This window comes from Triturus cristatus, chromosome 4_2 (genome assembly GCF_964204655.1).
Source record: "Triturus cristatus chromosome 4_2, aTriCri1.1, whole genome shotgun sequence".
NCBI lineage: Eukaryota > Metazoa > Chordata > Amphibia > Caudata > Salamandridae > Triturus > Triturus cristatus.
The window spans coordinates 404,280,371-404,424,549 of NC_140586.1; positions in this window are offsets into that span (position 1 = coordinate 404,280,371).

A 144,179-nucleotide genomic window follows, 5' to 3' on the forward strand; every position below is an offset into this window, starting at 1 on the left:
GGAATTTGGAAGTGACAAGGAAGAGTGAGTGCACTACAACAACAATTTATATGTACTGAGCACATGTTCATCTGTCAATACACATATGCGACATACGGAGTCAAGTATGTGCCACATGCCCTGAACACGTATGGCTGGCAGGTGACACTCCTACCAAGACCCAGCTACACACGGAGATTGTGAACCTCCACATGCCATGGCATGGGATTAGCTGTGTCCCAGTGTAAGTGAACAGCCAGACGCAACACAGGAGTGACATGCATCCACACATCAGCAGAAGTAGGATGTCAATTGCAGAGACTGGTAGCAGAACACTAGAGCCACAGGTCACATGACAGTACACTAGGACAGCCCACACACCTTGCCATGAAGGTGTACATGTCATGACTCACCACACATTCATAGAGAGGATGCAGACATGTCCTTTTTCCGCTACTCCGTGTCCCATGCATACATACGCACCTCACATCCGATACCACATGTGGCCTGGTGTGCGGAACAGTGTGTCATGTCCATCGACACACAGACACATGTTGGTTGCTGCAACAGCTGATGCTTTTGAGGGAGCTCCTACATCAACCTAATGGGAACCCCCCACACATACATGACATAGTCACATCGTGCACCGTGGGTATTGACATGTCTGGTGTGGTAACCCCTGTAGCGGGCCTCAGGGGACACTTGCGTGTGTTGTTGACCGTGCCATGCCAGTGACGCTCATCCCAAGTGTGCATTACGACATGCACACATGTCAAAGGAGTCAAGGGCATGCCTGGCACACATTGCACCGTCACACATTACATGTGTACACATCTCATCATACATCTGGTGCCTTCTCGACTCAGGAGTAATGTGCCACTTCACAGCCTTTCACACCTGTGCCCCACACATGTAGAACTGCCCAGACAATGCCTTGATGTCCATCCATGGACAAGTATGTCAGCCCTATTCCTTCCCGTGTGCTGGCTGACACCACTGTGATGTGTGAAAGGCACCGTACTTTCGCTAAGAGGGCCTGTGTACGTTCCCGTATCACTATGGGAGTGCTGCTGTATGTGTACCCATAGTGATAGTGAGCGTACAGGCGTGTGTACGGTTCGTACTAGGCCTGGGCTGTAAATTCCGTTCCGTTCGCGGAATTTGCGGAATTTGGGTAATTTCGCCTTCCGCGGAGAACGCGAAATTGCCCAAAAATCTGCGTTCCGCGACTTCGCGAAATTTTTTGCTTGTTCGCGTTCTCAATATGCGTGTTCGCGAGATATTTCACCCCGAGCACGCAAACAGCGATCGCGAACAGGAAAAAAGTATCGCGAACAAGCAATTCCGCCTGTTCGCGGAATTTCTGCGTGTTCGCGGAGATTTTTTACCGTTTCGCGGAGATTTGCGTGACGCGATTACGCAAATTCCGCCCACCCCTAGTCCGTACCACCATGAGTACGCATACGCGAGAACACCCATAGTGATAGTGAGCGTACAAACGCGTGTACGGCCCGTCTCACTATGGGTGTTCTCGCGTATGCGTACTCATAGTGATAGTGAGCGTACAGGCGTGTGTACGGTCCGTACCAACATGAGTACGCACACGCGAGAACACCCATAGTGGTACGGACCATACACACGCCTGTACGGGCCGTTGCTATGCATTTGGGGTGCCCTAGGGCCCCGGAACGCACCGTACCTGTGTGTGAAGCTCCAAATTACATAGGGGACACATGAGGGACAAGTATAAAGGCCTACATGCATGCTGGTTGTCATGGAGACCAAGTTTAAAGTTTGAATTTTTTCCGGAAGGTGCACAGCAGAAGTCAGTTGGAATGAATCTACTTTGTTGCAATGTGGTTCTGGAGTTGACATCATGCTCAAGAAAAAAACACAATAAGAACCCACTGACTGTGCTAGGTTTGAAGGGATTGGAGGAAACATAGGATGCAAATGTGAGTGACCAATCACTCTGTACTCCTGTGCATGAAACAGGCCAGCAAGGCAGATATAAGGCAGCCAGGTCCCATGAGGGAGCACTTGCCTGCACATCTTTGTATTCCACGACCCAGCTGCTGCTACTGATTCCCTGGAACCATGTCAAGGTCTGTGGAGAGGTCACAGCCTTTCACCCTGGAGGAGAACCTGGCTTTGCTGGATGTGATCCTCCCACAGTACCCCATGCTGTATGGGCGACCAGGGTATCAGGTGAGTGCAGAGTCCACTGGCACAGACTGTGTCCCTTTTTTGTGACTGTGACTTCTGGCATTGTGTCCAGGTGTGGCACACATGCTATGTACTGTAGGGGGGTCCCGGGGGGAATGCCTGATGTCTCCCAGCCAGTGCATGCTGTGGTGCATGTCTGCCGTCCTCACTTGCATTGTGTTTACTGTGACAATCACTGCATGGTGCATGCCACATTCTGCCTGTCTTGTCCTCCTGGGAATGTAGCCTCTACAGTCCTCATGTGATTATGTGGTCAGCCCAGTGTGACAGGTGACTGTACCCACAGATGTGTGTTAGTTCTGTGTACCTGTGCTGAGAGTGTCCACATGATGTGTTCGTACCCTGGACATCGGTGTGTGTGTAAGTCCCCTGTCATGTGGGTGGGTGCATATGTGGGGTGTGGCACCCGGGCTGCATGAGGGATGGATATACCCTGCCCATCTGATGTGAGCAGGGAGCAGTGCTATGTGTCTGACGTGCAGAGCCAGACCCACACCTGTGAGCCCCCCCTGCTAGTGGCACATGTGCAGAGTGAATTTTGTCGCTACATTTGCAATGGCAGGTGAATGTCCTGTGCCTGTGTGTGTCTGTGTACTCTGCTGCGGTAGCGTCAGTGGCCTGTGGCATGTGACTGCTTAGAGGTGCTGCACATTATCCTGGTGTACCTTGCACAGTGTGAGCCTGGATCATTGATTGTGTTGTTGCCCTCATTCCACCTGTGTACTTTCAATGGCACGTACTGCTTTTGCCCTTCCCCAGAGCATCATGTCCCTATGACAAAGGTGCAATGCGTTGGATGCATACTATGCCTTGTTGTAAACAGCACATTTGTTCTAATATGTCTCTCTGTGACATGTGCCTGGTGTATTGATGTAGTGTCACTTGTTCATCCTCACAGGTAGGCGCCTCTGCCAAGAAGCAGATATGGCTGACCGCCGTCAGTGCCGTGAGGAGTGCGGATGGTCGCAAGCGGCGCCTGTCCCAGGTGAGGAAACGCTGGCAGGATATCCGGTGCTGGACGCGGAGGATCGCACGGGTCCTGCTGGGGGACTCACCTGAGACCCATAAGAACCGGGGGCGCCGCCGTCTGACCCACATCCACAAGCGTGTGCTGGCGGTGGTATTTCCAGACTTGGAGGGGCGCTTACAGGAGAAGCAGCAGCAGGAAGGGGGTAGGTACATGTGTGTTTGTTGTGTGTCACCAGCATTTGTAAGTGCACAGTTGCATGGATTCACTGCCAGGGTCTAAAGGTGCTGTGCAGATCCAGTTACCCACAGTATAGCGGTGCTCTCCTGCCTCCCTTCCCCTCCTTGCAATGTGTTCCCTGGTCTGTGTGTAGTCACTCCTTCACATGGTAATGTAGGCTGGCGCTTTCTCCACGTGAACTATGCCTGTAGCATCATGTGTGGGGGTGTTGTGTAACAGGTTTTGGGACCTTGCCTGTGCCCTGTCCAGTTCAGTACATGTGGGTTCCATGTCAGTTGGCACTGATGCTGAGTCCAGACATGGGAGTTAGTCTCTCAAGTGTCATGCCTTACAGCGTGCATGTCCTATGTTGTGGCCTGTGACATGATGTCAATGAGTGTGCGATACGCATAGTGCAGGGATGGTGGCATGTGTTGCAGTCATTCCCATTCAGGACCATGGAGTTGTGTGGCCACTACTGTCCCCTGGGGCATATGTTCCTAGGTGTCATGTGTGTCATCACAAAACGTGGACACTCTCAGTGTCTACAGCATAGGTTGTGCTCTGTGCCATTGTCCCCTGGCACCATGTATATTGACGTAAAATGTGGTACAAGTGTCCACTGTACAGCCTGACCTGATCTTCCCTGTTCATACTCATGGTGGCCAGTGCCTGTGTGTCTTGTTACAATCATCTGATGATGACCATTTGTACATGATTACTTGGACAGGCGCACCTTGGGTACTTTGCGTCCAATCTTGCATTTATGCAGCCCCTGTGTATTTCACCCAGACTAAGAGATGTAAGTGCTTCCTGTGTCTCAACAAATTGTCTCATGTAGGGGGTGGTTGGTGCGGGCAAAGCCTACATGTCAAAACCTGAAATCTCCTTGCTAGGTCTGGCCAGTGTGTGATGTTTGTCTGGACATACACTCAAGGTGCAGTGAGCCAGTCATGGTGGGCATGTCTTCAGTATTACCTATGCAGCATGTGCCTCAAGTTCATGGATATGGTCCCTGCTCATCCCTATTTTCTGCAACGCTGTGTGGTGCAGATGCAGTGCTGGATTGTCCCCAGGGCCTGGCTCCTATGTCAAACTCCATTTCATGTCATTTGCAATTGTGTCATGCTCACCATGGATTTTCAGTGGCATGGTGGGTCAACCAACTGTGTGTTGCATGCCCTACATCTGTACCTTGTTTTGTAGATGTTACTGATCTTTCTTTTCAGGCTATGCACTGTAACCTATGTAGATTGGACTCATGTGACATATGTATACAGGTGTGTGATTAATTGCTGTCTCTTCACCTTGCCCACAGCATCGTCGGGGGACATGGAGGGAGACATGAGCACAGACGGAGCGGAGGGACCGAGCACCAGTGCCAGCGTTGACATCGTGGCTGGCACATTGAGTGGTACTGAGGCGGAGGAGAGTGAGGCCGAGGACCTGTCCACTGGCACGACTGAATATGAAGCTGACGGGTCCGAGGATGATCTCTCCGAGTGGGCGGAGGCTGCACCACCAGCTGACAGCGGAACAACATCGCACCCCGCCCCCTCCATTGCCATCAGCCGCCTCCCACTTGCTCGTATCCCTTCCCAGCATGCCCGGTCACCACATGTCTCCTTCCTGCCAGGCACCGCACCCCCTGCCCCTGTCTCCACTGCTGCCGCCCATGCCGAGTCTGTGGACATCCAGCGGCAGTTGCAGATTCGTCAGGCTGCGATCCTTAATGTCCTCTATGGCCACAGCCAAGTGCTGCACAACATGGAGGCATACTTGGAGGGCATTCATTCATCGTAGGCTGACCAACGCCAGTTGCTGAGGTCCATAGTCTCGACACTGACTGCAGCAGTGGGTCTCCTGCAGCGCTATGTCCCACCCACTACCCCTGCCCCATCCACACTTCCCACTCCCATGCCTGTCCCACGTACACCCAGACGTCAGCATGCACCCACCACAACAGACACAGGCACCACACCAGCAGGGAAGGTCATACGCACACCTCCTGGCACGCACACACAGGGTGAAGTAGGCACACCCACTGGGTCGGGGGGCAAACGTAAGTCATGCAGCCAGAGTGGGAGTCCGCATTCCACCCAATCCACTCCCTCCAAATCCCCTCCCCTCAGCTCTCCTGGCCACATGTCCAGCAAGGACTCCTTCATGGCCGCTCTGTCCCTGAGCCCCACTGTGACACCACCCCGCAAGCGGTCAAGGGAGTCCCCGGTCAGGGTGGTTGAGTCCCCCCCCTGTCCGCACCCTCCCCCAGTGGCGCTGCGACCCATCCCTCCGCCCCCCCCTCCTTGGGGCCTGTGGTTCCTTCGGGTGCAGGGGAGACGCTGAAGGACCTTGCTAAGGTGTGCAGCGACATCCTGGCCGCCACCTTTGACCCTGCCCCACCCCCTGTGGTGGAGTCCTCCATCCCTGCACCCACGACGCCTACCCTTCGCCCTCCTGTCCCTGCAGTGCCTGGTCCTTCCCCCCCACATGATGCCCTCCCCGCTGTGGAAGACGAAGGAGTCTGACTGTGCAGGCAAGCTAGGGGACACGCGTCCCACTGTGTCCCCCATCCAGCTGTGACTCATGGACTGCCCTATGGGCTTTGTAAATATTGAACTTTATCCACACACACATTATTTGGAAATGCTGAAAAAAGCCTTTTTTTTCCTTACAACACTACTGCTTTTGGGGTGTTGCTGTTGGTGGGGCTGCTACATGATTTTGGGTGGTGATCATGTGTTGGGTGTGTGGGAAATGTAGTAGTGTGCTGGTCATAGGGGGGACCCTGGTATCTGTGTGCCATCACACGGTGTTAGCTAGGTTTCCCTGTTCATGTAAGCAGTTACTGCATGGTGAAATAGTCCCAAGGTGTATTCCTTCCTCTGTGTACCCTGCCATCTTCCCTGCAGGGTGTTGCCAATATTTAGCGCTGAGCTGTGTGTACATTAGCTGGGTGTGTGACGGACTCCTTCAACTTTGCATATGCATGCTGAGCGATGTCTCCACCTGCATCATTCGTGGCATCCTTGGTAGTCACTGTACTTGTGTATGTAGACTATTGACATGACTTCATGTGGACATGTTTTCTTTTCGGCGCTATGCATGTGTATACTCCCAGCCTCGCACACATGTGGTACATGTACTGCAGGGTCTTTGTGCACCTGACTGACATTTGTGGGCATTGTATCTGTGGCTACTCCACCCTTTGCGTTCCATGGGCACTGCTGGGAGGACTCTGCACCCACCCCTCCTGTGTCTGGGCACTGCTGGGAGGACTCTGCACACACCCCTCCTGTGTTTGGGCACTGCTGGGAGGACTCTGCACACACCCCTCCTGCGTCTGGGCACTGCTGGGAATGATAGGCACACACCCCTCCTGTGTCTGGGCACTGCTGGGGGGACTCTACACCCACCCCTCCTGCGTCTGGGCACTGCTGGGAGTGATAGGCACCCACCCCTCCTGTGTCTGGGCACTGCTGGGAGTGTTAGGCACCCACCCCTCCTGTGTCTGGGCACTGCTGGGAGTGTTAGGCACCCACCCCTCCTGTGTCTGGGCACTGCTGGGAGGACTCTGCACCCACCCCTCCTGCGTCTGGGCACTGCTGGGAGTGATAGGCACCCACCCCTCCTGTGTCTGGGCACTGCTGGGAGTGTTAGGCACCCACCTCTCCTGTGTCTGGGCACTGCTGGGAGTGTTAGGCACCCACCCCTCCTGTGTCTGGGCACTGCTGGGAGGACTCTGCACACACCCCTCCTGCGTCTGGGCACTGCTGGGAGGACTCTGCACACACCCCTCCTATTTCAGGATATGTACGCTTAGAACATACACGTGTGTGGGTTCGCTCCATGCATATGAGGTGGGGGTACGTGTCGTACATACACGGTTGGGGTGGGGGGTATGCTCCATACGTCCGCGGGTGAGGGTACGGGTCGTACTTACACTGTTGGGGTGGGGGGTATGCTCCATACGTACGCGGGTGGGGTACGGGTCGTACTTACACTGTTGGGGTGGGGGGTACGCTCCATGCATACGCGGGTGAGGGTAGGGGTCGTACTTACACTGTTGGGGTGGGCGGTACGCTCCATACGTACGTGGGTGGGGTACGGGTCGTACTTACACTGTTGGGGTGGGGGGTACGCTCCATGCATACACGGGTGAGGGTACGGGTCGTACTTAGACTGTTGGGGTGGGGGGTACGCTCCATACGTACGCGGGTGGGGTACGGGTCGTACTTACACAGTTGGGTTGGGGGGTACGCTCCATATGTCCGCGGGTGAGGGTACGGGTTGTACTTACACTGTTGGGGTGGGGGGTACGCTCCATACGTATGCGGGTGGGGTACGGGTCGTACTTACACTGTTGGGGTGGGGGGTACGCTCCATGCATACGCGGGTGAGGGTAGGGGTCGTACTTACACTGTTGGGGTGGGGAGTACGCTCCATACGTACGCGGGTGAGGGTACAGGTCGTACTTACACTGTTGGGGTGGGGGGTACGCTCCATACGTACGCGGGTGGGGTACGGGTCGTACTTACACTGTTGGGGTGGGGGGTACGCTCCATGCATACACGGGTGAGGGTACGGGTCGTACTTACACTGTTGGGTTGGGGGGTACGCTCCATACGTATGCGGGTGAGGGTACGGGTCGTACTTACACTGTTGGGGTGGGGGGTACGCTCCATATGTACGCGGGTGGGGTACGGGTCGCACTTACACTGTTGGGGTGGGGGGTACGCTCCATGCATACGCGGGTGAGGGTACGGGTCGTACTTACACTGTTGGGGTGGGGGGTACGCTCCATACGTACGCGGGTGGGGTACGGGTCGTACTTACACTGTTGGGGTGGGGGGTAAGCTCCATGCATACGCTGGTGAGGGTAGGGGTTGTACTTACACTGTTGGGGTGGGGTGTACGCTCCATACGTACGCTGTTGGGGTACGGGTCGTACTTACACTGTTGGGGTGGGGGGTACGCTCCATGCATACGGGGGTGGGGGTACGGTCCGTACATATGCGTCCCCACGCTATGTGATGCTTGTGCGGGCCGTACCCAGGCCTTTGCCACGTGGGTACAGCCGTCCCGCCATTGTTGGGATGACGTAGGTGTGGGCATGGTACGACTCGTACCCACGCTCTTAAGGCGTGGGTACGGGACGTACCTGTATTGTTGTGTTGCCGGTTCGCGTCGTCAAGCACTTCCGTTGTGGCGGTCGCTGGCTTTGCTGGACACGCCCCCACCCCCTCGTAGTGACCAGGGCCTGAGGGTCAGGTATGTCCAGGGCATGTGTGCTGTGTGACTTTGGTGGGGGTTTTGTGGCCTGCCCCTGGTCCTGCCACCCCCCCCTTTCCCCCCTCCCTTTGTTGTTCTGACCTTCTGCGGCGTCTGCGTCCGAACCTGTAGAGGAGGTCGACTGCTATGAGGGTCGGGATAACACGTAGGTTCGGGTCCATGTCTGTCCGTCGCGCACAGGTACTCCTTGTTCGCGTCGTCCTGATTTCCCGGCAGTTTTTGGCAGCCGGAAAATATTCACCGTGCGGGATGACGTCGGTGCGAATCGTGATTTCTGGTTCGTGAATGGCAGGCTGCGTGCGTCCCAACGTCACGTCGGCGCTTTCCCGGATCGCATTTGTACGTTTATTTTCGTTGGTTGGGGTTTTGTACGATTCGTACTGAAAAGGTGTTTCCGTGCGAATCGTAATTCCATGTTTGTATATTTTGACGACCGGGTACGCGTCGGACGGAGAATATGCTCCGTCCGACGGTTCGTACCGGGTTTTTACCGGATCGTGATCGGCACCTCTGTGTACCTTTTTTGTCTCCACGTATACAAGGAAGTTGGAAACTTCTCAAATTGAAAGCGCCCCAAGTAAATCAGCAGAGCACAATGAGCAGTTACTGAAGAACTGAGGCAATCCCTGCATTGTTCACATTAATGGCAGTGCTGTGACCGGCACGTCGAGAGCAGCAGAAGTGAGGCCATTGTGAAGCAAGGTAAGTAAGCGTCAAGGTGAGAATTACCGGCAAAGACGGGTTCCTGAGTGCAGCTTTTATGCTGCTGCAGTCGAGAAACCTGACCACTAACAGCACAGCTTCTGGGCGAAAGACTGATGCAAGGGAATGCATAGAGACTAGATCACACCATCTGCCTTGACCTCTACACCCTCTGCCTTGACCTCTTTCCTCACTTCCGTGTTGTTAACTGTGCTGCACGCCCTGAACAGGAATGTGCGGCTGCAGCCGTGACATTTGTAATACAGAAGATCGGCAGTTAGGTCATGGGCCCTTTACAAACACGGACACAAGCATAAGTCACTGCTATTAATAAACAAAGTACACATGCAATAAAGGGGCAATGTACAGTCAAATGAAATAAAATTCCACAGAGGTGGTTTATTCTCACTCCACTATGCAGTATAAGTACTGGATGATACCATCTCTAGCCATATTATCAGATGTCCTCAAGCAGGTGCAAGAGGAACAACGTGCCTCACCCACAGTGGACCTGGAATTTAAACTGATGGTCAGTATAGGTACTGTAGCCAATATACTATTAGCCAACATGTATAGCAATGAATCTTTGATGGCTACATGCTAAAGTCATACTATATTTCCACAGGATCAGGAAGAATTGGAGTTACCAAAAATTATCTCTGAAATTTATGTCTTCATGGGTATAGACAACATGAACATGTGCCACAGAAACCTCAGTCAGATCTACATTTTGAAAATAAAATTCTAGAGTAAATAAACAGGACACATTCCAAGGGAAGTGTATGAAATCATGTGGCAGATCCAGGAAAAAGAAATTCCAATATTATTGTAAAAATGAGGAACAAGGACGGTATGACTAGAGAGATGGGAAAGAAATTAGTGCTACAGAGAGTGGTCAATCCTCTGATGAACATTATTCTCATGTTTTACAGGTCTAGCGTGATAAAAAGACCAGACTCTTTGCTGTGGTTTAAAGCAACTTTGTTTCTGATCCTATTAAAGATGAACCATAGGTTCAGAAGCAGTATATCATGAAACCAGAGGCAAAGTGAACTTTAAAATTTGTTCGAAATAAATTAAACCATCAGTGAACACGAGAAAAGTGATGTATTATATGGTTTGGGTGTGTGACCGCACCATATACTACACTCACAATACTGTCTTACATCCAGACAGGCTCGGTTGTAAAATGTTAGCCTAACCCGGGGTATCTGTGGCTTTGAGCAGCAAGTGCATAGCATTTAGAAATACCAAACAACTAAATAAGAAAATCAAATAACATGAAAGAAATCCATTACCAATTTAGAAAAATAACTCTTATTTTTATGAATTTACAGACATCAAAATAAACCACATCAAAGTGAGTGTTCCAGGCATATCAATATTTAAGCAAACAATAAATCACAGTTTTTCACTAGAATTGCAAACAAGCATTGGCAAATATTAGTTAGCTGTAACATTGAAAATTTAGAAAGCATTTGTGTTTGGGAGCTCCAGCTCACTTTGGGCAACCAACTCCAGCAGTGAGGAAGTCAAGGTGGCCAGTGAGGATTTATACAACAGTTACCTTGTCACCAAAGCAGTCTCCAGTCCAGTTTGAGGCTCTATATCAACAAGGAATTCACCACCAGACAGCCATCACTAACACCATCACCCACTCATAGATCCTCTGTGACAACCTATCAGATTTCTCCCATAACAAAATCCTCAAGATCTACTCCATGTTTTCACTCCAACCCACCATTGAGGACATCAACATGCAACCACCCCCTGCCACTTAAAGCACCCACCTCCTAACAAGCTAGAGCTCACTCACCACAGAGGACACCAACATCATCATGCAGACCGTCCACTCAGGATCACCCTCAGACCCCTGCCCTCACAGCATGCAAAACCTGGGAAGCACATTGACCAGCGCCAACCTCACCACCATCATGAGCTCCTCCTTCCTCGATGGATACTTCCCGGACAGATGGAAACAGGCAGAGATTATTGCTGCACTGAAGAAACCCTTGGTCAATCCTAAATATCTTAGCAATTACAGGCCCAGCAAGCTTCTACCCTTCCCAGAGAAAGTCCTGAGTCCTGGAGAAACAGATCAACAAGCAGCTCCCCACGTACCTTGAAGAGCACCACCTCCTGAACTCCACCCAATCAGGATTCTGCAGCAACCATAACACAGGGACTGCCCTCCTAGCAGCAACAGACGACATCAGCCTAATAATGGACAAAGGAGCACTGCTGCACTCATCCTGCTCAACCTCTTGGCAGCACTCCACATCATGTCCCATGGCACCCTCATTGCTATACTACAGCAATCGGGAGTCCAAGGACTAAACCCGATCTCCCTCTTCCTATCCAACAGGACACAGTGGGTCAGACCGTCCACTTTCATCTCTGAACCCAAGAAGCTCATTTGTGGAGTCTTCCAGGACTCCTCCTTCAGCCACTGTCCAATGTTTACGTGGCACCTCTCGCCCACATCATAAGAATCCATGACATCAACATCGTCTCTTACGCCGATGTCACTCAGCTCATCCTCTCACTTGCTGACAAGGTAACTGCCTCAAACTTAACATTGATAAAACAGAGGCCCTGATCTTTGAAAATAACAACTCCCCCTGGTGGCTACTCAATTTGGGTCCTAAACCCACCCCCACATACCATGCCAGAACCTCAGCATCATCCTTGACAAAAAGCTCTCAATGAGAAAACAAGTCAACACCGTGATATCCTACTGCCACCGTGATATCCTATCCTCAGAATGCTTTGCAAAATCTTCAAATGGCTCCCCATGCTCACCAGATGCACAGTCACCCAAGCCCTCATCACAAGCAGACTCGACTACAACAATGCAGTATATGTCGGCACCTCCAGACACCTTATTCAAGGTATCCAAACCATCCAGAGCAGATCGTCTGACTCATCCTAGACATCCCCAGAAAGGAACACATCACACCCTAGCTTGTGGAACTATACTGCCTACCCATCCAGAAGTACTGAAAATTCAAGCTACTCATCCACGCCCACAAAGCCAACCACAACACAGGACCAACCTACCTCAATGACTGACTCCAACTCTACCAACCCTCCAGACACCTACGCTCCGCTTCTCTCAGCCCACACAAATTCTCTGCTTATGCAGCAGCAAGCCTGGAGGTCACACTTTCGCCTTCATTGCAGCAAAAATCTGGAATGAACTCCCTCTACATCACTGGACCACCACTCTACTCCTCGACTTCTGCAAGAAGGTGAAGACCTGGATGTTTAACTAAGAAGCACCTCCAGACCCACGCTTCTGCTCTGGGCCCTGGATAACCACATGGGTGATAAGCTGTACCCAACAAATCTACATAACATAACATACCAAACGAGCAAGCACCATAGACATAAATGAAATTATACTGATACAAGCGATACAAGATGCTGAAGATGCTGTTGGATGCTGAGGATGCTGCAACATTGATGGTTGGCATCCTGGGGATACTCCTCAGTCCATGGTCTTGGTGGGGTAATTTGGGCACAGGGGTCAATTTCCCTGGTAGTTCTGGTGTGGTACAGCAAATATCCAGTTGCCACTGGACTACTAGTCTCCATTTACAATGAAACCAGTGGTTCAATATGGGGAAGGGTATTGTCTTCATGGTTTAACAAGCCGCAGTCCGACAAATCTCCCGGGACCCGCTAAGGTTTGCGTCCAACTTTTGAGCATCCGAACTTAGAGCCTGAATACGAACTGGGTGGATGGGATACTTCATCGCAAACATGATGGATATCCCATCCGCCATATTACAAGTTCCATAGGATATAATGGAATTGTAATAGGGTCAACGGGATATCTGTCACATTTGTGACAGAGTAGCCCTGTCCGCCAAGATTGTAATCAGGCTCTCAGTCTCCCAGGCTGCACATCAGGGGTCACTGGTGATCATGCGATTGTGGCTACTATCAATGGTGGGTTTCTTCAGCTTTTGTGGCTTTGTGGCTGAGAACAGGAAGCCAGTCAACTGACTCTTGGAGTCAATGCTACTGTTTGGGGCTCAGGTATGGAGCTTCGTCAAGCCAGGTACCAAAGGCATAGTTCTCTCTTTGCTATCCTGCAGGTGCAGACTAGTTGGAGGTGCAGCCTCTCTTTGCAGTTCCATGGAACAGCAGGGCAGTGATTCTTGGTTCTCTTTTTAGTCCAGATGTGATTTGAGGTCTGGGGACAGTAGTGTCATATTTATGCCAAGAAAGAGCCTGCAGGGGATGCAACCATCACAAGTCAATAGGCTACCTGAGTCCCTCCCACCTGATGATAACTTCTTGCAATGTGTGGCATCTAGCCATCATAGGCTCCAATAATCTGCCCACTCCCAGAATGGTGAAGCAATTCTCTCTTTGTGTGCAGCTTGGCAGCCCACTCTAGAGGTGTAGCAACCTGGGGGCTAAACTCCACAGAAAAATGAGCTTGGCAACTCCTTTCCCCTGTCTGTTGCCGCTGCAAACTTGTCTAATACAACAAAAGGGCAGCCCCCTGTATTTGTGCACTCTCTGCCCTTCAAAGGCGACTTTGCCTTTGAAGCTCACCTTTTTGGCCCACCTCCAGTTTAACTTTCCTGCCAGAGAGTGATTCACACTTTTTCCCGTGGCAGGCTCTTGTTGTTCCTGCTTGGGAGTCGTTCTCTCTTCTCCCCGGGAGGGCAGAAAACTGTTTTGTGGCTAGCAACTGCTAAATGGCCACTGGGAATTTGGCCAACAGAGTGGCAACCCCACTAAGGTTGCCTTTTACTGAAAAGTTAAATTGAATTAAACTTAAGCATTAAGTCAGATTTAATGTCACAATTCTTTTGATACCATGAAGTATCTGTAAACATAGGTCTTGAACTTCTTACTTCTTTTTTCCTTTATTTTATTCAAATCACATCATCCCAGCACAACGGTCGTCCCTTCACCCTGAGATCAACCTTCTTCTGCCAATGGAATCCATCCCCACATTCCAAGTTCTACATAGTGAACTCTACACAATCCTTTTCAATAGACCCATTTAAGATTTAGCACTGCTGAGTTATCAGCATGTAACCTGCACTAGCAAATGGGGCTACTAGTTTTGTACACAGTAAAAATGGTAATTTAGGGTTTCAATGGCCAGAACATGTAAAATATATGTTCTGTTTCCTAGTTGGGAGGTGTGACAAGTATACAAAGAAGGGATGTCTGGGCTTTGCACTTATTGAAATGGCAGAGTTGAGTTAGCAATTTATAAACTCCTCTGCCAGCCTGCAGTGGTGGGCAGGGAGTCGTTTTTCAATTTGTCACTTTTGTGGTGGCACAATAAGTGCTGCAGTCCACAATGGACACCTTATCTTACATGCATTAAGTACTCTTGTATCATATAGTAGGGACTTTTAAGTAAGTTAAGTTATGCCAATTGGCTATAAGCCAATTACCCATATATGATTTAAGCGTCAAAGTCCTGGCACTGAGGCATGGTTGGCAGGAATCAGTGCACTCTCAGCGTCAAAAAATCTAACATTGCTTAACCCAAACATTCTTGTGGATTGCCATCCCCTATCACGGATGCATGAAATTATTCCTATTAGTGGGGACGCTAAGTTTTTCTCCGCATTCTTTCCGCAAAGCACCAGGTTGCCCTTAGTCCTGATTTCAAAGCTTTGACTACTTTAGCCACACCATATGGGTCTTACAAATATCTCAGATGACCCTTTGGCCTTGCATCAGATGCAAGCGTTTTAAACAAATGTTTGGAATCACTGTTTAATACTGAAAAACAAGTTCAATCTTTTCAGGACAATATTTTAGTCTTTACAAATACTGAAGATGAACATATGGTAGTCCTGGACAGAGTTTTTAGCATTTAAAAGGATTGTGGTATGACGGTCAAGCTTGAAAAGTGAAAATTAATACAATGGCAAGTAGAGTATTCAGGTCATACTATTTCCCAAAATGGCATTCAACCTAGAGCTTGCAATATAGAATCTATTAAACTTGCACCCCCAACTACAGATAAAGAAGCCTTGAGGTCTTTCCTGGGACTTTGCAAATATTATGCTAAGTTTGTTCTTGGATATGCCCCATTAGTACAAGCCCCGCGTCTATTTCTAATAAGCATTTGCAATGCAATAGGTCTCGCATTTTGCGAGTTTGAGCTATTGACATTGCAAATGACAATGCCTTTTCTTTTTGTTTTTAAAACATCAATAAAATGCATTGTAATTTACAATGCCAATAGCTTAAACTCGCGTAAATGTGAGACCTATTTCATTGCAAATGCTTGTTAATCAATGCACTCACAGACCGACCTCTGGTCTCCAGAGCCGCCCTCATCATTGTACACAGGCCGACCTCACCCAGAAGCGGCCTTTCTCATCGGCGCAGGAGGCGACCCATTGAATGTAGGATTTTGCTCTCTCCTGTACACAGGCTGTTCTTTTTCTACAGGCAGTTCCATGTATAAATCAGTGTTTCTCATGTACACATGGCGGCCCCGGTATATCGGTTGATCCATGTACACCCGAGGCTGCCCCTACCTCATCCTGACTGGCTTCTGCTCCTGCCCTTGGTCTCGCGCCCTGTTCTCAGACTGTGCCAAGGATCCTGTAGTTTACCCATAGCTCCAGACCCCAGGAAGGACCCCCTCATCCACAACAAGCTGCCAAAGAACCCAATACTAGGATATTTTACAGAGTATTTATAAATCACGTTTTAATTTTCTCAGCATCTTGGTGCTGATGGCTGTCTCTTGGTTACTCGCTAGAGTGCACCCCAATAACAATGGGTTTCCTTGCTGGGGGAGACCGACCGGAAGGGGGGTCGTCCCAAATACCAGTGTGTGCGGGGCGGGCGGGGGTGGACCGTGGGAATCATTTTGGGCTTGTGGGGGTATCTCTCTTGTGCGTAGGATATCTCTTCTGCACAGCCTTCCCATGAACACGGACTGCCCCTTCTACGCAAACTGTCCCTTGCGAGTTGGTCGGCTATCAGAAAATCTGCCATCCAAGGAATTACATAATTTTACACAAGTGACATCTGAACTTTCTTGTGAAAATCAAATTTGCTTATGAGGAGATATTGCTGTTCCTCCTTCTGGCCTACGTGACTGCATAGCCTTGTTAGCCCATGATGGCTTTCTAGGAATTTCAGCTACTTGTCAAAAGTTAAAACAGTATTTTTGGTGCACAGGGTTTGACAGATCTGTATCAACCCTCATAGATAAATGGGATGTATGTCGTTACAACGCACACTTTTACAACGCATGCACTTACAACGCATTTTTCACAACGCAACATCCATTACAACGCATTCCATTACATAGCATGACACTACAACGCATTTTTAAAAACTACCTTTACAACGCATTCCATTACATCGCATACTACCTTTACAACGCATACCATTACAACGCATAATATTAAATTGCATTTAAGGTAAGTATTAGATAGTATAGGGGTAAAAATTACTTTTCTAACTCCAGGGGGTGCAACAGTAGGGTAAGTGTTGGATAGTATAGGGGTAAAAATTACTATTCTAACTCCAGGGGGTGCAAAAGTAGGGTAAGTGTTGGATAGTAAAGGGGTAAAAATTGCTATTCTAACTCCAGGGGGTGCAACAGTAGGGTAAGTGTTGGATAGTATAGGGGTAAAAATTACTATTCTAACTCCAGGGGGTGCAACAGTAGGGAAAGTGTTGGATAGTATAGGGGTAAAAATTACTATTCTAACTCCAGGGGGTGCAACAGTAGAGTAAGTGTTGGATAGTATAGGGGTAAAAATTACTATTCTAACTCCAGGGGGTGCAACAGTAGGGAAAGTGTTGGATAGTATAGGGGTAAAAATTACTATTCTAACTCCAGGGGGTGCAACAGTAGGGAAAGTGTTGGATAGTATAGGGGTAAAAATTACTATTCTAACTCCAGGGGGTGCAACAGTAGGGTAAGTGTTGGATAGTATAGGGGTAAAAATTACTATTCTAACTCCAGGGGGTGCAACAGTAGGGTAAGTGTTGGATAGTGTAGTGTAATATTATGCGTTGTAATGGTATGCTTTGTAAAGGTAGTATGCGATGTAATGGAATGCGTTGTAAAGGTAGTTTTTAAAAATGCGTTGTAGTGTCATGCTATGTAATGGAATGCGTTGTAATGGATGTTGCGTTGTAAAAAATGCGTTGTAAGTGTAGTGCGTTGTAAAAGTTGCGTTGTAAATGTTGTTCCCCAGATAAATGTCACCAATGCATTGTTTCATATAAACATTGGAAAACAACCAATAAACCTTTGTTCCTTGTATCACTCCTGCTAGGTCCTTGGGTCAAGCTTGCTATGGTTTATTCTGGACAGTTCTATGTACTACTGTAGTGGACTACTTTCAAAGTGGATCTACTATGCTTTTGATTCTCCCAGCACCAAATCAGCCATACATATTTGGAGGACGGTATTTTTGATTGAAGGCTGTCCACATTACCTTGTTACACATAATGGGATCAATTTTGTGTCTAATCCTTTTATGGCTAAATTGGGCATTACACACCTCAAAGTTGGCATTGTAAAGTCCATTCTCAAATGGTCTAGTTGAAAGGGTAAACCGTATCCTTAAAGAAGGTATACAAACAACGATTTCTGCACATTTAGATGGGGCAAAATTCTTAGAAGTTAACCGCTTCGGTGCTCATGATGAGCCCAGCTCGTCATGAGGCACAGTGCAGCTGTGCTCATGACGAGCTGGGCTTGTCATAACAGTCGCGGCCTGCCCACGCGCGATTGATTCCCCGCCTGTGTGGGAGAATCAATCAGTGGGCGGAGTCGTGACGAGCTCAGCTCGTCATGAGCACAGCTCCACTGTGCCTCATGACGAGCTGGGCTCGTCACGAGCAAAGCGCCGCCGCCACCGCCCCCCCGCGCCGCGGGGGAATTAACCCAGCGGCGAAGGGGCTAAGATTTGGGCATACTTAACCACACCGCAGTCCACTACTAAAGTGTCACCTTTCAAAAGTCTGAGGGGCAGGGATGCCAAAACAAAACTCATTACAGGGTGGGTACAGGCTGCTTCTGGTAAGGATACACGGAATTATTCCCTGTTGAGATCGAACATTGAGATGAAACAAAACAAACAGAAGGAATTGTATGATCGAAAGAAAGGAGTGCAGGATGTTGAAATTAAGGTTAAAGATTGGGTTTTAATTAAAAACCCACCAAGGTCATAAAAGGGGAGTCAAAATATACTCTACCAGTCAAAGTGATCAGAAGCAGTAAAGCTTCTTTGCTATTACAGGGGAGAGTGTTGTTCCCATTACTAATGCTCAGGCTGAGATACACCTACTCTCATGCCCTAGTAATAATCGAAGTGACACTATGTTGACAACTGATGTGTGTTGCCCAACAAAAACTCGGCTTCAGCAGAGTGTAACCTCTCCAGTCAAATGATCAGGGGCCCCATCCCTGCGTGCCAGGAGAATGAATGTGTAGGATTACGCAGTTCCAGAGTTGTAAAATTGGCTGCTAAATTTCAGAATTTTGTATTGTTCTAAATCTCTTGGCATGCTGCATTCTCCTATGCTGTTCTGTTTCTTGTATTATGACATTTTCTTTTCCTTTCCTTGATATATATATACATGGTTTATTCTTAATTTTTAGTCTGCTACTTTTATTTATATTTACACTTTTGTTTTCTTCGTTAGGAAAGGGGGGTGATGTGGTGTGCATATAGTTATTTAATATATCTTTCTGTACTTTGTGTGGTACACCTTTAGTAATGCCATCCTTGTCACCTGCATTCAGTGGAACACTGGACAAGTTCTAAAATGTGCTGAAGGTATTCATTCATTCTTCGTCATCTCTCGGATCTGACCAGAGCGTTATTCTGTTGTGGGCTCCTTTACTAGAAATAAAGAAAGCTTTTCCAGCTACTGGCATATTTCCTTTCCTTTATTTGACAGCACTTCTGCTTCGCTACAAAATTGCAACAATAAAGAAAAGAATGTGCGATGAAATATGATTGGGGCATAATAGACCTATGGTCATTACTCGTAGGGTTGTTTTCCTCGTCTCACTCCTTATGCCCTCCGTCTGTCAATCTGGAGGCAAAGAGACTTCTGGTAAAAGCCTGGATGTTAGAATGAACATTCTGGGCAATGCCCTCCCCATTGGGGCAAGGGAAGGGGGATGAGCAGGTTCAAATATCAGCGTGGTTAGAACAGATTCTGCTTCAGAAGGGTTAATAAGTTCCATGACAATGAACAGCATAACTACATTTAATGTAATGATTATTCCTCGGTACATTTCTGTACTTACAGAATACAAGAAGATGAAAAATGTAAAATAAACGTTTGCGCATTTCTTAAGAGATAGACTTAACAACTGTCAGCATAACTTGTAAGATCAAACGTGTAAATTCACTAGATACAAGCGTGTTGTGTCCTGGTCATGGTACATAAAGAGAGCAACACACAATTAAAGAGACACATTTATGAAACACACACATTATCTGTCACAAATACGACATATCAGGAAGTTTGGAGGATCTGCCTTGAGCAAGCCCTCCAGAAAATATTCATACACAATTTTAGAAGGAATAGTGGATCCCAGTAACAACTAAACGCAATAAAATCGTTCTGAACAACGAATGGGACATTAAAACGCAAATGAAATCGACTGTCTTGCTGCATGTCTCCCATCTCAGCGCAGTGGCTGTGTACCTACTGCTTCATCAACCTCTCAGCCACGCTGGAGCTCCAGTCTGTCTTCCGGGCCCCAGTGCCCATGCCTGTGGGTCTGTGCTCCTTACCTCTTCGATGTTTTCAACTTCTCTGCCCCCTTTCACCCTTCTCTAATTCCTCCTTCTTAATTTGCTTTGTCCTTCTCACCGCTTGCCCTTTTATCTGACCCCCTTATTTCTCTCGCTGTTCACTGCTTAAAATGAACACACCTTAAATTTGTATTTAAGGTAGGCTCCTTGTATTAAAAATGGAATAGAAGTGCCCACTATCTGTGACGTATAATGAGGTGCAATACTAAGGGCAGTGTGCAGTTTAAAAGGGACACATTCATGTGTATTCACCAAATGAGCATTTCTTTGTTAAACACATCAGGCATGATCATGATTAAAGCAGGTTACCAGCAATGCAGTTCCTACGTCACTTCCTTCTGTGCTGTTTGTACTTGCATGTCCGTTTCAGGAGCAGGGATAGATTGATTGACACATGGCTGGTCCCTGTCTGTTATTGCACAAATTAGAAAAAACAATTGGAATGGAAAACGTTCATAGTAATTGCCAGTGTTTTAGATGGGCTCAAAGTTCACTTTTTGTCCTGTCGACGTCCATAGACCTAAGTTTTGTAAGTACATCAAAGCCTGGCTTCCCAGTTTCATGTGCCTTAAGGGTGAAAGATGCATCTCAGCCACTAGGGTCACTAATGCGAAGGATTTCTTCTGTTCCACTCTTGACAGGACATGGCCTAGCAGTTTGGGATTGGCAGCATTTCAAATGCTGCTCCTCTAAATATTAGAATGCTGGTGATATTCCTTCATCTAGGTCTGATGTCATGTCATGAACTCCTATGGCCATCACCAGTTGGGAACTGATATACCACGAATGCACTTCCTTTCCTCAAAAATATAACACTTGGATCATCTGCTTGCCATGTATACAAGCGAATATTTATCATCAAACATTCATTCTCTTCTCAGTTGTTAAGTAGATGAAGCAGAAATCACCATGCAATTTGGAATTATCTTCTCAGACATGTATTCATTTGTTCTCTTTATCAGCTCATACCCTTAGTATATCAAATGAAATCCATATTAAAGATGTTTTCACTGTTAATTGGAAATAGATTACTGTATCTTTCCAATAATATTTTTAATTAGACACACACTGCTTACAAACACAAACACGAAAAAACACACTGATGGACAGAGAGATAAATTAAATGCTGAGTACTATTGCAGTGATCTGTTGGCAGATTTGAATTATAACAGGGTTCATTATCCTTTTGCCCTAAGCTGGCATCAGAGCATTGTTTTATGCTGTTAGCAGCCATTCGCTTGTTGTGCGAGGAATCCTCGATTCCTTTGCAGCACAAAGGGCCTGTTCGCAATACATCAGAATCCTCCTTACTCCTAATATTAATTGGGCACGAATTTGCTTTGACCTCGTTGCACAAAGTTGCAAATCCTTGGACTGAGGCCTGCAGCAGACCCAGTTTTGCAGTGCCGACACACTGCAAACGTGAATGTTGGGATGAAAGTCTGCTGGACCACGCAGACCTCCATCCCAGCATTTGCAAATGTTCACAATGATTCATATGAACGAGAAGAACTTTGAAATTGATTTCTTTACTGCAAGGGTTTTTGGTAATTGTTACACAAACACAACTGTTATGTATGAGTGACTGGCAAACTATGGGGCGAGAAGCCACAGTCTTAATTAACAAGCCCATAGCTCCTTGGGCTCTTCCATCTCCAGCCTTCAGAACTTGTGTAAACAAAAGGTAGCCAGGCCAAATCGGCGTCCTTTTTCTCACAAACTGCGAATAATAAAGATACCTACGGTTTCTGGATTTCCCTGGAGTAATCTGAGAAACAAGCTAAAATATGGGAACATTCAGGAGTCTTCTTGTAAAAATTGGAAAACAAACTGTGCAAGAAAACTTGTTTTTATATCTAAAATGGAACAAACAGAAGGTTTGCAGTGCTAAGATCACTATCTTTCTAGCACAGGCGGAGTTGTAAAAAGAAATCATTTTTAAAAAATGTTTTCAAATTCTTTTAAGTGGTGGTCATAATTAACACTTTATTCGGTTTTTGCAAAGAATGCCATACAAGTCAAACAAACACAATTAAAAATTACCATCCGATAACACAGAAAAACAGTACAGTGTGACCAACATGGGCCCGTAAATACATGGTTAAAAAAACAGGAATATGTCCAGAAAAAAGGGGTCCAAAATATGAAAAGACATCATCGAAGCAGCATACAATACAAAATTGGTGGTAAGGACTACATCAAAGGCAATACAACGGCCCATCACGACCCAGTAAGATATAAAATTGTAAACATGGACCATATTAAAACCAAATTCATGTAGTCACAGTGACAGGAAATTGTCCATAAAGGTTAATTGCAGCTGGACCAAAGCCTAATTGCAGCCTTTAGAAAGCTAAGAGCATACAATACTGAATGGCTTGGAAGCAGTTGCAAAAAAATAAAAGCAGGTCTTACCTGCCTAAAACTTGCTTTTCTGAGATTAGGGAAGGTACAAGACTTTTTGAGTACCTCATAAAAACTACAAAACATTAAAAAGTGCATCATATCCTGTGGATACTCTCCGTTTCAGCCACAGGGTGGGAGGCACTGCCTTCTATATGTACCACAAGGATGGGCCAAAAGATAATGAAAGAGGTCCAATCGGAATCTGGTCAGTTAAAAACGGTCATGGTTACTTTTGAACCAGAAAAGATAGGGTTCAGTTGATGACAGAGTTTTCTTTAAGAAATACTTACTCACACTAGACTTCCTCAGCTCTCCCTCTTCTCAGGCCCAATTATGCTTTTTTTAAAAAGTTCTCCTTCACCCAAGTCATATCCCTACTACAGATTTCCTTTGGGATCTCAAATAGATCTGCCCTTCCCAGACTGGTAAAGCATTCTCTAACATACTCAAGCCAGCAAATACGGTTAGAGTGATCAAGGGAAAGACAGTCCTTTAAAATTTCCTTACTAAGGGCATATTTGTTCTTATTCCAGATTTCCATCCACAACGATGAAGGATAAAAAGCCAACACATCTGAGAGCAAGGCCATCCCTAATTCTTCATACATTACAAAAGATAGGATATTCTGCGGTAAGCAGAGTATCTGTCCCAGAAAAGTGTTTTCGACAATTTACAATGCATCCTGCTCAGAATAGCCCCAGATCTCGCTCCTGTAGGTATGCTTGTTATATTCCATATAGGTACCATAATATAGGCCCCGGTAACTTCATTACCCTTCACCTATATTCTTCCCTACATTACACTTATAACAGTTTACAGGGACTGACCTTTTACCTTGATACAACACTGCATTCAGAACGCGGGTTTTCCCCAGTTCGAAATCTCATACATTATGCATGAGGATTCTTGGAAGGACAGCAGGTCGGCCATCTCCTGTATAATATCTATATATAAAGTTCATGCCCAACATCATTCTTAGGCCGACACAGTAATACAGCGAGGTAGGACCCCTGGGGAGACCTATGGGTATATATACATCACATCTTGCTAAGATTTGGGAGAGGAGACCGAGACTTCCCAGCAGACACACTGACCAGAGACGCTGGGCTTCCTGCATGCAGACACTACAGCTTGCAGTGGTCTAACATCGCTTGTGGGGTGTCCACTTCGAGAACAGGACGGGGTCCCACAGTCTCTCACTTCAGGTAATGGGGTTGACTTTATCCTTGAGGGATTCTTGGCTTAACACCCACACACATGCTAGGTACATTTAGGTACATTTAGTTAGTGAAGCATAGTAGGAGTACGCGTCTTTTAATCATGTGTTTTATATACTCGTATGTATTCATGATTAAGGTAAGATAGTAGAGCTATACCATCCATTTACCTTTGTAGTACTGCTAATCATTTATATTTTATACTGTCTAACGGTTGTTGCAGCTCATCTATTCTACACGAGAACAACTGTTCAATAAATACTTATTGAAAACGCCCAGCCTGTTTATTCTGTGTATATCTCTGAGACAGACTAAGTAAGCACGGGTGACTGAGCAAAAAGTAGTATATTGTTTCCACGGTCATGTTCGATGGTTGCGAAGAACTATTCTCTCCTTGGGTAGAGGAGATTCTAGTGGCCCTGTGAGCTAGTTGGTACAAAAGGCCAACATACCCAGTGGTAGTGTGCAGAGTCAGTCTGCCACCATTCCTACAGTGTATGCTGTCCAAACACGCAGGTCCTGTATAATTATTATAGGAGCTACATGACAACCTTTGAGATACATTTAGCTTTATAGATCTGCAAGAGTGCCCCGATTGGTTTACTTCCCAGTCTGGAAGCAAAGTGAAAAACGTCAGCAATCGTCCTTGCCAGATCCTCTTTCTTTCGGCTTGTCAAAGGGCACCAAATTCAGGGCCTCTTTGAACACTACCCCCAAGTAGGAAAAAACAACAGTCTTGGGGATTGGCATAGCCCCTACTGTACATGCATATGACTTAGCTGGGCAAAGACCAACTTGCATTACAAACAATTTGCTGTGATTGACCGACAAGTCCCGGTCCTCCATGAATTGTACAAAGGAGTTCAACAGAAGTTGTAAACCCCCCACTGTCCTTGTCATGAGGACAGCATCATGAGCACACAAGAGGACTGGCAGAATTCACTTGCCTACATGGGGACAGTCACTTTTTAGATTCAAGAGGACCTGCTCCAAATTGTTGACATATAAATCAAAAAAGGTGCCAAGATGCACCCTTGCTGCACCCCTCTCTGGATGAAAAACTCGAGGTCACTTAGAGATCTTTAGAAAACGGACTGCAACTTCAGTGTCACTGTAGAGATCCCTTAAAAACAGGACAATTTCTTTGACAATACCAATAGAAAACATAATCTGCCAGAGCATGGATCTGTTGACGTGATCAAACGTGGAAGACAGATCCATGAAAGCTAAGTAGATGGTGCCAGTGCAGGCAATGGTGTACTTATTCAAGCCCATATATAAATTCAGACACTGGTTCACCATTGAGCAACCAGGGAGAAAACCACAAGCCTATCTAACACCATACGACCCACCTCGTTTACCACGGAATCCAAAAGGGAGATAGGCCTGTTGCAATGAGTCCTATCCCGATCTCACTTTTTGAAAACAGGGACAATGGTGGTCAGTTTTCCTTTGTTTTTGAGGTTCATCCTACTTACAGGTTCTGGTGCCAACAGATGTGAATCCCATGCCTGAATTTAGAGAACTATCAATTTCTAAAATATAGGTTTACCTAAACTATTGTGTTTAGTTTGGCATTTTGCAAAATGTTTTATTTCTTGCACACTGCAAATTTATTTGATAATAACACATGTTCTAGTTTATTCTTCCAATAAGAAAAATATGTCAATCATGTGGGTGGTCATATTGATCACAACATCAAGGCTCCCAAAATGTAATGTGGAGACATTAAAATGTACCCTGAAATTTGGCAAATTCTGGTAATGTGGGTTGTTTCAATACTTTGGCCCGGGTTCTGTTGCCACCAAGGGAAACCTCTCAGTCCCAGGCATTTCTTAAAACTACACACCCAGGAAGTCCATGGTGTGTAACTTGTGTGGATTCCACTGAGTTTATTTACCCAGAATGTCCTGAAAACCTCAAACGTTGTCAAGATCATGCGTTTTCTTCTCATTCCTGTGAGGGAAAGTTATGGATTCTGTTGCCAAGCACAACATTCTTAAGACCCAGTGTTCCCACATTTAATCTAACTGTAGTGGCACCCCACTTGTGTGACTGGGCAAATTGTCTATGATAAGAATGGACTAACCCAGGACCAAGGAACAACCACAATAATAGTATATTGACGATGTGTATATATTATATGAAACACACAAAAGGTGATCGGAGGAATGCTTGCAATGAGTCTAACTACTGGTAATTGCTTGGGGTAGCATTCCAACCCATCCCATTGATCTTTTTCCCACCATGCACCTTAACATTATACCCAGCTATATGCAAATTCTTTTTGGTCCCGCTCCAACAGTTCAGCCCTAACTGCCAAGCCAAGAACCTCTCTAATCTGGAGCACAAGCAACTCAAGACTAGTTTCAACAAGATTGAGACTCTTCAATTGTGTGTAGCTTAGTTCCAGTAGCATATTGAGCAATGGGCACACATCTGGGAATACCCTTGTTGACTTAGAGCATCATATGAAACACAGAAAAGGCAATGGTGAAAACTTTTGATACGTTTAACCACTGGCAATTGCTCATGTAGCATTCCAACACATTGTTGCTCACATTGCCACCACAGGATCCAAGTTAAACAATGCTGATGAGGCCTAATGAGGTTCAACCTGGTCTGGAAATCTTTGTGTTTCCCTTTGGAGGGGCCCTCACCTAGAGGTTTGGGATGGACTGCTCCCATGAAGAGCATGGCCAGTACTTATTTGCATAAGGCAGGCTGTTGTGTAGAATGATACAGTGGGAGCAAAACAACAAGTTGGAATGCTGCCCAGAGGTATTGCCAGTGGTTAGACTGTTTGCAGGAATTCCTCCCATCACCTGTTGTGTGATAGATATACATTATATGGTCACAGTTGGTCACAGTTTACACTATGATAAGTGAGAGAAAATTGAGATTTAACCACTTTGCCAGCCCATTCCTCAAAACTGGTCCTAAAAGAATCCAAATTTCAACTTGTTTGCCATCAAGATGGGGATACCCTAGGCCCCAGGCGGACAGGGAAATTGTTGAGTGAAGCCAGATGTCAGTGCAAGCTCCTCCACTCCTCTTTCCATTTTTAAGTGTCTCTGCCATCAAGTGTGCTTTCTGTTTCCTTTTGGCAAGTTGTGGGGTAAATCCTCCAGTCTTCATCTGGGGGGCTGCAATCATCTTAGGGCTTTAGGAGTGGAGATAAAAGGCCTGATGCAGGCAAGCCCTTACCCATCCTTGCAATGTGCCCCCCAAGCCGGACAGCAACACTACTGGGCCTGTTATGAGGTAGGGGTGTGGCCATTCCCACCTTCTCTTTAAAAAAACCTCTGGTATTTAGTCAGTTCCCCATATCTTCTTTTGCATTTTATTTGCAATCTCTGGTATCTAGTGGGCTTTCCGACCCCCCTGTGGGGTCAGAAAGACTGCTGGTGCAGTTATTGGATGGGAGCAAGGTCTGATATTTATGCATGATGCCCCAACCCTTCTTTTTTAACATTTTCCCTAGTGTCTAGTGATCTCTACGTTCCTCTGGAACATAGAGACCACTATTGGATATAAACGTGACAGTCATCACCTTGTGGGCAGAAAAACACCACCTCCACACTCTTTAAAATAAAATAGTTCCCCGGCAACCAGTCAGCTCTCTGCCACCTGGTAGGGTGACTATGGGTAACCTACCAACCATCTCCTGACAGGCAGAAATACAGTTATTTCCTTAGGGAGAGGACTTGCCCAAGCCAAGGAGAGTTGTTCACCCAAAATAAATCTACTAGGGGGTAGATCTCTGCTTTGGCCATCATCATCTTTTAGCAATCCCCAAGTAGAGATTCACTAGGAAGAGGTACTCGTGGAAAGAGACGGTGTGCCCTTTCCACCTGTACCTTCCTGACTTGCGGGAGGTTGAAAAACAACCTTCCTAATGAATATTAGTTAGGCAGGTCTCAGTTTTGAACCCAGGTGATTGGCTGTAAATACAGGGACCTCCATAGCTGCATTTGCATTCCAAAACAAGAAGCATTAACAAAAAAAACATTCCATGTCCATTAACAGGGCTGGTGCTAGTTCTTTTTTTTTAAATGTGCCCATTTGGGAACACATTGGGGAGAGCAGGCAGTGAATATATGGACCACTGCTGATTTACCCCTAAGATCACTGTTACAATTACCAAAGGGGAAGATATCCTATGTGGACAACTGTGCCATTGTGAATTTTATTGTCTGATCAATAATTTTCACTCTTCCTGACTTGATCATGCACATTATAGGCAATAAGAAGAACCAATAAGCAAGGGTCATTACACGTCTTTTCCTTTGTATATTCTACAGCCTCTCTCACAACACTATCATATACACAGTGATGGCATGCAGAGGAACCTGACAAAAGATGCTCTCAGGATGTGATCCAGTAGTATAATAGACCAAACCTGCATGCTGAAAATCCTGTTCTATCAAAGATCCCTATTGTGGAATAATATCTACAGTGTCTACATACAGTCTCAATGTCTTTTGAACAGCATTTTCTAATGCCTTTTCTAAACATTTGTCTTAGTTCACATGTATCGCTCTACTGTTTGCTATTAGAAAAAAGGTTATCCCCAATTACTTTTAGGTCCAAGAGGGGGGAAAAGGACAATTATATAAAGTTGAAACCTCTTAACCAACCTATATCTCTTTTGGCGCCAATAAATGCTCAACAGAAATCATAGTATGAATACATCAATAATTCCCCATAGCCAATAGATTCATTGTCTACAAAACCGTTTTCCTTTTTGTCTTTTGTTTTTTATTTATCACAAATATCAAAATATATCATTATTTCATTTCTACGTTTTCTTTTGTAATTTGCAATTCATCATAAAACATATATGTGCACACAATCATTAATGTGAACATAGTACATATAAATATCAAGTTACAGTTATTTAAACAAATAAGAAAATCCCGATTGGCACCATAAGTTCTACATTCTCACCTCACAGCCATTCTTGCATTCCAACAGTCATAGCACACAAAAAAGGAGAGAGAAAAAAGAGAAATAAATAAACCTTAACTATCAGACCGTAAAAAATGTAATGGAACAGATCAACTGGGATGTAATTATTTTTGATTGTTTCCCAGAATCAAATATAACAGATGGAACGTCAAATAGTATTTCCTCCTTTGTTCTGTTTTAGTCGATCCTTGTAGGGTTTATTGTCCAGTTATGTTGACCTGTGATGCAAAATGTTCACACATACATTTCTATTCTCAACTGGTCCATATGTCCACTGAAAAATTTCATCTTTAATCCTGAGGTACTACAGAAAAGGATGTGGCTATAATTAGCTCGCTACAAAGTGTGCACTGTGGGATGCTGTTATGGTCTATTTGGAAGGAAGTTATGATGGGTATGATGACCCTCACCAGTGTAGACACAGGAGCATTTATCCCCGATATAGACTTCTTGTTGAGTGGTTTGGAAACAACCTAAAGTGCAATGCCATGACACACCTAGCCAAGGCCCTTGATGTATCCAATGAAGTATGAGCAAAGGAACAAGGCAAACAAACACAACCTGTTTGGCTGCTGTTCACATTACACACAATTTGTTTTATTCATTTAGCACAAAATGTGTCCACACTTTCAAAATTGAATGGATAAATGCATTTTGAGCGAAAAAGAATAGGGCAAAGATAGAGCATTATTTCATGTAATGTTGCACACATTTTTGAGAATTTTGGCAAAGGAAATTGTTAGACTTGGGAGTCTCTAGTTGGCACAGGTATGCATTTGTGATAAATAGGGACCCTCTCCTCTAGTCAGGGTAAGGGGGTACACTCCTAAAATAACCCCTGCTCACCCCCTTGGTAGCTTGGCGCGAGCAGACAGGCTTATCTCAGAGGCAGTGTGTAAAGCATTCGTGAACACATACAGTAACCAAGTGACAAGACTACAAATGGACACCACACAGGTTTTATATTAAAAATAAGGATTTTTTATATAGATTTACCACAAGACCATTAAACGACAAAAACACACAATGCTGTTACTTTAGATGGTAGAAGTTTGCTTAGTTCTCTTAAGTTCTTACATGCGACACTTTAAGTCAATGTACCTTTTAGATGCGACACGCAGGGCAACGAAAGTGTTTCAACGATGTTGATGCAATGAAGTTTTTGGTGCAAAGAAATAAAGACGTGAAGATCTTCCAGATGCATTACGCTTCTCCGATGTTGCGAGAAGACTCGACTCGATGCGTCAGCTGCAGCGGCGACACCCTTCACGCGATGCGACGACAGCAGCCTTGGCAGCGGCACTCTTCTCCGATGTTTGCGAGACGCTTCTGCTCGATGCGACATTGCAGCGGCGACACCCCTTTGACGCGATGTGACGACAGCAGCTCCAATGGCGGCACGCTTCTCTGTGGATACGAGGCGCTTTTCTTGATGCGGTGCAATGCAACAACTACGATGGCTGTGATGGCGACACGCTTCTTCCTCGATGCGAGACTCTTCCCTTGATGCGGTGCAATGCATCAGCTACGATGGCTGTGATGGCGACACGCTTCTTCGGCGTTGCGAGACACTTCCTGGATGATGCGAGATGCTTCCGCTCGATGCGATGCTGCCGCGGCGACACACTTTACGCGATGCGATCACAACAGCTCTGACGGCGGCACGCTTCTCCTTCTTGAGTCGCGCTTCCAGCTCCTTGAGACAAGCAGTCCCTCAGAAGGCCCAACAACAGCAGCAGGCACTTCCAAAGAACTCTGGGGAGCTGGGGGGTGAAGTCTGTTGTTCCTGAGACTTCAGCAGGAGGCAAGCTCTTTTCCAAGCCCTTGGAGATCCTTCACAAGTTGAGCAAAAGTACACACAAAGTTCCTTTCTCCTCTCTTTGGCAGTAAGGCAACCACTGCAGGCCAATCCCCCAGGTTCAGGGATAGTTTCCTCCTCAGCTTCTTCTGGTTACTCCCTCAGCAGAGGTTCTTTTTGTTTTCCCAAAGTGATCTAAATTCTTGGGATTAGGGTCCCAATATTTATACCCAGAAATCCTTTGTCCTCTGAAGGCAGAGGGGCCTTTGCCCAGTCCAAACCAGTTCTGGAGCACTCTGTTTACATGACTCCTTCTTTCCTTTCACAGTGCAGGGCAGAAACATCAGACGCACCACAGGGGGTGGAGCCAGCACTGTGGGGGGAAAGCACAGCCCTGGAGCACTTTGTTGACATGATTCCTTCTCTCCTTTCACAGTGCAGGGCAGAGACATCAGACGCACCACAGGGGGTGGAGCCAGCACTGTGGGGGGCAGGCACTGTCCTATTCAGGTCCCAGGTGCAACTCCTCCCTCCCATCTAGATGCAAATCTCTCTATTCACCACTGGGCGGACTCACCCTGTCTCCTGGAATTCCCCCGCCCTGTCACACAAACTCCAGACAAGGAATTCACACAGCCTAGCAGAGGCAGGTTTGAATGGTTAGACAAGAAAATACCTACTTTCTAAAAGTGGCATTTTCAAACACAGAATGTTAAAACCAACTTCACTAAAATATGTATTTTATCTTTCTGAGTTCAGGCATACTAAATTCAAATTTCTATAATGTTCCCTGAGTCAGTTAGGATTATAAGATGTAATAACCAAACTGCCCATTCTGGCCTATGGAGAATAGGTAGCCTTGCAATAGTGAAAAACGAAAATGGCTGTAATTCACTATTAGAACATGCCACACACACCAGGGCATGTCCTACCTTATCCTTACAATGCACCCTGCCCTTTGGCCTACCATAGGGGTGTCTGATATGAAGAAAAGGGAAGGTTTAGGGACTGGCAAGTGGGTGCACTTACCCAGTCAGCATGACAGTACCAGACTGCATGCAGGCTCTGCAATGGCAGACCTTAGACACATGTTTACAGGCTGCTTCTGTGAGTGGCACAACCAGCGCTGCAAGCCCACCAGCAGCATTTGGATTTCAAGCCCTGGGTACTCCTTGTGCACTGTACTAGGGTCTGACAGGTAAACCAAACCAACCAATCATGGAATCACTAGTTCTTACTATAATTTACAATAGGGAGAGCATATGCACTTTAGCACTGATCAGCAGTGGTAAAGTGCCCAGAGTCATAAAACAGCCAACAACAGGTCAGAAAAAATATAGGAGAAAGGCAAAAGTTCAGGGATGACCCTGCAAAAAGGGCCAAGTCCAACAGAAATTATGCAACTTTCACACAGGTTTAGTGCTTCCCCGAATGAGTCTGTCCTAGAATTTACTCTTCTATTATCTTGCTCACACCATGCATGGCAGGCAGGATGTGAGAACTTGCTTCTGTGTTTCCTTTTCAAAGAGCACAATTTAATGAGCAGCATGTGCAATTTCACCCATACTATCAAACTCCAACATGGCCCATCCTGTTGCCTCCTCACAGTAAGCTTAATGTTGAAATCTGCAACGCTTTACCATATACAAGTAACCAATAAATAATTATCTTGTACTTCATAGTGGCCAAATCCAGGAGATACCTGCAGAGCAATGTGAGGAAGGTTTCTTCAAGATGAGAAGGTGTTCCTTCTATAAAAAGAGTGGCAAAAATGTTAAGAAGAATTGTGATTTTCTGGTGGTGAGGTTGTGTTGATGGGTTGCTTTGCAATGGGTTGCTATAGTTTCATATAGAATCATGTAGTAAAATTAGATTTGATTGTCTGACTGAAGGAGAGTGATTGAGCATTTAGCCAAAAGCCTTGGACACTCAGCAAAATGTCACTGAGATTAAAAGCTGCTAAATTTAATAGACATTGGGCCATATGCATGAAACTCAGGTTGCAAAATACTAATTGCGAATTGCATCCAAAATGTTTGCATCCAGTGTGGAATTTTGGGAAGTGAAATATAATTCCACATCATTGCAGGTTTGAATCTGACCTATCTTATCAATATTTATTAAGTAGGTCACAACTTGAGAATCTCCGGGCCGATTCACAGAACTAACTTAAGACAAAATCCTAAACTTACTACTTTTGGTATTCACAGAAGTTAGGATATTGTCTTAAGTTTGTCTTAAGACAAACTTAAGACAGACTTAAGACAAACTTAAGACAAACTTAAGACAAACTTAAGACAGACTTAAGACAAACTTAAGATAAACTTAAGACAGGCTTAAGACAGACTTAAGACAAACTTGAGACAAAATCCTAACTTAAGTCTGTCTTAAGTCTGTCTTAAGTTTGTCTTAAGTCTGTCTTAACTCTGTCTTAAGTTTGTCTTAAGTCTGTCTTAAGTCTGTCTTAAGTCTGTCTTAAGTTTGTCTTAAGACAAACTTAAGACAAAATCCTAACTTCTGTGAATACCAAAAGTAGTAAGTTTAGGGTTTTGTCTTAAGTTAGTTCTGTGAATCGGGCCCACTATGTTTAGTGGCATCACAGGGATGGTGGCCTGTTTGGGCCAGCAAACCACCATGGCTGTGATCACTTTTCAAATCTTTCTTTTAATGTAGCACGTTTTTAAATATTTGTTTGTGAGTAGACAGTGTTCCCTGAATCACTGCCTACTCCCCGAATCACTTGTTTTTAACAATCTTTAACATTCACAAAAGTCCCAAGGGGACCACTTCACTTTTTTTAAATGAGAGTCTGTAAAATTTCATTGTTTTCCAACCAGATTTCAGTTGTAAAATTCTGATATATACCAGAATAAATAACTATTTGGAAGGTGCACCCTAAATATGCCCTACCAAATAGCGATTCTTTAAGCCATTCTAAACCCATTTTGCAATTTGGTAACCTGTTATAGAATCAAAATTGGGTTTAGTATACTGCAAAAGATTTTTCAGTGGTTGCATACTCTGAATCAACCATTTGCAAACACAAAATACTCTTTACTTCTGGTCCATTTTGCCTTATTCAGAGTTTGGTGTACAGGGTATCATGTTCGTCAAACCACTATGTTTCTGTCGGTGGAGTTCCTGTTGAAAACCCTTGAACAATAAATAGACTGACACTGGGCTATCAGTCAAAGTACCTCAGATAGATCATGCTACCTACAGTGGATATTTCAATTGACATTTTTCCTGCTGGGGCCCACAAAGGAAAGCCTGAGGTCCCAAACATGAAAGCAAAATAATGACCCCGGACCTTGGGAGAAAACTTGCAGTGTGCCAATGACATTTATTTGCTTCTATTAAACAACCACCTCCCATTGTAGGAGTTTGTTTTCGAAGAAAAAACAGCTTTGCTGACTAGCCGCATGAAGCATGGTGGCAGCTCACAATCTTTCAGTGCAAATATAGAAGCCACAGCACCTACTTGATGTCGATAAATATGGTAGGCAGTGTTCTGCAGGGCCAATAAAATAAACCCCTCCCATTCCCTGACAGATGACAAGACTGTTTGCCAAATTGTAAATAAGGCTGAATGTCTGCTGTCCTTCAATATGTGGTATTTCACAAAATTGTTCCACTGAATCAAAGGGGAAAATGTGGTTTGTCCCAACTGTAAATGAGTCAAATGCAAACCATATTAGCTTTAGCGATGCCAGGACCTTTCAAATGTCTACCTATCTCTATCCTATGGTTTATTTCTCACCTATTATCTATTTTCTACAGTCTGCTTGCCCTGTTAGTTGGCATCTTACACTATCTTATTGTGTTCATTAAAATTGTGTTTTGAAGAACAAAAATAGGGTTTCATCCTTTTATCCCCATTTATGTGTCTTAGTATTAGGCTGTATTGATTCAGTAAGGTACTGGCAAATAGATGATCCCAAGTGCCTTTTCCAGCTCTGTTCCTTTTTGCTGCTATGTGGATAACTATAAGAACATTAGATTCTGTAGTAGATTATTATGGCCCTGATTAAGAGTTGTCCAGAATTTGGAATGGGATAACTGGCGAGAGCCAGGGGAGTGCCAGAATCTGTGATTCAGACAAGTATCCCCACACCAAAATCTGGCTATCCTGAGTTTCTTCATTGGAATGTAAATAACTGCTCTGGCTCAGAGATTACAGTTTCTTCACCGGGAAGCTTTTCTTGACTTCAGGGTAAAAACTACTGAGATTTTCCACATTTGTTCTGTTGGAACATGTCAGTGGGAGGGCTGCATATTGTGATGGGGATATTAGAAAGTTGGGGTGGTGGCTAGACAGACTTTTATCTGCCCTGAGGTAGTATTGTCTACTCTACCATGCTGCTGCCGGGTGCAGGCATGGTTAGAGCTGCCCGTACCCTGCATCAGTAAAGTCTGGCCTGGTTCCTCCAGGTCCAGAATTATCAGGTTGAAGGGCATGCAGACCTAATACCTTCCTGCCCAGAAAGACTTGTACTTCAGAGTTGCAGAACCTTTCACATAGCTATCACTCTACATTTTAACAAAACCTTAGCAATGAAAGGTCAAGACACAGGTATGGCTTTTCTTAAGTTCAGACTTCTGTATTGTTTGCTGATTTCCTAAAGAAAATGCTGACTTTGTTACAATAGGGGTAGGTTGACTATCAGCTTTTTTCTCTCAGGAAAATTTCCTCACTGAAAGAAATTAATCTATTACAAAAAAGAAAAGTATGCCCTTATAGCAAGCCCTTGGGAGAGGTAACACCTCTTGCTAGGTGTCAGCCGCACCCTAGCTGACTCAAAAATACCCAATTAAATTGCAAGACTGTATGAGTTATTTTGGGCTGACGGAGGACAGAAAGTGGCTGCCAGCTGAAGTATCATCACTGAAGACAGGTGAATTTTACACCCAAACAGGGAATACTTTTGTTACATTCAATGGATCATTATTTAGAAGTGTGCATGTGTGCAATGTGCAAGGATAGATGTTTCTGGATGCTCAATGAAGGTGTGAATAACTATATAAACATTATTTTTTCACCTGTGCGCAAAATTGAAAAGAAAATGAAAAATTGTCTGAGAAAGTGAAAGCAGCTAGGGGCAGGGTCTAGAAATGTTGGAAGAAGTATGAAAGTAAAATAAAGAAACATTATTGGTAAACTGAATGCACTCAGTTGGAATGTAAAATGTGCTCCACGGCTACCTTAAGAGGAAACTAGTGTTGCAATGGTAGCACTCACAAAGGCTAGATTCAATTCTCTTATAGGAGCTTAATTGGTAAGTGGATGAAGCAGAGTTTAATTTTGATTCTTAATATTTGAACATAATCAGCGAATACTGTTTTTCTCAATGACAACGCTTAATTTGAGGCTGTGGTTGCAGCTGGGGCCCATGAACTCCCTTTGTTTGGGACTTTTATTTATATTTCCTCATCAGATTTTCACCCAGAGCAGGAGAGAGAAAAACACACAAGAGGAGAGAAGGAAGAAGAGAAACATATAAACATTAAATAGCAAAGGGATACAACTGGGATTAAAGACTATCTGCAAAATGACAGAAGGGATTAGGGAGAGACTGGTAGTTTAATAAAGAGGTATGAGGCACAAGAAAAATAATGAAGCCTTGGTATTTGTCACGCTGACATTCAACAACTCCGCCTGTGGGCCTCTAATCAAAACTTTGTGCTCCAGCACTTATTCTTTCACAAATTAAGCACTGAGACAAGAGGCTAGCAAGGGAGAGGGCCTTTAACAACCATTATAACCAGACACAGTAGGAGTGTCATGCTATTGGAACATTCTACCAACTGGAGGTACAATATTCTAAACTATGAAGGGAGAAACAGAAATACCAACATTGGAATGATAATGCAGAAGGTGAGTATCAGTCATTGTTGCCTGACCCACTCCATTGTCTTCAAAGGAGCTCTCAATACTCAAATGTTTTTTTATAATATTTATTGTAAATCTGACAGTTGTAAACTACCAACCTGCTGAATTTTGATTGACTCCTAGGCATACAAAATCTATCCATGAGCTCCATAGCTAGCAACAGGGACATTGTTCATCACAGTAGCACCTTACATATCACTACACCTTCTTCCCATCACAGCTGCCTGTTAAGATGGCAGAGTTCTAATAAATAACAACAGTGTTCTACTAGCTCATAGAACGAGGATGCTTTTGGGGAAGACAGATTTTCAATCATTCACATTCTTGTGCATAACACTGTATAGTTAAATGAAAATGGTTCTCATCTCTGTTGCTTCAAGTCCATCAACTCATTTCCTTCCATCTGTTTATATTATATATTTCAGTTCCATATCTGTGAAAATTGTGTGTCCATGATAGTTTTTAATGAACTAACCTTTAATATAGTCATGGCTACTGTAAAAAGAGAGAAACTTTATTAAACAACGAATATATATTAATTAATTAATGCAAAGTATAATTTGGGTTATATAGCGCATACAATCTTATATCAAAACTATCCAACCACGTAATAAAAAACAGAACATTAATAGATACAATAAAAACTGTACCTGTTACTTTAAAATGTGCCCACAGAGAACATCATTGCAGGAGCTGGAAGTAACAGAAGAAACAAATATGCTGGGCAACAGCTCCTAAATTGACTTTTATTTTAGGATCCGAATAAAAACTTTTTGCCTCAGAATAAGGTTAATATTGATGTGGGTGTACACAATGATAAATGGGTGCATGAAAACAAAATCGAATCACTTTTGTCAAAATCACCTTATATGACTTCTGCATCAAACCTGAGTCAGAAATACGTGGTTAGGCAGAACCTGTGACCTTGGCCTAAGGCAAATGATTGAGAGAGGTGGCACATACATAGCAGAACAGTTGCCCAAACAGGAAAAACCCAGATTAGTTCCATGGATAGGAAATGACACCACAATGGTCCTGGGAGATTGGCCCTATTAACATACATGGTCGGAGGGGCGCGCGTTCCCAAAACACCATAACGTTAAATACCACTTGATTAGGCCTGGGTGAAGCACTACGCTACGCTCGCGTAATTTGCGAAGTTCGCGCTACTTCGCACTACGCGAACTGCACGTAGCACAGTGCGAACACGCGTAGCGTAGTGTTGCGTAGTGCTGCGGTCATTTTTTGCTTGCTCGCGGTCCTCAACGTCAAGTTGGCGACCGCGAGCAAGCAAAATGACATCCCGGCGAGACTTTTTCCTTGTTCGCGATCGCGAGCATGGAAAATAAACCTCCCGGCGAGATTCCCAACGCGAGGAGGTCAGGTTTCTCATTGCGAGGGGTCGCGTATGCTTGCGACCGCTCGCGATGAGAAACTACCAGTTCGCGTTGAGAAAGCTGCTGCTCGAGTAAAAATCTACTCGAGCAGCAGAAAACTACAGCTCGCACTGTGCAAGATGCCATTTTCAATGATTGCACAGTGCCGGTTGCTTGTCCGCACTGTGCAATCATTGAAAACAACATCTTTCACAGTGCGAACATGTTACTACGCAGTTCGCGAAGTGCTACACATAGCTCGCGTAGTGCGAACTTCACTTTGCGTAGCTTCGCGAAGTGCTACTTCGCAAACTACGCCCACCCTTACACTTGATGTTAGGGAACACTTAGCCAATCAGGGCATAGCACACACAGCACACACAGTGATCACAATTATTCAATATTTATTAAAGATTTGGAACTCCTAGGACGTCCACATAAAAATACATCCATAATATTACTAGTAATAAAACATAACAGAGTACATTCCACGAACCAACATAAAATTATCAGGGACCTGAGTTAGCGAGGCTAGAATTCCTGTAAGTGAGAGCAGTCAATAGTTATGCCAGTGTGTAAAATACTTTAGGTTGTCAACATAAGAATTGTATACAGTATAAAATTCAAGGTGGAGTTTCAACTAGAGGATCAGAACTTAGCAGCAAGAAGAAGGGAATAACAGAGCATCTCCTTAAAATGTGCAAAGGGCAGTAAGTATCAGCCAGTTCATGTGCAGAACAAAGTCCAAAGTTCAACTTCAGCCAAAAGATTCAATTTGGAATTAGCAGCGAAAAAAGGAATGACAAAGTATATCCTAACATGTGCAAATAGCAATTCAATAGCAGCCAGTTCATGCGCAAAATACATCTAACATCCCACTTCAGTTAAGTTTTAAAATTAACAACAAGAACATAGTGGGAAACAAATGCAACATATCCCTATTGTGAAAAATAGCAGTAAATAACAACCAATCAGTTTGCAAAATACAAATTGATAAAAGACAAAATACTAATTCTTCACAAAAAGATGACAAACAGGGGGGTTAGCCCCCCAATTAACAGAATATTTTATAGATTTAAAATATATACTTAAAATAATTAAAAAGTTTTACACACACTGCTTCATTTTTTGGACAAATGAGAGAGTCTTGTGCTGGTGCTACATTTTTAACACCATTTTGTAAAAACATCGGCCGAAGCCAATGATAACGACTCGAGGCCAATACTGGACAAACAACCAAAACATAGTCTAGGGTCTGAATGCTCAGCTTACACAAGTTACAAGTTTTTTTATTATTCAATTTCTGGGATCAGTTTGCTGTTAAATCATTTAGAGGTGAGAGATTCATGCGACAGAAAATGAGCAAACGTCGAATTCTGTGTTCTAAATTCCAAAATAAGTATCGTTGTGCAATTCTCGGTGAAATTATTAATTTTAATCTATCTTTAGAATTCCAAAATTTAGTATCTCTATTAAAGCTAATTTTGCCACTTAAGGTTTTTAGGAGAGATTTGAATCCTAATGGTGGGAGTGTGAACACTGAGATGCCGATTACGATCCGGTAAAAACCGTGTACGAACCATCGGTCGGAGCGTATTCTCCGTCCGACTCGTACTCGATTGTAAAACATTACAAACATGGAATTACGATTCGCAAGGAAACACCATTTCCGTACGAATCGTAAAAAACACCGACCGACGAAAATATGCATACGAATGTGATCCGGGAATGCTGCGACGTGACGTCGGGACGCTTCCAGGCAGCGTTTCACGACCCAGGAAGTACGATTCGAACCGACAGCAGTCCGGACGGCAATATTTTTACGGCACCCAAAAAGTGCCAGAAATGCGAAGTACGGCGCGAAACGACCAGAGTAGGTGGCCCGGTAAGCGCCGTACCCCCCCCCAGCCACCGCATGTACGCGCCGTACCCCCCCCAGCCCCCGCATGTACGTGCCGTACCCCCCCAGCCCCCGCATGTACGCGCCGTACCCCCCCCAGCCCCTGCATGTACGTGCCGTACCCCCCCAGCCCCTGCATGTACGCGTCGAACCCCCGTGTATGTACACCCGAGTACGTGTCGAACCCCCCCGTGTATGTAGACCCGAGTACGTGTCGAACTGTACGTGTCGAACCCCCCCGTGTATGTACACCCGAGTACGTTCGAGTCGTACCCCCACCCGTGTATGTACGCGCTGGGGGTACGCACCGTACATACACGGGTAGGGGTACGACTCGAACGTACTCGGGTGTACATACACGGGGGGGTTCGACGCGTACTCGGGTGTACATACAGGGGGGGTTCGACACGTACTCGGGTGTACATACACGGGGGGGTTCGACACGTACTCGGGTGTACATACACGGGGGGGTTCGACGCGTACATGCGGGGGCTGGGGGGGTACGGCGCGTACATGCGGGGGCTGGGGGGGTACGGCGTGTACATGCGGGGGCTGGGGGGGGTACGGCGCGTACATGCGGGGGCTGGGGGGGGGGGTCCGGCATGTACCGGGCACCTGTTTGGACGTCTCCATGGTTGTTATAGGAGTTCGGTGCGGACGGTCTTTTAACCATACGGTTGTACATTCGGACGCCCGGGTCGGATCGTGATTCCCCGGTCGGACTTCGCTTTTCACGTTTGTACGGTAAATCGTCCGAGGACGTGTCGGACACTTTTTCCGACCCGAGGACGTGTGGGGAATTATTCCCAATGCGACTCGTATGGGCTTTTTACCATGCGAATCGTGATTGCCAGTTTGTACGGCACTTGTACGATTCGTACGATAAAAAGACCGGATACAAGTCGTACGGGAATTTTTTTTACCGGATCGTAATTGGCACCTGATTCTTCTTGTATACCAAAGGTTTTTAGTGCCAACGAGAAATCACAGTAAAAAAAGTGATTACCTGACTTAATGTTGAAGATTTCATGACACATGAAACCTCTTAGTGAATCTGGCTCGTTTTTTTAGCTGATATCCCCAGCGAATAACCCTGGATAAACCTTGGATATAGGAGCTTATCAAACCAAATTCCAATGTAATTGCTGCCGTTGGGACTAACGTGTTAAACTAACATGTTAAAATTACATATTTAACGTAGTATCTGATCTTCAATCCTATCCAAAAAACTCCAGTCCTTAACAGGAATTGATTCGATCGCATAGAGAAGAGTCGGAGGAATTTTTGCCTTAAAAACCATCAGTAGATGTAAAAAGTGTCTTCTGCCCATAGCACTGTAAAAAAATATGCAAACCATTAATGTGAGATGTAGCTTTACAAATGCTGTGTTCAATATGAGGTTTGTTCTTCGAGCTGCCTGTTAACAGTTTCCCTAAATAAAGGTATGAATCTACCCCCTCCCGTTTTTCAGGACCAATTTGCCACTTATAGTTACATGATTTTATACTTTTAATACGTTTCATATTAAAAATGTTACTTTTAGAGATATTTATTTTCAAGAAGTGGCCCACTGTATATTTTTGTAGTGATACCAGCTTTCTATTCAAGCCAAGAGGGGTTAGGTCCATTACTACTATATCATCTGCATATAAAGGACATGCAAAAGGCCTTGTACTTATCTTTGGTGCATCTCCATCAGTTTGAGAAAAGCGGTAGGGTAAATCTGGTATATAAAGAGAAAATAGCAGAGGTGCTAACAAGCAGCCTTGTTTCAAACCATTTTCTGTAGGGATTACATCTGATAAACCTTGATTTCCACCCATTAATATCTGGCATCAAGTTTGCGAATGAAGTGCAGTAATTAACTGCAGGGGTGAAGGCAAACCCATTTTTTGGAATTTACTCCATAATAGAGGTCGATCTACCTTATTGAAGGCTGTTGAAAAATCCATGAAAGCCATGTATACATTTGAATTACGAGTAATTGTGTATTTCTCCTCAATTAATTTCAACATAAAAATATTGTCTAGAGTGGAATGATTTTTCCTAAAACCTGCTTGTTCTATGGAGAGGACTTTCTTTTCCATCACCCATTCCGTGAGGTGATCGAGGATAGTACGTGCAAATATTTTCCCCGCCGCATCCAGTACGGCTATTTGCCGATAAGGTGTGTTTTTAGGGCCCTTTTTTTACAGAGGAATTAAAATACTTGCCGACCAGAATGGTGGTGTCTTTCCCTGGGAGTAGCAAAGATTAAATAGTGGAGCTAGATAGGTAGCCCACAAAAGTGGCTCCTTTTTTATTACCGTCATGGGAATTTCATCAGGTCCCATTGCTCCTAAGGATCTCATTTTTTTTAATAGCTCCGGCCACTTCATCAAATGATGGAACGTAATTGGATACAGAAATTTTAGATTGGTCGGGTGCCACAATTTTTAATCTGAAAGAATGAAAATTCGCGGAATACAGTTCTAACAAATGAAGTTTCCATTCCTCTTTCTTTATGGGTATAGGGAGAGATTTCACTCTAGTGCCACAGCAGTCGGTGATTATTTCCCAATACCTTTTGGAATTATTTTTTGAGGCTGCCTCTTTTAGCTGTATCCATGCTCCATCTTCTTTAATTGTCTTAGGGAGCATTTTTTCCTCTGTCTTTTTCTCTTTAGTAGGTTTATTAAATTGCATCGCTCGCACGAAAAATTCAGGAACTAATTTATTTATCTATTTATAGTAAGTAATGGGTTAAAATGTGAATTCCGTTTAACAGGAGCATGTGTTAATTTGCAAGATTTAGCCAAGAGACCTATATTATAGGAAAAGGCTTCAAGCACATCTGTTTGAATGAAATCACACTCTACTGTTATTAAGTGCTAATGATCTCTTACTTGTGTCGATAAGTGCGCTTTTAATTTAGCTTTCGCTTGAGAGTTCCAGTGAATTCTGTCATTTGTTACATTGAACCCTACTGTGTCACCTTTAAAGTTCCAGGGGCCTACCATAGCACAAGTAAAATCAAATTTAAAACAAATCAGCATATGGTCACTGAAAACATTTCCTAAGACTTCAATATTTGTAAGTTTGCAGAAAAAGTCTGCAGAGACAATTAAATAATCTATAATAGATCTCCCAGTTGGCGCCTTATGGCTGTAGTTTGCTGGAATATATTTTTCTAGCCTCCCATTTGCAATTATGAGATCTAAACTTCTCAAACCTTCAAGTAATAAAACTCCTCTTTGTCTGTCCTGCTGTCTTTCGGAAATTGGGCAATGGGAATGTTTAGGGCTTTGTTTTTTCGGTGTTAGAAAAAAACCCTTATACTAGGAGATGAAACGTTAGAATTCAAATCCCCAACTAGTAATAAGGACCTGCAATCTTCAATTTCCAAGATAGAGGAGTTAAAAAGGAATAGATCTTTTAGTTAATAAGAGGAAGATGTGTCAGGAGGTAAATATGCATTTATGATCAACAAGGAGTCCAAGTGAACCTGGCCGTCCTTATGATCTAACTTAATCACCTGAATTAGGTTAGAGGCATGTAAAAAAAAAGTATATGACCAACTGAGACTTGTACTTAACAAAATAGCAATACCTCCTTTAGCGTGACCTCTATTCACAGGGAGCGCAGGCCGGCTCAGCACAATATAATCTTCAGTGGACCAGTTCTTTGTGATCCAAGTCTCTTGTAGACAAATTATATCGGCATTCTGCTCTTTCAAGAAAAAGAGTTTGTTGTTATTAGTGTTTAAGCCGGCTGCGTTGCAAGATATCACTTTAATATCCTTGCTAGGAAGAGTTCCCACATTTTAGGCCTAAGCGTCTATTTGAATTAAGAACACCTGCAACCCAACTCCATTTCTTATCTTCCTCCTCTACGGAAAGCACATGCTGAGTATTTTTCTCTGTATGTAGCGAGACCCTCCTACCTTCTTTACCAAGGAAAACCTGCAAAGTACTCTCTTTCTCCAAAAAAGGTATACCTCTTGCGGGGGATACAAGATCAATGTTAGGCAGCTTATTTTGGGCTACTTTTTTAATGATATCTCTACTCTGGTACTAGAACATCAATGCCACAACAATGTAATTTCTCAAAATAGCTTTGGAGGCAAATGTTACTCTTGCACCCCTAAGATTGTTGGGGCATATTATCAACGGCCAGCGATAATTATCGCTAAGCGCGCTGAGCACGAGTTTTTTTGTCGCCGGCTATCGCTGGATTACATCGCAGGGATAGCGCGTTATTATAAACGCTTATCTCCAAGGCGATAAAACATCCAGCGATAGCAGCAAAATACAGGAATATCGCTGAAAATCCAGCAATATTTCTGCAGCAATAGGGAAAACCTTGATGATAGGGAGATGTGAATTCAGTCATAGAATCCACCTCCCATTAAGGTGCCGATCACGATCCGGCAAAAACCGGGTACGAACAGTCGGACGGAGCATAATCTCCGTCCGACGCGTACCCGGTCGTCAATTTTTACAAACAAGGAATTACGATTCGCACGGGTACACCAGTACCGTACGAATCGTAAAAAAGCCCGACCGACCAAAAAAAACCTACCAATGCGATCCGGAAACGCACCGACCTGACGTCGGGACGCTCGCAGCCAGCCATTCACGACCCAGGAATCACGATTCGCACCGACGTCACCCCGCACGGTGAATATTTTGCGGCAGCCAAAAACTGCCGGGAAATCAGGACGACGCGAACAAGGACCACCAGTACGCGACGGACAGACGACGACGCGAACAAGGAGGACCAGTACGCGACGGACACACAGGACCACGCGACCAAGGAGGACCCGTACGCGACAGGACGACGCGATCAAGGAGGACCCGTACGCGACAGGACGACGCGATCAAGGAGTACCAGTACGCGACGGACAGACATGGACCCGAACCTACGAGTCATCCCTGCCCTCATAGCAGTCCACCTCCTCTACAGGTTACGACGCAGACGCCGCAGAAGGTCAGAATAACTAAGGGAGGGGGGAAAGTGGGGTGGGGTGGGGGTGGCACGACCAGGGCAGGCCACAAAACAACCACATAAGTCACACACCACACATGGCCTGGACATACCTGACTCCCATGCCCTGGTCACCACGAGGGGGTGGGGGCGTGTCCTGATAAGCCAGCGACCGCCACAACGGAAGTCCGTCACTACGCGAACCGGCAACACAACCAGACAGGTACGTCCCGTACCCACGCCTGAAGAGCGTGGGTACGAGTCGGCCCACGCCCACACACACGTCACCCCAACAATGGCGGGACGGATCGTACCCACGTGGCAAAGGCCTGGGTACGGCCCGCACAAGCATCACATAGCGTGGGGACGGATATGTACGGACCCTACCCCCACCCCGTATGCATGGAGCGTACCCCCACCCCAACAGTGTAAGTACGACCCGTACCCCCACCCGCGGACTCACGGACCGTACCCCCCATGCCAACAGTGTAAGTACGACTCGAACCCTCACCCGCGTATGCAAGGAGCGTACCCCCCACCCCATCAGTGTAAGTACGACCCGTACCCCCACCCGCGTATGCATGGAGCGTACCCCCCATGCCAACAGTGTAAGTACGACTCGAACCCTCACCCGCGTATGCAAGGAGCGTACCCCCCACCCCAACAGTGTAAGTACGACCCGTACCCCCACCCGCGGACTCACGGACCGTACCCCCCATGCCAACAGTGTAAGTACGACTCGAACCCTCACCCGCGTATGCAAGGAGCGTACCCCCCACCCCAACAGTGTAAGTATGACCCGTACCCCCACCCGCGGACTCACGGACCGTACCCCACATGCCAACAGTGTAAGTACGACTCAAACCCTCACCCGCGTATGCAAGGAGTGTACCCCCTACCCCATCAGTGTAAGTACGACCCGTACCCCCACCCGCGTATGCATGGAGCGTACCCCCCATGCCAACAGTGTAAGTACGACTCGAACCCTCACCCGCGTATGCAAGGAGCGTACCCCCCACCCCAACAGTGTAAGTACGACCCGTACCCCCACCCGCGGACTCACGGACCGTACCCCCCATGCCAACAGTGTAAGTACGACTCAAACCCTCACCCGCGTATGCAAGGAGCGTACCCCCCACCCCAACAGTGTAAGTACGACCCGTACCCCCACCCGCGGACTCACGGACCGTACCCCCCATGCCAACAGTGTAAGTACGACTCGAACCCTCACCCGCGTATGCAAGGAGCGTACCCCCCACCCCATCAGTGTAAGTACGACCCGTACCCCCACCCGCGTATGCATGGAGCGTACCCCCCATGCCAACAGTGTAAGTACGACTTGAACCCTCACCCGCGTATGCAAGGAGCGTACCCCCCACCCCAACAGTGTAAGTACGACCCGTACCCCCACCCGCGGACTCACGGACCGTACCCCCCATGCCAACAGTGTAAGTACGACTCGAACCATCACCCGCGTATGCAAGGAGCGTACCCCCCACCCCAACAGTGTAAGTACGACCCGTACCCCCACCCGCGGACTCACGGACCATACCCCCACCACACCAGTGTAACTAGACATGTACCCTCACCTCGAATGCATAGAGCGCACCCCCACCGTGTATGTTCCAAGCGTACATATCCAGAAATAGGAGGTGTGTGTGCAGAGTCCACCCAGCAGTGCCCAGAGGCAGGAGGGGTGTGTGCCTATCACTCCCAGCAGTGCCCTGAGACAGGAGGGGTGTGTGCAGAGTCCTCCCAGCAGTGCCCAGAGACAGGAGGGGTGGATGTGGAGTCCTCCCAGCAGTGCCCAGACACAGGAGGGGTGGGTGCAGAGTCCTCCCAGCAGTGCCCAGAGACAGGAGGAGTGTGTGCAGAGTCCTCCCAGCAGTGCCCAGACACAGGAGGGGTGTGTGCAGAGTCCTCCCAGCAGTGCCCAGAGACAGGAGGGGTGTGTGCAGAGTCCTCCCAGCAGTGCGCAGAGACAGGAGGGGTGTGTGCCTATCACTCCCAGCAGTGCCCAGAGACAGGAGGGGTGTGTGCCTATCACTCCCAGCAGTGCCCAGAGACAGGAGGTGTGTGTGCAGAGTCCTCCCAGCAGTGCCCAGACACAGGAGGGGTGGGTGCAGAGTCCTCCCAGCAGTGCCCAGAGACAGGAGGGGTGTGTGCAGAGTCCTCCCAGCAGTGCCCAGAGGCAGGAGGGGTGGGTGCAGAGTCCTCCCAGCAGTGCCCAGACACAGGAGGGGTGGGTGCAGAGTCCTCCCAGCAGTGCCCAGAGACAGGAGGAGTGTGTGCAGAGTCCTCCCAGCAGTGCCCAGACACAGGAGGGGTGTGTGCAGAGTCCTCCCAGCAGTGCCCAGAGACAGGAGGGGTGTGTGCAGAGTCCTCCCAGCAGTGCCCAGAGACAGGAGGGGTGTGTGCCTATCACTCCCAGCAGTGCCCAGAGACAGGAGGGGTGTGTGCCTATCACTCCCAGCAGTGCCCAGAGACAGGAGGTGTGTGTGCAGAGTCCTCCCAGCAGTGCCCAGACACAGGAGGGGTGGGTGCAGAGTCCTCCCAGCAGTGCCCAGAGACAGGAGGGGTGGGTGTGGAGTCCACCCAGCAGTGCCCAGAGGCAGGAGGGGTGGGTGCAGAGTCCTCCCAGCAGTGCCCAGACACAGGAGGGGTGTAACACATGTGTGTGAGGCCGGAATTACCCACATCCATACTGCCTACAAGGGAACATGTCCCCATGAACTCATGTCAACAGACTCCACACACAAGTACAGTGATCACCAAGGATGCCACGATTGTTGCAGGTGGAGACATGGCCATGCATGCATGGCCAAAGTAGAAGGGCTCCGTCACACACACAGCTCATGTAGACACTGCTCTGCGCTAAACATTGGGAACACCCTGCAGGGAAGAAATCTGGGTACACAGAGGAAGGAATACACCCTGGGACAATTGCACCATGCAGTAACTGCTTACATGACCAAAGGAAGTTAGCCAACACCTTGTGATGGCACACAGATCCCAGGGTCCCCCCAATGAGCAGAACACTACTACATATCCCACACACCCAAACCCTTAAACACCACCCAAAACCATGTAGCAGCCCCACCAACACCAATACCACCATAGCAGTAGTGTGATAATGAAAACAAAATTAAGCTTTATTCAGCATGAGCACAATGTCCGTGGATCGCAGGCAGTTCAATATTCACAAAGCCCATAGGGCAGTCAATGATTCGCAGCTGGATGGGGGACACAGTGGGATGCGTGTCCCCTACCTTGCCTGCACAGTCAAATGGCATCGTCTTCCATACTGGTGAGGGCATCAGGGGGGGGGAAGCACCAGGCACCGCAGGGACATCAGGGCAAAGGGGCAGCGTTGTGGGTGCAGGGATGGAGGACTCAACCACAGGGGGTGTGTCATGGCCAAAGGCGGAGGCCAGGATGGCACTACACACCTTAGCAAGGTCCTCCAGGGACTCCCCTGCACCCGAAGGGACCTCAGGCCCCAAGGAGGGGGGGGGGTCAGAGGGATAGGTCGCAGCGCCACCGGGGGAGGGTGGAGACAGGGGGGGAGACTCAACCACCCTGACCGAGGACTTCCTTGACCGCTTGCGTGGTGGTGTAACTGTGGGGCTCAGGGACAGAGCGGCCATGAAGGAGTCCTTGGGGGAGATGTGGCCAGGAGAGCTGAGGGGAGGGGATTTGGAGGGAGTGGACTGGGTGGAATGCGGACTCCCACTATGGCTGCGTGTCACACGTTTGCCCCCCGACCCAGTGGGTGTGCCTACCTCACCCTGTGTGTGCGTGTCAGGAGGAATGCGGTGGACCTTCCCTGCTGGTGTGGTGCCTGTGTCTGTTGATGTGGGTGCATGCCGATGTCTGGGTGTACGTGGGACAGGCATGGGAGTGGGAAGTGTGGATGGGGCAGGGGTAGGTGGGGGGAGGTCGCGCTGCAGGAGACCCACTGCTGCAGTCAGTGTGGAGTCTATGGACCTCAGCAAGTTGCGTTGGTCAGCCTGCGATGAATGAATGCCCTCCAAGAATGCCTCGATGTTGGTGAGGGTTTTCCCGTGGGCATGGAGGACATTAAGGATCGCAGCCTGACCAACCTGCAGTTGCCGCTGGATGTCCACAGACTCAGCATTGGCGGCAGCAGTGGAGACAGGGGCAGGGGGTGCGGTGCCTGGCCAGAAGGAGACATGCGGTGACCGGGCACGCTGGGAAGGGACACGAGCAAGTGGGAGGCGGCTGGTGGGAACTGAGGGGGCGGTGCGAGGTGTTGTTCCGCTGTCAGCTGCTGGTGCAGCCACCGCCCACTCGGAGACATCCTCCTCGGACCTGTCAGCTTCGTATTCTGACGTGCCAGTCGACAGGTCCTCGGCCGCACTATCCTCCACCTCTGTCCCACTCGATGTGCCAGCCCCGATGTCACGGCTGGCACTGGTGCTCGGTCCCTCCGCCTTGCCTGTGTCCATGTCTCCCTCTGTGTCCCCCGACGATGCTGTGGGCAGGGTGGAGAGACAGAAATTAATCAGACAGCTGTACACATCAGTCACATGAGTCCAATCGACATAGGTAACACTGCATAGCCTGAAAAGGAAGATCCATAACATCTACTAAACAAGGTACCGATGTAGGGCATGAAACACACAGTTGGTTGAGCCACCATGCCACTGAAATACCATGGAGAGCATGAGACAATAGCTAAAGACAGGAAACGGAGTCTGACATAGCACCCAGGCCCTGGGGACAATCCAGCACTGCATCTGCACCACACAGCGTTGGCGAAAATACTGATGACCAGGGACCATATCCATGAACTTGAGACACATGCTGCATAGGTAATGCTGAAAACATGCCCAACATGACTCGGTCACTGCACATTGCGTGTGTGTCCAGAAACATCACACACTGCCCAGACCCAGCAAGTAGAAATCAGGATTTGACACATAGGCATTGCCCGCCCCAACAAAACCCTACACGAGGCAAATTGTTGAGACACAGGTGGCACCAACATCTCATAGTCTGGGTGATAAACACAGGGGCAGGCAAAATGCAAGATTGGACGCCAAACAGCCAAGGTGCGCCTGTACAAATAATGAGGTACCAGTGCCCATCCTCAGATGAGTATAACAAGACACACAGGCACTGGCAACTGTGAGTATGAAGAAGGACAATCAGGTCAGGCTGCACAGTGGACACCTGTACAAAATAGCACGTCTATATACATGGTGACAGGGGACAATGGCACAGAGCACAACCTACGCTGTAGACACTGAGAGTGTCCACGTTTATGATGACACATACACCACTGAGGAAAAGGTGCCCCAGGGGACAGTAGTGGGCACGCAACTACATGCTACTGAATGGTAATGACTGCAACACACGTCACCATCCCTGCACTATGCGTATCGCACACTCATGCACATCATGTCACAGGCCACTACATAGGACATGCGCGCTGTAAGGCATGACACATGAGAGACCAACTCCCATGTCTGGAGTCAGCATCAGTGCCAACTGACATGGAACCCACATGCAGTGAACTTGACAGTGCACAGGCAAGGTCTCACAACCTGTTACACACCACCCCCACACATGATGCTACAGTCATTGTTCTCGTGGACAAAGCGCCAGCCTACATTACCTTGTGAAGGAGTGACTACACACACACCAGGGAACACATTGCAAGGAGGGGAAGGGTGGCAGGGGCGCAGCGCTATACTGGGGCAAACAGGATCTGCACAGCACCTTTAAACCCTGCCAGTGAATTCATGCTACTGTGCCCTTACAAATGCCGGTGACACACAACAAACACACATGTACCTACCCCCTTCCGGCTGCTGCATCGCCTGTAAGCGCCTCTCCAGGTCTGGAAAGACCACCGGCAGCACACGCCTGTGGAGGTGGCTCAGACGGCGGCGGCCGCGGTTCTTGTGGCTCTCAGGTGAGTCCCCCAGCAGGAGCCGTGCAATCCTCCGCGTCCAGCACCGGATATCCTGCCAGCGTTTCCTCACCTGGGGCAGGCTCAGCCTCCGACCATCCACACCCCTCACGGCACTGACGGTGGTCAGCCAGATCTGCTCCTTGGCAGTGGCGCCTACCTGTGAGGAGGAACAAGTGACACCACATCAATACACCAGCCACATGTCACAGAGAGACATATGAGTACAAATTAGCTGGTTACAACAAGGCATGTCATGCAGTCAACGCATTGCACCTTTGTCATAGGGACATCATCCCCTGGTGAGGGAAAAAGCAGTACGTGCCATAGTGGGTACACAGGTGGAATGATGGCAATGTCACAATCAATGATCAAGGCTCACACTGTGCATCACACCCACCCCTCCTGTCTCAGGGCACTGCTGTGAGTGATAGGCCCCCACCCCTCCTGTCTCAGGGCACTGCTGTGAGTGATAGGCTCCCACCCCTCCTGTCTCAGGGCACTGCTGGGAGACATCAGGCACCCCCCCCCTGGGACCCCCCCGACAGTACATGGCATGTGTGTCACACCAGGACACAATGCCTGAAGTCACAGTCACAACATAGGGACAGTCTGTGGCAGTGGCCTATGCACTCACCTGATACCCTGGTCGCCCATACAGCATGGAGTACTGTGGGAAGATCACATCCAGCAGAGCCATGTTCTCCTCCAGGGTGAATGGCTGTGTCCTCTCCACAGCCCTTGACATGGTTCCAGGGAATCAGTAGCAGCAGCTGGGTCGACGAATGCAAAGATGTGCAGGCAAGTACTCCCTCATGGGACCTGGCTGCCTTATATGTGCCCTTCTGCCCAGTCTCATGCACAGGAGTACAGAGTGATTGGTCACTCACATTTGCATCCTATGTTTCCACCAATCCCTTCAAACCTAGCAGTCTGTGGGTTCTCTATCGGTTTCATTCTCCTGCATGATGTCAGCCCCACAAACACATTGCAACAAAGTAGAAGAATTCCAACTGACTTCTGCTGTGCACCTTCCAGAACAATTTCGAAATTTGAACTTGGTCTCCATGACAACCAGCATGCATGTAGGCCTTAATACTTGTCCCCTATGTAATTTGGAGCATCACACACAGGTACGGTGCGTTTCGGGGCCCTAGGGCACCCCAAATGCATGGCAACGGCCCGTACATGCATGCCTACGTTCACTATCACTATGGGTCTGCACGCGTATGCGTACTCGTAGTGGTACGGGCCGTACACTCGCATGTACGCTCACTATCACTACGAGTACGCATACGCGTGCAGACCCATAGTGATAGTGAGCGTAGATGCGTGTGTACGGTCCGTACCACTACGAGTACGCATACGCGTGCAGACCCATAGTGATAGTGAGCGTAGATGCGTGTGTACGGTCCGTACCACTACGAGTACGCATACGCGTGCAGACCCATAGTGATAGTGAGCGTAGATGCGTGTGTACGGTCCGTACCACTACGGGTACGCATACGCGTGCAGACCCATAGTGATAGTGAGCGTAGATGCGTGTGTACGGTCCGTACCACTACGGGTACGCATACGCGTGCAGACCCATAGTGATAGTGAGCGTAGATGCGTGTGTACGGTCCGTACCACTACGGGTACGCATACGCGTGCAGACCCATAGTGATAGTGAGCGTAGATGCGTGTGTACGGTCCGTACCACTACGGGTACGCATACGCGTGCAGACCCATAGTGATAGTGAGCGTAGATGCGTGTGTACGGTCCGTACCACTACGGGTATGCATACGCGTGCAGACCCATAGTGATAGGGCCGTACACACGCATCTACGCTCACTATCACTATGGGTCTGCACGGGTATGCGTACCCGTAGTGGTACGGACCGTACACACGCATCTACGCTCACTATCACTATGGGTCTGCACGCGTATGCGTACCCGTAGTGGTACGGACCGTACACACGCATCTACGCTCACTATCACTATGGGTCTGCACGCGTATGCGTACCCGTAGTGGTACGGACCGTACACACGCATCTACGCTCACTATCACTATGGGTCTGCACGCGAATGCGTACCCGTAGTGGTACGGACCGTACAAATGCCTGTACGCTCGCCATCACGATGGGTACACATACGGCAGCACTCCCACAGTGATTTGGGAACATACACAGGCCCTCTTAGCAGCAGTACGGCGGTTTTTACACATCACAGTGGTGATAGGCGACACACAGGTAGGAATAGGGTGGACATACTTGTCCATGGATGGACATACTTGTCCATGGATGGACATACTTGTCCAGGAATGGACATCAAGGCATCGTCTGTGCATTACTACATGTGTGGGGCACAGGTGTGACAGGCTGTGATGTGGAACATGCCTCCTGAGTGGAGAAGGCACCAGATGTATGATGAGATGTGTATAGGTGTACTGTGTGACGGTGCAATGTGTGCCAGGCATGCCCTTGACTCCTTTGACATGTGTGCATGTCGTACTGCGCACTTGGGGTGAGTGTCACTGGCATGGCACGGACACCAACACACGGAAGTGTCCCATGATGCCCGGTACAGGGGTCATGACACATGACTTGTCACTACCCACAGTGCACAATGTGACTATGTCATTTATGTGTCCGGGATTTTCATCAGGTTGATGTTGTAGCACCCTCAAAAGCTGCAGCCGTTGCAGCAACCAACATGTGTCTGTGTGTAGATTGTCATTGCACACTGTTCCGCACACCATGCCACATGTGTTATCGGATGTGAGGTGCACATGTATGCATGGGACACGGAGTAGCGTGACAAGGCCATGTCAGCATCCTCACAAGGAATGTGTGGTGAGTCATGACATGTGCACCTTCATGGCAAGGTGTGTGGGCAGGCCTAGTGTAATGTCATGTGACCTGTGGCTCCGGTGTTCCGCTACCAGTCTCTGCAATCGGCATCCCACTTCTGCTGATGTGTGGGTGTATGTCACTCCTGTCTTGCGTCGGGCTGTTCACTTGCACTGGGACACAGCTATTCCCATGGCGTGGCATGGGGAGGTTCTCAATCTCCGTGTGTAGCTGGGTCTTGGAAGGAGTGTCACCTTGCATCCATACGTGTCCTGGGCATGTAGCACATACCTGACTCCCTATGTAGCATGTGTGTATTGCCAGATTTACATGTGCTCAGTAGACATGAGTTGTTGTCGTAGTGTACTCACTCTTCCTTGTCACTTCCAAATTACTGCAGAGCGCCGCCTCTTGCCCGAAGAATTCCAGACTTGGCTGCCATGCAGGAGAATGACAGGATCCGGCTCTACCGCTTCACCCAACCGTTGATCCTGGAGCTGACGGCGAGACTGGCACCACACCTGCAACCGCAGCACAGGTATCCTACGGCACTGACACCCCAGCTGAAGGTAATGGCTGCCCTACATTTTCTTGCCACGGGTACCTTCCAAAATACCATAGCTCATGTTGGTGGCATGTCCCAGAGCATGTTCAGCGGTGTGCTGCATGATTTCTTGGAGGCCATGTTGATTCACCTGGATGACTTCATCAAGTTCCCAACCCCTGAACAGATGACTGAGGTCAAGCGTGGATTCTATGCCCTGGGAGGGATGCCCCATGTCATTGGGTCCATAGATGGGACACATGTAGCTTTGGTACCACCACACGCACGGGAGGTGGCGTACCGCAATCGGAAGCACTACCACTCCATCAATGCCCTTGTGGTGTGTCTGTCCAATATGGTGATTTCACATGTCTGTGCTCGTTTCCCAGGATCAGCACACGATGCCTACATCATGAGGCGTAGCGGGATGCCTGATATGATGATGCAGCTGCGCAACGAACGGGCATGTGTTGTTGGTGGGTACAGTCTGTCTGTCCTGTATTCTGTATAGCCGACCAGCACGACCGCTTCACCAGTTCTAACGATGTCCATGTGCTTCCCATGTAGGGGACGCTGGCTATCCCAACATGCCTTGGCTGCTGACACCTCTCCGCAACCCCATCACGCCGGCCCAGCTCCGCTATAACACCGCCCATGGCCGGACAAGGCGAGTGATAGAGAGGACGTTTGGCATGCTGAAGAGCCGATTCCGGTGCCTCCACAAGACCGGCGGTGCACTCCCTTATGCCCCGGCGAAGGTCTGCAAGATCTTCATGGTCTGCTGCATGCTGCACAACATGGCAGTTGAAAGAGCTGTGCCACTCATCCTGAATCAACATGACGAGGACCATCCACCCGTGGAGGACGAAGGGCTTGGCAATGGGGCTAGTGATGTGGAGGATGTGGAGCCGCAAGAGGACATCCGGACTCGGCTCATACGCGACTTCTTTGCTTAGTGGTGAGTACCAGTGTCTGAGTGTGCACGCATTGGTCCTCGTGTGGCATGCGTTGTGATGTGTGTCTCCACCTGCATGTATGGCACGTGGGTCAGAGGTGTGTGTGGGTGTGTCACTGGAGTGATGGTGGCAGTGATGGTAGTATTTCCCCAGTCATAATTGTGACCTAGCATGTTGTCATCCATACATGTGTCGAGTAAATGCACATGCAAGTGGCTGTGCTTTTTGTGGCTGACTTCTTGTGTGTCTCTCTTCCCCAGGTACCTGTGCATGCCGTTTGCTGGTTGCATTGTTGTGGCACTGCTATTCCTCATGGACATGACATCGTGGGCTGACTCAGCGTTACAGGCACGGACACGTTTGGAAGTCTCCATGGGGTAAGGGATGCATCTGGGGTGTATTGGGTGTGGCAGTTGTTCACGATGTGTGCACACTGCCCCTGTCGGGGTTTGGTTCCTCTGCAGCCATGTCGCATCCCCATGGGACACGACATGCAGCTGTGTACACCTGAATAGATGGTCTGCCTGGTTGACAGTCATCAGTGATGGGATAGTGGATTGTGATGATGGCATCAATGTGTGTGACACTGCCCTCGGACACATACGGTTAGCATTGGCTTGACATGGTGTGGGACTTCCACATCAGCGGATCTATGGTGTATGGCAGGCTCTCTGTGTGCAGCTGTGGGTATTTAGCTGTTAGCCGACGCTTGTGTGCCAGTACCATGGCTATCACGCATTTGTGCTGCAGAAGGGGGGTGCCAGTGTTGGACCCACATGTCACTCCACATGATGTGTTCATCTGTACTTCGAGTTGCCTCTGCAAACCCGAATACATGACTAATAAAGGTGTCCCTATGCCTCCAAGGTGCCTCTTCTCAGTCAATGCTGGTGTGTTGGCACGGTGCATCCTGCATGTCTGGCATGGTATTCCCTGATTGTGGCTATGTGTCAATGTGTCGAGTCGCAAGATGCAAGCTGTGTGTGTGGGCTGAGACTGTGTATTGGGCATGATGTCCATGACTGCGTGGGTATTGTGACATGTGCCATCCCCATGCATCCAACGTTGGCCAGGCCCCCATTCTCTGCATCCACCGGACTCAAGCTTGCAGGACATGGTTCTGCCACCTGTCTACACATACCTGGGTGCTACCCAGGACACTGGACTGGATCCCTGACCTCTGCGCATGACTGTTGGTGTACTCAATGTGTGTGTCAGCACGGTTGTTCGGCCACTCCCTCAGCTGGTTGTGCCCATCACGGGTGTGTATGGTGCTCCATGTCTGTCTTGCCTAATAAACTGTGACCCATGTGTCCTGTGCCAGACTCAGGCCCCAGGGTGTGAATGGTTGAAGAGAAAAGATGACTCAGGCATGTTTAGACTTTACAAGACACATGTTAGGTAATAATGCTACCAGCAGGCATCTACTCTTCATAGTGTGATTTATTATTGGGGGGGGGGACAAAGTGAGGGGCTTTCCGGGATTAGGGAATCCAAAGTTCAGTAGGGGAGTTGGTGTCCTTGCCATTGGAAATCCTCAGAGTCCATGCCACAGTCTTTGTCAACATTGGTCAGCCAGTGACCAGCAGGGCCATGTGGCAGAGAATGTCTCTTGATGCTGTGATGCTGTTGCTCCAGTGGGCCAGGTGCCAGGCCAGGTGTCCTGGGAGATGGTGATGTAGCAGCCACCCTCACGGTCCTTTCCGTGGACGACCCGGCCTCCTGCGGGGAACCTCACCAGCAGGCCGTGACGACGTCTGGGATGCTCCGTCGGATGTTTCCTCCTCCTCCTCCTGATCCCTCCCTGTGGGTGGTGATGTTCTCCGCCTTCTGGCACAGGGAGGGTCGGCCATGGTGTCGGCCATCCGACGGAGTGTAGCGTGAATCCCCTGGAATGCCGTCACTTGCTCAGCCTGTCTGTCCTCCATCCTCCGTTGGTGTACCAGTAGACAGGCAATTAGCTCCGCATGTTGCTGGGCCTGCTGGGCCTTGATCCCCTCGAGGACGGACACAACCTGGGCCATGCCCGTGGTGTCCTGCCGGTATGAGTCCAGGATGTTACGGACATGGGAAAATACCGGATCCCCAGCCAACTGGTCAGGCTCGCGCCTCCGCCGTCCTCCACTCCCACCACCCCTGCCCACTTGCGCCTGGCCTGCACTTGTGGGTACATGGGGTCTCCGGGACCCCTGAGGGGTGGCATTGGCGTTGTCGCCTGCCTCCTCCTGGGTGCCCGGGACACCGTGTCCCTCCTGGCGAGCCTGGCTGCATTGTGGTGTTGGGGCAGGGATCCTGGGTGTCTCCTGGGATGTGGCAGGAGTGGGGGTGGTGGTTGGCACAGTTGTACCTGACGCAGGTGCTGCAGGTGGTTGGACACCAGAGGGGCCAGGTCGGTCGGGGTCGTCCGCAGAGTGGTGAGAGTGGTCGCTGCCGGTGGGATCGGGCTCCTGCAAATCCGGGTCCTGTGAGTGTTCCCCCCCAGTGTTGGGGGGTGCACCATGACGTTGACCTGTGTGTGAGAGAGACAATGTTAATTTTGGTCCATGCAACATCCATGTTTCATCCGTTTCAAAGTTGGCACATTTCCTCTTGGAATTAGGATCTGTCTTGCATTCCACTCACAGTGCACTTGTGCATGGGTGTGTCCCTTGGCCACCACTTTGGCCCCTTTAACTATGTGTGGCACAGTCTTACTTGCTGCGTCAAGTGTGACTGCAGTCAGCAGTGGAGTGGGCAGGTGTGGCGAGCCATGCATTGGCGCCTTCCGTGTAGCACTGTACATGCGCACATGGAGTGGATCCACACACTTATATGATCCAGGTAGCTGTCCTTGTGCTCGTGTACAGGTTGTGACATGGCCCTGTGTTTTGCCATGGTGAAGAGGGGGGGTTCTGGCACTGGCCACCCTTGTCTACATGCACGCAGTATACCTGCTGACGAGCAGACATTCACACACGCAACACGGCTGATTAGCTCTCCCTGTGTCTCGCTCCCTCTGTGTCCCCCTCTCCCTCCCTCCGTGTGTCAGCCTCCTCCCTCTGTCCGTCTCCCTCCCTCTCTGTCCCCCTCTCCCTCCATCTCTGTCCCCCTCTCCCTCCCTCTCTGTCGCCTTCTCCCTCCCTCTGTGTCCCCCTCTCCCTCCCTCCGTGTGTCAGCCTCCTCCCTCTGTCCGTCTCCCTCCCTCTCTGTCCCCCTCTCCCTCCCTCTCTGTCCCCCTCTCCCTCCCTCTCTGTCCCCCTCTCCCTCCATCTCTGTCCCCCTCTACCTCCCTCTCTGTCCCCCTCTCCCTCCCCCTGTGTCCCCCTCTCCCTCCCTCCGTGTGTCAGCCTCCTCCCTCTGTCCGTCTCCCTCCCACTCTGTCCCCCTCTCCCTCCCTCTCTGTCCCCCTCTCCCTCCCTCTCTGTCCCCCTCTCCCTCCATCTCTGTCCCCCTCTCCCTCCCTCTCTGTCCCCCTCTCCCTCCCTCCGTGTGTCACCCTCTGTCACCTCGGCCCAGCTTCCTGGGCACACACTGTTAGCAGATCTTTGAGTGGCCCTTGGCTTGTTGATGTGAGTTTGTTTCTGATCTCCAGGCACCCATTGGGTGTGATGTGTGTCTGTGCGCTGCTGCTGTGGTGGTGTGTGCTGCCACTCTTTCACAATGTTGGCTGTTCATTAGCTGCTGTCATGTGCAAAACAGTGCCTTCACCCCCATGTGTTGATGCAAGGCGTCCGCCATTTGCTGGCAAGTCATTCCTGTGTTGGGACACACTGTTTGTCTGGCTGTGACCTAGGCCATATGGGTAGAGTGAATTGTTGTCTGCTTCTGAGTTGCACTATGTGCTTTTTTGGGCCCAGCCTCCCGCCATCCGGGTTACCGTGTCATGTGTTGTTGTCTTCTGTGGCCTGTGACTTGACATTGTCCAGCTGGGTGCATGGGGCATGGTGGCAGCAGTGGCATGTGCGTGCTCATGGAGTGTGGTTGAGTCATGTGATGGCTTGTGGTGGTTGCGTGCCTGTTAGTGATGTTGGTTGTGGATGCCGTTCCCCCCATGTGAGGTGCGTTGTTTGTGTACTCACCCGGGTCTCGGAGTCCTTCTAATCCTTCGACTGCCTCCACCGGCAGTATGGCCATCACCCTCTCCTCCCAGGGATGGTAGTGTACGGGTCTGCGGGAGGGCCCTCCTCCGGTGGCGTTGGCCTGGTCGTGTTCATCCTGCCTCTTGGCTCGGACCCTCCTCCGCAGATCGTACCACCTGTTCTGGCATTCCTGCCTGGTCCGTCTGGTGTCCGCAACAGCATTCACAGCATCGACGATGGTCTGCCACATGGCTGTTTTTACTGCCTGGCTGGTGTTTCTGACCAATGTTCCAAAGATCTGTGGCTCGACTCTGAGGATTTGATCAACAAGAACCTCCAACTCTCGGTTACTGAACTTTGGATTCTTGGTAGTGGGCATGATGAGGGGTGTGGATGGTGGGGGGGGGGGGTGTGGATGGTGGGGGTGGTGTGTGGATGGTTGTGGGTGTGTGGGTGTGGTTGTGCAGGTGCGTGTGTGTGTGAATGTGATGAGGGTGTGTTTGTGAAGGTGGTTGTGTGAAGGTGTGCAAGTGTAAGGTGTAGTAAAGGTTGAGGTCTGGTGCTGTGGGTTGTCTGTGGGGTCTGGCAGCAGTGGGTCTGTTGCAAAGGCTCATGGTTTGTGTGTGTGGGCCCTTTTTATTGGTCCATTGGTGGGTGTGGCTGTGTTTGAATTGTGGGTGGGTTGGTTATAAGGAGTGGTGGTTTATTGGGCCTCTGTTTGTTTTTGGCAGTTGCAGGTCAGTGAAGGTGTTGTTTTGGTGTTTTTTGGCCATGTTTAGTGGCTTTGTGCCATTCGAATGGTGTATTGTTGTGTTGTTTTGTTTTGTCCTGGTTGTGTCCGTGCGTTTTGAGCGTGTGTACGGTGTGTACATGGGCCATTTGGTTGTACGGTGCTGTCCTTGTGTGTGGCTTGGTACGACTCGTACATGCGGTTGTGATGTTGGGGCCTGGGGTGCGCTCCGTAGTTAGGAGGTTGTGTTGGGGGTAGGACTCGAACGTACTGGGATGTACATACACGGTGGTTCGACACGTACAGGGGTGGGGGTAGGACTCGAACGTACTGGGATGTAGGTACACGGGGGGTATGACACGTACTGGGGTGGGGGTGGGGCTCGAACATACTGGGGTGTAGGTACACGGTGCTACGACACGTACTGGGGTGGGGGTACGACTGGAACGTACTGGGATGTAGGTACACGGGGGTATGACACGTACTGGGGTGGGGGTGGGGCTCGAACATACTGGGGTGTAGGTACACGGTGGTACGACACATACTGGGGTGGGGGTACGACTCGAACGTACTGGGGTGGGGGTACACGGTGGTACGACACGTACTGGGATGGGGTATGACTGGAACGTACTGGGGTGTAGGTACACGGGGGGTATGACACGTACTGGGGTGGGGGTGGGGCTCGAACGTACTGGGGTGTAGGTACACGGTGGTACGACACGTACTGGGGTGGGGGTACGACTGGAACGTACTGGGGTGTAGGTACACGGGGGGTATGACACGTACTGGGGTGGGGGTGGGGCTCGAACGTACTGGGGTGTACATAGAGGGTGGTACGACACGTACTGGGGTGGGGGTACGACTGGAACGTACTGGGATGTAGGTACACGGGGGGTATGACACGTACTGGGGTGGGGGTGGGGCTCGAACATACTGGGGTGTAGGTACACGGTGGTACGACACGTACTGGGGTGGGGGTACGACTGGAACGTACTGGGGTGTAGGTACACGGGGGGTATGACACGTACTGGGGTGGGGGTGGGGCTCGAACGTACTGGGGTGTAGGTACACGGTGGTACGACACGTACTGGGGTGGGGGTACGACTGGAACGTACTGGGGTGTAGGTACACGGGGGTATGACACGTACTGGGGTGGGGGTGGGGCTCGAACGTACTGGGGTGTACATAGAGGGTGGTACGACACGTACTGGGGTGGGGGTACGACTGGAACGTACTGGGATGTAGGTACACGGGGGGTATGACACGTACTGGGGTGGGGCTCGAACATACTGGGGTGTAGGTACACGGTGGTACGACACGTACTGGGGTGGGGGTACGACTGGAACGTACTGGGGTGTAGGTACACGGGGGGTATGACACGTACTGGGGTGGGGGTGGGGCTCAAACGTACTGGGGTGTACATAGACGGTGGTACGACACGTACTGGGGTGGGGGTACGACTTGAACGTACTGGGGTGTACATAGACGGTGGTACGACACGTACTGGGGTGGGGGTACGACTTGAACGTACTGGGGTGGGGGTACACGGGGGTAGGACACGTACAGGGGTGGGGGTACGACTGGAACGTACTGGGGTGGGGTACACGGGGGTAGGACACATACAGGGGTGGGGGTACGACTGGAACGTACTGGGGTGGGGGTACACGGGGGTAGGACACGTACAGGGGTGGGGGTAGGACTCGAACGTACTGGGGTGTACATGGACGGTGGTATGACACGTACAGGGGTGGGGGTAGGACTCGAACGTACTGGGGTGGGGGTACACGGTGGGACGACACGTACAGGGGTGGGGGTACGACTCGAACGTACTGGGGTGGGGGTACACGGTGGTACGACACGTACTGGGGTGGGGGTACGACTGGAACGTACTGGGGTGTAGGTACACGGGGTTATGACACGTACTGGGGTGGGGGTGGGGCTCGAACGTACTGGGGTGTAGGTACACGGTGGTACGACACGTACTTGGGTGGGGGTACGACTGGAACGTACTGGGGTGTAGGTACACGGGGGTATGACACGTACTGGGGTGGGGGTGGGGCTCGAACGTACTGGGGTGTACATAGAGGGTGGTACGACACGTACTGGGGTGGGGGTACGACTGGAACGTACTGGGATGTAGGTACACGGGGGCTATGACACGTACTGGGGTGGGGGTGGGGCTCGAACTTACTGGGGTGTAGGTACACGGTGGTACGACACGTACTGGGGTGGGGGTACGACTGGAACGTACTGGGGTGTAGGTACACGGGGGTATGACACGTACTGGGGTGGGGGTGGGGCTCGAACGTACTGGGGTGTAGGTACACGGTGGTCCGACACGTACTGGGGTGGGGGTACGACTGGAACATACTGGGGTGTAGGTACACGGGGGGTATGACACGTACTGGGGTGGGGGTGGGGCTCGAACGTACTGGGGTGTACATAGACGGTGGTACGACACGTACTGGGGTGGGGGTACGACTTGAACGTACTGGGGTGTACCTAGACGGGTGGGGGTATACATACATGGGGGGTACGTGTCGGACGTACGGGGGCTGGGGGGAGTGTTGGGCGCGTATGCGGGCACATGTCTCCATGGTTGCTATAGGAGTTCGGTGCGGACGGTGTTTTTTCCATACGGTTGTACGCTCGGACGCACGGGATGGATCGTGATTCCTCGGTCGGACTTGGCTTTTCACGTTTGAAAGGTAAATCGTCCGAGGACGTGTGGGACACATTTTCCGACCCGAGGACGTGTGGGGAATGATTCCCAGTGCGGTTCGTATGGACTTTTTACCATGCGAATCGTGATTGCCAGTTCGTACGGCACTTGTACGATTCGTATGGTAAAAAGACCCGATACGAGTCGTACGGGGACATTTTTTACCGGATCGTGATCAGCACCTAAATGTATGGCTAAGTCTGGATTTTTGTAGACGTTAGCTTACGGAGATAATAGCGGTTAGCGCGACTTTTTGTATCGCAACGCGGGCATTGATAATAGGGAGATCTTGTCTTGGCGACTGTTTCCATTTACTTTTAGTGAGGAACGTCTACTTTGCATGTCATTAGCGATAAATATCGCTGACATGCAAAGAGGCAAAAAAACGGGGGCTATTGCCAGTAAACTGTCGCTATTAGTTGTTAGCGACTGCTTGCTAATAGGGCGATAAAAATATTGCTGCTTTAGCGGCAAAAAGTGCCGCTAAAGCGGCGATATTGCCCTTGATAATATGCCCCTTTATGTTTTTGAACCTCAACCAGAGCAATGTCATTATTTTCTATCATCTGCAGTCCCGAAATTTCAGCAAAGCAACCCAACAAAAAGGCCCTATTCATATATAGTTCATGATCAAAGATAAACGAGAAATCCAAGCTATACGGGGCAGGCTGGAAGTTCTTACCTAGGTTAGATACCTCACAAATATTATTATTGGAACAATAGATGACATTATTACCTAGAGAGGAAGCAAATAAAGAAGCATTAGGGTTCAAAATAATCTGTACACTAGGAGGAACACATATATAATGTCACTGTATCTTTGGTAGATTTAATAGGTACACTTGAGTTCAGATAGGAGGAACAAGGACCCGATAGAATTAACTCTGTTTGTCCCTCTTCTTTCTTCAAAGCATTTAAATCCAGCTTTGGTGTTATATTATGGACAGGGTTAGGGTCAAAGCATAACTGTTTTGACCTTTTTCTATTTATCCTTCAGCGTTTTTTCCTTTTTTCCTTCAACTTTCTCTTACGGGCGTTGTTACTTTTGTTCTTGATAGCGTTTTCCTTGCATCCGACTTTAAGACCATCCTCTATAGGCTGCTTTGAGGTATTTACACCAGTTTTTAGGAAGATAGGGAAAACTTTTCGAATTGTATTCAAGTTTGTATCTTCCGTCTTAGTATGCGGGCGGGATGTAGATACAACTACTGTAGCTAAAAACTCAGAGTCGAAGAGCTGCTGTAATGTAGAGGAGTGTAACTTATTAAGTATATCTTAGTTTTCTTTAATTTTGGTGTTATTATTTCTTTTAGAGAAAGGCTTACCAGTCTGGATGTCAAAGTCGTGCCTTTTAACGTGTGAAAGAGAGTCTGTTTGAGTAGAGTATAGCTTGTCGAAGTCTTCCCTTCCCTGGATTAGACCTACTAAGGGGAGGTACGCAAGCTTTTCCTGACATTAGTTTTTGTTCAGAGGCTAAGTACTTTGTCAGGGCCAAAACAGAGTCCAAAATAGAGTCGGAGTTCCTTACCGATTTCTCCATTAGGGCTAGGATGGAAGCCAGCACTCTTTCTAAGCAAAGTAACGATTCCGACATCAACATTTTTGATTCTGCGTTATTAATTAAAGGAAGAAAGTTTGGGGATAATTCAGGAGTTAATTAACCCCGAGATTCTAATAAGCTTGTTCCGCTGGGTGTACTACTAAACAGTTGCAATTTTACGTGATGATCCTTGGAGGAAAATGAAGTGGTAGGAATAAGAATCCTGGACGATTCTAGATTAGAAGCATGAGACAACTTATGAGACTGATCTAAATTAATGTCAGGTAACGTAAAGTCTTCCATTATATGTTCTCCCACTTTTAGGACCGGTTGAGAAACTCCTTCGGATTCAAGGACTCCATTTACAATGGAGTGAATGGTTAGATTTGCCAGCAAGGAGTCAGCCATCCTAGATTCCGAATGTTGATGATCTGTGGGCCATGATCCCCCGAAATTAGACGGTGGTATGGAAGGTACTACTGCTAATGGTTTTTCAGGAATTGCCTTAGCCTCTACATGATCTTTATGTTCTTTTTTGAAGGACTCCGGCATCCCTACAAATTTTAAACTTGTTTATTATTTGGGTAAGAAGGAATGGATGGTATTGAAACTCTTCAAAAACTTTATTTGCAGTGAGTTGTTCCTTAGAGGATTAGCTCTAGTTTTTTTACAAGCTCTTGTGTACACCAATCTACCAAAGCGTAATTCTTTTTGCAGTCATATCTTTGTTCATGAATTATATTACAAGTTCCTTAGCCAGGTCTGCCAGCACGGCCAGCACAGCCACAGAGGTATGGCTCCAATGCGCTAATGCGCCAATGCTCCGACGCGCCGCTTATGCTACACCGGGCACCAAGCGCCGAGTTTCCACTCTCTGACATACAGTACACAATTTCACAATCTCACGAGCTCTGACGAGGGATTGTATTACTGGCTGCAGGCCCTGGACTCTGGGGTTCAGAAAGACGCAGGAAGGGGAGCCACACTTATCTCCAGTAGTCAGCGCTCTTGTCTACAAAGATCTTCAATGCTCAGAGGTCACTACAGTTGGGTGTTTGAGGACTCAGTAACCTTGAGGGGCTTAAGATATTTAAAAAAATGCATAGAGTGCTTAGAATGCAAAACAGAGCTATACAAAGGTAAAAACCAGGACTAAGCCACAAGGCTAAGCCACAAGGGATTGGAGGAGAGGGGGGCAGCAGGCTTTTACAATATCTCCTATGTCTCCGAGCCCGTCAACCCCCCTCTACCACTCGACCGCACTGCACCGCTCCGCCTCAGGCCACTAGTCCAATCTTTTCAGTCCACTTTCGATTTGACTCTGCTTTCAGCTCTGCAGTTCTACACCGTCAGACTGCTCTCTCTTTAATTCTCTTAATTCAGTTAATTCCCTTAAGACGATTAAAGGTGATTTGGTGATTTTTTGGGGTGATTTATGGTGATTTGGTAATGATTGAATTATATATTTCTCTTTGCCGCCGCACACCACATCCGTCGCCAACCGCACCTACCGCACTTCGTGCACTTTGTGCTGTGCCCACTGGACTTAACACTCTGCAAACTGCAAACCGGCAGCTTCAGGGATCAGATGGCCGAAAGCAACAACGACAGCGATGGTGATGGCGGCCCTCAGCCTCCGTGGCCTCCGCAGATTGCGCAGGTTGTACCCAGGAAATATCCGCAGTTTCTAATAGCTGGTCGCTTACGGCTTACAGGTGAAATTCGGTAACGGGCGGCTACGACGGGCAGCTGCGGCTCCTCCTCAACGTAGCGTCAACAAGGTCACAAACACTGCGATAGCCAAAGTCAAATCCCTGGTGAACTCCTGATGAGCCAGCAGGGGGCAGCAGGGGTGAGGCTGGAGGTCCCTTAACCTCCGTTAACCTCAAACCTCTCAAGAGTCAGCCAACAAATCCCACAATACCCCGCGGCGGTGATTCAACAAGGACGCCAGGCACACAGCCTCTCCACGGCCCCTGCGGTTCACGAGCCCCCGCAGCTCTCACCTACACAGCTCCCAGAGCCTCCGCCTCCAGAACTCCTGCCGCAGGGTGCAAGTACCGTGCGATGCGGTCTGGCCCGGAGCAACAGGAGAAGATGCAGCAGGTAGGGGGCGGTGGGAGGCAGCAGGTCTCAGGCAGGTGGGTCTCAGGCTGCGGCTCACAGTGGGTCACAGCAGCATACAGGCTGCAGGCAGCGGAGCAAACAGTCAAGCCGCGGGCCGCGAGCATCAGCGGCAAGCAGCAATGGCAAGCAGCATTGGCAGTGCATGGGTCCTCCTCTTCCCGTGACTCGTCAGCAACCTCTCGATCTCACTTCCGCATCAATTCTCCGAACATACAGTGATCACGATCTCCCCATGCCTGACATCTGGACACGTTACCCACTGGCCTGCATTGTGTCCACACAAGGTCGAGAGCCACTTGCATTGGTTATTATGTGGAAGTATTTTATGGTTCCATGACTAGGCCACATTGATCTCCCTAAACAAGATCTATGATTTGTTTTATGATGCTCCAAGAAATATCTATAAAGATGCTGAAAGCGATTGTGCTTTGAGTTAGTCCTCAGACCCATATCTTATGCTGTGCTCCCAGCCGCAGTGTTTAATTAAATCAACTGTCATTGTTTGTCAAATGCCTCTTGTCTTTGTTATTTCAAGGTAAATTTATATTTGATCAACATTTTGGTGAGCCAGATAGGAGAGATTGGTGCTTTGAACCAGACTGCAGCTGAAGGAAAGGACCCCGCTCTGATGGATTCGCATCTGTGCAGGAAGGAAGGTGAGCAGATGCCACAATTGATTAAAAGTTCTGCTCAATCCGCAGGCAGAGGTATGTCATCGAGCCACCGTCAGTGGGTTAGAGACTACATCTGACCCTTAGTCCCAGCATTTGGCAAACTAGGAAGAAGTGCAAAAATGTAACCAGAGTTCCCTACCACTGACAAAAATCTGACATATTGCCTATTTTATGTGTCTGAACTGAGAAGTCGCAAGGTGGCCATGGAGGCGATCCCTCGCAGGTCCCCTTTCTTCGATATCCAAAATACACTAGGAAGGGTGAAGGTTGTTAGTTGCTTGGACTGATGGTCTTGACACAGATGGTACGCTTGTCCCCTGGGTGTGGTACAGGGGTGACGCTTCACCGCTAAGACCCCTGGCATGATACAGATGGTATGCCTAGGCCCTGTGTGATATTATTTTTTAGTCAAAAAGGTTTTTCTCAGTGCTACCAGTTTCTTAACACTATCGGTATCTGAAAGGAGTGAGAGGTGTAATGGGGTGTAATTTGAATATTAGGGAAAATTTGGACCTTGAAGATTAGGTGTGGCTTGTGCTTGGCCAAGGAGGGTCTTTAGTTTCAAGTTGTTTCTCGTTTCTGTGTAAATTGTAGTTATCTTTGTCCTGGAGCCAATATTGACAGACTATCGGGCTCACTTAGTCCCGTGTACAACACAAAGCCTCCCCTCGTCATCGGGTGGCATGAACTACGAAGCGGGATAAGGCATTTTTTAATAAATTCTGCATTTTTTCTCTGTCAGTTTTTTTCTCTTTTCTTCACTGTGGCTATTAACTGATGCACTCTTAAAGTTGTGGTGTTGGTAAACTGTTCCAACTGCATTTTTGTTATCAATGTTGTGTTTTGTTAATGGCTCAATGTTTTTATGAAGGCGCTGTTAATTCTTACATTTTCTTTTCCAAATCTGGTATTTTTCTGCTAAATTCACAGGTTTTGAACAAACAATTGCACTTTTTTCAAGTTGTGACCAGGCCTGGGTGAAGTTTGTGGAGTTTTGCTAAGCGAAACTCAGCGAAGTGACAAAAAAACTCTGTGAAGTTCCGCAGGTGGAGAGTGCAGTGCGAACTACAGTTCACGCTGGTCTTCCTGCCGCTCTGGAAGAAATTCTACCCGAGAGGCAGTTGGTGCTTGTGAACTTACTGTTTGCGAGCGCAAGTGGGGAAAAAACTTCCCTGCACTACGTTTGGCAGAGTTTTCTGCACTCTGCAAGCTCTGCAGAGCTCGCGGAGTGCAGAAAACTCTGTAAACTCCGCAAACACAGCGGAATTAACCGCCCAGGCCTAGTTATGACCCTTAATATGTATGTTTTGTTTGTGTTTGTGAAAAGTCTATTCTGATGCCTCTATATATATATATAGTATTGAGCTCATAAAAGTAGTTTTAACTGGTAATCCTGCATATTTATTTCCCCAAAGATCAGTGTAGAATCTAATATAATTTGATCCTGAGAAGCTAGAGCATATCAATCTCTGAAAAGCTTCCCAGATATCATGATGACGCCACAAAAACACTTGCAAACTATTGCATATGCAAAGTATTGCCATGAATGGCACGCACACACTAAGGCCTGTGCTTTCTCCTGGCAAGAGGGGAAACCTTGGATTCTAATATAATCGAACCCACAAGAAAACACATTTGGACCAAATATGTAGGGCAAAAGAAGACCAGAAGAGAGGCACTGTTAGAACTATGGGCCCTCTTTACGGTGGCCCATACCGACAACCCTGTCTTAGAGCCAGCAAGTAAGGCATCCGCACCCGCATCTGCCCCCACCATGTGAAGGAATGGAGATGCTCTCTCCAGTGCTTGCCATCCCTGTATTGGGTTATACCAAATCATCAGTCGAGGGAGCCGGAGGTCCCCCCCACCAAACAACAAACTACTACAGACAAGGGAGGTCAACAGGCCACCAGGCCTACACAATCCCAGTGTCACCACAGTCCAGTGCTAGAGCTCACTGAAACTCAATCCCCCGCCCATCGTGTTCAACCCAGTGAACTCCAGCAAAGCAGGTAAAGTGCACTCCCACTGTTTTAGGTGAACACATTCGGGTGATGGGGAGATTCATAGTGGATCCGGACAGTGATAAGACTAATGGGAGTGAGGAAGAGGCCCCAGTTCCCCTGGATCCAACCACGACAGTGCAGCTATAGGATGGGCCCAGCAGACCAAGAGGAAAAATGGGGAGCCTATGCCAGAAACTGACAAAACACTAAAAAACACACACATCTTACTGTCCAGCTGAGGCTGATCATAGGAAGACCTTGTGGTCATTGTGCTTTTGAACAAGACACCATTCAATTTTTTGGTGGACACTGGGGCAAAAAGGTCATACCTATGGAAAGGGACAGTCCCCATATCAAAAGACACTGCAGCTATGCAAGGAGTCTTGGGTACATTGACTGGGAGCCCCATCACAGAACTCCTTGAGCTGAAGATAGGGGGGACAGGATGAGTGAACATCTCTTTTACTTTTTAGGACTGGGCACAGTTTGTGGAGCTGAGCAATGCAGAGCTACACAAAGTGCCTCAAAATCCTCTTCGCAATACGAGGAGTTCTGTAAGCTATCAGAGCTACTCGCTACAGCAGTTTGCATGACCCATCATGTTTTCTTCAGCATGAAGTGTGTTCTGGAAATCACAAATGAATGCAATGCGCAGTTCGCATGGGGGCGGCCATCTTTTTTTGCTCTGTTTATGATGCTGGGACTATCATTTCAACCCATCTTTAATCTCTTTAATCCTCCCCCTATCAAACTTATCTACCCCTCATTTTTATTACATCAGTGTGTGTCTTTGTGGAAGTGTATTTTACATATTTTGTAATTTTTTATGTAAATTTGATCCTTTTTTAATTTTTTATTTTTCACTTTACTCTTTTTTTCCTTCCTTCCTTTCTTTCCATGTTTTTCATCTTCCCCCCACCAAGCACCATGGCACGGGAACAGCAGCACCAGGGCCCCCGAACCACCTGCACTGCATTATGGGACCTCATAGCCACCGTTGCATCCGGCATTGTTTTCCTCACTGAGACATGGCTCCAACCCACATCTGCTCCAGACATTGCCACAGCGATCGCCGACGGATGTAACATCATTCACCAGCACTGCACCAACAAGCTGGGAGGAATAACAGCCATCATCCACAAAGAGACTATACAGTGCATCACCACCACCTCCAATACCACCCCCCATGGAACATCTCAACTTCAAGCACCACACAGACTAGAAAACAACCATCAGAGGCACCCTTGCATACCGAGCCCCAGGCCCGCAATCCAGCTTCTGCAACACCATCGCAGACTTCGTTGCGCCTCTTGCCTTAGACTTTGAGGACTACATAATCCTCCGTGACCTAAATTTCCACAACGACCTCAATGACAAAAACACTACATACCTCCTTGAAAGTATGAGCAACCTTGGTTTGACCCAAATCATCCACAACCCTACGCTGAACCCAAATTTCCCCTCCAGCAACCACATCAAATTCAGCCATGTAAAAGAACTCACATGGACTGATCACTCCATCGTCCACTTCAGCATCTACAGCCCCCACACCACCACGCCCAAGATGGCCAATGCCCCCACCAGAGGTGGAACAAAATCTCAGAGACCAGCTGGGTGAATGCTCTCAACACCTCCAATCCTGCTACTGTCACCAAACTCGAGCAGGCAGCGAAATACTTCAAAGCCTGGATCACCAATTGTGCAGATAGTATCGTTCTCCACAAGAGCAATACCCAGAGAAAATCCTCAAAACGGCCAGCTCGTACACTCTCAGAACAGCGAAATGAGAGAGCAAACAGTTGGAGGATAGATGGTGCACCAGAAAGGACACCGCCTTACAGGATAGTCTTCAAGACCTCCCTCAACCTCTAGCATTGCTGAGAGCAATACAAAAGACAACCCTTGCCACATGCATCAAAACCTTACGCAAACAACACCAAGGAACATTTCAACATAGTTAAGGAATTCTCTAACCCAAATGCCAACAAAAACAACATCACACCCTCACAGGAGCTTTGCGACAACCTCACCCACTACTTCTATGACAAGATAACAACCATATACAGAATCTTCAAACCCCAACCCACACCTATAGACTTCATCAACAGAGATGACACCCCCAAACCGACACAAACCCCACACTGATGATTTGGAACATCCTCGCCACCCAGGACACCACCTCCACGGTGAAATCCATGCAATCAGGAGCTCTCACAGACCCATGCCCCCACATCTTGAACCTTGGAATCCAAAGGATCGGATAGAAACTCACCACCCTATTCAACACCTCTATAACCACAGCAACATTTCCCGACACCTGGGAACACGCCGAAGTTTGACCACTGCCAAAAAAACAAGTACGCCGATCTAAGCAAACTCATTAACAATCAACTCATAACACACCTGGAGCAGAATCAGCTACTTGACACCTTCCAACAGGGGCGTAACACAGGCCCCCGCAGCCCCCGCAGTGCGGGGGGGCCCCAAGCTGCAGGGGGCCCCCTCAGCACTGACTTGTACTCTGCAAGGCTGCCCGGAGTTCTTCAGCTAGTGCCACTTCCCGAACGTAAAGTGCGCAGTGCATGAACATAGTGACGAAAGTCCGTGAGATGACATACTGGCCTCAGCCATAGTTGTCATGGTCTGTCACCGGCTGGACAGAAAAAAGGCAAAATGGTGCGGAGTTTCTTCCGCTGAATTACTGGAGGTGCACATAGAACTGCAACCCTGCACACTCCATGTTATACAGAGACTAAAGCAAAATGCCTCTCTGCCCTCTGTAATAATAGCCTCCCAGTCCCTCCGCCGTTTAACTCCTCTGTCTTCATTACTGTTCTGCACAAAAGCTGGCAAGTGCTCAAAATTTTCTTGGCACTGCGTGCCACCGGAAACACCAAACTCTCTCTTCTCACCACTTTCTGCATTTCTGTGCAGTCCTTGCATGTTTGCAACGCCTGTGATACCCAAAGATGTCCGGTGACTGAATTTAAACACCACGCCATATTTTTTGTCTTAAGTTACTCCAGTAATTATAGACAACAAAAGGTCCCTAGGAGCGAGTAAAAATAGAGAAGGGAATCAATAAGGACCCAATCAGTGCTTATTTTTAAAGACTTGTCCAGCCGGACAGTGGTCATAAATTTTACTGATATAGTAATTATGCAACAGTTACAAAGAGAATTCGCAAAGTTGGACACAAGCCTGTGTTCCGTACAAATAATGGAGAAAACATAAACAACAAACAGGGTTCAGGCAAAAAAATGTTTGTTACAATTGTAAGGGGATGGAAAGTAAACTTAACAAACATTACATAGAGCACCCTTATGTATAAGGCATAGTATAGTTAGGTACATATAGGGTGTGTACAAGTGTCGACGGCGTTTCGATCCTACACACGCAATATTAGGATCATCATCAGGACAACATTAATAAGGCCTGTACAATTTAACCTGAGTAACATAATTGAAGAAGGGAAAAGGGAGAAAAGGAGAAAAAACAATAAATACACATGATTAAAATCAGTAACCAATTATTACAAGGAAAATTCTGACTAGGCACACTGTAAGTCTTCTTGTGTCAGAGGACAGAATTATCACTGTCGAAGGTCAAGGGAATAGGTGAGTGAGAATAGACAAAAAGAAATTATGAGAAGGACAGTACCGGTGGAAAATTCGTAATTCTGTCAAGGTGATAAGGGTCGGTAACCTGCCTTAATAAAGGGGGGTGGAAGAAGGCGTAATAGAACATGCCGAGTAGGAGAGTGCAATAGACTATGGACTGAAGGTGAAGTAATACGAATAGCTGGATGAATATCAGACTGGTGAACAAAGGGGAGGGTGACGAAGTGAGACGGCGAATGCAAGATCAATAAAGGAGTGAAAACGGAAGAATTGGCAACAAGTACGTGCTAAAAACCGTTAATGTACCGGCGTGCACGGAACAACCAAGATGGGGTGAGAACCGAAACTTACCGGGATCATACGGGAGAAAGCATAAACCGCGATCCGGGTCATGAAGGAGGGATGGATGGAATTAGAAGTACGATGGAGAAGGAGGCAACCACAAGACTTGGGAGGTCGTGTGGAAGGGGCTCGCTGCAGGCCGCGTTAACACACTACAGGAGGGAAGGCATGGGTTAGAAGGAGGAAAGGAGGGGAAGGGAAGCGTGAGGATGTGTGGGGCGATCGCACTCACCGTGAACAGGAAATAAGGGAATCCAGAATTAGTACGCGACGGATACAAACAATTGCCAGCAGTCGGCAAGGTCCGCGACTGGTGGAGACAGCTTCAAGGGGATTATCCCGATCCGCGGCAATGCGCTGCAGGAGGGAACGGAGAGGTTAAGGAAGGGAGGTGCGGGAGTGAGAGAGTCAAGGGCTTGGGAGTGTGCGGTAGGACTCACCGTTCGCGGGGTGATTTCCGGAATCCGGCAGTGCGGGAGCAAGGTCCGGTGATACGGCTGCTGCCGTTGGTGCAGATGGGTGCATGTGATAAGGGCGAAGAGTGAAGCGCTGATTGGATAACTCTGGCAGAAGATTGACAATAGAGATAGGACCACAAGGACAGAAGGAAGGGCGCCATATTGGGTAGGGATAACCCTGGCAGAATAATGAGAATAGAGAAGGGACTGGAAGGACAATTGGAAGTGCGGCATATTAGGTATGGTGACATGGGAAAAGGGTTGGGAAAGAGGTGATTTAAGGTAGTGAAATAATAGTCTTTTTGCACACTGTAGGACTTCTTGTGTGCGAAAGTACTAGGTGATATTTAGAAGTAAAAAATAGAGAATAGTAAGACAAAAAGGTAACCCAGCATAAAGCAAGAAGCATGGAATTGGGAAGAGTTATACAGAAGTTTTCAAGGCACTCGAAGAAAACTGATATGCAAATCAGATACTGGTGGACCAATCCTCGTGTCTGTTTAATCCGGAATTGAAACTGTCAGTCTTCAGAATCCATTTTAATTCTTCTCTGGTTAGTGTCTTTATCATATCGCCTCCTCTTGGGGGCAGATTTACAGCAACAATGACTGTCCATCGAATTTCATCTTCAGAGTGTTTCTTTTCTAGAAAATGCTCAACCAATGGCGCTGTGAGGATTTTGCATCTAATTCTACTGCGATGCTGGGAGATGCGTAGACGAATCTTTTGTGTAGTCTGGCCAATGTAAATCTTATTACAGGGACAGAAGATTGCATAAACAACATTTGTGGAATTACAGTTGGTGAATGTTTTTAGTTCATTTCTGATGTTGCCAAAAACAAAGACTTTACACTCAATGGTCAATGCACAGACCACACAATTGCCACATTTGGCATGCCCTTTCAATGGTGGGAGGGACCAGATATCATTGAGAGTGGTGGCACTTTTTTTGTTGGTAGTAATGGGTAAGGCTGCACGAACAAGGTGGTCCTTAATATTCTTATTGTTCTTGAATGCGAATAGCGGGCGTTCCAGGTGGAGGTTGCCAGCATTCAAAACTGACCAGTTATTCAGGATACTTTTACGGATCGAGTTAGACACTGTGGAGAAGGTGGTGACGCACACCAGTCTGTTTGTTTCGGACTTGGGTTTGGGTTCAAGGAGAGTTTCGCGCGGGCAGTACCAAGCACGTTTCATGGAGTTCCGTATTAGTCTTTTGGGGTAGCCTCTTGTGGATAGTTTGGCAGAAAGTATTTTGGCTTCATAGAAGTAGTCCTCTTTTAAAGAACAATTTCTACGAATTCTCAAAAACTGCGAGAAGGGGAGAGAGTCTTTTAAGGCACGGGGGTGACTACTCTTATAGCTTAACAGGGTGTTCCTTTCCGTGGGTTTGCGGAAAAGACCTGTGACAAGAACTCCATCGATATGCTTAATCGTGAGGTCAAGAAAAGGGATGGATTCCCTTTGGTGACTCAATGTAAATTTAAGGCCACCACAGTTGTTATTGAGCCAATGAAGGAACGAGGTGAGTAGACTTTCATTTGCTTGCCATATCATGAAGATATCATCAATGTATCTTTTCCACTTACATATACATGAGTTTGGCGCTCTCCTGGCGGGTTGTACCAGCGAGGGCGTTGTCTGCCTCTGCCTCTCCTTGGAGGGTCTTGTGGATCCTGACCTAAAAAAAGGGGGTTGGGGGTACGTGTGGTGTTGCTTGTACCCTCTCCTGTGTCAGAGTTGTCAGAGGACTCAGCAGAGGTATCGGAGAACCCTACTAAGTTCTGACGTCTGTTGAAACGGCCCCAAGATGTAGAATCCCTTTATACCAATATACCACAAAGGGACTCATTATTGGTGATGGAAAGTGTCCTAGATCAAAGGCCGCGACCCCACACAGTACCCACCAACTTCATATTACAACTATTAGAAGTCTGTCTTACCAGGAATTTTTTCATGTTTGAAAACCATTTTATTCAACAAGTTAAAGGCACATCCATGGGCGCAATTTTTGCCCCAAATTTGGCCATTCTATACATGGATGCATTAGAAATGAACTGTATTCTTTCCACTACCAATCCTTTCTCTTCATGTATATGTAAGTGGAAAAGATACATTGATGATATCTTCATGATATGGCAAGCAAATGAAAGTCTACTCACCTCGTTCCTTCATTGGCTCAATAACAACTGTGGTGGCCTTAAATTTACATTGAGTCACCAAAGGGAATCCATCCCTTTTCTTGACCTCACGATTAAGCATATCGATGGAGTTCTTGTCACAGGTCTTTTCCGCAAACCCACGGAAAGGAACACCCTGTTAAGCTATAAGAGTAGTCACCCCCGTGCCTTAAAAGACTCTCTCCCCTTCTCGCAGTTTTTGAGAATTCGTAGAAATTGTTCTTTAAAAGAGGACTACTTCTATGAAGCCAAAATACTTTCTGCCAAACTATTCACAAGAGGCTACCCCAAAAGACTAATACGGAACTCCATGAAACGTGCTTGGTACTGCCCGCGCGAAACTCTCCTTGAACCCAAACCCAAGTCCGAAACAAACAGACTGGTGTGCGTCACCACCTTCTCCACAGTGTCTAACTCGATCCGTAAAAGTATCCTGAATAACTGGTCAGTTTTGAATGCTGGCAACCTCCACCTGGAACGCCCGCTATTCGCATTCAAGAACAATAAGAATATTAAGGACCACCTTGTTCGTGCAGCCTTACCCATTACTACCAACAAAAAAAAGTGCCACCACTCTCAATGATATCTGGTCCCTCCCACCATTGAAAGGGCATGCCAAATGTGGCAATTGTGTGGTCTGTGCATTGACCATTGAGTGTAAAGTCTTTGTTTTTGGCAACATCAGAAATGAACTAAAAACATTCACCAACTGTAATTCCACAAATGTTGTTTATGCAATCTTCTGTCCCTGTAATAAGATTTACATTGGCCAGACTACACAAAAGATTCGTCTACGCATCTCCCAGCATCGCAGTAGAATTAGATTCAAAATCCTCACAGCGCCATTGGTTGAGCATTTTCTAGAAAAGAAACACTCTGAAGATGAAATTCGATGGACAGTCATTGTTGCTGTAAATCTGCCCCCAAGAGGAGGCGATATGATAAAGACACTAACCAGAGAAGAATTAAAATGGATTCTGAAGACTGACAGTTTCAATTCCGGATTAAACAGACACGAGGATTGGTCCACCAGTATCTGATTTGCATATCAGTTTTCTTCGAGTGCCTTGAAAACTTCTGTATAACTCTTCCCAATTCCATGCTTCTTGCTTTATGCTGGGTTACCTTTTTGTCTTACTATTCTCTATTTTTTACTTCTAAATATCACCTAGTACTTTCGCACACAAGAAGTCCTACAGTGTGCAAAAAGACTATTATTTCACTACCTTAAATCACCTCTTTCCCAACCCTTTTCCCATGTCACCATACCTAATATGCCGCACTTCCAATTGTCCTTCCAGTCCCTTCTCTATTCTCATTATTCTGCCAGGGTTATCCCTACCCAATATGGCGCCCTTCCTTCTGTCCTTGTGGTCCTATCTCTATTGTCAATCTTCTGCCAGAGTTATCCAATCAGCGCTTCACTCTTCACCCTTATCACATGCACCCATCTGCACCAACGGCAGCAGCCGTATCACCGGACCTTGCTCCCGCACTGCCGGATTCCGGAAATCACCCCGCGAACGGTGAGTCCTACCGCACACTCCCAAGCCCTTGACTCTCTCACTCCCGCACCTCCCTTCCTTAACCTCTCCGTTCCCTCCTGCAGCGCATTGCCGCGGATCGGGATAATCCCCTTGAAGCTGTCTCCACCAGTCGCGGACCTTGCCGACTGCTGGCAATTGTTTGTATCCGTCGCGTACTAATTCTGGATTCCCTTATTTCCTGTTCACGGTGAGTGCGATCGCCCCACACATCCTCACGCTTCCCTTCCCCTCCTTTCCTCCTTCTAACCCATGCCTTCCCTCCTGTAGTGTGTTAACGCGGCCTGCAGCGAGCCCCTTCCACACGACCTCCCAAGTCTTGTGGTTGCCTCCTTCTCCATCGTACTTCTAATTCCATCCATCCCTCCTTCATGACCCGGATCGCGGTTTATGCTTTCTCCCGTATGATCCCGGTAAGTTTCGGTTCTCACCCCATCTTGGTTGTTCCGTGCACGCCGGTACATTAACGGTTTTTAGCACGTACTTGTTGCCAATTCTTCCGTTTTCACTCCTTTATTGATCTTGCATTCGCCGTCTCACTTCGTCACCCTCCCCTTCGTTCACCAGTCTGATATTCATCCAGCTATTCGTATTACTTCACCTTCAGTCCATAGTCTATTGCACTCTCCTACTCGGCATGTTCTATTACGCCTTCTTCCACCCCCCTTTTTTAAGGCAGGTTACCGACCCTTATCACCTTGACAGAATTACGAATTTTCCACCGGTACTGTCCTTCTCATAATTTCTTTTTGTCTATTCTCACTCACCTATTCCCTTGACCTTCGACAGTGATAATTCTGTCCTCTGACACAAGAAGACTTACAGTGTGCCTAGTCAGAATTTTCCTTGTAATAATTGGTTACTGATTTTAATCATGTGTATTTATTGTTTTTTCTCCTTTTCTCCCTTTTCCCTTCTTCAATTATGTTACTCAGGTTAAATTGTACAGGCCTTATTAATGTTGTCCTGATGATGATCCTAATATTGCGTATGTAGGCTCGAAACGCCGTCGACACTTGTACACACCCTATATGTACCTAACTATACTATGCCTTATACATAAGGGTGCTCTATGTAATGTTTGTTAAGTTTACTTTCCATCCCCTTACAATTGTAACAAACATTTTTTTGCCTGAACCCTGTTTGTTGTTTATGTTTTCTCCATTATTTGTACGGAACACAGGCTTGTGTCCAACTTTGCGAATTCTCTTTGTAACTGTTGCATAATTACTATATCAGTAAAATTTATGACCACTGTCCGGCTGGACAAGTCTTTAAAAATAAGCACTGATTGGGTCCTTATTGATTCCCTTCTCTATTTTTACTCGCTCCTAGGGACCTTTTGTTGTCTATAATTACATGATTCCCACGGTCCCTGGCCGACCTCTTATGGGTGCTCTTGTTGTAAATTAAATATTAAGTTACTCCAGTAACATTTTAGTTAAATTGTTGATCCTTTTAAATTAAACCTGGTCATTATTTTAAATTTAAAGGTGTTGTTGGATGGACAATTTATTTTTACAAGGATGCTAGAGTATTTAAATGTTTTGGAAGGTAAAAACGTAAGAAAATATGCTGCAGGTGAAAAGTACACACTGAAAAGACTTTGTCATGTGTTTCCCAAACAAACATGACACCCTCGTGGTTAACATTTTCACTGAACCAGTCTCACTTTCAAAGAAATGATTACTGCACAAAGCATAACAGAACGTGTATTATTTGTAAAGCGCACGTTCACCGCGAAGGATATATTGGCGCTGAATAACAGATGTTTAATGTTAACTAACTCGAAGGTACTTATTTTATCGACCTCAGAAGGATGACTGGACCTGCTGGGATTTGAACATGTGACAGTGAAGGCATTAGTCCACTAAGCTACCAGACCCAACTGAACACGTGTAGAAACATCTCCAGTGAGTAAACCGTTCGTATCTCATGCGGAGTAAAGCACACTTCCGCTGTTTGTGTGCTCTTGGTGTAAATCAGTGAGGTGGGGGGGTGCAACTGGATGGGGATTTAGATTACCGGACATCATCTGCAGTGTCCACACCCATAAAATATGGGCTGGCGTAGCTGTTCATGGGAAGGTGAGGGGTACTTAAAGGAAAGAATGCTGGGGTGATGTCAGAGATACCTTGGGTACAGGTGGAAAGAGGACACTTGTCTCAACGGTAAATAATCTTGAAGATGGTCAAATCTATCTAAACATTGAGGTATCTTGTGAGTTGAGTGCACCCCTATAAGATGTGTAGCTCCGGAGACAAACCAACATTTATAACTCAACTCAAGTAGGCCGGACCCTTGGAAGGGGCCATGATGTTCCAAACCTCCAAAATTTGACACCGCGAAGAGCCTTATTCGAAGTTGTACAGTTACAACGAATGAAAAAACACCCTCATATAAGTGCCACATGCAGTGCTTAATTTGTGTCGGTGTTTTCCGGTGCTGAGCACCAGCCCTTATTTGTAAACACTGGCACAGACTTCTGAAAAACCACCACGTCGGGGCGCAGTGTGCGTATTTTCAAGCAACGTTCATTAGTGGGGCATAAAACTATTTAACATATATATATATATTTTTAATCATAAAACTTCAACTGTAAGCTGCAGTTTGAAGTGACAATTTTTTTAAAAACTAAGCACTGGCACATGTGCACAGTACTGGATGTCTTTTCCCATAAACAGTTCAGAATAAGGTGTGTAAACGTTTTTTTGCACACACTAATTACTCATAGCACAAAGCTGGAGGAGCTATTTCGTCTAGGTAGGAAGTGGGGGAACTGGACCTGCGTAAATTCAAAAGGAGTGGGATTCGGTTCATCCTGTGATCACTCTGTGAACAGAAGGGCAGAAACCTCAAACTAGTTCATGTGCGCCAATACCAATTGTAACAAACTTCCCGTTATCAAATCACACTTTTTGTTGTTACAGTGCAGAAAGAAACTAAAGAAAGTTAAAACCACTCAGATAACCAGCCCAGCAACAACCCAGCGTCATTTTCCTTCTCCCTGCCATAGCACAGCATTGATAAAGTATGCACCAACACGCTGCTTACATCACTTCCTGTCACTAACCACATGCCAAGGTGCAACTGAAAGACGCTATCTGCTTGTGTTCATTTAAATGCCCACTAGACAATACATCTCAGTCAAATTTGATTATCTTTCTCAATTTATGAAAAACAGGTTTAATCCTCAATCCTTTACCTTAATTGTGTTTTACGATCCACCTCACTAACTCACTTCTCGTGACCATCTACCCACCCTGCCAAAGTCATTGCACAATAAGCTGCACACACCCTAATCAGTGGTGCTCAAACACAACATGGAAACACTTCCCACATAGCATCAAAACAAATACAACAACCTTCCAACCACACACCCTACACAAAGTGTAGCTTGCTACTCATGTAGGCAAACGCTTCAGTGCTCCATATAGGGGTAGTAAGCCCTCTATAAATATAACAATACAATACATTCAAGACAGCTCCAGCCCCTTATCGCCTTTCTTTTTGGCTATGTCCCTTTAGCTCCTGCCTCCTTGCAGCCGTACATTTAGATCATCCCTTCTTTCATCTATACCTTTAACTCCTGCATTATTGGCTCTTATCGTCCTCATCCAACTTTTGAGTGATTACCTGCTAATCCCATCCCTTTTGCTATTTCCTCTTTTGTATCTTTCCCTTGAGTACTCACCTTCTTGCATCCATTCCTTGAATTTACAAAAGTTGCTTGATTTTTGTATATTGCTGGTCTGGTGATAGTTTTATTTTACACTTTGAAAGTATTTGCACTTTTTCCTTTGCTTTACCAACTGTAGTTGTATAGATTATGTCATTAGATACTTGCTGATATGGTTTGTTTTTATGCTACATGCTGTGTTATTTATGCTTTTGCTTTCACTTGTCTGTAAAACGTGGTCCTTAAATATTGCAATTAGCATTGTTTACACTACAGAAATGATAAATTAAATCAAACATCTGCAACTATGTTGTGAAGCATCCAAGTAGTTTTCATCATCAGCCTCGTTTACCTGCCTGTCTTTGTCTTGCTTACTAATAAAGACGTGATGGTAGAAATGAAAAGTGCTTCCTCAGGTCAGGTTATTATCATGCACACCCTTGACAGTCGCAAGTGTGTGGCATGCAGATAATTCACTAGTTTATCTCTCTTGGGGCTGGCAGGATACTGAGTTATATCTTGTGTACTCCTCATGTATACTGTCAGTAGAGTCTGTGAAATTGCAGGTTTGGGTTTGTCTTTCAAAGTGTCAAGTTATTGTCTATCAATGTAAATTCTAATTCAGACCCTAAATAGTTCCTTGTATTCAGCAATAGGCAGTTCCTTAGTGAATAGGACCACCCCATGGCATTGTTCTGATTGTTGTCTCAGTTAAATAATCTGCGCTTGACAATAATGTTACAAATGGTGTAGTTTATATATTAAGAGTGCTTCCCACTTTCTTATGAAAACTTTGAACGAAAGGCATTTCATTAAATGTTGGCAGTTTCAAATAAAAATATACCATATTTTTGGGTGGTGGGGAAAAGAGGTATGTGGTGGGCTGGGCCGCTGGGAGGGGGCCCCCCTCCATGTACTTTGCAGGGGGGCCCCCTCAAGTTTCGCTACGCCACTGCCTTCCAATCTGGCTTCCGCAGACATCACAGCACCAAAACCTCCCTGATCGCAGCCGCCAATGAAATCCAAACCCTCCTCGACCATGGAGAAACAGCAGCTTTTATCCTCCTTGATCTCTTGGCAGCCTTCAACACCGTATCCCACCACACAATGATCTAAATACTCCACCACATCGGCATCCAAGAGGACATGCTCAGATGGATCACCTTCTTCTACGCTGGAAGAACCCAGAGGATCCACTTCCCACCTTTCACCTCCGAACACAAGGAGATCACCTACAGTGTCCCCAGGGCTCCTCCCTCAGCCCCTCACTCTTCAATGCATATATGACCCCTCATCATCAGATCCCATGGTCTCATCATAAGTTCCTACACAGATGACACCCAACTCATCCTCTCACTCACCGACGACCCCAACCTCACCAGAATCAACTTCCATAGATGCATAACAAACATCGCCAACTGTATTAAAAACAACTGCCTACAAAAGAACACAGACAACACGGAGGTATTGATCTTTGGCAACAACAGCAACACATAGAACAATTCCTGGTGGCAGTCAGAACTAGGACCCACATCCAGTCCCTCCAACCACGCCAGAAACCTCAGAATCATCATTGACAACAAGCTCACCATATAATCACCGATCAACACAGTGTCCTCCGCCTGCTTCCTCACTCTGCGCATGCTACGTAAGATCCTCAAGTGGCTACCCCTACATATAAGACACACCTTGGCACAAGTCCTCAGCCGACTGGACTACGGCAATGCCCTCTAAATAGGAATTGCCACACACCTTCTACAGAGACTTCAGACCACTCACAAGGCCGCAGCCAGACTAATCCTTCACCAATGAACCCACATCACAGCCCACCGCAGGAAACTCCACTGGCACATGTATAGAAGAGATGCCAATTCAAGCTGCAGACCAACGCACACAAGGTTTTACACAACCAAGGACCCATCTACATTAACCACCGTCTGAACTTTTACCAACCATTGAGAAGACTATGCTCTGCCTCCTTTTCACTTGCCTATACTCTTCGCATCTCCCGAAGCAGAGGTGGAGGATTCTCCTACTCCCAAATTGCAGCAAAGACCTGGAACAGCCTCCCCACGCACTTCTGGACCATCACCTCACTCCCGAATTCTGAATGGCCCTCATGACCTGGCTGTCCAAAGAAGCCTCCAGGGCCTTCAAGAGGCTGGATACCCTAACAGTTGATTAGCTGTGCTTTAGAAATCCTAATTGATTGATTGATAATGAACGTTAACAATGTTTGTACTGCCCCTCCTGCATAAACATGCCAGGAACAGTAGTCTGGATTTTTTTATTTTCTGGTGCCACTGATGCAGGAGACTTCTTGAGAGAAGAAGGTGGTAGACTCGATGTGTGTCTCAGTGGGGCAGTCACTACATGCTCTTGCTACATGCTTATGCCATCGTGGTATTGCTGATGTGGGTGATACTACTGCACTTCTGGGGACAGGCTGATTTGCATAACAAAAATGTCACCCTCTTCTTCACCTTCTACTATCCACCATGATTGGAGCAGATTCAGATTCCCTGCTCTCACCACCTTCACCAACACCACTTGCAGTCTTTTTGCCAAGGTGCACCTCTCAACTGATTGCATTGTGTTTTCTCAAATGGGTTGTATGGCTTCAGGTACCACAGTTTGTGCCAAGCTTACCTTGACTTCACTTGCATTGCAAAGGGGGCATATGGCAATGTTCACCTCCTGCTTGCTAACCGTTAAGAAGTCCCAAACTGGGGAGGTCAACTTTCTGACACTGGTGCCGCTGCTAATGTCAGAAGAAGTGATGGTAGGTGGGTGTTTTGATGGATCTCTGACATATTATCGACAGACACATTATCGAACTACACAAATATCGCATCAAATATATCGACATCAAAAATATCGACATTATATACTTATTTAAAAAACTACACTAATATCGACACTACAATATCGTAATACAATTATATCGATCACACAAAAATCGCACACATAAATATCGCAATACTAAATATCGACATGAGTCAATAAATATGACACATGTCACAAATATCGATAACCAAAATACTAATAAAACCAATACTTTAAACAACATAAAGACAATATTTTCCGAAAACATACATTTTCAAATGAGATTCTACTTACACATAAACATAACATTTATAGCGATCTCAATATTTAACAACATAATAAAAAAACACTGAAATAATTATCACATTGGCATTTCGAACACATTTAAAAAAAATTACTACACATTATAAACAATCTTTTTATATATAATGATTTAAAACTCTCCTCCTTTAAAACTAAATATACTCTTACTTAGCATTTTCCATAAAAGGAAACCAATTAACTAAAAAAAATTCAAACCATCCAATAGAAAGGCCACATACAGAAAACAACCAATAACATTCAAGAAACAATTTAAAACCACTATATAAACCAATTAAAACAAGTCTTCTACTGTGCCTTAAACCAAAGCATTGAACGAAGAAGAAACTCTGCTAAACAGAAGAAACCTACATCCTACTACTATTCTAAAAACGTAAGTAAATATTCTTTTCTAACTAAACTGCCAAATCAAACTAAAACACTAATTTATCTTTACTCAAATAAATAACTAACTTATATATTCCATCTCTTTATGTTTCCACTACAGATATTTCTCCAAACAGCTAAAGAAAATATTGAAGATTGCCAGAAAAGACTCACTAAAAAGTAAGTATACTATCAAAATACTTTATAAAATATTAATTAAATCCTACTCAAACCCCAAAACATCCTAAACCCCTAAACAAATCCATGTTCTCTTTTTTAAGTTTTAAAAAACCTGTATAAATTAACACCTATAGTCTATACCACTGGGCATGAGGGAAGGCTCTGTTTGCTTAGGGAGAGGTTGGGCTACTGCATCTTATTTATTAGGGAGGAGGGGCACATAGTAAGAGGGGTAAGGGACGGGGGTACATTGACATGTGGTGGGGGAGGGGGGGGTAGAGAACTGAGTGGAAAGGTTGTTCCTTCTCCTGAATAATTGGTCTTGATGATAAATGTGTGGTACTTCCGGGACAGGTGAAGGCGGGGGAATGTTTTTTGAGTTGTTGATTTGTAAAACAATAAAATACGTTTCAACAAAAAAAATATAGTCTATACCAAACAGCAATACCACCCCACTTAAAAAACTAAACCAACCAAAACATTATATGTTCTTTAACTTTCAGAGACTACATCAACTAAACAGCATTTTCTCTAGAAACAACATCTTCATTCAAATACAACCAAAAACACTTGGTAAGTATATATAAAAAAAATGCTTTTTTGCTATTTTCATTTAAATATATAAAGTACTATTGCATATATTTTCATATACATTTTTTCCAGATTTCTAACACATCACGATGACAGAAGAAGCCCAATTTATAACTTCGCAGAAAGGAAAATTCCTATTGTGTTACATGGGTTACACATACACCCAAGAAAAGCAGACAGACCGAAAAGTGAACTGGAAGTGTACTAAATATTATTCTAACAAATGCTACGGACGAGCAACAACAAGAGAAACAACTGTACTATATACAAGAGAGCATAACCATCCACCCAATCTCTCTGAAATAGAAGTCAGATCAACCCTTGAAAATATCAAAGAATTAAGCACTGGTTCACAAACTGCTACAAGTGTAATCCTAAAAGAACTATTACCTAGAGTGCCCAAAGAAGCAAGAGGCCAATTACCATCAATTGCTTCTATAAAAAGAACTATTGCTAGGACCAAAAAAGCAACCACGACAACTATACCATCCCCTAAAACTTTTCAAGAGATCATCATTCCACCAGAATTAACTATCACCCACAATAATGAACCTTTTCTTTTTTTTGATAACAAAAGCACAGAAAAAAGAATAATAATGTTTGCTACTGCAAACAATATAACTAAACTGCAACAATGCCAAACATGGATGATGGATGGCACCTTTACAATATGCCCAAAACCATTCTACCAGCTTTACACAATACACGGTCAATATCACAACACTTCCATACCTTTAATTTATGCACTATTACCTAACAAACAAAACACAACATATAATGAAATGCTAGGAAAACTAAAACAAGAATCAAATGATTTTTACCCTCAAAGAATTATCATAGACTTTGAGCAAGCCATGATAAATTGCATTCTAAAACTGTACCCCCATACAGCTATCCAAGGATGTTACTTCCATCTAAACCAATGTATATGGAGACATTTACAAAAATCTTCACTAAGTGTAGAATATGCCACTAACATAAGTTTTGCACATCAAATAAAACTTCTAACAACCCTAGCTTATGTACCAACCACAGATGTTGCAGAACATTACAATCTTTTATTAGAAAGTCCATTCTACAAACAAAATGAAGTAAAGTTATCTCCCCTCTTAGATTATTTTGAGGATACCTGGGTGGGGAGACTACACAGATCAGGGCATAGACGTCAGCCCAAGTTCCAAATACCTTGGTGGAATGTATATGTAAGTACACTCAACCAACAAGCCAAAACTACCAACGCCGTCGAGGGCTGGCATAATGCATTCCTAACGTCTACTGGGAGAACAACTCCAACACTACAAAAACTACTAATTGCAATACAAAAGGAACAAAGTTTCCAAGAATTAAGAATGCAACAATCTGTCCTACAATTAAAACCAAAACAATCTAGACAAACTACTCAAATGTATATTTACCTACAACAACAGGTACAGCTAGTACTCAAGAGGACTTGAGTACTTAAATATAATAGCTCAAACTCTCTTCTAAACCCTTTTCTAAATATTAACCCACATTTCTACTAAAACAACTATCACAACATAAATAAACCACTTTATTATATCGCATATTTAATTATGTGGTCTAAAATATATAAATCAATTACATCGACATATATTTAGACAACATAATTAAACAAACCAAGTACACAGCAACAATATTAAATATATAAAGTTTTGCCACCAACAATTAAAATATTTAAATGAACTTACCTGTGTAGTTGCTCCAATGGGATAATAATATTCCTTCCAAATAAATCCAGGTAGTTCAAAATCCATAGGTATCAAAAAAAAAATCCAAATAAAATGTAAAAATACAACTGTTTATCGAAAACAACGTGAACACAAAAAAACGACTATCCATTAACCATAAAAATCCCGAAAAATATTAAAAAGGTAAATAACCGCTCCTGGAAACCCGAACAATAAAGGAAATGTAAAATAAAGATTAGGTAAACACAACTAATACACACTGCCTTTAAAAAAAATAAGGTGTTTGAAACCGACGAAAATATCTTCTCCGTAAAACCTACAAAAGAGAAACAAACATTCCCACCCACACACAAACACACATAAGGCACCTAAAAACATCACTACTAACGTTATTCAAACACTATAAAACTTTAACACACCGAAATAACAAAACACTAACAAAGCCACAAACACGGAACACAACGTAAATTATAAAACCGTATACAAACTATTACTAACACCCTAACTTCTAAAACATCAATCCATAGACACTTATTACAACATTACTACTTCCACAAAACACTTAAAACTATTTAATAAAAAGAAAATAACTCTTACCTTCTCAAACGCGAAACAGCTCCCGACCGCGACCTGGATTATACCAAAATAACCCAAAACAAAATAAAAGACCCAAACAAACATAACAACTAAAACAATACCAATAAATGCCCTAACTATTTATTTAACATTACACATTACTTGAAAAATTAGTAAAACATTAGAATAAAATACTCAAAAAGAATACCTATTGTTTTTATCTATGTGAAAATTATTTAACGTATAATAATAAATATAATAAATAAAATATTTTTATTAATATAATAATAAAACTGTATATATTACCAAAATAAATTGATGAACATGATATAATTAATATATTGTATCTACAACATACCAAAAAATAATAAAAAAATACATATTCTAAAATGTAAACAATTTCAATAATAATTATGTAATATAAATATTAATAATTAAAATATATTAATCATGTATTTCAAAACATACAATTTCTTATAAATTCAAATAAATTCTAAAAATTGTGAGAGTACACAATATAAATTTAAAAATATTAAACAGCTATAAAAATCATATTTTTTTATTTTTAAATATTTTGGTGCCGATCACGATCCTGCAAAAACCGGGTACGAACCGTCGGATGGAGCACAATCTCCGCCCGACGCGTACCCGGTCGTCAATTTTCACAAACAAGGAATTACGATTCGCACGGGTACACCATTACCGTACGAATCGTAAAAAAGCCCGACCGAACAAAAAAACACCTACCAATGCGATCCGGGAAAGCGCCGACCTGACGTCGGGACGCTCGCAGCCAGCCATTCACGACCCAGGAATCACGATTCGCACCGACGTCACCCCGCACGGTGAATATTTTGCGGCAGCCAAAAACTGCCGGGAAATCAGGACGACGAGAACAAGGACCACCAGTACGCGACGGACAGACGACGACGCGAACAAGGAGGACCAGTACGTGACGGACACACAGGACGACGCCACCAAGGAGGACCCGTACGCGACAGGACGACGTGATCAAGGAGGACCCGTACGCGACAGGACGACGCGAGCAAGGAGTACCAGTACGCGACGGACAGACATGGACCCGAACCTACGAGTCATCCCTGCCCTCATAGCAGTACACCTCCTCTACAGGTTACGACGCAGACGCCGCAGAAGGTCAGAATAACTAAGGGAGGGGGGAAAGTGGGGTGGGGTGGGGGTGGCAGGACCAGGGCAGGCCACAAAACAACCACATAAGTCACACACCACACATGGCCTGGACATACCTGACTCCCATGCCCTGGTCAGCACGAGGGGGTGGGGGCGTGTCCTGATAAGCCAGCGACCGCCACAACGGAAGTCCGTCACCACGCGAACCGGCAACACAACCAGACAGGTACGTCCCGTACCCACGCCTGAAGAGCGTGGGTACGAGTCGGACCACGCCCACACACGTCACCCCAACAATGGCGGGACGGATCGCACCCACGTGGCAAAGGCCTGGGTACGGGCCGCACAAACATCACATAGCGTGGGGACGGATATGTACGGACCCTACCCCCACCCCATATGCAAGGAGCGTACCCCCCAGCCCAACAGTGTAAGTACGACTCGAACCCTCACCCGCGTATGCAAGGAGCGTACCCCCCATGCCAACAGTGCAAGTACGACTAGAACCCTCACCCGCGTATGCAAGGAGCGTACCCCCCAGCCCAACAGTGTAAGTACGACCCGTACCCCCACCCGCGTATGCATGGAGCGTACCCCCATGCCAACAGTGTAAGTACGACCCGTACCCCCACCCGCGTATGCAAGGAGCGTACCCCCCAGCCCAACAGTGTAAGTACGACCCGTACCCCCACCCGCGTATGCATGGAGCGTACCCCCCAGCCCAACAGTGTAAGTACGACCCGTACCCCCACCCGCGTATGCATGGAGCGTACCCCCCATGCCAACAGTGCAAGTACGACGCGAACCCTCACCCGCGTATGCAAGGAGCGTACCCCCCAGCCCAACAGTGTAAGTACGACCCGTACCCCCACCCGCGGACTCACGGACCGTACCCCCACCCCAACAGTGTAAGTACGACCCGTACCCCCACCCGCGAATGCAAGGAGCGTACCCCCCAGCCCAACAGTGTAAGTACGACCCGTACCCCCACCCGCGAATGCAAGGAGCGTACCCCCCAGCCCAACAGTGTAAGTACGACCCGTACCCCCACCCGCGTATGCAAGGAGCGTACCCCCCATGCCAACAGTGTAAGTACGACCCGTACCCCCACCCGCGGACGTACGGAGCGTACCCCCACCCCAACAGTGTAAGTTCGACCCGTACCATCACCCGCGTATGCATGGAGCATACCCCCACCACACCGGTGTAAGTAGACTCGTACCCTCACCTCGAATGCATTGAGCGTACCCCCACCGTGTATGTGCCAAGCGTACATATCCTGAAATCGGAGGTGTGTGTGCAGAGTCCACCCAGCAGTGCCCTGAGACAGGAGGGGTGGGTGCCTATCACTCCCAGCAGTGCCCTGAGACAGGAGGGGTGGGTGTGGAGTCCTCCCAGCTCTGCCCTGAGACAGGAGGGGTGGGTGTGGAGTCCTCCCAGCAGTGCCCTGAGACAGGAGGGGTGTGTGCAGAGTCCTCCCAGCAGTGCCCTGAGACAGGAGGGGTGGGTGCCTATCACTCCCAGCAGTGCCCTGAGACAGGAGGGGTGTGTGCAGAGTCCTCCCAGCAGTGCCCTGAGACAGGAGGGGTGGGTGCCTATCACTCCCAGCAGTGCCCTGAGACAGGAGGGGTGTGTGCAGAGTCCACCCAGCAGTGCCCTGAGACAGGAGGGGTGGGTGCCTATCACTCCCAGCAGTGCCCTGAGACAGGAGGGGTGGGTGTGGAGTCCTCCCAGCTGTGCCCTGAGACAGGAGGGGTGGGTGTGGAGTCCTCCCAGCAGTGCCCTGAGACAGGAGGGGTGTGTGCAGAGTCCTCCCAGCAGTGCCCTGAGACAGGAGGGGTGTGTGCAGAGTCCTCCCAGCAGTGCCCTGAGACAGGAGGGGTGGGTGCCTATCACTCCCAGCAGTGCCCTGAGACAGGAGGGGTGTGTGCAGAGTCCTCCCAGCAGTGCCCTGAGACAGGAGGGGTGGGTGCCTATCACTCCCAGCAGTGCCCTGAGACAGGAGGGGTGGGTGTGGAGTCCTCCCAGCAGTGCCCTGAGACAGGAGGGGTGGGTGCCTATCACTCCCAGCAGTGCCCTGAGACAGGAGGGGTGTGTGCAAAGTCCTCCCAGCAGTGCCCTGAGACAGGAGGGGTGGGTGCCTATCACTCCCAGCAGTTCCCTGAGACAGGAGGGGTGGGTGTGGAGTCCTCCCACCAGTGCCCTGAGACAGGAGGGGTGTAACACATGTGTGTGAGGCCAGAATTATCCACATGCATACTGGCTACAAGGGAACATGTCCCCATGAACTCATGTCAACAGACTCCACACACAAGTACAGTGATCATCAAGGATGCCACGATTGTTGCAGGTGGAGACATGGCCCTGCATGCATGGCCAAAGTAGAAGGCCTCCGTCACACACACAGCTCATGTAGACACAGCTCTGCGCTAAACATTGGGAACACCCTGCAGGGAAGAAAGCTGGGTACACAGAGGAAGGAATACACCCTGGGACAAGTGCACCATGCAGTAACTGCTTACATGAACAAAGAAAGTTAGCCAACACCTTGTGATGGCACACAGATCCCAGGGTCCCACCAATGAGCAGTACACTACTACATATCCCACACACCCAAACCCTTACACACCACCAAAAACCATGTAGCAGCCCCACCAACACCAATACCAGCATAGCAGTAGTGTGATAATGAAAACAAAATTAAGCTTTATTCAGCATGAGCACAATGTCCGTGGATCGCAGGCAGTTCAATCTTCACAAAGCCCATAGGGCAGTCAATGATTCTCAGCTAGATGGGGGACACAGTGGGATGCGTGTCCCCTACCTTGCCTGCACAGTCAAATGACATCGTCTTCCACACTGGTGAGGGCATCAGGGGGGGGGGAAGCAACAGGCACCGCAGGGACATCAGGGAAAAGGGGCGGCGTTGTGGGTGCAGGGATGGAGGACTCCACCACAGGGGGTGGGCCAGTGCCAAAGGCGGAGGCCAGGATGGCACTACACACCTTTGCAAGGTCCTCCAGGGAGTCCCCTGCACCCGAAGGGACCTCAGGCCCCAAGGAGGGGGGGGGTCAGAGGGATGGGTCGCAGCGCCACCGGGGGAGGGTGGAGACAGGGGGGGAGACTCAACCACCCTGACCGGGGACCTCCTTGACCGCTTGCGTGGTGGTGTAACTGTGGGGCTCAGGGACAGAGCGGCCATGAAGGAGTCCTTGGGGGAGATGTGGCCAGGAGAGCTGAGGGGAGGGGATTTGGAGGGAGTGGACTGGGTGGAATGCGGACTCCCACTATGGCTGCGTGTCACACGTTTGCCCCCCGACCCAGTGGGTGTGCCTACCTCACCCTGTGTGTGCGTGTCAGGAGGAATGCGGTGGACCTTCCCTGCTGGTGTGGTGCCCGTGTCCGTTGATGTGGGTGCATGCCGACGTCTGGGTGTACGTGGGACAGGCATGGGAGTGGGAAGTGTGGATGGGGCAGGGGTAGGTGGGGGGAGGTCGCGCTGCAGGAGACCCACTGCTGCAGTCAGTGTGGAGTCGATGGACCTCAGCAAGTTGCGTTGGTCAGCCTGCGATGAATGAATGCCCTCCAAGAAAGCCTCGATGTTGGTGAGGGTTTTGCCGTGGGCATGGAGGACATTAAGGATCGCAGCCTGACCAACCTGCAGTTGCCGCTGGATGTCCACAGACTCTGCATTGGCGGCAGCAGTGGACACAGGGGCAGGGGGTGCGGTGCCTGGCAGGAAGGAGACATGCTGTGACCGGGCACGCTGGGAAGGGACACGAGCAAGTGGGAGGCGGCTGGTGGGAACTGAGGGGGCGGTGCGAGGTGTTGTTCCGCTGTCAGCTGCTGGTGCAGCCACCGCCCACTCGGAGACATCCTCCTCGGACCTGTCAGCTTCGTATTCTGACATTCCAGTCGACAGGTCCTCGGCCGCACTATCCTCCACCTCTGTCCCACTCGATGTGCCAGCCCCGATGTCACGGCTGGCACTGGTGCTCGGTCCCTCCGCCTTGCCTGTGTCCATGTCTCCCTCTGTGTCCCCCGACGATGCTGTGGGCAGGGTGGAGAGACAGAAATTAATCAGACAGCTGTACACATCAGTCACATGAGTCCAATCGACATAGGTAACACTGCATAGCCTGAAAAGGAAGATCCCTAACATCTACTAAACAAGGTACCGATGTAGGGCATGAAACACACAGTTGGTTGAGCCACCATGCCACTGAAATACCATGGAGAGCATGAGACAATAGCTAAACACAGGAAACGGAGTCTGACATAGCACCCAGGCCCTGGGGACAATCCAGCACTGCATCTGCACCACACAGCGTTGGCGAAAATACCGATGACCAGGGACCATATCCATGAACTTGAGACACATTCTGCATAGGTAATGCTGAAAACATGCCCAACATGACTCGGTCACTGCACATTGCGTGTGTGTCCAGACACATCACACACTGCCCAGACCCAGCAAGTAGAAATCAGGATTTGACACATAGGCATTGCCCGCACCAACAAGACCCTACACGAGGCAAATTGTTGAGACACAGGTGGCACCAACATCTCATAGTCCGGCTGATACACACAGGGGCAGGCAAAAAGCAAGAGTGTACGCCAAACAGCCAAGGTGCGCCTGTACAAATAATGAGGTACCAGTGCCCATCCTCAGATGAGTATAACAAGACACACAGGCACTGGCAACTGTGAGTATGAAGAAGGACAATCAGGTCAGGCTGCACAGTGGACACCTGTACAAAATAGCACGTCTATATACATGGTGACAGGGGACAATGGCACAGAGCACAACCTACGCTGTAGACACTGAGATTGTCCACGTTTATGATGACACATACACCACTGAGGAAAAGGTGACAGTAGTGGGCACGCAACTACATGCTACTGAATGGTAATGACTGCAACACACGTCACCATCCCTGCACTATGTGTATCGCACACTCATGCACATCATGTCACAGGCCACTACATAGGACATGCGCGCTGTAAGGCATGACACATGAGAGACCAACTCCCATGTCTGGAGTCAGCATCAGTGCCAACTGACATGGAACCCACATGCAGTGAACTTGACAGTGCACAGGCAAGGTCCCACAACCTGTTACACACCACCCCCACACATGATGCTACAGTCATTGTTCTCGTGGACAAAGCGCCAGCCTACATCACCTTGTGAAGGAGTGACTACACACAGACCAGGGAACACATTGCAAGGAGGGGAAGGGTGGCAGGGGCACAGCGCTATACTGGGGCAAACAGGATCTGCACAGCACCTTTAAACCCTGCCAGTGAATTCATGCTACTGTGCCCTTACAAATGCCGGTGACACACAACAAACACACATGTACCTACCCCCTTCCGGCTGCTGCATCGCCTGTAAGCGCCCCTCCAGGTCTGGAAAGACCACCGGCAGCACACGCCTGTGGAGGTGGCTCAGACGGCGGCAGCCGCGGTTCTTGTGGCTCTCAGGTGAGTCCCCCAGCAGGAGCCGTGCAATCCTCCGCGTCCAGCACCGGATATCCTGCCAGCGTTTTCTCACCTGGGGCAGGCTCCGCCTCCGACCATCCACACCCCTCACGGCACTGACGGCGGTCAGCCAGATCTGCTCCTTGGCAGTGGCGCCTACCTGTGAGGAGGAACAAGTGACACCACATCAATACACCAGCCACATGTCACAGAGAGACATATGGGTACAAATTAGCTGGTTACAACAAGACATGTCATGCAGCCAACGCATTGCACCTTTGTCATAGGGACATCATCCCCTGGTGAGGGAAAAAGCAGTACGTGCCACAGTGGGTACACAGGTGGAATGATGGCAATGTCACAATCAATGATCAAGGCTCACACTGTGCATCACACCCACCCCTCCTGTCTCAGGGCACTGCGGTGAGTGATAGGCCCCCACCCCTCCTGTCTCAGGGCACTGCTGTGAGTGATAGGCCCCCACCCCTCCTGTCTCAGGGCACTGCTGGGAGGACTCTGCACACACCCCTCCTGTCTCAGGGCACTGCTGTGAGTGATAGGCCCCCACCCCTCCTGTCTCAGGGCACTGCTGTGAGTGATAGGCCCCCACCCCTCCTGTCTCAGGGCACTGCTGGGAGACATCTGGCACCCCCCCCCTGGGACCCCCCCGACAGTACATGGTATGTGTGTTACACCTGGACGCAATGGCAGAAGTCACAGTCACAACATAGGGACAGTCTGTGGCAGTGGCCTATGCACTCACCTGATACCCTGGTCGCCCATACAGCATGGAGTACTGTGGGAGGATCACATCCAGCAGAGCCATGTTCTCCTCCAGGGTGAATGGCTGTGTCCTCTCCACAGCCCTTGACATGGTTCCAGGGAATCAGTAGCAGCAGCTGGGTCGACGAATGCAAAGATGTGCAGGCAAGTGCTCCCTCATGGGACCTGGCTGCCTTATATGTGCCCTTCTGCCCAGTCTCATGCACAGGAGTACAGAGTGATTGGTCACTCACATTTGCATCCTATGTTTCCACCAATCCCTTCAAACCTAGCAGTCTGTGGGTTCTCTATCGGTTTCATTCTCCTGCATGATGTCAGCCCCACAAACACATTGCAACAAAGTAGAAGAATTCAAACTGACTTCTGCTGTGCACCTTCCAGAACAATTTCGAAATTTGAACTTGGTCTCCATGACAACCAGCATGCATGTAGGCCTTAATACTTGTCCCCTATGTAATTTGGAGCATCACACACAGGTACGGTGCGTTTCGGGGCCCTAGGGCACCCCAAATGCATGGCAACGGCCCGTACATGCATGCCTACGTTCACTATCACTATGGGTCTGCACGCGTATGCGTACCCGTAGTGGTACGGAACGTACACACGCATCTACGCTCACTATCACTATGGGTCTGCACGCGTATGCGTACCCGTAGTGTTACGGACCGTACACACGCATCTACGCTCACTATCACTATGGGTCTGCACGCGTATGCGTACCCGTAGTGCTACGGACCGTACAAATGCCTGTACGCTCGCCATCACGATGGGTACACATACGGCAGCACTCCCACAGTGATTTGGGAACATGCACAGGCCCTCTCAGCAGCAGTACGGCGTTTTTTACACATCACTGTGGTGATAGGCGACACACATGTAGGAATAGGGCGGACATACTTGTCCATGGATGGACATACTTGTCCCGGAATGGACATCAAGGCATCGTCTGTGCATTACTACATGTGTGGGGCACAGGTGTCACAGGCTGTGATGTGGAACATGCCTCCTGAGTGGAGAAGGCACCAGATGTATGATGAGATGTGTACATGTGTACTGTGTGAGGGTGCAATGTGTGCCAGGCATGCCCTTGACTCCTTTGACATGTGTGCATGTGGGACTGCGCACTTGGGGTGAGCGTCACTGGCATGGCACGGACACCAACACACGGAAGTGTCCCATGATGCCCGGTACAGGGGTCATGACACATGACTTGTCACTACCCACAGTGCACAATGTGACTATGTCATATATGTGTCCGGGATTTACATCAGGTTGATGTTGTAGCACCCTCAAAAGCTGCAGCCGTTGCAGCAACCAACATGTGGCTGTGTGTAGATTGTCATTGCACACTGTTCCGCACACCATGCCACATGTGTTATCGGATGTGAGGTGCACATGTATGCATGGGACACGGAGTAGCGTGACAAGGCCATGTCAGCATCCTCACAAGGAATGTGTGGTGAGTCATGACATGTGCACCTTCATGGCAAGGTGTGTGGGCTGGACTAGTGTAATGTCATGTGACCTGTGGCTCCAGTGTTCCGCTACCAGTCTCTGCAATCGGCATCCCACTTCTGCTGATGTGTGGGTGTATGTCACTCCTGTCTTGCGTCAGGCTGTGCACTTGCACTGGGACACAGCTATTTCCATGGCGTGGCATGGGGAGGTTCTCAATCACCGTGTGTAGATGGGTCTTGGAAGGAGTGTCACCTTGCATCCATACGTGTCCTGGGCATGTAGCACATGCCTGACTCCCTATGTGGCATGTGTGTATTGCCAGATTTACATGTGCTCAGTAGACATGAGTTGTTCTCGTAGTGCACTCACTCTTCCTTGTCACTTCCAAATTACTGCAGAGCGCCTCCTGTTGCCCGAAGAATTCCAGACTTGGCTACCATGCAGGAGAATGACAGGATCCGGCTCTACCGCTTCACCCAACCGTTGATTCTGGAGCTGACGGCGAGACTGGCACCACACCTGCAACCGCAGCACAGGTATCCTACGGCACTGACACCCCAGCTGAAGGTAATGGCTGCCCTACATTTTCTTGCCACGGGTACCTTCCAAAATACCATAGCTCATGTTGCTGGCATGTCCCAGAGCATGTTCAGCGGTGTGCTGCATGATTTCTTGGAGGCCATGTTGATTCACCTGGATGACTTCATCAAGTTCCCAACCCCTGAACAGATGACTGAGGTCAAGCGTGGATTCTATGCCCTGGGAGGGATGCCCCATGTCATTGGGTCCATAGATGGGACACATGTAGGTTTGGTACCACCACACGCACGGGAGGTGGCGTACCGCAATCGGAAGCACTACCACTCCATCAATGCCCTTGTGGTGTGTCTGTCCAATATGGTGATTTCACATGTCTGTGCTCGTTTCACAGGATCAGCACACGATGCCTACATCATGAGGCGTAGCGGGATGCCTGATATGATGATGCAGCTGCGCAACGAACGGGCATGTGTTGTTGGTGGGTACAGTCTGTCTGTCCTGTATTCTGTATAGCCGACCAGCACGACCGCTACACCAGTTCTAACGATGTCCATGTGCTTCCCATGTAGGGGACCCTGGCTATCCCAACATGCCTTGGCTGCTGACACCTCTCCGCAACCCCATCACGCCGGCCCAGCTCCGCTATAACACCGCCCATGGCCGGACAAGGCGAGTGATAGAGAGGACGTTTGGCATGCTGAAGAGCCGATTCCGGTGCCTCCACAAGACCGGCGGTGCACTCCCTTATGCCCCGGCGAAGGTCTGCAAGATCTTCATGGTCTGCTGCATGCTGCACAACATGGCAGTTGAAAGAGCTGTGCCACTCATCCTGAATCAACATGACGAGGACCATCCACCCGTGGAGGACGAAGGGCTTGGCAATGGGGCTAGTGATGTGGAGGATGTGGAGCCGCAAGAGGACATCCGGACTCGGCTCATACGCGACTTCTTTGCTTAGTGGTGAGTACCAGGGTCTGAGTGTGCACGCACTGGTCCCCGTGTGGCATGCGTTGTGATGTGTGTCTCCACCTGCATGTATGGCACGTGGGTCAGAGGTGTGTGTGGGTGTGTCACTGGAGTGATGGTGGCAGTGATGGTAGTATTTCCCCAGTCATAATTGTGACCTAGCATGTTGTCATCCATACATGTGTCGAGTAACTGCACATGCAAGTGGCTGTGCTTTTTGTGGCTGACTTCTTGTGTGTCTCTCTTCCCCAGGTACCTGCGCATGCCGTTTGCTGGTTGCATTGTTGTGGCACTGCTATTCCTCATGGACATGACATCGTGGGCTGACTCAGCGTTACAGGCACGGACACGTTTGGAAGTCTCCATGGGGTAAGGGATGCATCTGGGGTGTATTGGGTGTGGCAGTTGTTCACGATGTGTGCACACTGCCCCGGTCGGGGTTTGGTTCCTCTGCAGACATGTGGCATCCCCATGGGACACGACATGCAGCTGGGTACACCTGAATAGATGGGCTGCCTGGTTGTCAGTCATCAGTGATGGGATAGTGGATTGTGATGATGGCATCAATGTGTGTGACACTGCCCTCGGACACATACGGTTAACATTGTCTTGACATGGCGTGGGACTTCCACATCAGCGGATCTATGGTGTATGGCAGGCTCTCCGTGAGCAGCTGTGGGTGTTTAGCTGTTAGCCGACGCTTGTGTGCCAGTTCCATGGCTATCACGCATTTGTGCTGCAGAAGGGGGGTGCCAGTGTTGGACCCACATGTTACTCCACATGATGTGTTCATGTGTACTTCAAGTTGCCTCTGCAATCCCAAAAACATGACTAATAAAGGTGTCCCTATGCCTCCAAGATGCCTCTTCTCAGTCAATGCTGGTGTGTTGGCACGGTGCATCCTGCATGTCTGGCATGGTATTCCCTGATTGTGGCTATGTGTCAATGTGTCGAGTGGCAAGATGCAAGCTGTGTGTGTGTGCTGAGACTGTTTATTGGGCATGATGTCCATGACTGTGTGGGTATTGTGACATGTGCCATCCCCATGCATCCAACGTTGTCCATGACCCCATTCTCTGCATCCACCGGACTCAAGCTTGCAGGACATGGTTCTGCCACCTGTCTACACATACCTGGGTGCCCCCCAGGACCCTGGCCAGGATCCCTGACCTCTGCGCATGACTGTTGCTGTACTCAATGTGTCTGTCAGCATGGTTGTTCGGCCACCCCCTCAGCTGGTTCTGACCATCACGGGTGTGTATGGTGCTCCATGTCTGTCTTGCCTAATAAACTGTGACCCATGTGTCCTGTGCCAGACTCAGGCCCCAGGGTGTGGATGGTTGAAGTGAACAGATGACTCAGGCATGTTTAGACTGTACAAGACACATGTTAGGTAATAATGCTACCAGCAGGCATCTACTCTTAATAGTGTGATTTATTATTGGGGGGGGGGGGGGGGACAAAGTGAGGGGCTTTCCGGGATTAGGGAATCCAAAGTTCAGTAGGGGAGTTGGTGTCCTTGCCATTGGAAATCCTCAGAGTCCATGCCACAGTCTTTGTCAACATTGGTCAGCCAGTGACCAGCAGGGCCATGTGGCAGAGAATGTCTCTTGATGCTGTGATGCTGTTGCTCCAGTGGGCCAGGTGCCAGGCCAGGTGTCCTGGGAGATGGTGATGTAGCAGCCACCCTCACGGTCCTTTCCGTGGACGACCCGGCTTCCTGCGGGGAACCTCAGCAGCAGGCCGTGACGACGTCTGGGATGCTCCGTCGGATGTTTCCTCCTCCTCCTCCTCCTGATCCCTCCCTGTGGGTGGTGATGTTCTCCGCCTTCTGGCACAGGGAGGGTCGGCCATGGTGTCGGCCATCCGACGGAGTGTAGCGTGAATCCCCTGGGACGCCGTCACTTGCTCAGCCTGTCTGTCCTCCATCCTCCGTTGGTGTACCTGTAGACAGGCTATTAGCTCCGCATGTTGCTGGGCCTGCTGGACCTTGATCCCCTCGAGGACGGACACAACCTGGGGCATGCCCGTGGTGTCCTGCCGGTATGAGTCCAGGATGTTACGGACATGGGAAAATACCGGATCCCCAGCCAACTGGTCAGGCTCGCGCCTCCGCCGTCCTCCACTCCCACCACCCCTGCCCACTTGCGTCTGGCCTGCACTTGTGGGCACATCGGGTCTCCGGGACCCCTGAGGGGTGGCATTGGCGTTGTCGCCTGCCTCCTCCTGGGTGCCCGGGACACCGTGTCCCTCCTGGCGAGCCTGGCTGCATTGTGGTGTTGGGGCAGGGATCCTGGGTGTCTCCTGGGATGTGGCAGGAGTGGGGGTGGTGGTTGGCACGGTTGTACCTGACGCAGGTGCTGCAGGTGGTTGGACACCAGAGGGGCCAGGTCGGTCGGGGTCGTCCGCAGAGTGGTGAGAGTGGTCGCTGCCGGTGGGATCGGTCTCCTGCAGATCCGGGTCCTGTGAGTGTTCCCCCCCAGTGTTGGGGGGTGCAGCACGACGTTGACCTGTGTGTGAGAGAGAAAATGTTAATTTTGGTCCATGCAACATCCATGTTTCATCCGTTTCAAAGTTGGCACATTTCCTCTTGGAATTAGGATCTGTCTTGCATTCCACTCACAGTGCACTTGTGCATGGGTGTGTCCCTTGGGCACCAATTTGGCCCCTTTAACTATGTGTGGCACAGTCTTACTTGCTGCGTCAAGTGTGACTGCAGTCAGCAGTGGAGTGTGCAGGTGTGGCGAGCCATGCATTTGCGCCTTCCTTGTAGCACTGTACATGTGCACATGGAGTGGATCCACACACTTATATGATGCAGGTGGCTGTCCTTGTGCTCGTGTACAGGTTGTGACATGGCCCTGCGTTTTGCCATGATGAAGAGGGGGGGTTCTGGCACTGGCCACCCTTGTCTACATGCACGCAGTCCACCTGCTGACGAGCAGACATTCCCACACACCAAAGGACTGATTTGCTCTCCCTGTGTCTCCCTCCTTCTCTGTCCCCCTCTCCCTCCCTCTCTGTCCCCCTCTCCCTCCCTCTCTGTCCCCCTCTCCCTCCCTCTCTGTCCCCCTCTCCCTCCCTCTCTGTCCCCCTCTTCCTCCCTCTGTGTGTCAGCCTCCTCCCTCTGTCCGTCTTCCTGTGTCTCCCTCCTTCTCTGTCCCCCTCTCCCTCCCTCTCTGTCCCCTTCTCCCTCCCTCTCTGTCCCCCTCTCCCTCCCTCTCTGTCCCCCTCTCCCTCCCTCCGTGTGTCACCCTCTGTCACCTTGGCCCAGCTTCCTGGGCACACACTGTTGGCAGATCTTTGAGTGGCCCTTGGCCTGTTGATGTGAGTTTGTTTCTGATCTCCAGGCACCCATTTTGTCTGCTGTGTGTCTGTGCGCTGCTGCTGTGGTGGTGTGTGCTGCCACTCTTTCTCAATGTTGGCTGTTCATTAGCTGCTGTCATGTGCAAAACAGTGCCTTCACCCCCATGTGTTGATACAAGGCGTCCGCCATTTGCTGGCAAGTCATTCCTGTGTTGGGACACAGTGTTTGTCTGGCTGTGACCTAGGCCATATGGGCAGAGGGCATTGTTGTCTGCTTTGGAGTCGCACTATGTGATTTTTGGTGCCCAGCCTCCCGCCATCCGGGTTACCGTGTCATGTGTTGTTGTCTTCTGTGGCCTGTGACTTGACATTGTCCAGCTGGGTGCATGGGGCATGGTGGCAGCAGTGGCATGTGCCTGCTCATGGAGTGTGGTTGAGTCATGCGATGGCTTGTGGTGGTTGCGTGCATGTTAGTAATTTTGGTTGTGGTTGCAGTTCCCCCCATGTGAGGTGCGTTGTTTGTGTACTCACCCGGGTCTCGGAGTCCTTCTACTCCTTCAACTGCCTCCACCGGCAGTATGGCCATCACCCTCTCCTCCCAGGGATGGTACTGTACGGCTCTGCGGGAGGGCCCTCCTCCGGTGGCGTTGGCCTGGTCGTGTTCCTCCTGCCTCTTGGCTCTGACCCTCCTCCGCAGATCGTACCACCTGTTCTGGCAATCCTGCTTGGTCCTCCTGGTGTCCGCAACGGCATTCACAGCATCGACGATGGTCTGCCACATGGCTGTTTTGGCTGCCTGGCTGGTGCTTCTGACCAATGTTCCAAAGATCTGTGGCTCGACTCTGAGGATTTGATCAACAAGGACCTCCAACTCTCGGTGACTGAACTTTGGATTCTTGGTAGTGGGCATGGTGAGGGGTGTGGGTGGGGATGGTGTGGGTGTGGAGGGTGTGTGGATGTTGGGGGGGGTGTGGATGGTTGTGTGTGTGTGTGAATGTGATGAGAGGGTGTTTGTGAGGGTGGTCGTGTGAAGGTGTGCAAGTGTAAGGTGTGGTGTAGCTTGTAGTCTGGTTCTGTGGTGTCTGGCAGCAGTGAGTCTGTTGCAAAGGCTCATGGTTTGTGTGTGTGGGCCCTTTTCATTGGTCCATGGGTGGGTGTGGCAGTGTTTGAATTTTGGGTGGGTGTGTTATAAGGAGTGGTGGTGTATTGGGCCTCTGTTTGTTTTTGACAGTTGCAGGTCAGTGATTGTGTTATTTTAGTGGTTGTTGGCCATGTTTAGTGGCTGTGTGCCTTTCGAATGGTGTATTCTTGTGTTGTTTTGTTTTGTCCTTGTTGTGTACGTGCGTTTTGAGCGTGTGTACGGTGTGTACATGGGCCATTTGGTTGTACGATTATGTCCTTGTGTGTGGCTTTGTACGACTCGTACATGCGGTTGTGATGTTGGGGCATGGGGTGCGCTCCGTACATAGGAGGTTGTGTTGGGGGTGCGCCAGGAACTACTGGGGTGTACATGGACGGTGGTACGACACGTACAGGGGTGGGGGGGTGTACATTGACGTTGGTACGACACGTACAGGGGTGGGGGGGTGTACATTGACGGTGGTACGACACGTACAGGGGTGGGGGGGTGTACATTGTCGGTGGTACGACACGTACTGGGGTGGGGGTGGGGCTCGAACGTACTGGGGTGTAGGTTCACGGTGGTACGACACGTACTGGGGTGGGGGTACGACTGGAACGTACTGGGGTGTACATGGACGGTGGTACGACACGTACAGGGGTGGGGGGGTGTACATGGACGGTGGTACGACACGTACAGGGGTGGGGGGGTGTACATTGACGGTGGTACGACAAGTACAGGGGTAGGGGGGTGTACATTGACGGTGGTACGACACGTACTGGGGTGGGGGTACGACTGGAACGTACTGGGGTGTACATAGACGGTGGTACGACACGTACAGGGGTGGGGGGGGTGTACATTGACGGTGGTACGACACGTACTGGGGTGGGGGTACGACTGGAACGTACTGGGGTGTAGGTACACGGGGGTATGACACGTACTGGGGTGGGGGTGGGGCTCGAACGTACTGGGGTGTAGGTTCACGGTGGTACGACACATACTGGGGTGGGGGTACGACTGGAACATACTGGGGTGTGGGTAGACGGGGCTATGACACGTACTGGGGTGGGGGTGTGGCTCGAACGTACTGGGGTGTAGGTACACGGGGGGTACGACACGTACTGGGGTGGGGGTACGACTGGAACGTACTGGGGTGTGGGTAGACGGGGCTATGACACGTACTGGGGTGGGGGTGTGGCTCGAACGTACTGGGGTGTAGGTTCACGGTGGTACGACACGTACTGGGGTGGGGGTACGACTGGAACGTACTGGGGTGTACATGGACGGTGGTACGACACGTACAGGGGTGGGGGGGTGTACATTGACGGTGGTACGACACGTACAGGGGTGGGGGGGGTGTACATTGACGGTGGTACGACACGTACTGGGGTGGGGGTACAACTGGAACATACTGGGGTGTAGGTACACGGTGGTACGACACGTACTGGGGTGTGGGTAGACGGGGCTATGACACGTACTGGGGTGGGGGTGTGGCTCGAACGTACTGGGGTGTAGGTACACGGGGGTACGACACGTACTGGGGTGGGGGTGGGGCTCGAACATACTGGGGTGTAGGTTCACGGGGGGTACGACACGTACTGGGGTGGGGGTACGACTGGAACGTACTGGGGTGTACATGGACGGTGTTACGACACGTACAGGGGTGGGGGGTGTACATGGACGGTGGTACGACACGTACAGGGGTGGGGGGGGTGTACATTGATGGTGGTACGACACGTACAGGGGTGGGGGGGTGTACATTGACGGTGGTACGACACGTACTGGGGTGGGGGTACGACTGGAACGTACTGGGGTGTACATAAACGGTGGTACGACACGTACAGGGGTGGGGGGGTGTACATTGACGGTGGTACGACACGTACTGGGGTGGGGGTACGACTGGAACGTACTGGGGTGTACATAAACGGTGGTACGACACGTACAGGGGTGGGGGGGGTGTACATTGACGGTGGTACGACACGTACTGGGGTGGGGGTACGACTGGAACGTACTGGGGTGTGGGTAGATGGGGCTATGACACGTACTGGGGTGGGGGTGTGGCTCGAACGTACTGGGGTGTAGGTACACGGGGGGTACGACACGTACTGGGGTGGGGGTACGACTGGAACGTACTGGGGTGTGGGTAGACGGGGCTATGACACGTACTGGGGTGGGGGTGTGGCTCGAACGTACTGGGGTGTAGGTACACGGGGGGTACGACACGTACTGGGGTGGGGGTAGAACTGGAACGTACTGGGGTGTAGGTAGACGGGGCTATGACACGTACTGGGGTGGGGGTACGACTGGAACGTACTGGGGTGTACCTAGACGGGTGGGGGTATACATATACGGGGGGTACGTGTCGGACGTACGGGGGCTGGGGGGAGTGTTGGGCGCGTATGCGGGCACATGTCTCCATGGTTGCTATAGGTGTTCGGTGCGGACGGTGTTTTTTCCATACGGTTGTACGCTCGGACGCACGGGATGGATCGTGATTCCTCGGTCGGACTTGGATTTTCACGTTTGTAAGGTAAATCGTCCGAGGACGTGTCGGACACATTTTCCGACCCGAGGACGTGTGGGGAATGATTCCCAGTGCGGTTCGTATGGACTTTTTACCATGCGAATCGTGATTGCCAGTTCGTACGGCACTTGTACGATTCGTACGGTAAAAAGACCCGATACGAGTCGCACGGGGGAATTTTTTACCGGATCGTGATCGGCACCTTTGTGTGTTCATATATTCATGTCCAAAATATACATTAAACAAATATATATCCATTAGAAAAAATTTATGACTATAATCCAAATGTTAAATATTAATTATTTTATTACATGTTTATTTCAATGATTTAATTATTAGAATATGCGTAATAATAAACAATATTTCCTCTCTAATGAATATACATTCCAACAACTATAAAACAAATCTTATTTTCCTTTCTACTATTTTATAAAAAAAATTGGAATTTGCATTCTGATATAACTTCTATCTTTTATCCAACCAAAACTAAAATCTACAGATTTTTTGTAAATTAAAACAAATTAATTTAACTGTTCCTATTCAACTCTATATTTAATTCTAATATTTGCTATTTACCAAACTTAATTAACATACTACTCCCACTACAGACTGAACTTAATTAATTTACTATTCTCACTCCAACCTATATTAAATTATAGTAGGTGCTGGACACTGAACTAAATTAATCTACTATTCCCACTCCAGTCTATATTTAATTAAGATAAGTGCTGGACACTGAACTTAATTAATTTACTATTCTCACTCCAACCTATATTAAATTAGGGTAGGTGCTGGACACTGAACTAAAATAATTTACTATTCCCACTCCAGTCTATATTAAATTAAGATAAGTGCTGGACACTGAACTGAATAAATTTACTATTCTCACTCCAACCTATATTTAATTAGAGTATGTGCTGGACACTGAACTGAATTAATTTACTATTCCCACTCCAGTCTATATTTAATTAAGATAAGTGCTGGACACTGAAATAAATTAATTTACTATTCCCACTCCAGTCTATATTTAATTAAGAGAAGTGCTGGACACTGAACTTACTAAATTTACTATTCTCACTCCAACATATATTACATTAGAGTAGGTGCTGCACACTGAACTTAATTAATTTACTATTCCCACTCCAGTCTATATTTAATTAAGATAAGTGCTGGACACTGAACTTAATTAATTTACTATTCTCACTCCAACCTATATTAAATTAGGGTAGGTGCTGAACACTGAACTAAAATAATTTACTAATCCCACTCCAGTCTATATTAAATTAAGATAAGTGCTGGACACTGAACTTAATAAATGTACTATTCTCACTCCAACCTATATTTAATTAGAGTATGTGCTGGACACTGAACTGAATTAATTTACTATTCCCACTCCAGTCTATATTTAATTAAGATAAGTGCTGGACACTGAACTTAATTAATTTACTATTCTCACTCCAACCTATATTACATTAGAGTAGGTGCTGGACACTGAACTTAATTAATTAACTATTCCCACTCCAGTCTATATTTAATTAAGATAAGTGCTGGACACTGAACTTAATTAATTTACTATTCTCACTCCAACCTATATTAAATTAGGGTAGGTGCTGGACACTGAACTAAAATAATTTACTATTCCCACTCCAGTCTATATTAAATTAAAATAAGTGCTGGACACTGAACTTAATAAATTTACTATTCTCACTCCAACCTATATTTAATTAGAGTATGTGCTGGACACTGAACTGAATTAATTTACTATTCCCACTCCAGTCTATATTTAATTAATATAAGTGCTGGACACTGAACTAAATTAATTTACTATTCCCACTCCAGTCTATATTTAATTAAGATAAGTGCTGGACACTGAACTTAATTAATTTACTATTCTCACTCCAACCTATATTACATTAGAGTAGGTGCTGTACACTGAACTTAATTAATTAACTATTCCCACTCCAGTCTATATTTAATTAAGATAACTGCTGGACACTGAACTTAATTAATGTACTATTCTCACTCCAACCTATATTAAATTAGGGTAGGTGCTGGACACTCAACTAAAATAATTTACTATTCCCACTGAAGTCTATATTAAATTTAGATAAGTGCTGGACACTGAACTTAATAAATGTACTATTCTCACTCCAACCTATATTTAATTAGAGTATGTGCTGGACACTGAACTGAATTAATTTACTATTCCCACTCCAGTCTATATTTAATTAAGATAAGTGCTGGACACTGAACTTAATTAATTTACTATTCTCACTCCAACCTATATTACATTAGAGTAGGTGCTGGACACTGAACTTAATTAATTAACTATTCCCACTCCAGTCTATATTTAATTAAGATAAGTGCTGGACACTGAACTTAATTAATTTACTATTCCCACTCCAACCTATATTACATTAGAGTAGGTGCTGGACACTGAACTTAATTAATTAACTATTCCCACTCCAGTCTATATTTAATTAGGATAAGTGCTGGACACTGAACTTAATTAATTTACTATTCTCACTCCAACCTATATTTTATTAGAGTATGTGCTGGACACAGAACTTAATTAATTTACTATTCCCACTCCAATCTATATTTAATTAAGATAAGTGCTGCACACTGAACTTAATTAATGTACTATTCTCACTCCAACCTATATTAAATTAGAGTAGGTGCTGAACACTGAACTTAATTAATTTACTATTCCCACTCCAGTCTATATTTAATTAAGATAAGTGCTGGACACTGAACTTAATAAATTTACTATTCCCACTCCAACCTATATTACATTAGAGTAGGTGCTGGACACTGAACTTAATTAATTAACTATTCCCACTCCAGTCTATATTTAATTAAGATAAGTGCTGGACACTGAACTTAATTAATTTACTATTCTCACTCCAACCTATATTACATTAGAGTAGGTGCTGGACACTGAACTTAATTAATTAACTATTCCCACTCCAGTCTATATTTAATTAAGATAAGTGCTGGACACTGAACTTAATTAATTTACTATTCTCACTCCAACCTATATTTTATTAGAGTATGTGCTGGACACAGAATTTAATTAATTTACTATTCCCACTCCAATCTATATTTAATTAAGATAAGTGCTGGACACTGAACTTAATTAATGTACTATTCTCACTCCAACCTATATTAAATTAGAGTAGGTGCTGGACACTGAACTTAATTAATTTACTATTCCCACTCCAGTCTATATGTAATTAAAGATAAGTGCTGGACACTGAACTTAATTAATTTACTATTCTCACTCCAACCTATATTAAATTAGGGTAGGTGCTGGACACTGAACTAAATTAATTTACTATTCCCACTCCAGTCTATATTAAATTAAAATAAGTGCTGGACACTGAACTTAATTAATGTCCTATTCTCACTCCAACCTATATTTAATTATAGTATATGCTGGACACTGAACTGAATTAATTTACTATTCCCACTCCAGTCTATATTTAATTAAGATAAGTGCTGGACACTGAACTTAATTAAGTTACTATTCTCACTCCAAACTATATTAAATTACAGTAGGTGCTGGACAATGAACTGAATAAATTTACTATTCCCACTCCAGTCTATATTTAATTAAGATAAGTGCTGGACACTGAACTTAATTAATTTACTATTCTGACTCAAATCTATATTTAATTATGGGATTTGTAAAATTCTAAATTATATTTAAATTTTCTAAATAATTATTTTTTTAAATTAAAAAATATATAAACATTTGTATTTAACTTCCCACCCTTATCCCCTATAACCCAACACTCCGCTCCTAAAATTATTTGTAAAATTCTAAATTTAATTTACAATTTCTAAATAATTTTTATAAAAAATTAACAAATATATAAACATTTTTAAAACACTTCCCACCCTTATCCCCTATAAACCAACATCCCACTCCTAAAAATATTTGTAAATATCTAAATTTAATTTAAAATTTCTAAATATTTTTTTTTTAAATTTAAACAATATATAAACATTTTTAAAACACTTCCCACCCTTATCCCCTATAAACCAACATCCCACTCCTAAAAATATTTGTAAAATTCGAAATTTAATTTACAATTTCTAAATATTTTTTTTTTTAAATTAACAAATATATAAACATTTTTAAAACACTTCCCACCCATATCCCCTATAAACCAACATCCCGCTCCTAAAATTATTTGTAAATCTCGAAATTTAATTTACAATTTCTAAATAAATTTTTACAAAATTTAAACAACATATAAACATTTTTCAAACACTTCCCACCCTTATCCCCTATAAACCAACATCCCGCTCCTAAAAATATTTGTAAAATTCGAAATTTAATTTACAATTTCTAAATAATTTTAATAAAAAATTAACAAATATATAAACATTTTTAAAACACTTCCCACCCTTATCCCCTATAAACCAACATCCCACTCCTAAAAATATTTGTAAAAATCTAAATTTAATTTAAAATTTCTAATTAAATTTTTTTTTAAATTTAAACAATATATAAACATTTTTAAAACACTTCCCACCCTTATCCCCTATAAACCAACATCCCGCTCCTAAAATTATTTGTAAAATTCTAAATTTAATTTACAATTTCTAAATTTTTTTTTTTTTAAATTAAACAATATATCAACATTTTTAAAACACTTCCCACCCTTATCCCCTATAAACCAACATCCCGCTCCTAAAATTAAATATACATTTCACATTTTAAATAAAATTTACTAATTAAATTTTACAATATATTAAAAAAATAAATTTACTTTTTTAAAACACTCCCCACCCTTATCCCCTATAACCCAACATCCCGCCCCTAAAACAATATACATTTTTCTCATATTATACACATTTTAACTATTTATACAAACAACTTCAAAATATTTACTAAACACACAATGACGATATTTTCACATGTCGATATTATTACTAACGATATTACTTACATCGACATATAAGTAAAAAAAAAAAAGATATTTTTCACATCGATATTATCTATTTCGATATTTTGTACATTCGATATTTATGTCCCTCGATATTAAAAAGTCGATATATAGACAGGTCACCTGTTTTGATATTTGCCTCTCAGTTGTGCCTGCTTCTACTGAGTTGGTTGTTGATGCAGATCACAGGGACCTTGCAAATTTGGAATCTGGTGGTGGTGGTATCTGTGCCACATCCCTCAGAGCAGGTTGAGATGGGGTAACGATGATCTCCTCTGGGGCTGGGCCAACTTCCATGATGACTGGGTCGTCATCATCCTCCTCTTTTTCATCCATAACTCTTAGGCTTTCAGGAACCTTCCTTTTCCCTTACCTCTCCTGGCATGTCTCATGTAGAGGTGGGATCCAAGTGTAGTCTTGAACATCATAAGGGGGGTTTGGATAAGAAGATGGTGGAGTACCCTTCCTTCTTGCTAGAGATTTAGAAGAAAATGGATCTTCTAAAAGAGGGGTTTTTTCTACTTCCCCAGAATGAAGCTCAATCTCTTGAAGTGCTCCTACTTTGGGAGGAACTACTATTGCTGGCTGCGGCTGTTGTTGTCCACTTAGCTGAGTTTCCAGCAAAAATTGGTTACTACTGTGCGAAAAAGATAACTCTAATTCAACATCACTGTTCGTCGGCACTGCTGTGATTAGGATGGATGCCTCTGTGCCAGACATAGGATTGTGCCTTGGTTGGGGTGGGGCCAATGATGCGGGAGTGATTCTTCCAGCTTGCTCCCCAGAGGTTGATGCAGGAAGCACACAACATCGCCTGAAAAAAGGTATGAGGTGACATGGCAGTGTGGGTAAGCACCTTCTTATCTCTGGCCACTTTCTTGGTAGCACCTTGTTTTTGTGCCCTCTTGAAGCTGTCAGGTGGCAGTGGAACTTAGCTTCACAAGCTGAAGAGATGTGAGTACTGATGCCATGTGCTGTGTGGTCATGTGACACGTGCACAGACCTTCTGTCTGGCCGTACTGTGGGTGATGTCTCTTCTCTTGTGCACCTTAAAGGAAAGAAGCAAGAAAAACATTAGTGAAATGTGGCATCATTGCAGTTTAAATTAGTAGTACAAATAATACCATTTAGGTGCCGATTACGATCCGGTAAAAAATTTCCCCGTGCGACTCGTATCCGGTCTTTTTACCGTACGAATCGTACAAGTGCCGTACGAACTGGCAATCACGATTCGCATGGTAAAAAGTCCATACGAACTGCATTGGGAATCATTCCCCACACGTCCTCGGGTCGGAAAATGTGTCCGACACGTCCTCGTACGATTTACCGTACAAATGTGAAAGGTGAAGTCCGACCGAGGAATCACGATCCATCCCGTGCGTCCGAGGTTACAACCGGATGGAAAAAACACCGTCCGCACCGAACTCCCATAGCAACCATGGAGACGTGCCCGCATACGCGCCGACCCCCCCAGCCCCCGTACGTACGCGCCGACCCCCCCAGCCCCCGTACGTACGCGCCGAACCCCCCCAGCCCCCGTACGTACGCGCCAAACCCCCCTGTATGTACACCCGTGTACATGTCGAACCCCCCCGTGTACGTTCGAGTCGAACCCCCCGTGTACGTTCAAGTCGAACCCCCCGTGTACGTTCGAGTCGAACCCCCCCGTGTACGTTCGAGTCGAACCCCCCGTGTACGTTCGAGTCGAACCCCCCCGTGTACGTTCGAGTCGAACCCCCCGTGTACGTTCGAGTCGAACCCCCCCGTGTACGTTCGAGTCGAACCCCCCCGTGTACGTTCGAGTCGAACCCCCCGTGTATGTACGGTGTGTACCCCCCCGTGTACGTTCGAGTCGAACCCCCCGTGTACGTTCGAGTCGAACCCCCCCGTGTACGTTCGAGTTGAACCCCCCGTGTACGTTCGAGTCGAACCCCCCCGTGTATGTACGGTGCGTACCCCCCGTGTACACGGGGGGGTTCGACTCGAACGTACACGGGGATTTCGACTCGAACGTACACGGGGGGGTTCGACTCGAACGTACACGGGGGGTTCGAATCGAACGTACACGGGGGGGTTCGACTCGAACGTACACGGGGGGTACGCACTGTATATACACGGGTGGGGGTACGACTCGAACGTACACGGGGGGGTTCGACTCGAACGTACACGGGGGGGTTCGACTCGAACGTACACGGGGGTACACACCGTACATACATGGGTGGGGGTACGACTCGAACGTACATGGGGGGGTTCGACTCGAACGTACACGGGGGGTACGCACCGTACATACACGGGTGGGGGTACGACTCTAACGTACACGGGGGGGTTCGACTCGAACGTACACGGGGGGGTTCGACTTGAACGTACACGGGGGGTACGCACCATACATACACGGGTGGGGGTACGACTCGAACGTACAGGGGGGGTTCGACTCGAACGTACACAGGGGGGTTCGACACGTACACGGGTGTACATACAGGGGGTTCGGCGCGTACGTACGGGGGCTGGGGGGGGTCGGCGCGTACGTACGGGGGCTGGGGGGGGTACGGTGCGTACCGGGCCACCTACTCTGGTCGATTCGCGCCGTACTTCGCTTTTCCGGCACTTTTTGGGTGCCGTGAAAATATTGCCGTCCGGCCTGCTGTCGGTTCGAATCGTAATTCCTGGGTCGTGAAACGCTGCTTGAAAGCGTACCGACGTCACGTCGCAGCATTCCCGGATCACATTCGTATGTATATTTTCGTCGGTCTGTGTTTTTTACGATTCGTACGGAAATGGTGTTTCCGTGCGAATCGTAATTCCATGTTTGTAAAGTTTTACGACCGGGTACGAGTCGGACGGGGAAAACGCTCCGACCGACGGTTCGTACCCGGTTTTTACCGGATCGTAATCGGCACCTTAGTGTGGTTATTTAAGTTTTAAATAATTAACAACAATACAGTGTAACCATTCAAAAGTAAAACCACAGCAACATAAAGTTTTGTTTACAATCAGGAAGGATAAGAAAGGGCATCAACATACATATGTAACTGTTTGTTTATGTGCATCAAGTTGGGATGTGGCTCTCAGGGAGGTGCAGGTCACAATGGAATAATCCTTAGAAAAGGAATGCTTTTGTGCGGCTGTGTGCCTACGGCAGCCAGGGAATTAATGGATGTTAGGAAAATATGAAACTGAAAATCACCCAAAAGAATTTAAAAAAATGTCAAAATAAATTTTAAAAAGGTAAATACTATGAAAAAATGAAAAACTATTTAAAAAATATATAAAAAGAAAGAAAATAAAAAAGATTTTTTTACAACTTAAGACATAAAATAATGAAAAATATATAATTGCTGAGGTATTAGAAGACTACTATGAGAAACCCATTGGGATTTGGGTGACAATAAGTGGTGCAGGTGAAAAATGTAAAAAAGTATATAATAATATAAAACACAGTTCATACAGCACATTTACTATGAGCATTGAGCAGCAACTAGGCCTGAAATATAATTATCAAACTGATATCAGGGAAAAGTACAAAAACAAAAATTAGCACAAGCAAAAAGGTTTAAGCCTCTACATATGAAATGGCTTTGAAAACTGAAAAAAGGATGGTTGCACAAAATGGCCATATGGTCAAGCAAACAGCAAGGAGGCATCGTCACAACAAAGGACACATGCAGGCTTATGGCAAAAGCACAATGGTTGAATACACAAAATGGCTGTCGGCCATGTTTTTTTTAACACAATTTTTATTAATGTTTTCGTACAGTACAGCTTATTCATATTTCAGTTGTACCAGCCTGTGGTCCCAATACAGGCTGATACACTTCCACATCAGGCGATATATACTAGGGGGTGGGCGGAATTTGCAAAATCCACTTTTGCAAATTATCGCGAAAATTTTAAAAATTATCGCAAACACACGGAAATATCGCGAAGATGCGGAAGTTTTTTTCCCGCATGTTCGAGAGATTTTCTGCATGTTTGCGGCTCGCCAACTTACTCATGTGGTTGCTCGCGGGCGCGGCCATCTTGTTTTCAGTTGTCTCGCGGTGCATGATCGCGAGAAGAAAGACGTGATCGCGCGACGCATGACGTCACTGCGGGCGCGAACTGTCGCGAGACAGCGCAAATGACTAAAAACAATACAACATCTCATGGAGAACGCGACCGGATCAAGAAAACTTGTCGGCGAACACAGGGATTCAGGTAAGGCGATCGCGCGCGCGCGAGAATGTATTATTTTACAGCGCAAGCAAGAAACAAATTATCGCCAAGCTGCGGAATGCGGAAATTTTGACATTTTCGCGCTTTCCGCGGAACGCGAAAATGTCAAATTATCGCAATTTCCGCGAACGGAACGAAATTTTCGCCCAGGCCTAATAAATACCCATCCCCACATCATATTGCATGTAAATGGGCAGCAGCCAATTACAGAAATGTGTGATGCTTGTAGTACCATACATGACATGGTTGATCATTGTGGCTCGGTTTACTCGCATATCCATCTAACATTACAATAAAGGTCTGAGCATTGTACTGTGTTCATCGAAAAACAGGAGAAACAATAACAAATCGAACTTCCCTATAATCCCCTCCCACCCCTCCCCTAGACTCTGATATTCAATCGTGTATCCATGTTGGTCATCAGTCTTGTAATTGTCCATTAGCAGCAAGGCACAGCCTCAGTAGATAGTTTCTTCAAGCAGTTAGTATTGCATCACATCCCACCCACTTCAACACTCCTATTTATCTATGTCAGCAGTTATAACACATTATACAGTGAACAAATTTAGACCTCTGTCGCAATGAATTCTTCTAGCATCATATTCCATTCCATTGATATGCGCTTTTTCCTTAGTCCGCTACTCTCCTCCCTCTTTAATTCCTCACTTTCCGCTTTGCCCCACTTCACCACCTCATTGTACCAATCTGCCACTCCAGGGGCTTGTGTATTCTTCCACCTCATGGTGAGTGTACGCTTAGCCAATATAAGCAATAGATTTGCAAATCGTGCTATGGGACTTTCTTTCCTATTCTGTATGTGAAGGCCCAGCATGCAGTACTCCAGTGGTTACCTCATTTCTCTGGTGCCTCTGTGTTTAACGTCGCCTGCACTGTCGCCCACTTTGCGCTAGCCACGGGCAGTTCCACAGTATGTGTAGTAAATCCGCGTTAGGAGCATGACATCTAGGGCATGTATCAGACATGCCCAGGAACATCCTATGTAGCCTACGGGGGTTAGGTAAGCGCGTTAAACTATCATTAGCTGAATAAATGTAAATTTCATGTTCCATGATACCTTCCTCGTGTATTCCACAAGATGCGTCCATTCTTTATCTGTGAGGTCCCGCCCCAGGTCAGCATTCCATTTTTCACGCAGTACTTGTAGTGGTGCTGCCGCATGCGTGTGAATTCCCCTGTATAACCACCGAGCCAAGTGGCTGCCTACTCCCATTAAATACTGCATGTGCACCAGCTCATGTGTCGGAGGTACATCCCCCTCTGGCGCCCATGTGAATTGCACATATCTAACCACATTTGTGTGTAGTAAAAGTTATTTATTGGGTACTCACTGTACCCTTACGAAAGTGGTGTGTGTCATCAGTGTTTTATCCAGGAAGAGCGTGCCTACTGCGGTGACTCCCGCTTCCACCCATACAGAGATGCCTTGTAGCGTCACCCTACCTATCGGTAAAGGTAAACCTAGTAGGGGAATATTTGGGGCATAGGGTTTCATGGCAGCACCCCTCTCCAGTACCACATCACAGTTTTCAACAAAGGAGGCTGAGGCCCGTGGGTCTACTATTGGGCAGCAGCATTGTATGAAGCACCCCTCTCTCCCAGTCACATTGTGACAGTGCAATCTTGTGCAGGTTATGTCCAGCTATCCAGTACGCCAACCATTGCAATTGACCCGCATAGCAATATGCCTTAAAATCAGGAACCCCGAGCCCCCTCATCACGTATCCAATAGAGGCTTTGCTAAGCCTCTTCTCCTACGTCCCACCCCCATATAAGTTCCACTAGGAGCATGTCCAGCGTTTTAAATACATGTGAAGGAACCACAATGGACAAGTTTGTAAAATAGTAAAGCAGTCTAGGGAGCACCACCATTTTAGCGATGGTGACCCTTCCCACCACGGACAACGGCAGCGATGTCCAAAATGTTATCTCAGCTCACAGTGCTGTAATAGCCCTTATCAGGTTCCCGTCCAGAATATCCCTCGCTTGTCTATAAATATGGATGCCAAGGTATCGGAACATGACTGCTGCTGTTTTAAATGTCCAGCTACCAAATGGTAAAGGACCTGCCTGTTCGGTATCTGTAAAGAAATACACATATGACTTTGTTTCGCTAATATCCAGCCCAGACAACAAACTGATTTACCGAAAGACAGTAGGAAGTGGTTCCAGATCCCCTCGAAGATTATTAATATATAAAATGAGGTCATCAGCGTATGCCAACACAAAGAGTGTACTGTGCTCAGCCCGTATCCCCCTGTGTCCTGCCGTGCGTCTGAATTTATTAACAAGTGGATCCAAAGCCAGCACAAAGAGCAATGGAGACAACGGACATCCTTGCCGCGTACCTCTTTCGATTGCATATTGTTGCGAAATATGCTCGCTCGTGTGAGCCTGTGCTGTCTGGCCTGTTTAAAGGAGTTGAATCCATCTCATGTATCCATCTGATATGCCATACTTCTGAAGAGTACAGAGCATATATCCCCAGTGCAGCGAGTCGAAAGCCTGGCGTAGGTCCAACGACACACAGCCCTGTGGGCTCACATTCGTGGGCACACTCGCCATAATCTGGTGTAGCCTCCTGATATTAGGAGCTGTGCTCCTGCCCGGCACAAACACACATTGAGCAACATGTATCCACTTCGGTACCAACTGGAGTATTCTGATCGCTAGTAATTTACTAAGAATTTTATAATCCGTATTTAATAGGAAAAGTGGGCAATACCCCGCTATATCTCTGCTGTCTCGCCCTGGTTTGGGCAGGGATACCACCAAGGCCTGCAATGTTGTGGAAGGAAGTGATCTGGTGTGTATAGATACCTGATACAACCTCTGAAGGTGAGACACAATCAAGTCCAAATACGCTGCATAGACCTCGATTGGTAAGCCATCTCTGCTCGGGGCTTTGTTACGTGGGAGAGCCTTAATCACCACACGTATCTCCGCTTGTGTTATGGACCTTTCCAGCTCATCCCTCTGCTCCCCCTCCAATTGTGGGAACTGAAGCTCTTCAAAAAAGGAATCATAAGCTTCCTCACTACACTCATCCGGCGCTGTGTATAGGTCTGTATAGTATTGTTTGAAAGCGTTGTTAATTGCTAATTGGGTACGGGAAATAGCACCGTCTGGGGTATTAATTTCAGTGACGGGGGTCGACACAGGTACGTCCCTGATAATTCTAGGTAGCAGCGGCCTAGCCCTATCTGCCTATGCATGTTGTGTCCGTATGTATAATCTATAGTCTACGTTGCGAAGTTCCTCCAATAATTCTGCATGTGTAATATGCGTCTCCTGTAGCTCCTTCTTGTGGGCTTCACTAGTAACTGCTTCCCGCTCTAGGAGTCCCATTCTACTCTCACCTTCCACCAATCTCTTGACTATGCTGGAGCACACGCCTGCCCTCTGACTAATTGCAGTACCTCTAATCACTGCCTTAAAAGCATCCCATTCCTGTTGGCGCATGCTAGCTGTATGTGCATTCTCCCTGAAGTATTGAGTGTCAGTCAGTCAGTCAAAAACAATGTTTATTTAGACCTTGGTCTTTAAACAATTATGGAACCAATAAAAAAAAAAAAAACAAAAAAAAAAAAAAAACATCACAATATATACATTATCAATGTTAGGGAATTGATCAATTTTTCAATAGATAGTACATGAATCCAGTTTTCCTGCTCAGGGAGGCTCAACACATTTTAAAATATATGCAATATAAAGATATTCTTATAAAATACGATATTAATACCATAATACAAAAGTTAAAATGGTTTAAAATCATTAAATCTTTTAACTAATTCATTGCTAGGAAATGTATTCATTTATTTTTAATTTCTTTCATATATTTCCCAATTGCAATCGCTATATCAAGATTTGGCATTTCAGTAAGTAGTTCTGCTGCCTTATTCCTTTGCCTTATTTCATATTTTAAAAATATTGGGCGGAGATAACATTTACGCTGTTCTAGTAGCGTTGTACAGTCCAACAGAATGTGCAATATATCACCTTTAGTGCCCAAATTACACTTACAATGGCCATCAAAATATAACATTTTTCTTTTCAGTTCCTCATTTGCCAACCAGGGATTTATACCTATTCTTATTCTTAAAATCTCCTGTCTATACCCCATGTTTGGTAAAATTTCCAGATAGGGGAACCAATTTTCTTTTCGCCATGAATCCCTCATTAATTGCACAGATTTTTTCTTCTCCAAGTAGACCATATCTCCTCTTCTTGAGGCTTCTTGTCCATATTTTATGAGCTCCTTCTTAGAGAACTCTACCTGCAACTGGCTCTGGGTGATTTTTACCTTTAGATTCTCACTGGCCTGTAATAATTTCTTTCTTGTATCTTTCGCCCATTTTAGGCTACTTGATATAATCTCTTTCCTACACCAATGTGATATCTTCTGGCCTGTCTCTATATCCAGGCGTTTCCAAAATCTGACCAAAGCCATTTGAGCCTGAATACTCCAAGCAGTTGTACCTATCTCGGTTCTTATTGCTTGGATCATCGAAGAGCGTGGTAACGCCAACAATGTTTTCAGGCACATACCTTCCTCCATTGAGTGATGGTCGTGGAAATGGTGTCGCAGAACACCGGATCTTCTACAGTGTGGGTTGCAGTCTCCAGGTAGGGACCAGAGTGGGGACCCTGCCCCAGGACAGGGTAGCTTCTAGGGGGCTGTGGTCTGAAAATGTTTTACCTAAGTAGGTGGTGTCTAGTATGTTAGCAAACAGTGGCAATGAGCAGAAGATCCTATAAATGCGAGTATGTAAACCATGTGGCAGGGAATAGAAGGAATATTCCTTACTCATGGGGTGACTGGTACACCATACGTCACCAATATTCCAACCTTCTGCCCAACTTGTAGGTGCATCCGCCAACTTTTTACAGCACGTACCTTGTAGCGGCAGATGAGATCTGTCTAAATCTACATCAAGCATCATATTATAATTGCCTCCTAACACCCAAGGTTAACCTTCCCATCCCGTTAATGCGTTGGTAAGGATCTCTAGGTACTTGTCTTGTTCCGAGTTTGGGTCATATATACTTCCCAGCACTATATGTCTGCCATCCAATGTACCATGCACCAGCACGTATCTGCCATTCGTGTCCACCTTCTGCTCCCCCACTGCAAACGGGGTACCACTACGTACCCATATAGCCGCATCCCTGGCAAACGCAGAATAGGAGGTATAGAACAACTGCCCCCTCCATTTTCTTTGCAATTTAATAGCCTCTGCCTGTGTGAGGTGGGATTCCTGAACAGCACAATGTGGGACCTCCTGCAGTTAATCTGTGCCAGAATACGGTTTCTCTTGTGTACCGAGCCCAATCCTCTGACATTCCAGGATGTACATTTATACTTTTCAGGCTGTGTCATCTAAATTGATATAGTATTACATACGTGGAACACTCATCCTTTTCTGGTGACCAACTATAGCAATACCTGTGTCTGAGTCTATGTCTAGGCATCCCCTTAAAACACTTCAACAAAAGGTTCCCCCAATCAACTTCAGAGGACCAAACAATACAAAAAAGCACAACAGGAGCTCTACAGAACTTATACGAATTAGCAGTCACCACGGGGGAGGCGGTAACCACCAATTCCCTGACTCCCATGATGTGGCGCCTACTTGTACCCTTTGCGCAGGCCCTATTCTAGCATGATTAATAATGACATTCAAATCAATTTGTGTCTAGTAGGGAAGTACAAGGTACTTATCTGATGGTGCCATAGAGCTTCATACTACCATTCAGTACATCCCACATAATCATTAGCAGTCTGTGGGGTTATCTATGGGAACAGCATCACACTTTGGTCAGAATCTGAATGACCCTGGGAATCGTCCGAGGACTCTGCAGTTTCTGTACTGGATTTCCTACCGGGATCTCCCAGTGCCGTAGCAGCCATCAGCGCCTGCTGTTTGCTGTCCATAATTTGTTCTTGAGATGGATTGGCACTTCAGCCATGACAACTCTCCTGGCTTTGCTTCCGCTTGTCTCTCTCTACTCGTTGTGGTTTTGGTCGTGTCCAGGTGTCGGTCACGGTCGATTCCTGTGACGAGTTGGGAGTCAGCGTAACCTCCGCCCACTCCGCCGCCTCCTCTGGAGTATCAAAAACATGGCTTTTTTGTCTGTATATAACATTCAAGCGGGCTGGAAAAAGTGAGGCACATTTTAAGTTATGTGACTGGAGTGTCTTTTTTACTGCCTGAAACATAGATCGTGCCCTCTGTACTGCCAAAGTGAAGTCTGGGTAGAACAAGATAGTTTTGTTCTTAAATTGGATAGGAGCATTTTCTCTCACAGCTCGTAGAATCATGTCCCGGTCCTTATAATTCAGAATTCTGGCAATTAGCGGACTAGGGGGCACCCCGGGTGCGGCGGTCCGGGCGGGACCGATGTGCACGCTCCACACTATACAAGTCAGTGAGGCCCTCTGGTGCCACTCGCTCACGTATCCATTGCTCCACAAACTGGGTGGGGTTAGACCCCTCACTTCTTTCCGAGATGCCCAGGATTCGTATATTATTGCGGCGGGAGCGCCCTTGCGCATCATCCACCCTGTCCTGCAGTCCCTTAAGTTGCTTGCGAAGTTGCTCCAATTGAGAGGCGTGATCCGTCTGCTGAGGCACCAAAGCATCTAAAACTCTTTTGTTGGACTTCACTCTTTCCGCCAGCTAGTCATGATCCTCATTCAGCAAGCTCATATTGGTAGTCAAAGTCCCCATCTGTTGTTCCATAGCCATGCGGTAGTCCCTTATTTCTTTTTAGATCAAGTCCAGTTTATCAGTGGATCCTCTGGGCTAAATAGGTGGCACCACATCCTGATCCAGGCTTTGCGACCGGGTTTCCAGCGACGTGGTTTCCATGCCCCCAACTTCGTGGGGGTCCGGCTGCTTGGCCTTGGTGAGCCCCATAGTGTGCACCTGCAGGGGTATCCTGTGACCCATACTACTCCAATTATCGTCTTCAGCACACTCCGCCCTTTGATCTGTATGCGCAGTTTGTGTGAGCACAGTCAGCCAACCACTCCTGAAGGATGTTGCGTTCAGGGCTCCGGGACACCAGACCACGACTCCCCCTAAGCGCAATCCCATGAGCTCAATTTGAATCATAGTATGATCGGCGCCCACTAAAAATTGACCTGTGCCTGCCAGTGAAGGTCAAGTCGTCCGGCTTCTACTTCTCCTCCTCCACCAACACTTGGGTTGCAGTGCCGAATCAAGGCCAATGCTATTTCTGGTTACATGAAGTGTTTGACTGAATCACACTCTCACCTTGAGGTGCTGCGCCGGGTGCTTCACTTGCCCACTGTATTCGCCATATAGGCTGCCGCATTCACAGCAGATCACTCACTCCAGTGCCCTGCTGTGTTCCAAGCTCCGTGCTCTTTCAGCGTAGTATCAGGCACCCCTGCGCTCACCCACAAGAGCACAGCTCTGTACCCTCAAGCGAGGCAGTCCACCATTTTGCAGTCTCACACGTGTCGTCCTCTGTGCGGACTCATGGTGTCGTCCGGACTCAGTGTGCCCAAAGTATGCAGGGATCTGTGCACATTTCCCGGCCCCTCTCTTTCACACTTTCAGGCCAAATGTCCCGCAGCGCCTATCTATATCGGTGGGTCACATCCGCCTGTGAGTTCCCCACACCATGGACTGCTTTGACCGGATCTTTCCTCCACTTTTAGAGGCAGTTGCAGCCAGTCTCACGCTCCAGATCCCACTACTGTCAGTGCTGCCACAGCCTCACAACTCATCAAAGGTCTTCACCACCTATGCCGAGTTCTCCGGTACGAGCTCCGTGTGGGATCCATTGCCTGTGCGGTCAGCCATTTTGTAAATTTCCACTCGGGATCTTGTTGTGCACCACCTGACCGCCCCCATGTTCAGTATGACACCGGAGCCATCGAGATCCCTCTGCAGTCATCAGGTCTCACCATCCCCTCGTTCGCTCTCCCTTCCTCAGCAGTATAGTGCTCTCCAGCTGTCTGCAGCTAGCCAGGCGGGTACGGCAGCCTCCTCCACGTACTTCTCTTCAGTGCGTGTCGTCTCACCCGGGCAGCTTCCGGCCCATCTGTGCCTCTCCTCACGGTGTCGCCGCACACCCCACAGTTCCCGCAGTCCAGCACAGTGCAGGAGATAAGGTTTTAGCACCGTGATGTCAGTGGAAATGCTCCAGTGTCAGGGCCTCGCATGGAGCCCTGCTGGCAGACGTTCACCATGCTTGGCGGTTAGCCATGCCCCCTGGCCATCAGCCATGTGTAAAACAACAACCAGCAAGGATGCATGGCCACAACAAAAAACACATACAGGCCTATGGCAAAAGCACACTGGCTAGCTAAACAAAATGGCCACCAGCCACATGGTCAAACAACAACAACCAGCAACAACAAAGCACACATGCAGACCTATTGCAAAAGCACACTGGCTTGCTAAACAATGTGTCCACCAGCCACGTGTTCAAACAACAAACAGCAAGGAGGCACACATGCAGGCCTATTGCAAAAGGAAAACACTGGCTCGCTTCACAAAATGGCAACCAGCCACATGGTCAAACAGCAAGGAGGCATGGCCACAACAAAGAAGACATACATGCCCATGTCAAGATCAAACTGGCTGGCTACACAAAACAGCCACCCACCACATGGTTAAACAGCAACAGTTAAGGAGGCATGGCCACAACAAAGAACAAATGGAGTCCTATGTCAAAAGCACACTGGCTGGCTTCACAAAATGGCCAAGTCCTTGAAGAGAGGGATGGGGGGTGAATGAAGGTCCAGCATACACACCCCAAATTGCAACATGTACTGTCAAGGGTATGCAGTTCCTAAGGAAGCAAAAGGAAGTAGTCAGGTTCGGAGCACCTGAGTTTATATCATGCTTTATGTATAATGTAATTGAGATTTGTAAAATGTATAAAAAAACAAAAGAAACTAAGAAAGAAAACAGTTGAAAAAAATACTAAATGCACCATCATAGTGGGTAATACACACAGGGCTAGCTTTAGTAGCTATTTGCAGCCCCATATGAAGTAATACAGGGCATGTGGGGTGATGCATCACCATATACTGTTTTGTTTTTCCACCCTTGTCTAAGTCATCAAATGCATGTTTAGGGGGTACCTTTTTCTCATATAGAACCTCGACAACCAACCTGTCAGCAAAGAACTCACCAAGATCCTAAAATCCTCTATGCTGAAGAAGCTATTCATAGACCCATGGGAACCCAAGAACTACTGACCTATGGCCTGCTCCCTTTCCTTGCCAAAAGTCATCAAGAAACCCATCAACATCCAGCTCACCAGACATCTGGAGAACCACAGCCTTCTGCACCCCTCCCAGTCAGGCTTCAGAGCTAACCACAGCACAAAGACAGCTCTAATCGCAGCCATGGATGGCTTCCAAATGCTGTTGGACCATGGGGAAAAGTAGCCATCATCCTCCTTGACCTCTCAGCAGCCTTCGACCCTGTATCTGAACACACACTGCTAAACAGACTCCACCAGATCAGCATCCGCGGAGCCTCCCACAAGTAGAAAGCATCCTACCTCACAGTAAGAACACAGAAGGTCATCCTCCCGCCCTACTTCTCGCTCCCTAAGAAAATCACCTGTGGTGTACCTCAAAGCTCATTCCTCAGCCAAACCCTCTTCAACATATAAATGACACCCAGCTCATCCTCTCCCTGACTAATGACCCAACAACTACCAAGGACAAGTTCCAAAAATGCATGAAAGATGTGGCCACCTAGATGAACAACAATGGTCTCAAACTCAATACCGACAAGACAGATGTACTCATTTGTGGGAAAGGCAAGGATACCCTCTGGAACAATGAATGGTGACCAACTGAGCTAGGCCAAGCTCCCAAACCCAACAAACATGCCTCTAGGCATCATCCTCGATAGCCGGCTTGCTATGAAGAAGCAGGTCAGCAGCATCTTCTCCGCCAGCTTCCTCACGCTTTGAATGCTCAGGTAAATCTTCAGATGACTCCTACCAAACACCAGATGAACTGTCACATGAACACTCTGTGCCAGTAGACTAGACTATGACAAATCCCTCTACATTGGAACTACCATTCAACTCATGATGAAACACCAGACTATCCAGACCACTGCAGCCTGACTCACCCTCGGCCTCCCCAGGTGGACTCATATCACCCATCACCTCAGGAATCTCCACTGGTTACCAGTTGTGAACAGATGCCAGTTTAAGCTGCTCACCTATACTTACAAGGCACTATACAAAAAGGTACCGGCATACCTCAACAATCGAATGTACTACCAACAAGGAAACTCTCGTCTGAATCCCTCTTCCCAGCAGCCGCATATCACATCTGCTGGACCAACAGCGGAGGCCGCTCCTTCTCCCACCTGGCAGCTAAGACCTGGAAAAAACCCCCATCCAGCTCAAACCATCTCCAGTGCTCCAGCAGTTCAGGAAGGCCCTTAAACCTGAATGTTCAATCAATAGGAAAACAAGAAGAATGCTCTCCCAGAGCCTCGACACCCTGACGGTGATGCAGTAGCACTCTACAAATCCAATTGAATGTTTGATTGATTAATTTAGCTATGCCAAAATGAAATTCAACTGGGCAAAAAAAAACATTTTGTAATTTAACCCAATGCTAACCATGGCCTAAATTATGTTTCAATTCAGGAGACATCACAGAAACAGTTTTTTCATGCAGCCGGGACTAGTAGTTGGCCTACTGGCTGGAAGGCCCATTGGCAGACTAGGCCACATAGTGAATTAAATCAATATTGCAAATTTTTTTTTTAAACATGAAGGAAAAATGTACTAAACTGTGCAACCTTTTTCCTTTACAAAAGACAGAAAATGACATGCAAAAAAAATGAGGCCCCTAGTGAAACTGCAGGCCACCCACCACAATAAATTTTAAAAATCGAATAAAAGTACAAGTAAATCATGGTGCATGCCCTCTATCAAACAAACAACACTATTATACAACAGTTTTTGATGTCACATAAACAAAGTCTTCAAATGCAATGGTATAGATGCAGCAGACTTTCAGAGTGATCTTTAATTCCAAATCCAAATGTGAAGTGACCTGTAGGTGGACAAAGCTTTGGGAGGAGCATACTGGACATGAACACAATGTCTATTTGCAGCCTTGTATTAACAGCCTGGGAAGGATTAAGCTCTCCATCAACTCCTATTTTCCTTGTAGGCTTCGGGTGTGTTGAGCACTCAAAGCCGGTTCTGGAGTTGCCTAGCTCCCCGTGCTCCACACTGGACACCAACTTTGATTGGATTAGTTCCCTTCGTTTTTAATGATTTTATGGTTTATTCTCACAACTTTAATTTGCATTTTTCCTCATTTCCAAGTAACTTTCCTTCAAAGGGGAGCATGTGTAGGGAAAGCAGGATTGCTGGGCCCTGGATTTGCCCCCTGCTTATTTTAGCCAACTTGTTTTTAGGAATCCTTCACTTGTGCTAAGGCACTGATGTGTGGACACGCCCACCCTCTTATGGCGGGATATTTAAATAATGTCCTAGCGCTAACGTGCAGTGGGTGCACGGCCGGCATGACATTGGCACACCAAACGCGAGCCCGTCTGTGCCCTTCTGCGCCTGTACCGCGCCTAGCGCCGTAACCCCTGCCAGTTTTGGCTCAGGATCACATAGGATGTACATAAGGATTTCCTAGCTTTAACATGTCTTCCCTCTAGGTAAGTAATATTTCTAGCTGTGAAGTATGCAGCTTCTCTCTTGCAGCATCCTTCCAAATTCCCCCACACACCCCACTCTAAATGCACTCCAAGTCTTCCCCTCTCTTTATATCACTGTGCACTTTTGAACGCTCGGTCCTTGGTTAAACACGCCACAGAAATGGCTATTCTTATTGAAACTCATCTGCTTGACATTATGTTTATTACAGAAACATGGCCCTATTGCTCTTCCACCACTGATCTGATTATCACAGTCCCTCCGGGCTACACCATTTTCAGACTTGACCAACCTCTGAAAAGAGGAGGGGGACTCAAAATTATCTATAGGGACCTGATCAAAGCTAGATTCGTTGCTACACCTAATGAAGATCGTGAAGCCCTATCTTACTGATTTGAAGTAACCAAAAACAAATCCTTTAGAGGGCTACTTATTTATCGTCCATCCGGCCTGAAAATATTTATTTATTTATTTATTTTCGTGACTTGTAAAGCGCGCGATAACCAAGTAGGTGTCCTGGGGCTGTCCACTACTCCCTAATCCTAAGCGGCAGAAATTATTTTCCGAACAGCCAGGTCTTCAGCGCTTTTCTGAAATGCAGTAGGTTATCCATGCGTCTCAAGTGCAGCGGCAGGCCATTCCATAGCTTGGCTGCACCATAGGAAAAGCTACGTCCTCCCCAGCGAGCTTTTTTTATAACAGGGACAATGATCAGACTGGCCTCAGTTGATCGAAGACACCGGGAAGGGACATACTTTTTAAATAGTTTTATTAGGTAGTCAGAACCGTCACCATTTACGGCCTTGAAGACCACGCATAGAGACTTGAACTGGATTCTGCTTTTGATTGGAAGCCAGTGTAGGTCTCGGATGGCCTTAGATATGGGTAAAAATTTAGGGATGCCGGTTAGAAGTCTAGCGGCCGCATTCTGTAATAGCTGAAATCTATGCAGCAAGTTTTCCTGAATGTTAAGGTACAGGCTATTGCAGTAGTCCAGTCTGGATGTTACAAGGGCCATAACAACAGTTTTTCGACAATCGTAAGGGAGCAGGAAGAGAATCTTTTTCAGCGTTCTTAATATATAGCCTGTTTTAGAGGCTACCACCTTAACCTGTAATGCCATGGAAAGTTTGTCGTCTACCACCATCCCGATATTTTTTACTTTGTTGACCGGCATGGGGAGGGTCCCCAGTTCCTGCGGCCACCATAATGGGGTCCAGAAACTGTGGTTATTCCCAAACAGCTTGACCTCGGTTTTATTTGAGTTCAGCCTAAGGCAGTTGCTAGCCATCCAGTGGGCCACTTCCGACATACAGGACTGAAAATTATGGTCCAGCCCCCTTTCACGGCCAGGAAGCAGAGATAGCACGATTTGCATGTCATCTGCATACGAAGTGACACTAAAACCGTGGCATCAGATGATGGGAGCAAGGGAGGACACACAAATATTGAACATGGTGGGGCTCAATGAGGACCCTTGCGGGACCCCACAAGGTAGAGAGAAAGGTTGGGAAGAAAAATTTCCTAAGGATACTGTTTGGCTCCGATCAGAGAGAAAGGAGTTAAGCAATTCCCATGCTTTATGCTGAATTCCACCTTTCCTTAACCGGTCCATCAACAAGCCGTTGTGGACCGTATCGAACGCGGCCGACAGATCCAAGAGGATCAAGGCCGCTCTGCCTCCCTGATCCACCGCCGACCAGATCTGTTGTGTGGCCGTGATCAAAGCGGATTCGGTACTATGTCCCTCCCAAAATCCGTGTTGGGAGGCATCCAACAATAGAGTGTTCCTCATAAAGGCAGAAAGTTGTTGGTTCATTGCCCTTTCCACCAGTTTAGCTGGAAGAGGGAGACGGGAAATAGGCGGAAGTTATTAGGATCTGAAGGATCCAGGCTGGGTTTTTTTAAAAGAGGGAGAATGGAGGCCTCCTTCCAAATTTTTGGAAATATCCCTCCTTCGAACATTCCGTTGAAAATAGGAGTAAGGTGGGTGGCTACAGGCACAGGGGCCAATTTAATAATTTTCAATGGGCAAGGGTCCAATGGGGATCCGGAATTGGCTTTGGCAAGTAAATCCAAAGTGTCCTGCAAAGTGAGAGGCCTAAACGCCTCCAGGATAACCGAAGGCACGGCCACATCTTTGGCCTCCGGTTCGGACTCCCCATCAATCCTAATGGAGTCACTGAGACTGGTAAAGATGTTATTAACTTTAGTTAGAAAAAAAGATGCAATTTTTTCACAGAGCTCTGTGCTAGACGGCACGGAGGCAGATTTGACAGAAGATAAATTAGAAATCTCGACAAAAAGCTCTTTCGTTGAGTTTTTGGCCACTGCTATCTGAGCGGCGTAATACTTCTGTTTTGCATCACGTATCATGCGTTTATATGTGGCCATACTTGCCAGATATAAAACATTTTCCTTATCCGTATAGCCCTTCCTCCAATTTTGTTCCAGTCTCTTACATGTACATTTTTGCAGTTTTAATTCCCTCGAATACCAGGGGGCTGAGGGCACCATTCTTTTAAATACGGCTTGTTTGAGTGGTGCAAGGTCTGAACAGGCCTGCGTAAGCCAATTCGTGTAGGACGAGGCAGCCTCCTCCATATTACTGGCAATAGGTGTGAAAGAAGTAGTTAGTGCCCTAGATAGGGTCTCAGCTTCCACCCTGTTCCAAGCTCTGACTTCTTTCCGCTCTGTTTGGTACCGCCCATTAGCTATGTGGGGTGTGGGTATGAGATTAAACCGAACTCCCGCATGGTCTGACCAAGCCAGAGGTAACAGAGCTGAAAAAGATAGTTCTGGAATGTTAGAAAAAACCCCGTCAAGGGTGTGTCCAGCCAGATGCGAAGGGCCCGTTACATGTTGTGAAAGCTCTGCAGTTTCCATAAGATTTAGGAGGCGTGCCGTGTCTGGGTTGTCTGCCTGCTCTAGATAAAAATTAAAATCCCCTAGTCTGGTATGTGAGTTCCCCAGCAGGGCATCCTCTAAAAGGGTTCCTAAGGTGGGAAAGAAAGAGGATTTAGCGCCAGGGGGTCTATAAATGAGGATGCCTTTAAAAGAAAAATGGCTTGTTAACCTCAAATTAAACACGAGTGCCTCGCAAGCAGGCAAGGTAAGCGCTTTAAAAGTCCTCTGAAAGGAGCTATGATATAGGATGGCCAAGCCGCCACCCCTCTTGTTGGGTCTGTTGAGGACCTCACTATGAAAACCAGGGGGAGTGGCTTTAACTAAGTCTGGACCGGAATCCTCGTCCGTCCAGGTTTCAGTAATAAAAGCGATTTTGATATCTAGATCCATAAGTAAATGAGCACATTCTGTGCTGTGTTTCACCAGCGATCTGGCGTTTATGAATATTCAGCCAAAGTTCTCCATCGCGCCTCTAGCAGAGAGTCCATCCTCCATCATGGCTTTGATGGGTTCTGAACATAATGGTGGAAAAGGCATTCGACAGTTGGGGCAGGAGCCTGGGGACAGACAGTAGCCAGTGTCAGCCGGCCAACGTGTACAGTTAAAAATACTTCCCCTCGCATTTAGCTCCAGCAAAGTTGCTCTATCGTAGTAAATTCGATTGTACGTACCTGAGTGCAACTGGGCAGGGAGTAGGGCGCTGGGTGCGACGTGGGCGCGGACGGACGCAGACGGGCTTGCCTTAGGCGTGCCCGCTGCGCGCGTCCGCTGCGCGCGGTCGCGCCAGTGCCCCTGAAGTAGGCGTCTAAGAAAGACTAGACCGCCAACCAAATCTTGACCTCCAAAATGGCCGCCGCTACCCAGGGGAACCCGCTCCACAGGTGATGCCTGTTAGGGTCTGGGCAACGTCGGGAAGGTGAGAGAAGCAACTGTGTGCTGAAATCTTTTTAGATTAAAACAGTCTTAAAAGCGCTTGTGCAAACTATGCTTAAAAAGCGAAGTGCAAATATGCTGTAGCAAATTTGCAAATATGCTGTAGCAAATTTAAAACAATTCTGTAAATGGGGTAAACAGTCACATCGATCCGTGAATTGCGGTGATAGCTGCCAATAACGAGTATATCGCGCTTTTCCCTACTCCCGGCTCAAGCCTCAGGAGTGCATTGAAACTGCGCGGTCGCGCCAGTGCCCCTGAAGTAGGCGTCTAAGAAAGACTAGACCGCCAACCAAATCTTGACCTCCAAAATGGCCGCCGCTACCCAGGGGAACTCGCTCCACAGGTGATGCCTGTTCGGGTCTGGGCAGCATCAGGAAGGTGAGAGAAGCAACTGTATGCTGAAATCTTTTTAGATTAAAACAGTCTTAAAAGCGCTTGTGCAAAATATGCTTAAAAAGCGAAGTGCAAATATGCTGTAGCAAATTTAAAACAATTCTGTAAATGGGGTAAACAGTCACCTCGATCCGTGAATTGGGATGATAGCTGCCAATAACGAGTATATCGCGCTTTTCCCTACTCCCGGCTCAAGCCTCAGGAGTACGTGGACACTGCGCGGTCGTGCCAGTGCCCCTGAAGTAGGCTTCTAAGAAAGACTAGACCGCCAACCAAATCTTGACCTCCAAAATGGCCGCCGCTACCCAGGGGAGCCCGCTCCACAGGTGATGCCTGTTCGGGTCTGGGCAGCGTCGGGAAGGTGAGAGAAGCAACTGTGTGCTGAAATCTTTTAGATTAAAACAGTCTTAAAAGCGCTTGTGCAAAATATGCTTAAAAAGTGAAGTGCAAATATGCTGTAGCAAATTTAAAACAATTCTGTAAATGGGGTAAACAGTCACCTCGATCCGTGAATTGCGGTGATAGCTGCCAATAATGAGTATATCGCGTTTTTCCCTACTCCCGGCTCAAGCCTCAGGAGTGCGTGGACAGTGGATAGGTTTCTCAATTCAATCAGCACACTCCTTGAAGGAGTGATCTGCAACACTGATCTGACTATTCTGGGAGATTTAAACTTCAATTTAGACCAAATGGAAGAGAACAACACAAAATACCTTTTGGATACCATGAATAGCTTTGGACTCACTAAATTGACAGATAGTCCCACCCATATTGCGGGCCACACACTGGATGCTATCTTTAGCAACCATCACTTGCTTACGAGACCAGAGGTTATACCCTCCCATGATTCGACCCTTTTTGCCATTGTTTTTTAGCTGGGAGACCCCAAGGATACTCTAATTACCATCACACAAATGGACCCGACCTTCCATAGAGCATGGAAGAATATAAACTTCAGCCAACTTCAGCTTCAGATTATTGAAGACTCACCCTCCCCATCACTTGACCCCAAAACGTCTGCTCAGAATTATTCAACTTGGCTAAACGTGCCTTTTCACAACTTGCCCCCCTCTAATGTTAGCAAACAATGGAGAATCAAACCATCTGAGCCCTGGTACTCATAGGATCTCTGCTCAGAAAAACATAAAAGTAGACAAGAAAGGAGATGGAGGCTCAACTGTGAAACTCATGAGAAGGAAATGTACAAACTTTCTCTGTCTAAATATAAAACCAAATTGGTCAAAGAAAAAACAGTGTACTTTACAGCTCAAATAGAATCCTCAAATTACTGACCCAGGGAACTCTTTAAAGTTATTAACAAACTAACCAAAGTCCCAGAAGCCAAAGGAAGTAGCAGCAGTTAAGCCTTCTGTGACGACATTGCTCAAATTTTAAGGAACAAGGTGGATCATATCTATAATTTTTTTAGCACCTCGATGAACGACTAGCCATTGTCGCAGCTAATTATAGTAAATGATGACAAGAAATATAACAACGCCATCCATACTGAAATGTCCAGTTTCAGTTCAATCTCTACAACTCAAATAGAACATCTCATTCAGTCCACTAAATCTGGATCTCTGAATGATCCGTTCCCCCCTTCGTTGCTCAAACAAATTCATGAGCCTGTAGCAAAGTGCCTGACCAATATTTTTAATTCCATGTTCCTATCAGGCATTTTCCTTTATCTTGGAAGAAAGCATCTACTCTCCCTCTCCTTAAAAAGCCCATCCTCGATCCTGACACTCCTTCTAGCTATCGACCTATTTCCAGACTTCCTTTACTGGCTAGGGTCATAGAAATAATTATGAATTCCCAACTTACCTAGTACATTAAGGAACATAGTCTGCTAGACCCAACTCTATTTGGTTTTAGATCAGATCATAGAACTGAGACAACACTCATCAAATCCACAGATGAACATAAACTCATCCTTGATGAAGGAGGAAATGCAGCTCCGATCCTGCTGGACCTATCAGCGGCCTTTGATACCATGGATCACCTGACACTATGCCATTGTCTAAAGACTATGGGCATAAAAGGTACAGCCTTAGATCTACTTAGATTGTTTCTATATAACAGGGAAAATACTGTGATGCTAGACAATTTCAGTTCTAAAACTTTTTCTCCACCATGCCAGGTTCTACAGGGGTTCTTGCTCAGTCCCTCCCTATTCAACTTATACATAGCTGAACTTGCCCCGCTGATTCAGTCTTTTGGTTTCTCACTCACCTCCTACGCAGATGACACACAAATTGTGGTCTCTGGGGCAAACAAGGCCAAAAACATGAGCACTCAGCTTCATAAATGTATGAAACAAATCGGCACCTGGATGGATAGGCACTGCCTTAAGTTAAATTCAGATAAGACTAAGGTCATTTTCTTTGGCAATAACCTTCGCTTTTGGACTCCAAGCTGCTGTCCATCAGAGATGGGCTCACTTCTAATTCCAACTCCCAAGGTCAAAAGCTTGGGAGTGATTCTTAACGACAAACTTAACTTCAGTAAACAAGTAAACTCCATCATATCCGCTTCTTATAGTACCTTAAAAACTATCAGAAAGATTTTTCCTCATTCTATCTAAAATAGACTACTGCAACAGTTTATATATCAATCTGCTGAAACAATACCTCAATAAATTTCAGGTCCTGCAGAACTCAGCCTCCTGAGTACTTCTTGATCTTCTGAGACATCAGTTTGGATCTCTTGCCATTAAAGAATTTCACTGGTTTACTCTCAGTAATCATATCAATTTCAAAACCCTCTGTCTCACCTTTAAGGCCCTACATGGCATGGATCCAGAATTTCTAAGAAATGCCATCTCTTGGTATGTCCCTAAGAGGCATCTCAGATCTCTGGGTACCTACTCAGTCACACCATTTAGAGTCAAGAAAACCAAATTGGGCAGTAGCAGCTTCCTTGCAGGAGCTACCAGACTTTGGAACACTCTGCCCCTCCACATTAAATCCTCATCATCTCTGTTAGCTTTTAAAAAACGTCTTAAAACTTGGCTTTTTAACAGGTAAACTGTCTTTTCACTACTCTCCCTTACTCTGCTTAGATATCAGTGCCAAGACACCCTTGGGTATAATATGTGCTATATAAATTAATTTAACACAGCATAACATAACTCTTGTGCATCTTTTTTTTCGTCCATGCCTGCATACATTTCAGACACCTCTTTAGTTGTTCCTATAGCATATGCAACAACTGGATAGCTTGGCCCATCATACTGTCCTCCTACGGTCCATTTTTGAAGTTTATTATTTCCAAATTGTATTTTGTGGAGATGTAGCTGCTTCTCAAGGAGAGAATCTTTCCCAGATTGCAGTTGCGGTCGCTCAATGGTGCTCTCCTACATCACAAAAGAAGTGCCAGAAGACACCGGCATAGCCTAAAGCAGCGTTAGCAGCTGCATATTCTCACTGGAGCTCGTGGGCAGCTAGCAAATCCCATGGGTGCACCAACAGAAAACAAAATTCACTCCATTGTGGAGTGAGGAGTTTATTGGCAAACTCCGTGAGCTGAGCGGAATTTTATGCCCAGGCATAAATCCACACTAGAATCTGCCATTTGAGTGCCTGCAGGGGTCTAGGCCCCACTCTGTTGCTGATGCACCAGGGCTGGGTTGGCTGGCTATGCCCTGGGGTAGGGGAGTCTGATGACGGGTCTGGGCGGCTCCCCATCAAGTGCATAAAAGCAAGCACCCAAGTCCCCTCATCCAAGTCCAGTTGGGATGGGTCCCGATTACTAAATCGTAAGTACACTATTCTCGGGTGTCCAAAAGCCCTACTTCATGGTGTGTGGCCAAAAGCCTTCAGGCCAAAGGAGGCCCCTTCCCAGTTCCAAAATGAGTTCCAGTTCCAAAATGAAACAATGTTCCAATGTCAAGAGACAGGTTTCCCACACACTTGGAATGATAAAGACCCCAAAAACCTCCATATCACATGCATTAAACTCCATCCAATTGCAAAAGTTCTGCATGGCGCCGAGTCAGCAGGGATGTTCACCAGAACACTCGGTCATCCCAGACCATCGGGAGAAATCCAACGAGGTCTGTCTTCCCAATGGACTTTCTATTTAGCAAATATTCCTCCTCTTCCTTTCCCTCAAAGTTCTCCGAACACCCAAAGCCTGCTTGTCAAGTCATGCCTCTCCAAAACAACAAAGGTTGTATGTCGCCAGTTGGATGTCTCTTGCCACATCCGGGGACAGCAGGCCCAACATTTTCGATGTGGTGTAGCCGAAGGGATTGGGGGTGCTGGGATGGAAAGAGTCTGCAAAAATCCATCACAGCTCCTTGCAAGGTGTGCAGAAATAGACTCACAACTGTATCCAACACAGCGATTAAGCTGACAGGCACAAGGCCTTACACATACCTTCTAGGGGAGCAAATCAGCCCAATCTTGTCACCTTCACATCAGAAAAACATGGGGGCTGTGAAACAGCTCTATGACCCCCACCAGTTCACAAGAATAGAAATAACCAAATCACATGAAAACCTAAGGAAACATCAAAAAACGCTAGCAAAAAGAAGCCCAAAGCTAGCCCAAAGAGAACCCTTTAGACAAAGGGCATAGTGTAGCCACCTGTTGCCATTAGGGAAGGTCCCACTGCATGTCACATTCATACTCGAGAATGGTAAGCACATGACCCCAGAGCACTCTGCAATCACCAACAGCACCAAATTTTGGGACACTCCCTCTTTACACATCACCCAGAGCACATGGAGGTCAAAAGGCAAATCCTTCACTCCCTCACTAGGGAAGGTACGATATTAGAAGCTTAGCAAACACCTACAAGACCATCCAGAGGCTTACAGAAACCCCCTTAACAAATTACATCCTTTTTTGTCTTGATGAGAACTGATGACCCATAAAGCAGGAAGTAAGGTGACCAATGAATAAACACCTATTGTTTACAAAAAGGTAGACACACCAATGAGGGGACACCTTCTGGTTTCCCACTAAAGATAACACATATGAATGTAAAAGCAGGCCCCTAAAAATGAAAGTCAAAGGAATCCCGAATGATTGATGATGACACGTATGTAATATTTTCTGAACTTAACCAACAAACAAGAGCTCTTATCGAACAGGTCTTCAAAGTGCACCACCCTTACAGTTGCTCACCACCTCTTCAACAACTGCTTCCATAATCCTAAGAAGAACGAAAAGTGTGCAAGTCAAAGACCTCAAATTGCTATCAAGTCAAAGGCCTCGAACTTTCATCACAAACGTTTCCACTGAACTCTTTTGAACCTTACCTAAGTAAAGACATTCCCCAATCACAGGAGCACTACAGACATCTTTCTTGTATATATCCTCACAACCTACAATGTTCAACAAATTATGCATTATTGTACAATTGTATACCATCTTTTTACTGTGGATGTTGCTGTATCCATAGTTTGCCAAAGATATGCCTAGTCAAATGGAGTCCACACCAACATTTGCACAGCACTTGTGTAGGTACCTCTCCTATGTCACTTATAATTACACGGAACTCAGCACCAGCATTCCATGCTCTCTACACTGTTCACTCAGTCAGTCAAAATTACTTTATTCGGTTCTTATCAGGAACCATAAAAGTGTGAAACATCAAATGCATACATTATAAATAACATTAAAATTGACATTTACAGAATGTTTTAAACAATAATAAGAATAAGACTTAGTCAGATTTAATCAGAGTTCAAAATTAATTATATACAACACTATGTCCACTTAATTTTTTTCCTTAGTATCATCGCAATAGCCAAAAAATTTGCTATGTTAAAAATCTCCCAAGTTGTACCTAATAGCTGGAGATACAAAAGAGCAGGTTTGACTTGTCTAAATCCTTTATTTTTGATAAGGGGGATGATGAACTTTTTACGAAGAGGGGACAAATGTTTACAAAAAAAGAGAAGATGGACAGTATCCTTAAAGGAGACTCCGTCACAAGAACAGATCTCCAAGTCCCTGTCCTTCATCCACCCTACTGAATCAGTCAACAACAGATGATATTTATTCAGTCTAAACCTGGTCAATAAAAAGCGATGATTCATATTGGTCACTATAGTTAGGTATGGTTCAATACTATTAGAGGTAATGATTAGCTGATGGGCCTTTACTGTAGGTTTGGCTAACTCCGTTTCTTCTCTGGCTAATGTTGTCCGAAGCTTATGAGTGTCTTTCACCCATTTTATGTCCCCCTTTATCAGATTATTAGGGTGATCAAATAATTCTGGGTGGCCTAATTCATTGGTTAAATTCTTAATATAGCTCAACCAGGGGATAGCTTTGCCGTGCTCAAGAGATAAACAGTCTTTTATAATTTCACGGTTTAGCTCAAGTGCCGGATTTTGCCAGATTGATAGCCATTTTAATAGAGGGGCTAATGCTATCCGATCAGTTAAGTAATCAACTCCACATTCTTGATGAACAATATAACTGGGGGTTGCCTGGGGAAGTGATAGGATGGATTTAAGAAACTTATCCTCTACCACCTGAAGATCCTTTACATTTATAATTCCCCACAGGTCCGCCCCATACATGGCTATAGAAATACATTTGGCTGTATAGATGTTCAATATAGCCTGCAGAGGCTTCACCCCCAATTTGTGAGCAAAGTCCAGGACACCTAAAATTGACCTGGCAAAGACATTGCGTTTTGCTGCTAATTGAGGGGCCCATGTGGACTTGTCATCAAAAATGACGCCCAAATATGGGAAACTGGTGATTTTGGATAAGACATGACCCTCACAAAGCATGGTCTTAGCTTTCATGGGTTTGCGACCTACAGTCATAACATGAGATTTAGTGAAATTCACGCTTAAATCAAGTCTTTTCATGAAATCAGCGAATGTGTCTAAAAGTCTTTGAAGCCCTACTGCCGTACGCGCCAACAACGCGGCATCATCTGCATATAGTAATGCGGGAATGCAATGCTTCCCTACCCTGGGAATATCCTTACATGACTCAATTAAGGCAGTGGTCAGGTCATTAATATAAAGTGTAAAAAGCAGGGGAGCTAAAATACAGCACTGCCTAACCCCATTAGAGATTCCGATCTTGCCAGTACAGTTACCCAAACGGTCAAATCTAACGGTGGCAGAAAGGTCTCTATGTAGGTCTGCTAAAAAGTAGACAATGTTTTCATCAACGCCACACTTGAGAAGAAGTTCCCACAATTTCGATCGATTCACTCGGTCGAAAGCCGATGATAGGTCCATAAAGGCAAGATATAACGTCCCTTTCTTGGCTAAGGTATATTTACCTATTAATAGGTGAAGATTTAGGCTTTGATCTATTGTGCCCCGTCCCTTTCGAAACCCGTATTGTAAACAAGAAAGGGTGTTAGTATCTTCCAGCCATTCTGTGATTTTACCCAAGACTACTCGCCCCAGGACTTTTACTGCGGAATCAATGAGGGAGATAGGGCGGTAACAACTAGGGTCCCCTCGATTACCCTTTTTAAAAATGGGTATGATCACAGACCTTGGTAACCGATAAAGTATATTGATTCAAAGTGGGAAGGGGGGAAATCAACCCTCCATTTGTGCCCACTTCATAGACTGATTTAAAATGACAGCGCCACTGGTGTTCACCGATACCGCAATCTATTTGGTCATTGCTGGGGTCACGAAAAAATGGTTTATTTACCACAGACCAGAACCTCGCACTATTTTGAAGGACGTCAACGGAAGATAATTCTTCCCACGCGTCCTCCCTGATCTCCTTTTTCCTTGTTTCCAGAGTTTTATTATATTCTTTCCTTAGCTGCGCTACGGTGGACCGATTCACTGGTTTGCAACTCAAAGCCGCCCTCAACTTTCTGTTAGCCTGTGAGCAAATTTTGTCAAACCATCCCCATTCAGTCTTATCCATTGTTTTAGCAGGACACCGAAGATCTGCTGAGATCTGGGAGCAGATTACAGAGTACGCCCCTAGTACTTCCACATTCCCTGCTTCTAGGTCAAGGCACATAGTCAACTCTGGGCCAACCTTCCTTTTTAAGTTGGCAGAGAAATCTGTGGGAATAACTTTATTCCATCTGATCCTGCGTCCCTGGTCTGTGAGATGGATGTTGGATTTATCCATTTTATCACAAGTTATAACATATTTTAAGAGAGAGTCAGACAAAGTGAGTGCCACAGGGTTATGGTCACTAAAATGTGTCCAGACTGCTAAATATCCATTGATCCTGTCCCCCAGTGCTGTACTGACAAAGATGTAATCGATCACAGAATGCTTGCCATTCCCTTTGAACGTGGGAATGTTTTCATCCACCTTAGGTGGGAGTATCAGGCCATGGTCAGCAAGAATTATTTCCAGAAGGTCACCCTGTGGAGTATGCTCAAAGTGAGCCTCCATTGACTCTGATGGCCCTAATGGATCTACCAGTGAACAGTTTTCTGGGCATCTATGAATATTAAAATCACCCATGATAATGATGGGACAATTATTCTCGTAATCCTCCTTAAATTTTACCAAAAAGTGATTTAATGCGGTAAGATGCTCAACCGCGGCATCTCTGTAATAGAGTTATAAAAATTAACAATTAAAAAATCACTACCCCCATTCCGGGAAATTTGAACGGCCAGACAATTACATGAACCTGTATCAAGTTGAGTCAATGAGCCAGAAATACTTGCTGAAATCATGGTAAGCAGCCCCCCCTTAGCCCTCCCCATGTTAGAGGGAACCGCAGGCACATAAAAGCTGGTATAACCATCTAAGGACAGAGTGTTATCGGTATCCCAGCTTTCTTGTATACAAATCACTTCTCCAGAACATATAAGATTTCTCCAAGCTGGATCGTCTATTTTGTTTCTTAAGCCAGCTATGTTCCATGTGACCAATTTAGTTGAGGGGCCCATTGGTCCGTGAACGGGGCCATTGGTTACCGGTATCACTACATCGGGATCCACGAGCCGAGTTTCAGGGACAGTAGTTGCTTCTTGTGGCCCTAGTCACTCATTTTCATCTAAGGTGGAGAGGGCAGAATATCTATTTGAGACAGGGACAGCAAAGTCATGTGGAGCACAACTCTTTGGGTAGTCATTAAACGTCCTTCTAATAAAGTATGGAGGATAAAAAAAACCCAAAGGAAGGACGTTAACATAGTCATGATGAATTCTAACTGAACCAGCCTGCCTCAAAATATCCTCAACCAACCTGGGGGATCTAAAACTTATGACGATGCAGTCACCGTCAAGGCACTTATTTGTCTTACCCACCCACGCGACTCTTCTTATCATCAAAAAATTACTATACAAGTATTGCCCCAGAACTGTTTTATTCGATAGATAGTGGAGGGCCTTGTTTTTTAGAGAGGTCCAATCCTCCCGGTTCCCATCCACTAGCTTAGGAACATTAGCTAAATTGAATAAGGGCAAGCCTCTACCGGTAAATGTAATGATGAGTCCCACCCAGGGGGCCGGGCTGGAGAAGAAACCCTTCCCCTTGTATCCTGTGTGCTTACGTCTTTAATCCGAGTTATTTCTACAGCATTTAGTGGTCGGGATATACGACTAGAGCCTACACCCGGGGTGGTACAAGGAAATACAGGTTGTTGATGTGTGGTAATCATAGAGTCCAGCAATGTGTCAACTGTGGTCGTGCATACATTTAGTGAGTCAACAACCGAAGTACTTGGCTCAACATTTAAGCCTTTCATGTTAAGTTGTGACTCAATTTTGGTAATGCGATCCTCTACTAGGCCTGGGCCAAAATTCCGTTCCGTTCGCGGAAGTTGCGATATTTTGGCATTCTCGCGTTCCGCGGAAAGCGCGAAAATGTCAAAATTTCCGCATTCCGCAGCTTAGCGATAATTTTTTTCTTGCTCGCGCTGTAAAACAATACATTCTCGCGCGCGCGCGATCGCCTTACCTGAATCCCTGCGTTCTCCGACAAGTTTTCTTGACCCGGTCGCGTTCTCCACGAGATGTTGGATTTTGGTAGCCATTTTGCGCTGTCTCGCGAGAGTTCGCGGCCGCATTCAAGTCATTTTTCACGCGATCACGTCATTTGTCGCGCGATCAGGTATTTCTTCTCGCGATCATGCACCGCGCGAGTATGAGAAGATTGAGATCTCGAACATGTCATTCTACATCGCGAGCCAGAGAATGAGGACGCGGGCACATGAAATCGAACGCGAACAGGAGAAAGAGACCGCGAACACGTCATATCCAACGCGACAGGGACAAAGAAGAGAACGCGATCATATCGTTTTCGACACGCCGGCGGAAGTAATGTGAAGCTGGAGAACTCAACAATGTAAAATTTACAATTTGGAGAGGAATATCGGCTCTAGCAGCATGAAACCATCTGCAAATACTGATTTTGGATGAAAAGAACTCCTTACATTCACATTTGGCTTTCCTTTTTTGTGCAAGGACTCCAGGAGTCATTTTTTTTTTACAAAGTGGAGAGAGGGAGGAAGTGACACAGATTCTCCAACTTCCTGTTCCTGTCCAGCAGGCTCCTCCCAGTGCTTTGTCCATCTCCTGCTCATTCTGCCTTTGGATTTGGAGCTGGAAAGATCTCTCTTTTTGTCTGCTGCATCATTGCAATTGGATTTCAGGATTTTTGGAATAGGATATTTTACAAGTAAGTGGTTGTTGTGTTTGATTGTGGGCATTGCAGTTGTTGTGTAACTACAATTTATTTTTGATAATTAATTATCATCATTCCTTTTTTTTTTTTTTTATTTATTTTAATTTTGTGGGTTGTAGTAGTAGGCCCGAGCTAGCCATGGGCATGGCCTCATGGGTGTGTGTGTGCATGATGAAGCAACTGTTCCTTTTGTTTTTTGAATATATTTCATTTTCAATCACATTTAGGGCATGGATGGCATTGGATTGAGTTGGGGAAGTGTGTTTTTTGGGGTGGCCTTGCTGATGTTGTTGGGCCTGGACATGTGGCTGGTGGCCATTTTGAGGCCTAGGCCTGCAAGCTTGCCTGGCCTTGTCTGCCAGCAGGCCTGCTTTCATCCACTGCTACCAGAGCAGGTAGCCACAGCTTTAGTAATCTACTGTTTTCTGTGTGTTCTGTTGATTTTAGACATCATTTTGGGCATGGATGGCATTGGATTGAGTTGGGGAAGTGTGTATTTTGGGGTGGCCTTGCTGATGTTGTTGGGGCTCGCCATGTGGCTGGTGGCCATTTTGAGGCCTAGGCCTGCAAGCTTGCCTGGCCTTGTCTGCCAGCAGGCCTGCTTTCATCCACTGCTACCAGAGCAGGTAGCCACAGCTTTAGTAATCTACTGTTTTCTCTGTGTTCTGTTGATTTTAGACATCATTTTGGGCATGGATGGCATTGGATTGAGTTGGGGAAGTGTGTATTTTGGGGTGGCCTTGCTGATGTTGTTGGGGCTCTCCATGTGGCTGGTGGCCATTTTGAGGCCTAGGCCTGCAAGCTTGCCTGGCCTTGTCTGCCAGCAGGCCTGCTTTCATCCACTGCTACCAGAGCAGGTAGCCACAGCTTTAGTAATCTACTGTTTTCTGTGTGTTCTGTTGATTTTAGACATCATTTTGGGCATGGATGCCATTGGATTGAGTTGGGGAAGTGTGTATTTTGGGGTGGCCTTGCTGATGTTGTTGGGGCTCGCCATGTGGCTGGTGGCCATTTTGAGGCCTAGGCCTGCAAGCTTGCCTGGCCTTGTCTGCCAGCAGGCCTGCTTTCATCCACTGCTACCAGAGCAGGTAGCCACAGCTTTAGTAATCTACTGTTTTCTGTGTGTTCTGTTGATTTTAGACATCATTTGGGGCATGGATGCCATTGGATTGAGTTGGGGAAGTGTGTATTTTGGGGTGGCCTTGCTGATGTTGTTGGGGCTCTCCATGTGGCTGGTGGCCATTTTGAGGCCTAGGCCTGCAAGCTTGCCTGGCCTTGTCTGCCAGCAGGCCTGCTTTCATCCACTGCTACCAGAGCAGGTAGCCACAGCTTTATTGATCAAGTGTTTTCTATGTGATCTGTTGAATTTTTAGACATCACCTTCCTGAGAGTGTAGTGTGGCTGTACACAGTACTAGTAGTATAACATAGCTCTAGTTAAAAAAAATTCATAAATGGCTAGACTATCTTTTGTTTGCACTAGTACAGTACTAAGTAACTGAACCACAAAAACAAATGCAACATTTCACTGATGTTCTTCTCCTGTCTTCTTTGCTTTTAGGTGCACAAAAGACAGAGTAGGAGGTGTCATCGGCATCACCTGGACATGTGGCTGGTGGCCATTTTGAGGCCTAGGCCTGTTTTCTGTGTGTTCTGTTGATTTTAGACATCATTTTGGGCATGGATGGCATTGGATTGAGTTGGGGAAGTGTGTATTTTGGGGTGGCCTTGCTGATGTTGTTGGGGCTCGCCATGTGGCTGGTGGCCATTTTGAGGCCTAGGCCTGCAAGCTTGCCTGGCCTTGTCTGCCAGCAGGCCTGCTTTCATCCACTGCTACCAGAGCAGGTAGCCACAGCTTTAGTAATCTACTGTTTTCTCTGTGTTCTGTTGATTTTAGACATCATTTTGGGCATGGATGGCATTGGATTGAGTTGGGGAAGTGTGTATTTTGGGGTGGCCTTGCTGATGTTGTTGGGGCTCTCCATGTGGCTGGTGGCCATTTTGAGGCCTAGGCCTGCAAGCTTGCCTGGCCTTGTCTGCCAGCAGGCCTGCTTTCATCCACTGCTACCAGAGCAGGTAGCCACAGCTTTAGTAATCTACTGTTTTCTGTGTGTTCTGTTGATTTTAGACATCATTTTGGGCATGGATGCCATTGGATTGAGTTGGGGAAGTGTGTATTTTGGGGTGGCCTTGCTGATGTTGTTGGGGCTCGCCATGTGGCTGGTGGCCATTTTGAGGCCTAGGCCTGCAAGCTTGCCTGGCCTTGTCTGCCAGCAGGCCTGCTTTCATCCACTGCTACCAGAGCAGGTAGCCACAGCTTTAGTAATCTACTGTTTTCTGTGTGTTCTGTTGATTTTAGACATCATTTGGGGCATGGATGCCATTGGATTGAGTTGGGGAAGTGTGTATTTTGGGGTGGCCTTGCTGATGTTGTTGGGGCTCTCCATGTGGCTGGTGGCCATTTTGAGGCCTAGGCCTGCAAGCTTGCCTGGCCTTGTCTGCCAGCAGGCCTGCTTTCATCCACTGCTACCAGAGCAGGTAGCCACAGCTTTAGTAATCTACTGTTTTCTGTGTGTTCTGTTGATTTTAGACATCATTTTGGGCATGGATGGCATTGGATTGAGTTGGGGAAGTGTGTATTTTGGGGTGGCCTTGCTGATGTTGTTGGGGCTCGCCATGTGGCTGGTGGCCATTTTGAGGCCTAGGCCTGCAAGCTTGCCTGGCCTTGTCTGCCAGCAGGCCTGCTTTCATCCACTGCTACCAGAGCAGGTAGCCACAGCTTTAGTAATCTACTGTTTTCTGTGTGTTCTGTTGATTTTAGACATCATTTTGGGCATGGATGGCATTGGATTGAGTTGGGGAAGTGTGTATTTTGGGGTGGCCTTGCTGATGTTGTTGGGGCTCTCCATGTGGCTGGTGGCCATTTTGAGGCCTAGGCCTGCAAGCTTGCCTGGCCTTGTCTGCCAGCAGGCCTGCTTTCATCCACTGCTACCAGAGCAGGTAGCCACAGCTTTAGTAATCTACTGTTTTCCGTGTGTTCTGTTGATTTTAGACATCATTTTGGGCATGGATGGCATTGGATTGAGTTGGGGAAGTGTGTATTTTGGGGTGGCCTTGCTGATGTTGTTGGTGCTCGCCATGTGGCTGGTGGCCATTTTGAGGCCTAGGCCTGCAAGCTTGCCTGGCCTTGTCTGCCAGCAGGCCTGCTTTCATCCACTGCTACCAGAGCAGGTAGCCACAGCTTTAGTAATCTACTGTTTTCTGTGTGTTCTGTTGATTTTAGACATCATTTTGGGCATGGATGGCATTGGATTGAGTTGGGGAAGTGTGTATTTTGGGGTGGCCTTGCTGATGTTGTTGGGGCTCTCCATGTGGCTGGTGGCCATTTTGAGGCCTAGGCCTGCAAGCTTGCCTGGCCTTGTCTGCCAGCAGGCCTGCTTTCATCCACTGCTACCAGAGCAGGTAGCCACAGCTTTAGTAATCTACTGTTTTCTGTGTGTTCTGTTGATTTTAGACATCATTTTGGGCATGGATGGCATTGGATTGAGTTGGGGAAGTGTGTATTTTGGGGTGGCCTTGCTGATGTTGTTGGGGCTCGCCATGTGGCTGGTGGCCATTTTGAGGCCTAGGCCTGCAAGCTTGCCTGGCCTTGTCTGCCAGCAGGCCTGCTTTCATCCACTGCTACCAGAGCAGGTAGCCACAGCTTTAGTAATCTACTGTTTTCTGTGTGTTCTGTTGATTTTAGACATCATTTTGGGCATGGATGGCATTGGATTGAGTTGGGGAAGTGTGTATTTTGGGGTGGCCTTGCTGATGTTGTTGGGGCTCTCCATGTGGCTGGTGGCCATTTTGAGGCCTAGGCCTGCAAGCTTGCCTGGCCTTGTCTGCCAGCAGGCCTGCTTTCATCC